Source organism: Grus americana, chromosome 9, assembly GCF_028858705.1.
Source record: "Grus americana isolate bGruAme1 chromosome 9, bGruAme1.mat, whole genome shotgun sequence".
NCBI lineage: Eukaryota > Metazoa > Chordata > Aves > Gruiformes > Gruidae > Grus > Grus americana.
The window spans coordinates 7,674,969-7,819,147 of NC_072860.1; the positions used below are offsets into that span (position 1 = coordinate 7,674,969).

General features: G+C 39.9%; 1 protein-coding gene across 5 annotated transcripts; it reads left to right on the top strand.

The window, feature by feature from the left end:
- Positions 1–5,786: 5,786 nt before the first annotated feature.
- PXYLP1 (2-phosphoxylose phosphatase 1) lies at positions 5,787–64,464 on the top strand. 5 transcript variants are annotated; one of them, XM_054835712.1, is made up of 7 exons: positions 5,816–5,916; positions 16,463–16,510; positions 22,958–23,089; positions 47,576–47,737; positions 48,709–48,835; positions 59,417–59,556; positions 62,123–64,464. In XM_054835712.1, the coding sequence occupies exons 3-7, from the start codon at positions 23,011–23,013 to the stop codon at positions 63,052–63,054; spliced, it is 1,440 nt and encodes a 479-aa protein (XP_054691687.1). In that variant the 5' UTR covers positions 5,816–5,916; positions 16,463–16,510; positions 22,958–23,010; the 3' UTR covers positions 63,055–64,464. The 5 variants fall into 5 exon arrangements, with proteins under 5 accessions (XP_054691688.1, XP_054691687.1, XP_054691690.1 ...); XM_054835714.1 differs by lacking the exon at positions 5,816–5,916 and adding an exon at positions 15,714–15,771; XM_054835713.1 differs by lacking the exon at positions 16,463–16,510 and having other exon boundaries at positions 5,787–5,916.
- The last annotated feature ends 79,715 nt before the right edge of the window (positions 64,465–144,179 follow it).

The following is a 144,179-nucleotide window of genomic DNA, read 5'->3' on the forward strand; positions in this document are numbered from 1 at the left end:
TTTTTCTAAGCACCTGCTGCCTTTTTGGGTATTTGTACTTTCATCTGAGTTGTTTGAAATGTAAATAAAAGCAGTGATACATATTCAGACAATCTGAGACCTGTGTTTTGGAGGACTATGCTAAACCCTTTGTGGAGTTTCTTTTCAGAAGCTAATCCTAGTGGAAAATCACCAAATGGAGCTTTAAATAGGTGAAATAATAAGCTAGCCAAATAGTGCACCTACTAGATTGGCAAAGGTGGGTGCTCTCTCCAAGTCTGTGTCCGTTTCGTAGCCCTACACCGCTGACTACTATTTGGAGAGGCAAAGCGGGGTGATTTAAGAGCCAAGTTCCTTAACACTTAATTTTGGTTTAAGGCTGATGTTCAAGAAGTTCTCTGTTGTGTCTCGTTATATGTGCTATTCAAACTTATATAGGTGTTCAGGGTAACACCTGGATAAAAATCTATGAATAGCATAACTGATTATCAATGTAACCAATACTCATTAAAAGAGATCTTAGATGGTAACAAAAGCTAGAGTTTGAGTCACTTTGTTTATGCTCTCAAATGAGCGTAGGATCTTATTTAAAACTGCTTTGAAGTGTGAATTATGAACTGGACCTCTTTGATCAGAACTGATGTATGATGTGTCATAAGGCGTTATGCAAAAAAACCCACATCACTTAAGCTTCCTTTCCAGTGCCACTGAGTGAAATGAGAGCTATGGTTCTCATACTGTGTCTTATGCTAGCATGTCCATATGAAAGAAATTTGGCTACGAAGACTACTGCCGTACCTCTGCAAAGTGGAAACAGGTGGTTGGTTTTCTGTTGGGGAGAAATCAGCAATGCATGATATGGCTATTTTCTTAGCATACTTATAAAGTCTATTTATATTGCACACATTCCTCCATGATTGTGGTCCCACACAGACTTCCTCTTTCAAAAACTTCAGCCCCAAATTTAGTTTGCGGTTTCTGCTGCTTGCAGTAATTTCTCCATACAGAAGTGACAACAAGCTCTTTTCTTCAAAATATGACACCCTGTTCACACATTTAGAAAAAGCACAATTGAATGTGATGTGCAATATTGTCGTTTGGTGATACGTGCCCAATGAATACTAAAACTACTTTGTAGGTAGCTGACTGCATTGTCCTTGAATGACTTGATTAACTGGTCTTTGTTATTCTGACGCGCACCGGCAATCCTCTTGTGACCATGTGGGGTCTTGCTGGGACAAAATGTGGACCTGCTGGGATGAGATGCCTGTATTTTAATCCCATAGTTGGTACGCATCCAGCTGCATGACAGTGGGGCTTGGACAAGAAGGAGGAGGAAATAATGGGCCAAACTAACTATTCAAGTTATATTTGTTCAGACGTCCTAATTTATTTTTGAAAATCCTGCAACTAAATCAGATGATTTTCCAAATGAAGGAGTATTATAGACCTCTTTATACTCCAGGACACAGTCATGTGCAAACAGTAGTCTTCTGCTCACCCTGAAAAATAAACAGGGCTTTTTATGATGCTGTCCAGGAGAAAGGGGGATATTGGCAAGTACAGCCAGATAAGGCATCTTCTACTGTGCTGTTTAATACCACCTAGAAACAATGTAGCATTCGTAATTATTATTTGGGTTTTAATGAACCAGTGAAAGAGTAGAGGAAAAAATAATGAAATATGTGGTAATATTGTAGTATGTACTTTAATTGCTGATTGCTTCATCACTGCTGAAACTGATGAGGCTGAGTGTGATGATATTGTCAGGAAGTTAAGCCTGAGAGCAAGAGATGAAAATATAGCATTTACCATGAACACGGTCACTGCAAAACAGCATGTTTGAGGATTGAATTGAGTGACTCCCTGCAGAGATAATTTAAATGCTGTGAAGCCATATGTGTAGAAACGCTGACCAATAAGATAATAGGCAGCCTCTGAAGAAAACAGAAGCTGCTGTAATGCAATAGAAGAGTTACAGAAATCTGGGTGAGTGGCAGTGGCACCGTATCCAGACCAATGGTTATGACATTATTAAAAGATTCCAGAAGATCCAATGAGACTCAGAGGAAGGTGATTTAATAGGTAACAATATTGGCATCCCAGGAGGTTTTTGGAATATAATGTTGAAATATACACAAGTCTTCAAGACACTCAAAGCTATAAAGCCAGGGCTTCGATAGATATGCCACATGACATTTGGAATGACACAGGAACATACACAAAGCAACTGAAAGAGGTGACATCAGGAATGTGGTGGCAAAAAGCAGGCATAAATAACAGTTTTCTAAGGGGTTTCCTTCCAGAACTGTCAGCAGTTTGTTGAAATACTTAAAAGCAGTAGGACTGAGACACAAAGCATCTCGGTTGGTAATTAGCAAACTGAAAACAGTGCTTGCTAAGAATAGGGTATTGTCAGAAATGACCTTTTGCTAGATAAAGAGTAAGGACTCTCTAAAGCATTCAGGCATGTAGCTGAGAAATCCAGCCAAAGTCAAACAATGGAACTGAAAGAATGATTCAGACCACTGAAACTCTTGTATTCTTAAAAGAAGAAGAAAAGAAAAAACCTACAAACGTATAGGGCCTGAAACTATTAAGAGTGAAGAAGTAACCTTACAACCAACATACCTTATTCAAATATTACCTCGTATAAAATACTCCCATAGTTCAAACGTACAATAGCTTAGAAGTGCCTGAAACCCTCCTTTATGAGCAAAACTGACTGCAAACTTGTTTGTAGCACAGTGACTCGCTTCTGTCTCTTCCCATGCGCTCATGCTTATGTACTACGCTCCATTGCTGTCATGGCTTTTAGGAGCAGTAAGTGGGATCTAGCTTGTATTTTGGATAAAGTCTTTGGGCTTACTCCCTGATTCTCACTTCTTGCAAAAATGTTAGCTGTTGGAATCAACAGAAAATTGAATTAATTTATACTGTAAAACATAAATGATTGTGTACTGTGTGCATTAGAATTTGTCTGCTGGAGAGCCCTGATCCAACTCTTACCTTCTCCTGTGAATCTCCAGTTCAAAAACTCTCGCAAACAGAAGGATGTGTAGTTGGTTTGACTCTGTGGCTAGAAATGAAGGAGAGGGAGGAACACTACCACCACTCCCCAGCTGGAAAATGTTTTTTTCCTTAAAAAAAAAAAAAGGGGGGGGGGGAGTGGAGGAGAAGGCAGGATTCGGATCAGGAGCTTGGAAACCTAAGTAAACTATAAAATTAGAACTGTCCTCCCTGGGTGGTGGGGCTGCGTTTCACCATGACCTGTCCTCTAATTCAGGTTGTCAGTTTACCTCTTGGGATTGAGGTCAGGCAGAGGAACGCTACAGGGTTTGGACCGTGTGTAATCATGGATTGTCTCATAGCAGCTGGTGGATGTTAGTGAGCAAGCTCACTGTTTTAGCATCCATACACGTTCATGGCTGCTGTTTGGCTAATGCAACAGAATCTTTGTTAGTTCATAGCTAATTCACTCTACTGTAAGAACATCCTTACAATACTTGCCGGAAGAGCAAATTCTGATGATATGAAGTAGTATTTGAACTATGAGAAATTAATTGGATGCACAATGGTATGTGTAGGAGAAAGCAGATCCAACTGACAAGACCATCAAGTGAGGTGATATGGTGGGACTGTGCGTAACTCCAAGTCTCCTCCAAAGACAGTAGCTGCAGTTGCTCTGCCCTGCAAGTATTCAGTTTGTCTCTTCTAATTTCATCTTTAAAACACAATAGTATGAGGTTTCTGCAGAGAATTTTTCAGGCTATTAACAACTTTTGAGTACATAGTCTTTTGTATTATAAATATCGTAATGACTTTATCTCTGACAAAGTTGATGTCTTTTGTGTGTATAAACAACTGTATTCTATTCTCCAAAGCAAAAACATTCTGTGAGGAAAATTAAATCCTTTTATTACATGGAGAACAGTTGGACAGTTCCCGAAGCCCAAATCCTTTGTGAATTGCATTTTTTTTCTGGATGGAGGTGGAAATGTAACTGCCTTGGCAAGCATTTGCTATCATGGTAAATCACTGTTTACCTATGGAGATGATTTTTCTGTACAGTATGTTTTCTGCTTTCTGGGTAGATAAAGGCCAGAATTCTTTGTGCTGACGTCAGACACTATGCAATCCTAACATGCCCTGAAGTGATCTAGTGAATGGCAGCAGTCAGAAACCTCACTGTTCCACATGTAGGGTCCCCTAATTTGTCTTCTGCTTTTCTGCAAACCATTCTTTTCTAGATGGTCGGCACTGGTTTGCTAAAAAATAACAAAATCATTATGATGAATTAGCTCTAATCTGATGTGATGCTGGTAGCAGTGTCTGTGTATTTGATGTGTAGCTGTCAGTTGGCAGGCCAACCACCGTGCTGCTGAGCAGCTCTGGGTAAGGTTTTTTTAAAGAGCTGCAGTTGGTAAAGGCTCCAGTCTTCTGATCTGCAGATGGGTGACCGCTTTCCGCACCACCATGCACCACTAGATAAATTCCTTCTTCCTGTCCCAAAAGGAAAGAAGATGGAGAACCTCAGCACATTTCCAGGTGAAATCATACCAGTCAGGCAAAAGTACTGGTCAGCTAGAAAAACATGCCCAATCTTTTTGCTAAGTATGTTGACTCTGTGGACGTGCAGAATCGAAGCATACTTGATTGGCTCCATCCTGCTGTTTATGGGGCAGTGGCCACTGCTTGCCGTGACCCAAGAGTAGGGGCCACGCAGATAAGTAGCTTGGCTGGCAGGGCAGCGTGACAAAGCTGGCAGAAGTATCCAGGGTTGCAAGTGGAACCGCAGGAGTATGTGAAGCACACACGCTCTTTGAAGCGACTGCAGACTGCAACGAAAAAACCCTGCAGCCATTTGCCATAAACACCGGTGCCAAATGTTTAGTGTCTGCGCGACTACTTTGATCATCCAGTATTTGCCTAGGTTCTGCATAGACATGTCAAAGTAGGTGCGTAAAGGGAATTTAGACATTCCCTAAATCTGCAGAATTAATTTTAGAATCTGTTTTAGCGATACATGAAAAATTGGTGTATTTGAAAGATGATCAGCTTGTAGTATTAAACAAGTGCTCCTGCTGGTAGAGCAGAATCGGCCCCTACGAGGGGAAAGGCTGATTAGCCGGGAGCTGCTTTGTTGGCAACAAATCCTGGCGAATACTTTGCAAGTTATGAAATGACTTCACTTGCATCAGCTGAACAAGGGGGTATGTTTGTTTTATCTTTTTATTGAAATTCGTGGAACTCTCCTTTGACGAGGACTTGAAATTGGCATTCCTTACAAAGGGCCATGACAGCTTCCAGCCGCGCTTCCCGGGAAGCATGGGAAGCGTTCGCGGGCGGAGTCACCAGCAGTAACCATTTTGGTTAGCCGTTTGTGCTGCATCTCCAGGGGACTGATGGCCATCTGCTCAAACGCTGGAAGCAGAGGAAGTTGAAAAACAGGGCTTTGATGTCGGGGAACTCGGACGAGACGCCCGGTCTCGGTCCCGGAGCCTCTCGCTGGTCTCTCCCAACTGCGGTCGTGAGAGCAGTCGGGCTCAGAGGGCCGAGACCGTCCGGCCGCGGGCAGCAGCGGGCGCCCCCTCCCTGCCCCACGCCCGGCTGTGGGAACCGCGGGCCGCCCGTCCCGCCGCCCTGGGCACACCCCCCACCCCCCCCCGCCCCCGCACGGGGAAGCCGCGGGCGGGGAGCGGAGGCGGAGCGGGCCGGGCCGGGCAGCGCAGCCCCGCCGGCAGCCGGGGCGGGGCGGGTCCCCCCGCTCGGGGGCGGGCGGCGGGCGGCAGGGGGCGCTGTCGGGCGGCGCGGCCGCTTGGGGGCGGCGCTCGCACGGGTCGGGCGCTCGGCGGGCTGCCGAGCCGGAGCCGTGGCGTGGCGGCGGGCAGCGGCTCCGGCCCCGGCGGAGGCGCTGAGCGCGGCAGGGCAGGGCAGGTAAGGGGGCGCTGCGGGCGGGGGTGTCCTTCCCCCCCCCCCCCCCGCCGCCGGGCAGGTGGGACGGCGCCTTTGGTGCGCTGCCGAGGAGCGCTCGGACTAGTGCCCCGGTACGACCCGGCTGTATCTGCGGTGCCGCGGTCCCCCCCGTTAAATACTCGGCGGCTCTGGCGGGCGGTTGCTGCCGACGCCCGGGAAGAGAGGGAGTGGCGACCCAAACGTTTACGGCGCGGCGGGAGCGGCCGCTCCGCGCCCGGCTCCGAGGGTCGGGAAGGGTCCGCTGCGGTCCCGCCTGCCCCGCGCACCGGGGAGCCCTCACGCCCCCGGGGCCGGGAGCAGAAGAAGGGCGGGCTCGGCCGGGCCGGGTGAACCGGCCCGGGGGGCTCGGCCGGCGGGGAGCTGCCCCCGGGAGCGCCCAGCCCGGCCGCCTCCGCGGGGCCTCGGCGGGATAAACTTTGCCGCTCGGCTGGTACTGCGGGCGGACACCCAGGTCTCGGTACTGAGGGGCGCAGTTGGATGCGGGTGAGCGGTCCGTGCGGTTCAGCGGCTTCGGACCGGGGGTGCGTACGCACGTCGTGCGAGGCGAGAGCCTGGGCTGGGCTGGGCTGGGCTCGTCCGTCCCTCCGAATCTCCGTGGTGACAGACGTGGTGTTTCCCAGCGTGGCTGGAAAATGGAACAGTGCTGTTGTTGCAGAGCTGCAGTGCTCCTCCGGTGGGCTGATACTTTCTCATCTATTGTTGGTTGATACACTGTGGCTGGAGTGATGGAACTTACTTGAATTTATCTTTTTTTTTTTTTTAATGCCTGTTGTCTTTAATGTATCTGACAGCAGCCCCTTTCGTTGTATATATTTTAACCTAAATATTTTTAGAGCCTTGAACAGACCTCTTGGTGCATTTCTGCGCTGCAGGTTCCTGAAAAATAATCCTGAACCTTTTGACAAGCATGGACTTTCCATCGGAAGTGGGTTCTGACATGGAGATTGTCTTGGCCTTCATGCAGAATGTTGCACTTGAAAATAAAAAAAAAATTAAAACCAAAAAAATCTGTGAAAGTATTTTTTAAAATGCTAGGAAGTAAGGGGTTAAATAATGTATTTGTAAATACTGTAACCTGAATTTCTGGACAGATCACTACATAAAGGCTGGGACAATAGAAACGGTGGTGGGAATAGTGTGTGTAACGACCTCATAAGCCTTTTATTTTGTTTGGCTTTAGAGTCTGAGATAAGCATCAGGTTCAGACCTTAAATTTTCTCTTACAAATTTTACCAATATGGTTCCATGTGGATGAAAAAACTACAGAGTAAGTGGCTCTATCCTTGACTAACTGCAAAAGCTGTCATGTATAATAAGTTATTGTGCCAGTATTACAATAGTAATGGGATATTAAACCAACACATTTTGGCAGTAAGTAGCTGTAATGCTTATGCCCCGTTTTGACGTCTGTAGAAGGAGGATTAGCTCAGACAGAATTTGTAGTGGGAGGGTGAGTGGGATGAAAAGCAAAAGCTGCTTAATTTTAATCTTCTCAAAAAGGTAACTAAAAGTAGCGCACATGGTTAAAACACATATGCTTCTCTCTCTAATGGCTTTTAATTGTAGTCTTTTAAATATTTTATGTAAACAGCAGTGCTGAAACATTAATTTTTATAAGATTCAATACATACTAAACAAGCTCCCTGTTGTGCAAAAGAGGAAGTATAGAGGAATAGCAGGGTCTCGTGTGAAGGCCTGACAAGAGCAGAGCTATAAAGCTGCGTTGGGGTAACTAAACCTCTGCGTACCTAAACAGAGGTGTACCTCTGGTGTTAAGACTTCAGGCGTTTAGTTATATTGTTCCAGTTTCATAATTGTGAACTTGCTTTTTTCTAACAGCCTTCATTTGTCTTTTTGTTTGTTTGGGTTTTTTTTAATTTTTAAAAAGAAGGCATCTTGGCATGAATGCACACAAAAAGCAATGCTTCTGGGTATGCAAAGCTGCTGTCCTTCATGAACTATGCTTTTACCAGTGGTTTTACAACGGGGTGTATATTTTTTACATGCTTATCTTCCCTCACAACCTCCTTAGATGAAAGAAACCTTAAGTGTCCTGTGAGGTTTCTTACCTAGGTCTTTGTTACCTTTCACAATCTCATAGGAGGCCTTTGAAACTAGACTTTGGTTGAATTTTTCTAGATGTTTTTTCTGCTGAAGTTGCAGATTTTTGAATTTTTTTAATTACAAAAGGCTTGTATTTTAAGTGTTTCTGCATATTATTGCCCCAAAAAGGAACGATGAATTCGTGTAGTCCTAAGAGCGGCTTTTATCTGGATTTATGGTCAGTTCTAATTGCATATTCTCTTCCTCTCCCCAAGTTTTTTATTAAAAGAAGGCAATCGATATGCAAAAAGCCACCGTGAGATGCATGTTTCTCACAAATGTACATCAAATGAGCGTAGGAATTAAATGTTAAGCCACCTACTAACATATGCTTTGTGATTTAGATATGATTAGGTTTGTGGTTTATGATGGGTGCTACAAAGGAGGTGGTGGTACCTTCATTGTTCAAGAGGGCGGGGTCTTAATCTGCTTCTACCAAACGATGAAGGCGCTCTCTCAAGGAGCGTTGGGAAGTGCACACAAAACCTGCAGCTGTTGCTTTAGGCGTTAAAGGAATCATTTGGTGAAGGATGTATGAGAGGATTAAAGAAGAGGGAGTTGGTTATAGGTAACACAGGAAGGTTTTGGGAGGTACTGGTAGATGCGCAGGTAGTTACTGTGGCAGCTCAACTGTGCTGGTGAGCACTTGGCTAGCACACACAAATGCTGCTAGACAGCAGCCTCAAGAGCGAGGAAGGATTTGCTTAAAAAACCCAAATGTTGGACAGACGGCGCGGTTTGGGTCAAAACTGTTCCAGCAGCATGTCGCGTTTGGGAAGGGTTTGAATGTAGCCTCTGATCTTGACTCAACTGGGAGAAGGGAGTAGGGTCAGTAAGTGAGCTATGCATTGATTTGTGTTCAGAAGGTTGTATTTAAAAATACTCTGGCTTGGATGGTAAATTTTATTTAAAAATGAAGACTTAAATTGTGTAGCAAAAAGGGAAGAAATGCCAAATGCCTGGGAGGAGACTTTAAATGTAGATTTCATGCAAGATTTCTGCTTGCATGAGTTTAACTGTCATGGTAATTTTACTGGAATTGTACTGAAATATTGCAGTACTGATAAAAAGATTGTGCTTTAAAATAGATCTTTTTATTCTTCTTTGAAATGTTTTCTGTAACGAATGTATAGTATAAATTACATAGAAGTAGAAATAGTAATGGAAACAGTTGATAATAAAGCTACATATAGGATGATGATGACTGAAGGTTTATGTAGCAGCTTTCCAGAAAGATACTGGAAATGTTGTACAAACCATGACACGCTTCATGTTCTGTTAAAATCAGGCTGCGCTTTGGTGAAACCCAAGTGGCGTCCCCTTAAGCAAGCGTTTTGTTTTGCAAACCATTTAGGGCAGAAAATTTTGGAAATTTTATTGTCTAAAAATTGTAGTGGAGGATACATGAGTCTTGACTTATGTCTACACAGGAGCACGTGAGCTTTGCCTGGGTTTAGGTTAGAATTCAAAATTAGTGTTCTTGTTTGTCTTGAAAGTATTAGGTGGTCTCTGATTACAGCTGGGTGAGACATTTTCTTGCTCAGTGAAGAAATAAAGAGTGGGAAGGTGTACTGTAAGAATCCTGTTTAGGATTCATTTTTATTAAAAAAAAAAAAATCAGATAATGTCATTTTACTGTGCTCTGATAATACCTGAATCATAAATGTAATGGTTCATCCTAAACAGCAAAAAAAGAGCATTTTTTCCATTGTGCGAGACGATAATGGGAACATTTGCCAGGAGGGCTACAAAGGTGGATGGTAAGTGTGTGATTCTGCACTGAGTGGTTCTGATGACAGGCACAGGATTCAGAGCAAGATTGACAGGCTATTTCATATTGATTAGAGAGGTAAACTGGGCATTGAAAAGCTAGATAGCTGGCATATTTCTTAAGAATAACTGATTTTTGGAAGCTGAAATAATTAGGGTTATTTGTTTGTGCCACATGATAAAGACATTTTTCAGAAATGCTGTTTGGAAATACTAGTTGGTGACTGTTATCCAGCTGTTTCATCCATAGTTTCTACAGCCACCTTAAATTTTTTTCATGTACCAAGAATGAAGTCAGTTTCCCCCCTGAAAGCTGTTGCATGATTCGTGGCTTCCCTTGTGAAAATAAAAAAATAAACACCATAACTTCATCTCAATGTCCACTGTGATAAATTCCACAATTCCCTATGTAGTGGAAGATACCGTACTATGTTTTCCTAACGCTGATAGTCTCTGGCGATAAAAAGGGAGGCCCTGTGAATACCTGGTACACTCTGTTGTTTGCGATGATTTTAAAAGGACAAAGCAACGCTGACACCGGATCTTTCGCTTTGCCATGTTTTTCATGCTTTGTTCCTCTTCCTCACCTCTGTGGTTAGGATGTTGGTTTCCTGATTGCCCCTGAAGTAGAAGTCTGAACACAGGCTTGCATTTCTGTCTGGGAAGACTTTCGGGTATCTTCATGAGGAGCTTCTGTTGGGCCAACACATTGTGAAAACAACTTTGTGGAACTAAGCAACAAGAGTGTGGGCAATGGGCCTTTCAGATGAAGTGCTGCGACATCGTGTTTAGTGCCAGCGCTGTTTACCTAAACCTATTTTTATTTTTTCTTTTGAAGAAAAAGCTCACCTGCTTGCACCTTTGTGTTTGGGTTGTCTCTAACTGTAAGATGGCATGTTTCTAGAGGTTAGCTTCTGCTGCTGCCATGAGGATCAAGGCAAAAACCAGGCATGCCCTTTTGCCAGCAGCACGGCAGTTTTTCCAGTCCGTTGCCTGTGTTATTCCCTACTCAGCTATCCAGCAGCCAGGCAAGTTGGCAGTTGTGCGAAGTGTTGTGGGGAAGAAAGGGCAGCAGAAAACGCTGACTGTCTGCTAATGCATCTGTGTAATCACCATTCTGGGGTTAGGTTGCAGGAAGATGACAAAATTGCTGAACAAAGTCTGTTTATTCTTTTTTTTCTTCTTTTTTTTTTTTCCCCTCTCCAGTATGAGCTGCCAGCTGTTGGTGCTGCAGTGGGTAATAGTATAACCTGCGGAGAGAAAAGTTTTCCATTTGGAAGGCAGGAAACAGAAGTGTGTATCTACCCTGTCATTTCAAATCCTCGGGACTGCATAGAGGTGATTGAATATGGGAGTGTTGGGTGACCTGATATATGATGATAGGTGGAACAGATCTCATAGCAGGGCCATAGTCAGGAGAAAAAATATTTTGGGATCAATATTTTGGGTCAAAATATAGCTTGAGCACAAAGATAGAATAGAAATGTAATCAGTAATGAAATAAATGTCAGCCCTTCCATCCTTCTTGCACAAACACTTCTAACATCAGTTTATTGCACTGCCATTTTTCACATGTGTAATTTAGCTGATTTAGTAAAATTGTGTTTTACTTCATGGAAAACTCTCAGTAATGGCCAAACCACCAGACGTGAATTGCTACATTTTAGGATAAGCTGAAGGCATGGCTAGCTAATGGGTACAGGTGGAGTTGTGGGTGAGGTGCCAGGGGAACTCAGCAGGTTCAGATTCTGGCAGTTTTCCAGAGGATGAGGGATAAAGGACCAGCCGAAGAGGGGATACAAAGTGAGATGGCGAGCAGGCTGAAGAGCTTGGAGTGATTAAGTCAGCAAGCTCTTGAGACTTAACTAGAATCTCCCCAAATCCATTCAATTTGAATACTGCCAGCAAATCAACCTAATTGTGTGAACTCCTGAGAACTGCGGTTGTGTGACCTTTCCGCATTAGAACATATACCTGTGCAGGAAGGTTATAAACAGACTCAGGGTAAGATCATCTGGAATTAAAAGAATAAGGACAGATTTGGGAGCTCAGGTCCTACTTGCAAATCCATCTAACCTGAGTAGAAGGGCAGATGTGCAGAGGGAAATATTGTCCTTCATACTAACATCATCTCAAACATTGCATAGGATAACTTTGACCTGGTGTGGGAAAATAAGCATTTTTTTCCTACGTTTATGAGCTTTCTGCACGGATGTGTTTATTCAACTTGACTTCACTGGTTAATTGCAACTAGCTTTGAGTGCATCCCTGCAATGTTTGCTTTCAAAGTTAGTGCCAGAAGAAGATATTTGCAGCAGAATACAACCCCTGACACTGGAGCAGAGGGAGGCAGGTTCCTGTTCAGAGACAGAGATTGGAAATGCATGCAGAGGGGACTGTTATAGTAGGAGAGGGAGTTGTTCAAACAATTGAAATTGTAAAAAGTAAAAAAAAAAAAAAAACAAAAAACCAACAGTATAACAAGTCAAGCACATTGACTACTTTGCCTTTGCATGCTTTTTGGAGCTACGATGTTATCTGATCAGCCAGTGGCTGTGATCTGTGTGTGATTAGGATCTGTGCTCATACAATTACGAGCATATGGTATACCGTTTTAAAATTGTAAGTTTAAAATAATTACATTCTGGTGCTGTTCTTTAAGAATTATTTAATTGTCTGTATGTTCTGGAATGGTTTTGCTGCCAATTAAGATTCAGTGCTGGCCCAGAGCCATCAAAATCATAAGGTTTCTTTCAAGTTTCATAATCATGTGAAAATAGAGTTGTTCAGCTTCCTTTAAGGAAGTAAAGGCGCTTCCTTTCGTTTTGTTTTCACTTTCCCTGCAGTTCAGAGAGGCGTATGACCTATCATTGCATAGGAAAAGGAGTAGGAATGTGGTGACATTCCTGAAGTGGATGATGAAGAGTTGGAATTAGATTTTCCTAGAAGTAAAATTTTGTTTCCACAGGGCCCCCAAAGTGGCGTGCCGGACTGGTGGGTTGTTGCTGACTTAGGCTTTCTTCAGGTTTCTACAGAGTAACCTACACGGCTGTAGGACACTGACCTTGTTTCCAAGCAAAGAGAGGTAGTCAAGGCCAGATCAAAACACTTACTGAAAAGTTTATCCGAATGGAAGGATCTCTCAAACTAAGGGTTTGAATAGACCAAAAGAAACTGAAGTTAAGGATACTTAACTCCTCAAAATATTTCATGTTCTCATACATTTGCTGTTCAAACAAGTAAACCAAATGAGACCTATAAAATCATTGTAGCTGGAAAACCAAAGCCCAAAGCATGGAAACTTTCAACAATTCCTAAAAGGAATATGAAAATGAGAGAAGAGGTATTAAACCTGCAAAGGAATTGCAGTAGTCTTTTCAGTACTTAGGATTTGGGTATGCCATGAAGGACTTCTTAAAAAAAGGGGAATGGTTTGTAATCCAAAGTTATTTGAAGACTGTTTAAAGCTTTGTAATTTGACAGATTTTATTATAGACTGGATTTTATTCGTAGACTTAACACAACAGTGAAGCTTCTCTGCGGTTTGAAAGGACATAGTCCATGCTGTAGCACGTTCTGTTCAAAATGCAGCATCAAATTCAAAACTGCATCTGTCTGCAGAGTACCTGCTGCACGCTGAGAGACCTCACGGCAGCGGCAGGTCTGCGGGTTTCTTCCTGTTGAATGAAGTGGTCTTTGTGTTCGTTTTGCTAATCTAAAATGTGTAGGTTCCTTAGAGCTGGGGACTTTTTTTTACCTCTTTGATTCATTTGAGCAGGTTTGTAGCAGGTGTAGTATGAAATGAATAGTCCTGGTAGGCTGAGATGAGGGAAAGGAGATTTGGGAAGGGAGCAGCAAGAGAAACTTTGGTTCTTTGAAATGGTACAAAAATGCACGCGGTAGCAGCATGTGCTTGTTTTTAATGCTACTGGTAGTAGAACTTTCATGGAGCTTTTTTCTTATCTTAGTGAGGTGCAAGGACACGTTCCGAAATCTTTTATCTGTAGCAGAGAATTAATCTGCTGCAAATATGTTTCTGTGTAAACTCTGTACTCAAAGCAGTGGTCAAAGGCAGACTAGTGTGTGACCTAGAAAATGTAAAGTTTTATTTACATGCAGTTTCTCTGTATTGTCAGACAGAAAACAAAAATATTTGTTCAAAATACTCCAATTTGTTTCCTTTTTTTGTTTTGTGCTACAAAAGGGGGGTGCTGTTAATCAGCTTTCAATGATGCTTTGTCCTGTTATTTGGTAGGCTTTATGTTCTTTCTTTTACCTAATAGGTGCATAACAAATCCTTATTATGCGTTCATAATTAGAAAACCTGAAAGGTACTGCCTATTGAGTGTAGATGTTTGTTTCTCTTAAAGTGCACAGGTGTGAAACCCCAGGGTGTACGAAGGCCCATGGTTTGCTCTCATGTTTGTAGAAATTGATTGCACATCCATTACAAATAAAAAAATAACAGCAGCGCTGTAAATTGACTGTAACAAGAGCTGGAGTGAGGGCGTATTTGGGCTTAGCACCTGATTTCTGTAAACTCCGAAGCAGGAAAACCCAATCAAATCTGCTGTAGTGCGTTTTCATTCCTACGTGGTGGTGGCTTGCTTGGTAGCATACTGGTTTAGAAACAAGCCCGGCGAGGTAACCCGGGTACATCACGCGGCACTGCAGCACTCGTCACCATTCCTTCCCTGGATGCGTCCTGCGAATGCCATCTATGGATCCTACACCGGATGCAACCAGCAATAGCCAAATTAAAACTTGGGTCATATTTAGTGCTTGCAAGCAGCAACATAAATGCAGACTTAAATAAAAACATTTTGCTGATCAAAAGAGATTGACGTGTTTCCAACTTGTGCACCTGCAGCTTTTTTGGCGAATAACTGAGGAAAGAGAACACACTGTGTGTGTTATGTATACCTTTGGTATAGAGATATGTTGTATATATGAAATACGTAGGGTTTTGTTGTTATTGTTGTGGTGTTTGTTTTGTTTGTTTGTCTTTTAAATGTACAGGTACTGACAGAATTAAGATCATCCAAAACCTACTAGGAAGCATGAGAAAGTAATCAGTTGGGTAGGTGGGACTTGAAAATATGTAGAGATACAGACTCTGTAAAAAGGACCAGATTAAAGAGCGAAGAGATGGTTTGCAGTGACGAGTGACAGAGTAAGTATCCTGTTTTCCTCTGGAAAACAGCAATGAAGGGGAGAATGTATGGCACCTACTGAAAGTAAAGGAATACTTCTGTACAGCTGATGGAAAGCAGGATCAGCATCACATCTGTAAGTTGGAACCCAGAACCCTTGCAGAAGGGCAAACATTCGTAACGGGAGGTGTCAGTACTCAGGCAGTTGTTGCCAACGTACATCTCTGTGGAAGGACCGGAGTTCACAGGGTCCTGTGGGTGCAGCGTGGAGCTCCGCCTGTGTGTCTCCCTTTATGTGGAGCAGAATTTGGAGAAGAGGTTCTTGTCTCAGCTCTGAGCCCCCCGGAGAGATGGGATATGACAGAGCATCGGTGACTCAACAAGTATGACTAAATATCCTAATCAACAGAGAGAGAATGCATGAGCTGGCAAGCATGAATTTTGATGCTGACCATCACTTTGTCCTCTGATCTAAACAGATGTCTACATCTGGCAGAAAGTAGAACATAAAGGAGACTACAGACAAGTTGCAATAAACATTCCACAGTTGTTTCTATGTGCAATCCTCCTTTTCCTCTTTGTTTACAGTCAGAGCTAATTTAGACTCTTGTAAGTTCCTCCAGGCAGGGGTATGGCATCTCTGAGTCCTGGCTGATGGGAACGCTTGATGTTCTTTATAAATAGACTGGTGAAGCTGGTAGGAAAAAAAAAAAATGCCTCTGTCGTCAGGATGCTGCCAGAGCCTGGGCATGAAGGCAGCAAACTGCCTCCAAGCTGAATCTCCAAAGGGGTAAGCTCTGGGAAGAGGGCAAAAGGAGACTAAGTTTAAAATGTTTTTATTTATTTATTTATTTTAAAGGGAAGGATGTGCAGGACACAGAAATTATATCTGAATTGCAGCTGTTCAGAATTTCTCACGTGTACTGATAATTTTAGGAGTAGCAGAGAGGCTGGAGAAAGAAAAGAGTGGTCTAGGGCAATGGCATCATCCAAAAGGAATTAGATATTTACAGTACCTTACATTTTGGCTCTATAGTTTCCTTCATCTCTAAGTTAGTTCATGCATTTACTTTTTTTTTATTCTCATTAATAGTCCTAGGAACTATTTATTATGTAGAAATAACTGCAGTACTGATACGCTTTAGTGATTCCATGTCAAAAATTATTGTGCTTCGTCTTAAAAAACCAAACCGAAACACTTGAACACCAAACCAGGTTGTTTAGGTGTGAATTTGGAATGTTACTGAATGAAAAAGATATTTACAGGTCACAAATAAGGTATTTCTTCCAAAAATTCTTGTTTGAATTGTCAGAAGCATTTGATTTTAGGAGTGGTTCCTTGCAAGGTGATTTGTGGTCAGAGTACAAGGGAAGTAAGGTGATACGCTTAAGTGGTATTGTGTGAAAAAGATAAAAGAATCAAACACTTAATGATCTTTTCATGCTTTTTAACAGTTTCCATGCTTTTCTTTTCTCCACAGTTACATTTGTTCAAGAAAACATTGGCGTAACTTCATCAGAAAACTGATGTAAGTCTAAGGAAATTCTAGAAACCAGGAGATTTCTGGCTGCAAAATAAGTCAACTTCCAATGCTGGGAAGCCCATAAAGGGTGGTTGTAATGTTACCACGTGGCATTACATTAACTACAACGTTAATGCACTGAACATGACTATAGATGTCTCTGCATCTCATGCGTTTATTGCCCTTTTTTAAGAGTTTCATAGACTTGTGGATTCTAATTTAAATAAATATATTCTAAAGGACTTGGGCTGACAAAAATCAAATGCAAACCTAAACTATGTACAAACTTGTTCTGCTTGTGTCTCTTAGCTGCTGGTCTTGGAAAGAAGGCAACTCGTAATAGTGATTTGAGTAGGACAGAATTGCAAAGCTGGAACCTGTCCTTTGAAGGATGTAAGCTGAAGACTGCTTTCCCACAATTTCCTGCATAAAACTGTGACAGTTCTGCTCAAACCCGAAAGCTGGTTAGGAGAAAGATGTTGAAAGTGTTCGCCGTGTTATCTGCTTGTGCACCTTGAGATTTAAAAGCTAAGATCTCGGAGTCAAGTGAACCTTTTATTTTGAGAACAGCAGATTACCTTCAAGGTGTGGTCAAATTTCAGTAGGGCTAATGGTCCCTTCATCGCTTCTGAATGCTAAGCAGCTCTTCACCTTTACTTATTAAATCCAGCGGTCAGTTTGCTGTGTGGTGAAAATAATGAGTGCTGTAGAGAGGGACAAAATTGTTTAAGAGCTCTGTTTGATGCCTTAGCTTTAATAAAGAGAGAGCTTGTGTTGGTTGCTTTGACAGACTGGGCAACACTGCTGTGCTCTTTTCAATTGCTGTTGCACATCTCAAGACCAGCTGTGCCGGTATGAAGATTTTGGAACAAAACTTGGAATAGGAGAAAAGAGAAATTTAGATGTAGGCATTTTAATATTCTAAACACTAAAATATGTTCAACTTTAGCAACTTAGCTGTCTTTTTTTAATCAGATGCGTGCTGCTAAAATGTTAATTAATCTGAAAATAAAATTATCTTATAAGTAGCTATTAGTTTTTATGTATCAACACGTAGCTATGCTTTATTAGCTAGGTGCTGCTTCCTGCTGTTTCCGTGCAGGATTCCCATGGAGTGGTACACGTTAGGTTTTTTTACCATGGTTTTCCTTATCTTCACTTTTTTTTTTATGAGGCTGCTGACCTGTTTGTACTTTCAGTCAAGTTCTGTGTTTCCTGTGGTTACTAACTTCCAGCTTAAGTCATGGAGTGGGCATGAGTAACATTACTGAGCAGTTTTTATTTAATTTTTTCAATGATGAGCTGGTTTTACTTTTTTAGAAATGCAGTTTTTTATGCCAAGTTATGTGACCTATTTCTCATAAATGCTTTTTAAAGAAAATGGAACGCTTGTTTCCTTCTGATGGGGAGAATGAAGAATTATGATTAACGATATCGCCGATGCTAACTTTGTTACTTCATGTTGCTATGTGAAACGCAACTTCAGTGCTGCAGGAATTACGTGTCCAATTTAAATTGCTGACGTTACGGTCAGCTGCAGGGGTTTTGTGAGGGTTTCCTCAACGTGACGATTACAAGCATGAGTAACTAAGCAGGTCGTACTGACCGGAGAATTGGTTCTCCTGAGTGTTCCTGTTTCCTCTTTGTTCTGGTGCCATAGATATTTGTAACGCTGGTCGATTTGGTCATAACCACGAGATCCCAGCCCCTATATCTCATTCCTGCAGGAAACAAAAGGAAATCCTTTGAAGCACCAAGGAAAAGGTTTGACTTGCGCCACTTGCTGACACAGCTATTTTCTGCACTTTCCAATTTAAGTGTACGAAGTTCTTCAGCTGGCTGAGAATGTGTCTGGATGCTGGAGGTGTGGGTTTTACTAGACGAAAAATGTACTGCCTGGTAGTCTGCTGCCAAATGGCTGGGGAACAACTGATGGAGCATCATGAGTTAAAGTGCAAGTAAAGGCAGAAGTCTTCATTATAATTGTATCAGGAACTGTCACCTTCATTTCAGATGTCTTCAAAACAGGTTTTGTCAGAAAATAAGCCTGCAGATGTAGATGAAAGATAAAAGATGCATCAAAAAGCAATTACAATTAAAAACTCTCTCCTGCAGTGTGGAGACATCAGACTAGTAAGTGGGTCCCTGTGTTCTTCCGTGGCTTTTTCTAAAGCTGTCTGACTCTTACTCCAAATCAGCCTCATGTTGTCTGTAAGCCTTTTGCTCTCCCTCCTAGGCTCTAGAAGCTTGCTACAAAATACATCTCTGTCTGTCTTTGGATTATAGTTAGGTAGACTCGGTGCTGCCTGCCTTTTTGGGCAAAGTCACCGTTTCTCTCTGCTGTTTCCTTGTGACCTCTTTTGCTCGTTTGTAGTTCAGTAGACAATGTCATTTTGATGTACCACATCAGATAAATACAGTAATTTTATTGAGGCAGACTTTGAAGAGTACTATTGATTATTTATGGAGACATGCTATTTTAATCAAGTAAATTCATTTAAGCTGTCATGGTGAGTCAGTGTAATAATGTGCTTACGCTTCGTGCTGGATGGGAGGTTGGTATTGTAGATGGATACGGGTGATTTAGAGGATGTAACAGTATCAGTCAATTGGCACAGAAGTTTGGCAGTGGTGATTTAGTGTCACGTCTAACCTCACAAGCGCTTTGAAAGCATTGATGTCACGTTATTTTCAGGGACCAACATAAAATAATCAAAAGAAATAGTTTAGCTAGTCATCCCTGCAAAAAATGCCTTCTTTCTGCTTTGCACAGGAGGAGGGGATGCCGAGGGGGAGGTTGCGTGTGGAGCACTCGCTAGCAGTGCTCGGCTAGTGCTGAACAAAAAGTAGGTTAGTCATGCCAGCTGGTCTGCTGGGAGCCGCCTGCTTAGTCTAGGCTCCTAGCAGACATGCTGCTCTCCCAGCCTCTCTAGGTAGTTAGTAACTTTTCCAGTGAAGTAGCCTTTGAATTGTCTGCATTTTGATATAGGATGCTTTATTAACAACTATCCTTCAGAATATCTAGACCACTTATGCGTGTCACGCTTATAATTAGTGCTGCCAAAATAAGTTTGGGGTTCTGTAGGTCATCTTCTTCAAGTCTTGCATTCATAGAATCATTTAGGTTGGAAAAGACCTGTAAGATCATCAAGTCCAACCATTAACCTAGCACAGCCAAGTCCACCACTAAACCATGTCCCTAAGCGCCACATCTACACATCTTTCAAATACCTCCAGGGATGGTGACTCAACCCCTTCCCTGGGCAGCCTGTTCCAATGATTGACAGCCCTTCACTGAAGAATTTTTTCCTAATATCCAATGTAAACCTCCCCTGATGCAACTTGAGGCCATTACGGTCTCGAGCAAAAGACCTGTTCTCAGGGCTGAGCATAAATCACTGCTTTGCTGGCACGCGTCAGAAGCAGCAGCCAGAACGCTGCTACTCCCCGTGCTGAGTTCCACCTCTTCTGCATCGGGGTGGTGCTTATTCACCTTTAAAACCAGTAACTACTTACTTATCTGCGAAGCAAAGAAGCCAGGCCCAAACCTGGAGGCTAGCAGGGCGGTGTTGTCGGTTGTTGATAGAATTGACCTTTGAGTACTGAGAGCCTACAGCGCGGAGATGGCGAGGCTGGGGCATGACCTGCTCTCTGGCCTGTGCGCAGAGTAAATAGATCAAGATCAATAGTCTCTAAATGTCACATTAGCAGCAGATGCTCTGCAGCGCTGCACCCTCTCGCTATGTGGTAGTACGTTCTAAAGACCCAAAATGTGTCTCGCTGTGCGGTTTGGTTTTTGATCCATCTGCGTATAAAAATATTTCTGTGGGGAGATAAGGTTGGTTAGCTTTTTATACCCCCTGCCCCGGCTCAGTTTTATCATTTTCAGCTTACAAATGCTCACTTCAGTGAGTGCTCACAATGCCGATTGTACCGTCTTCACTTAATGCCTGCTGGCCAAGCGTTGCTTTCCCCCGGGAGTACCTCCTGCGCCAGCGCGGAGGAGCAGAGGCTTCACTACTCGTACGTACGTACGTGCACCTGGCTCCCGGCAGCTCGAGACCAAGTAGGAGCTGATGACACCTTGTATTGACAGGCTCTTATTTAACAGCTACTCAACACGAGCTGTTCCTATTCCTCGTAAGCTGGAACACAGCGACTTCTGGTTTGTTAGCAGGCCAAAGTATATTTAAAAGACAAATCTTTCCGCCTTGTTTATAATTTCTCGAATGTTGCACTTAAAACTGAACGTTTTAAAACTTCTGATCTTGCAATTAAGTTTTGTTTTGTTTGTTTTTTTTCCAATTTAAGGTTAATTAAGCTTTTTCTCTAAAACATTTTTATAATCTGAGGTGTGTATGATATCCCTTTTTCCAGTCTTGTCATTTTTCCTTTTTTGTGGCAACTTTATTTTGTGCAGCAATGGTATTAATGAGTGTAGACTGTGTGCAAGACCTCTTGTTCCTGAGAGCTTTTTAATAGATTTTTACCTTCTCCTCCTTGCTAAGTCTAATTTTGCTTTTTCCTGTGGTTCCCCTTCTGTTCTTCCATCTGTTTGGTTTAACTGCTTTATTCTCTCCTGGTGTTTTGTATACACTAATCCTTATGCCTTCTACCCTCCGCAGCTTTGTTTAGTTTCAGTGGTTTAGTTCAGTTTTGTTTCAGCATACCTTTCACTAAGATATTCCAGGGTGAGCTATGGTTTTGTGAAACTGAGACTGTTAAAATCGTTCCTTCTGTCTCTTTTTTATTAAAAAACTTTATTTTTATTAGTGCTTGCACATGCCATGTGTGGTGCTGTTGGCATTTTGGAAAAATACTGTAATAGCTCCAGTTTCTTGCTTCTCAGAATCTCTAGTTCTTTCCATTTTTCCACAGTTTCCAAATGCTGTAAAGGTAGCTCTCCAAGTAAAATGAGATGGAAAGACCTCAGTCCTGCAAAATGTACGTGCAGAATATATTTCTCTTACTGCAAGCCCCGCTGCCTTTGTTTCTGGAAGATCACACTTAGGCTCTGGGTCCCATGGAAGCATGGAAGTCACCTCGGGCCAATTTGTAGATCCCACAACTCCTCTTGAGACAAACCACAACAGAGAAAATGGGAAATTCGGTGATTCGTGAGAGGTTTTAAAATACTAATGAGAAAATAAAAATCTGAATTTTGAAATTGTGGTTTTACTTGGTTTATCAGTGCTCAGAGATTAAAATCTTGCTAAGATGGTTAGTTTTGGAGCACAGAAGAGTTTTGATAAACAGGTATGTATTAATTACATGTAATCGTAAACCTCATTCTCAAAAGCAGGAAAGAAGCGAGAGAGATCTCGTTCTGTGAGCAAATAAGTGCTGGGGCAAAAAAAAAAAAGACATTGTTGGGGGAAAAAGTTATTTTCTGTCAACATGTTTGGATGTGCTGTCATAACAGAGCTCAGTTCAAAGGATCTGGGAATCTCAGAAGGTTTCTTTCAAGACCGACCAATTTCCTGCGCCACGCTGTCAGTGCTAGGAAAAGGCACCTCTTGCACATAAGAGCAGCTGGTTGTTTAAAAAAAAAAAAAGTATATGAGAACACCCCCACCCCTTCTATAGAGCCATTTTCCGATGGAAAATGGACATCTGTGACAACAGGGCACTTCAGCAAATTCTGTGCGCTTTCGGGATGTCATTTTGCAAGGAAAAGCGTGGTTTTTACTAACAGTGCATGCTTCTTGTTGCAGTATTTTCAGCAGAGGGCTGGGGTTTTTTTTATCTTTTTTTTTTTTTAAAAGCTTTTGCAATGAGTTGTTTGAGTTTTAAAGTTTTATTAAATACTATTGATTTGCAATATATTGTTCTAATCCTTGTCAAAACAGTTTAAAAATCTTGTTACACAGAATTATTCCAGGTGTTAATCTTAAGTCAATATACCTTTCTATTCTGTGTGTAATGGTATTGGTAATTTTTCTTACTCTTTATTCTCTTGAATAAGGATTGTGAACTTTGTATCAGTAAAAGGGCTACCAGTTAGAAACTATTTTTAAACCTGTGTTTAAAAGTGTGTGTACTTTTTTAACATATTATTTTATTTCTGGCGATGATTTACGAAATTGCTCTTGAGCCCTTAAGTAATAATATTCTTGTTGTGATTTGCTTTGCACAGGGGCAAGAGACTTTGTTAAATAACTTTTGACAATGTTATGATATGAGCATTAACCCTGTGTTAGCAGGAGAAAACTTAATTTTATGGGAAATGGCAATTTTTTTTGTTTACTTGTAAGTTCTGTCTTGTGGGGATATAGGTAGTCTCACAACTAGGGTGAAGACGATTCTTTGATACCGTTGTTGCCAAGTCGAATTGCCTCACGTGCTTGCCTTTAAGAAACAACCTGACACTGTCAAAAGGATATTGGAATTTTCTTTGCTATAGCTGATGCTTCCACATCTAAAATATAATTGTTGATGTTTTGTTGTTTGCAGGAACCATTGATATATGAAGATGAAACCATGAAGAGAAAGCAGAACGAATAATAATGCTTTTCCGAAACCGTTTTCTGTTCTTGCTGGCTTTGGCAGCCTTATTAGCCTTTTTGAGCCTCAGTCTACAATTCTGTAAGTGTCCTCCCCTTTTGTTTTATATATTTAGTGGTCTATAGGCGTGTTTAAAAATGACCCTGCTTAATGTTGTTTAAGCATTCTTTCTGTATTTAAATATTTGTTGGCTTTTGTTCCCGTGCTGCCCCCCTTGCCAATAGGAAAATAAATGTAAGAATAAAAATAGGTTTGGGTGCCATGTAGGAATCTCTACAATCTAGAGACTTTTCAAATGGGTTTATCTCAGCAAAAATTCTTAATTTTTTAGTGTGATTAAGTAATTGAATGTGATTGAATCCTTCCATGAAAGTAGACAAAACGCTGCTGCAATTCCTATTTTACATTGCATCAGACCAGACGGGATTGAGAAACCTGCTGTGAGAGGGTCGAGTGTAGGAACTTCTCCTTATTTGTGCCCTCGCATTAGGAAATTTTAAACAGTTGAATTGGCTCATCACAAGTGGCCGGCTTGTTTAAGAAAAGATAAATTCCGTTGTGCTTCAGATCAGCTAATCGTGGGTCATTCTGGAGGGCCGTCGTGTACTGACGAGAGAGCAGGGAGGTGGTGCTGGATGCGGGTTAGCGTGTGTCGGTAGCTGAGCGGTGTGCCATATCACTGCTTGTCGCCTGGGTCGTGACTGGTAGCGTTTGCTAGGTAAAGTGATGGTGGGTGTAAATGTAATACGTACCAATACACGCCCCTGTGATTAATTGCTGTTAGAAGGCAAGGTTGCCAGTGGGTCTGATTGCAGCTTCTTTTGCCTGTTAGGTTCTTCGTGGCTCTGCCCTTGATGTTGTATGGTTGGTTAAAAATTGCGTAGAGAGTGAGGGTCCTAGAGGAACTTTGGCGGAAATACGAAACTGAATTGTTAACAAAAATGTGCTTTATTTAGAGACGAGGAGGTAGGCATATAGGAGAGTGAATCACATTTCATCAGAAGAGGAAGTTATTTTCCACTTAATTAGAAGATAACATTTATGCAAGAGGAATTTGAGGAGGTAGAGTTGTTTGAGGGGTGCTTTGAAAAGCCCTTAAGCTACAGCAAGCAGCCACTGTGAAAACCAAAATACACGTAGAAACTTTTAAATAATGAGAACTGCAATACAGGCTAGCGGGAACCACGGTAGTTTATGACATACAGGTAGCCTGGTATTCTAACTTCTTCCAGCTTCAGCTTGGTAGTTAGTTCAAACTTGGAACAAGGACCATCTCCAAAAACTCGCTGCTTCTATCACCACGTAACACTGGTTTGGAAACCAGATAGAGTTTGGAGAGTTTAAAAAACCAAACCCAAGTCTTAAAGCCCAAACCAATTTTTCTTCTTCAATCCCAAAACAACCCACTACCTGCAAAATTATATTAGAGTCTACAAGTGCTTGGTGAGCTGCTTTCACATTAAACATAGCTGCAAATTTTTAGTCATCTCCAAATTATACTTCCTGACTAGCTTAACATTAAGCTAAGGAAACACTTGATTCCGAACTTGAGCTTTTAATGAAAGGGGCATGCACATAGTTCAGGAAATACTTGCAATGCGTTGTTAATGGAAGCATAGTTTCAGTACTGTCTTAGAGCAGAATCTTTGGTCAGTCTCCACGACTAATAGAAGTACATAAAATTTCTGTTTTGATAAAAGTGGCCCAAGTACTAGCACATGGTGACCTGCACACAGACTCACCAAGGCAGTACCCCCCACCTGAGAAATTCCAGAACATCCTTCAGCAAACATCTGTCAGCCCCTCCGATACTGCACGATATGGAGCACGTTACTGCGATAGAGCATTGAAGGGCAGAAAACTGAAGTGTCCAGCTCCACGGGACATAGAGGAGGGTCTGCCAGTATGTTAGTCTCCTTGTGAGTAGTTTAGAGTTTTTTGGTTTTTAGAAAAACAGCAAAATTGCAATTACTATATGTATTTTTAGGGATGAGCTTTCTTTAATTGTGGATTTAAATACAGGCTCTGTTGTAGCACTATGTACTTAGACCTGTATTTACTATTTGTTTCCTATGGCTGTGTCGAAGGTCCTTCCTTGCACTGAGTCTATTACTCCTAAGACATGACACGGTTCAGAGGCATGCATCTCTCATGGTTTGATTCTCGCTGTTGCACAAAGTGGTAGTGATATAGTTTTGTTTCATGTATAAAACTTTTTTTCTGAAAGCAGTGTGCTGCTTTTCTTTTTCATCAGACTGTAAAACTTGGTTGCCAAAATTCGATCCCTTCCAAGCTACCTGGAGAAAAATTTTGGTTATACTTCTTTATGATTTATGCTCAATCATGGAATGAAAAAGAGTTTATACATTTAGACTCAGGAAAATGCCCAAGCCATCGATTAATTTTTTTTTTAATGGAGTTATCTCCTGAAACATTTGAGCATTTGGAGTGGAAACGGACGTTTTACGCTGTTGTGAGATCGATTCCCTGTTAGCAAGCATGACGCAGCTTTGTGGAGGAGGGCTGGTCATCTTAAAACGTACTACTGCTTCTCTGAGCAGTGACTGTTGAAAAAGTCTCTTCCTTTCCAGGCTAAATTTGTTTGGAAGAGTGAAACAGTAGCATTAAATGTATAATTATAGAAATGGTACATATCTTCCTTTTTTTAAACTTGTGCTTTAGGGCAGAGCATCACGCCTGTAAGTGCTTGGTATTGTATCCCCTCTTGTCCACACCTGGAACTGCAGCGATTTGAAGCCAGGTTTGTGAGTCGTACCTGGCTCTGAAGCGAAGGCCGTGGTGAAGGCCCAGTTCAGCGGGGTTTCCGCAGGTTCTGACTCAGCATTACGTACGGCCCACAGTGGGATGGCTGACAAGATTACGGTCTGTCCTGTGCTTTTGGGCTGTGAGGGCTCAGGAATTGCTTGCAGCTGTTTGCAGCCCAGCCAGGCAGAAATCGATGCTGGTTTACGTTAACAGACTGTGCCGTGAGGGGCCCGGAACCGCTTTACGAGCGGGGATTTCTGCAGCCACGACGAAGCGGAGGTGATGGGTGTCGTGTCAGCAGTCCCAATGCAAGTCCGTCCTTCCCTGTAAGGCAAGGTCCCAAGGCAATTGTTTCCGAGCTAAGGGTGTCACATCTCGGGTTTAGCCCCACGGAGGGAAATGCTGGGGAGAACAGCTGGCGTCGGTCCTGAGTCGTCAGCGTTGGCAGGTGGGGATGGACCCAGGATCAATGGAAAACTTTGTGCCCTGTTTTGATGTTTCTTCCTGGCCCCTCTCTCTTCTACTGTGGTTTCTGAGTTCTGATCTAAACTAGTCTGCTTTCCTGGGTTGGTTTTTTTTCCCCCAAGACTGGTGCTCTACATAGACACTAATACCGCTTAACTTGCGGGGCACATCATTGAGAGAGTTTTCCCAAAAATCTCACTTGACAGCAACCAACAGCTCTGAGTGCCGAAAGTGTTCTGTCCCACCAACAGCTGCAGTTTTTGCTTCTGAACATATCTGGTGGTGAGTGACAGGAGAATGAGACTTGAGACGTGTTAGAATATGAAAACTTATTAGAATATTCCAGAATCTATTCGTAGTTTTGCCAGGGTTGTTTACCATTTCTAGTAGGCACATAGCAGACTTTTAAAAATAAGTTTATACTTGATGAAAAAGTACAAGTCCTAATGGTTCTAGGTATATTTTATATTATCGTGTGGCCTGGACTTTGAAGCAAAAGACTGGGAGCCAGATGTGTTCTCAAATTCGGTTTGGCTATTAATAAGTTGTACAGTGTGAAACCTGGACCAGATCAGCAACAGAGGGAAACTCTCTTCAGCGACAAATGCCTCCAAATTTTGTACGTGATTTAATTTTTAAATAGTATAGAAAAATGACAGTGTTTAAAAGTTAAAACTCAAAAAAAGTTCCAGTGCTGACTGAAAGCTTGCCATGATGTCTCTGGTGGATAATTATGGTGCTGAGAGTTTTTGTTTGGGAAACCCATTGCATGGGGTGACTGGTTGACGTCCAAACCAAAAATGACTGGCAGCTTAAAGTTTTATTGGGAATTGTCATTGTTTCCCTCTTGTTTTATGTTTGGGGTTGAATCTATGAAAAAGAGTTGAGAAGTATTTTCCTTACAGTATTTATCACTCCACACGTGTTTTTATTTTTCCCTTCTTTGTTTATGTAAATGGTCATGGTTCTAAAATGATTTAAAACTTCAGTACTGGAGACAAAAGGAGAACTGGTTTTGATAGACTTTTCAGTTAGACTGTTCTAAAGTGGAATTACATGGTTTTTCTCTTAAAAGACTTCAGTGCTTTGCTTTGTCGGAAAAACTGCAGAATGGAAAAATGACCTGTGCTAGATTGTGGGCTGTAGTTTTGTCTCTGTAAATATTATCTGTGATGCTATTGACTAAACTGGGCAGTTTACTTGGGTAGAGAGCGAGTGCAGGTTGGGATACTATATTCCTTTTTGCCAGAGGAGAAGGTTGCAGTTGTTGAGGTCTTCCTTCCTACTCTGTGCTGTGTAAAATGTAATTATTTGTAAATGCAGTGGTTGGGGGAGTTCCTGCAGTGCAGAGATGGAGGACTGCAGCGCAGCTGGATTCGTGTGTGTTGTAAGGGACGTGTCGGAATCTGGCTGTGGTCCTGCAGCGTCACGCTGAGGGGAAAAGGCATAATTTAGGACCCTGTCAATGTTAATTATGTTGGTTAGCCCTTAGGTCAGCTCAGGAACAGGAGGTTGCAAGTATGCTTGAAGAGCTGCTTTCTTTTTCCCCTTTAAGCTTGGTGTAGCACAGGAGAACTCGATCACTGGGCAAGCGCAGACCTTCCAGTATATTAGAACATCTGTGGCTGACTGCAGAAGCCTGAAGGTGGGTCTCCTCAGGGTGTCTCAACGATTTATCTTTGAAATTACCTTGAATAAACCAAACTGAAAGGCAGTTTAAAAGCTAGGTGTTAAGGTGCCATATGTAATCTCTGTAAAGTTTACTTGACAGTGTCTATGGATTTTTATTTTTCAATTGAATGCATGTAAATAAATTTTTTTTCCAACAAAGTAAATATCTTTGTTTACGTTGCTTTTTATTTTGGTTTCCATTTACTGAAAGCCGAAGGAAAGAAACAGTCAACAGGAAAAGGACTAAAACTATAGTGGGAAAGCATCTCTTTCTACGAGCTATTTAACCCTGAGGCACACATAAATTACAGACTCTGCTTTTGAGCCTGCCCGCTTCAGGCACTTGCAGAATCGCGAAAGCAGATCCTGCATGTGGAGCTTCTCTTCTGGTTTGAACTTTGTTTCCCTAAATACTTTCATATATTATTCAGTGCCTCAGGCCCGTCTTTTGATAAAAAGAATTTTGGTATCTGCCACTGCTTTTTAGGATATCGGCAGTTGCTCTGGCAGGGTGCTGGTTCCTGCGTAAAGTGTGGGGAGTGTTTTCTTCTAAGTACTTTGTCTGCCTTGATGGTCCAGGCTTGGATGCTGGTGTTTCATCTTGTCTGGAGATGACATTTTGCTTTTCCAGTAATAATTTCCCTCTACTTTCTGTCATCTTGTTTTGCTCTGGAGGTTTTGGTTTTACAGATGAGTCACAGGAAACAGAAATCAGGGTTCTCCACAAGGAAAAGTAGTAGAGTTTTATTTTCTTGGCTTGAGTGCTGTGGGCGGCTCTTCCTTTATGAGGACAGCGAGAGCACCATATGCAATCCTGCCAGGATGTTGCAAAGCAGGGTGTGCTCCCTCACTGCAGGTGCCCCTGTGCCCCTGTCCCCCCCCCGAAACAGAAGGGGGGTGTGAGCTGCCCCCGCAGCCCCTTGCCCAGAGACTGCCAGTGGGATGCCAAGAGGAGCTGGGATATGCGAAGTCTAGGGGGAAAAATGGGTGAGCTGGTTTTTTCCAGAACTAAATTTCTGTAGGAGAAAGCGGGGGGAAAAACCCCCAAGATATTCAGTGAAAAGATAATATAAGCTTCTGGCTGTTTCTGGACAGAATGTGTATCCTTACTATCTCTCTAAGGTGAATTCCTTACCATCTCTTACTTCTCCTTACCTACAAACGATAACTACTCATGTTTCGTATTTGAATGTGATTTCTTTAGTGGAAGAAAAAAAGAGAGTATTGCATTTTGCTGCTTTATACAGCTAACTGTATTAAAAAAGCTGCAACCTTAGAATTCTTGATGCAGAGAACTTGTTTTTGTCATGTGTTACCAGCATAGGAAATTAAAAGGAGACCAGATATCTCCCTTCCTGAGTTTTGCCTTCAAGCTCGTAAGCATGGCAGATTTTCCACTAATGAGAAGTCTCTCTGGGTTTTTTGAAAGTACTAATTTAATCTGAATTTAAGATGAAAGGGAAAAACAACCTACAAATAATATATCCAAGGCTGTGCACATTTTAGTAGTGAATGAAGAAAACTAACTGTAAATATACAGATTTTTGTTAAACGTGCTTTTTATATTGTAACTGGAGATTTGAATAACTTTTGTGCTTCTCAAAAGTGGTGGCATAATGTCCCAGTCAAGAAATTAACCGTTGAAGGAGGAGGAGACACGATGAATACTTGAGAACTATACTGCAAGACAGTCTTATTTTCTCCCACAAAAATAGAGCAATAATTTTTAAATATCTGCTTTAAATATAGGTCAGGTTAAGTTACAGGATTTGACCAGTAGATGTTACTTGGCAGACTACAGAACTCCATAAATCTTCTTTAAATATATATTTTGGCTTCATCCATGATGGTTAGTTGAACTGTATTTAAGCAGAGATTAATATGAGCTGTTAAAACATATGGTTGAAGGCTGCTGCAAATAAAGCCTAATACTTCACAAAAACTAACAGCAAGTTACTAGTTAGGCTTCTGCAAATCCTTACTTCAGCGTTGGGTTAAATTCTAGACGGAAGGAAACAAGACTGGAAAATAATAAGCATTTTAACATCAATTCTCTCAAAATCCAACTTAAATCTTAGTCATGCAAGAAAGTTTGAAAGTATTGACATTCGTGCTTCAGTCTTTTAATAATTGTAGTGATACGTATTGCAATTATCTTTAACATGTGAAAGGGTCAGCAACTTTTTGTGGGGACAGTTTCATAGCTATGTACCTGTCCTTGATTGTTTGAGTTTTGAATGGGTAGTAGACAGCAAAGGAGAATGAATATTCTCAGTTGGAGAAAAAATGTTATGCTTCTGTCAGTAATATTTCTGTCAGTCTTTAAATAGACTAATGCATTGATCTTGATTCCCTCTCTGTACATTTATACTGGGAGTGAACTCTGGTTTGCTGCTAGCAGTGAAGCTGTCTTTGTTGGAATACCTGTGCTGTAGTTAAATCTTTCCTGTTCCTGCTTCCTGCCAAACTGGGCTCTTGCACTAATTGCAAATAATGCCACAAATAGGTTCCACCAGAAGATGACTTGTATGTTTTATGCAGTTGTACGTTATTTAACCAAATTTGATCTACATTTCTTTCGAGGACGTGGGTACATACCATGGAGGCCTGCTGTCTCAAGATACTTGGGTTTATCACCAGAATGGGGCTGTAGTAGTAAATGAGGGTAAATATGAAATGAGGAAGGAGATAAATTTTGTTCATTGTGACTGTGAGACCTATAGGTTTGTTCTGTGAAGTGACTTGGGCCCCTGCTTCTCCTAAAGCCCTCTTCAGACAATGGCCCTCCTTTTGCATCTTGTTCTTCTGGAGGCCCAAAAGGTGGAATTATCTCTTCACCAAGAGGCTCCCCAAGGAGGGGGTGTATTCCTTAGTGACCTGGACTGCTCAGGTTTTTGCAAATCAGTGATGTGCCAGTGTAACTGCTGGAAGGTCTATTGCAGTTGAACTCTTATAACTACGTGCATAGCTTGTTTCCTGGCATGAAAGTCTGTGGAGGTGTAGTAGACTTTTGGGGAAGCTAATAGAAGGTGATTGCGCAGTGTTTTCTTCTGGTGACTCACAATTTTTTGTAGTTTTTTTCCTGCCTCTTCAGATATTGCAGTTATTTTACAGTCCTGTGAGCTTGTTTATGTTGTATCAGTCTATTATGAATTCAACAGTGGGATTTTTTGGAACCATTGCTTGGGACTGTCTGGCATTGCAGTTGCAAACAATTTAAGACACAGTACATAGAATAAGTAGCTCAGCTTTTCTGTAGAGCTTTAATAAATGCTTTTTTTTTCCTTAATATATTCCTATGCCGCTTTTTCTTCCTTCTTTTTTTTTTTCCTTCGATGAGCCAGTAGTTGCTTGCCTTTACATGTCAATAGAATCCCTTCTCAGAAAAGGGCAGTTTGTACTTTAATGTGTGTCAACTTGATGATGGCCAATTTCAGTTAAGACATGGGACAGTGAAGAAGTTTGGACTTTGTTTTCTTCTTTTAAGAGCTGCTTAGTTATAACCAAGCTTTAGTCTGACTACTGTCATTCTAAATTGGTAGGTGGTTGTAGCCAACGTGTAACTTTTTAAACTGTTTATAGTTGACTGGACAATCCCTTGATTTGAGTTTGTGCTGGGTGGAAGGAGATGACCCGCTGAGGTACCTTCCAACCTAAATAATTAGTTTATTCTGTAGCAGTAGATCAGGTGAATTATTAGCAAATTCTTTTTTGTTGTTTGACGTTTCAGGAGTGCTACCCTTACCAACTCCACAAAAGCTTACTGATCCAGGTCTCTGCCATTCCTTTTTTCATAGCTCTCTAACGCTGAGTCAGGCTGCTTTACAGGTAACTGCAGACGTGTTTGTATTGGCATGTTCGTCTTTTAAAGCCTAAAAAATTGTTCCTAGGGTTTTTCCATAGGTTAGTTGTATACTGACCTGAACTGTGTTTTAACACCTCTAACATTGTTTTTAAATTCTGAAATTCACCTTGTTTGTAGAAATAGTCAAAAGAGAGAGTTTTATTCGTAATGTACAGCTGTTACATTCTTTCTAAATGTTAAATTTGGTTTGGTGATTCAGGGTTAGTTCAAGCAGGTGAAGCTGACACAGTATAAGCCCTCAATTCTTAGAAGAACACGGCCCCTCTGCATGGGGTTTGCATACTGGCTCTGCTTGGGAGTTTCAGGATAACAGATTTCGGTGTTGTAGTGGCAGCTGTGCGGATCCCGTCCCCCCAGCCGCCGGCTGTCAGGGCTGCCTGGGAGATGTGCTTTGGGCAGCGCTGGGCAGCTTTGGGCTTTGCTCAGCGGTGGGCGAGCCGGTGGAGGCAGAGATTGCCCGTGTCTGATTCTGTCGTGCTCTGCTGCGCTCCTGCTGAGCTTTCCTCTCCTGGCTGACTGGGCAGTGGGAAGTCATTCTCATCCCTGAAAGGTTTTCTTTCTTTTCCATGTGCAATTTCTCAGCTGCTTGTCCCCTTGCTATAGGCTGCCTTCCTTTGGATCTTTTGGTTTTGTCATGTTTCACTACAGAGATGATAGCATCAAACCAAAACCTGTGTGTCTTAAGCCAAGAAGGTAAAGACAGCCTTGTCAGCCTGCTTTGTTTTAGTACGAGCCCTTTGTTAATCTTTTGCTGACCACTCTGACGTTAGACCAGTTTCCCGAGAATTCACAATCAATTCACACTGTACTAGCTTTATCCCTCTTACTTTACTTTTATCAGAGCTTCTAGGACAATGCTATCTGTTAATTGCAAATGGGTTGCTCATACATTAGTTGTTTGCTGTCCTTTGGTTGAGATTTGTGTTCTGCATCTTTATCAGAGAAAGGTTCTGACCCAAATCTCCCTTCCCTCCTTGTTCAGAGAGCAGACGTGGAGTCTCAACTGGCAAGCACCAGGAAAGCTATCTTAACATCAGTGGGTGTGATGCAGTTGTGCTCCCCCCCACCCCACCCCCCTGTAAAGAGGCCACGTACAGTCTTCAGGGAAGCGTGGACGACTACTTAAACTTTCGATTTGATGATAGGTTTGTTCTTCTGAGCTGTGTTGTGTGCCTGCCTTAATCCCCACGGTGCTGCTGCAAAATGAGTTGAAGACCCTTGGTTTTATGGATGTGCTAGTTCTCCTGTATGTATCTGTTTCAGATATACCTAATACTCTTCAGATAGCTGTTGTTCCTGTTTCTTCTTAGTCCTCTTAATTTTCCTCTGGCAATTTATCTTCCAGGCAGTTTTGTTCTTTTATCTGTGCTTTTACTGGGCTTTCATTGCTGAAATGATATAGTGATTTACTCAATCCAAAGTGTCTCGTCATTTGACTGTGAAGATTTTTGAAACATTTATTGTGCGTTCTTGGGCTTGTGTGATTATTAAGGTTTCTTAAGCTGTACTGATTTTGAAGATTTTAATGCCTGCAGGCAGTTTTTTATTGCTTGCCTTTTTTTTTCTTTTTTAAATAAGAGTAATCCCTCTTCCTGAAGTTACTTCCTTTGTAAATTTTCAAAACTCACTGAGAGATAGGCAGTGCTTGCACATGCTAAATGGCATTGTGGTTTATTTGTTAATGAGCCTAAGCAGTGTGTATTTAAAAGACTGAGGCTTTTGTGGACTTGCTGCAGTGAAATATGAAGTCTTGGAAAGTGGAAGTGATCTCCCTTTATGATTTTTTTTGTCTGATGGTTGGATTAAAAGAGCTGGAAACCCTAGGTACGTGGTGTAATTTTGGGTTTACCAACTGTGCACATTAATACTGGATGAAGACAAAAAATAAGATTCACCGTCTTCCTCTAAGCTGGTTTATGGCAAGTGTCCTAAAGATATCAATAATTCTTTGATCCAGAGAACGCTGTTCTGAATTTCTGAGATTAATGACTACGTCTGTCATTACAGGCTTCCCCAGCACAAAAATCTGTCAGGCTCCGCTGTATTAAATATGTTGTTTTGGGGTTTGCGGCAAGCAGATCCATGGCAGCTTTCTGTGCCCTGGTGACAAGGACAAACAAGCGAGCTGGCTTGGCTTGGGTAAGCAGTGGCATATGGTGTTGAGATCACTTCCCTGAGCAGGTCAGTTCATGGATGGGAAACAGTCGGGATTAGATGTGAAACAGAAAGGTGCTAATTTAATGCAGTAGTTAAAATATTGATTTGAATTTGTAAGGCGCTTTATCTTGGAAGGACACTGATGTAGAGAAGTGCCAGCTGTCTGTGGATTGTGTTTGACTGCCCACATTAACATACTAAACAGTTTGTGTCCATCCGGCGCCTTTGTAGAGGCTCTGGCTGATCTGTGGGCACGGTGGGTTTTCCTGCCTTTAGGGCTGTAGCCCTTTGAGAGAAAGGGAGATTACTGTGTGCGACGACACAGGTACTGCTGAGAAGCGCAGAGAGCTGCGCTGTTGAGGGGTGACAGAAAGGTGTTTTTACCACGGAGCACATGTACAGGAGTTGTTGCAGCCCAGACAGCTGCTGACTTGGTGTTCTGAAACCAGGGGAGCAACGCTTACAAAGGTGTAGTGGGCAGGGCAAAGGTGTGCTTTTAAGTTCCTTCTATTTCTTTGGTTTTATCTATGTATTTTGTGATTTCTATTTCAACAGTTGGATGTTCTAGTACATGCCCTAATAAAAGTTGAATTTCAGAAGCCATTCTGAGTATTTTGGGCTGCTGTCTGAGGAGAGCCCTAAGGGAAAGAGGCAAGGACATGCACTTGAAGCTCTAGATGACTATGTGCTCCTTTCATTTGGTCTTTTAAAGGGGGGGAAAAAACATTTTATCTAGGATGATCGAAAACAATTGTGCACACTTCCTCTTCATATCCATTTGAGGAGCCAGAGCTTAGTAGCAAGAGTTAGTGAATTCCTTAAAGAATAAGCGCAGGGGAGCATGCACGTTTCAGCAGCAGAGAGCCCTTCTCAAAGATGTGAAGTGTTACTGCCAGATTGCTAGGTAACAACACAGGGGCAACTGTTGAACTGCCTTGAACTGTACTGTACGGGGCATATTTCTGTATCATTCTCAGCTGCTGTAGATGAAAAGATCACTGAAGCCAGAGGATTTGCAGTCCGTGTTCCTAAGAAAATACTGTCTGAACTATGTTGAACACTTAGTGCAGTTGGCCTCTACGTTTGTGTTCAGTTCACATGTGAAATCTGCCAAGTGTCTTCTTTTTCAGTCATGATGTAATCACTGCTGCACAGCTTTCCACTCCAGTATTTGTGAGGTCCAAAAACTATGCAGGACAAAAAGAAAAAACAAAGGTCATCACCCACAGGCAAATTATGGCAGTAGCATTCAGTATATTTTGTCCTGCAACTACCTTTTTCATGCTGACCTTTATTTTGAGACAATACCATGGAAATGGGAAGAGTTGCCAACAGTTTCTGAACACAGCCGATAAAAGCTGTTTTGAAAATCTGTTCCAGGACAATTCAGCTGGATTAGTTCATTTACCAGTTGCTGAGTTCTGTAGATCGAAGCAGGACAGAGCTTTAAAATCTTACTGTAGTGCTCACGGGTCTTGTTAGATAAGTAACAATGGCTGGATCTACTGTATTTATAAAAGTCATGCTGTCAGGCCACAACCCCCCCCCACGTAGTCTTTGTATAGTTAAGCTTTGTTTGGTAGCCTTCAGGGCACTGACTGGGTATCGTCCAAGTCATCTCACAGCCTGATGAGACGTGGCAGCTATGCAGATATATTGGTAGGAATGACTTCATTTATAGCATCATGGTGCAGTTCGTGTAACACTCCTCATTGTGAATCCTAACGAGCCTGTGGTAGGCAAGGGACCAGCATAACTGTGTCATCTTAAGCAGTGATGGGGCTTTTTTTTTTAATCTTGTCACTAAATAACCGGGAGCACGAGCAATACCTAACTTGAGTAATGTGTTTATAGAGTGGGAAATGTGTCTGCTTGTCTAGATGTCTAGTAGAACCTCCCTTTCCCCCTTCAGGTCAACTGGAGAGCCAAGCAGTGAGGTAATTAGTGAGAAGCTGGTAAGGAAAAGCTTTATTAGGCATATGTATTTGTTTTAAAGAAAGGACTTGTCATGGTTTAACCCCAGCTGGCAACTAAGCCCCACACAGCTGCTCGCTCATCCACCTGGCAGGATGGAGGAGAGAATCAAAAGGGTAAAAGTGAGAAAACTCGTGTGTTGAGATAGTTTAACAGGTAAAGCAAAAGCTGTGTGCACAAGCAAAGCAAGGAATTCATCCACCACTTCCCATGGGCAGGCAGGTGTTCAGCCATCTCCTGGAAAGCAGGGCTCCATCACATGTAACCGTTACTTGGGAGGAAGACAAACACCATCACTCTGAATGTCCTCCCTTATTTCTTCTTCCCCCAGCTTTATGTGCTGAGCGTGACGTCATATGGTATGGGATATCCCTTTGGTGAGTTGGGGTCAGCTGTCCCGGCTGTGTCCCCTCCCAACTTCTTGTGCACCCCCAGCCTACTTGTGGTTGGGGTGGGGTGAGGAGCAGAAAAGTCCTTGGCTCTGTGTAAGCACTGCTCAGCAGTATTATCAACGCTGTTTCCAGCACAAATCCAAAACAAAGCCCCGTACTAGCTACTATGAAGAAAATTAACTCTATCTCAGCCAAAACCAGCACATTCTCCACCCCTTATTCCATAGCATTTATGTCACGCTCAGGTACCACACTATCCAATGCAAGTTCATTAAACCACCAACCCCCTTCCCTACCCTTTGATTTCATACACAGACATCATTCCCTCAGTCTGTGGACCACCCCTGTGAAGTGTCTGTGAAATGTTATGGTGGTCACTCGGGACAGGGTGGTGGCATGTTGTGTGGAGCTACTGGCCACCAAAGCCACCTCAGGTTTCCATTACAATCTCCATCCCTGGTCCCTTTGAACCAAACCACCAGGTCTCCTCCCCTGGCCCCTGCTCTGGCTTGGAGTTGTCTGCAGCCAAAACCAGCATAGGAATGCATTTAATTGATGGAAATCTAAATCTTTTCCATGTTAAACAATGTAGTGTAGAATAATATATAGAGAGTAATTTTTCACTTTGGGAGCAGAAGTGGAAAATGACTGTCTCCTCTAGAAGTTGAAAAGGCTCAGACTTGCAGTCAGCATTGCCGTGTTATTGCTGTCAGGCTGAAAGTCCTGGAAGCTATTTAAGCAGTGCCATATGCCCTTCTGAATTGTCAACTGAAAAACAATTGCGGGGGGGGGACCCCTAAAACTATAAAGCTCTCTTTAGAGCCACATCTGGACTCAATAAATGCAAGCACCCATTGTATAATTTAACGTGTCTGATTAAATTTGGTCTCAAAAACATAACACTACAAGGCCTGCCATGTTGTGCTTTGGTGCAAAAAAGATTTTCTTAACATATTTATTTTCCTTGGGTAAGTCAGCTTGGGACCCTGTAAAAAAATCAGCAAAGCGTGCAGCTAATGCAACTGGAAATAAGAAACTTGTTTTCAGAAATCCCTGTGTGAGTTGTTTAATGCTGGTACAGCTCTACCATGCATGGTGGTCATGTGTAGTTCTTCTGCTTATTTTTGAACATGAACACACAGACGAGGCAATCTGGCCTTTCCCCTGTGTCTGATAAGGAATAAGGCCCTGGGTCAATACCTGCTAGCCATGGCTCCGTGGGCAGAAGGCTGTGTTGGCAATTGTCCTGAGATGAGGAAAATCTTTAAAGAAGTTCGCAACTTGTGATCCAGAAAATAGGCTGTGACCCACACCAGGAAAGCAGTAGGGGATTTGGCTATTTCTGACCAAGTCTGTGAAAAACAGCTAAAAAAAGCAGCCAATTTACAGTAGTTCTCAATTGTCCATATGGAGATTTGCATCTCCAGTGGAGAACTTCAGGCATCTGAAAACCAAGAAGGCTGAAAACTCAGCTAGTGTTAGACTGAAGAATAAGCTTTTGGTTGCAGTTATGCAATAAAATGACACCTATATCGATTAGTAAAGATGCACTTACAATTTGCAGCTGCAATCACATTATGGCTGTTCTGGGGAGAAAGAAGGGATTCTGTTGTGAAAGCTCATACTGGGACATATCTATTAACCTCTGTTTTGTTCAACTGAAATTTGGCTTATCTTGTATTTGAGCTTGCACATGGCAGGAGACCACTGTGAAGTCTAGGGGTTTTTTTCTCTGTATAGAGTACTATAAACAAGGTTTTCTTAAAACCACTCACATTAAAAAACCAAAACAAAACACTTTAGAGCTCACACACGTTCTCCCTCAATCAGATCTGGCTTCTACCAGCTTAGCTGAGGTGCATCTGCAACCTCCTAGCCCTCCTGAGTTTCCATTTTCTGTCAGTAAACCTGTGACATACAGGGTGCTTCTGAAAACTTATTTTTCCTACACTTTAACCAGAGAAACAGCATTTTTCTTAGTTACATAATCAAAAGTGGCTCGGACTTCTAGGGGGGAAATTGCCCTGTAGTACAGAGAAGTCACTGCAAAAAAAAAAAAAAATTAATCAAAGCATAAGGAACTGGAAAAAATAATGGAAAAGAAAAAACTTTAGGTAGCATTTCTTTAAATTTCTTATTTCCAGTAGATATGTCCATCTCAGCCTTGGACAGGTGATTTTCCTCAGGTTACAAAGAGTATCAGAGAAAACGTAGCAACCAAACCGAAATGAGCATTTGTTTTATTTTCGCTGTGACCTGAATAATAGTGAGTTGCTATAGCTGCTGGTCTTGTTTTATTGTGTGCTGCAATTTTTCCTCTAATGATGTCATTTACAATCTCTGAAAGATAGCTGAAATGCCTTTAAGTATTATTGACAGCAAATGTGGCTTGGGGTGATGTTTTGTAGTGGTCAATTTGACGATGATAACTTAATGCTGAAATTGAGTAATGTTAGCACAGTAATAACGTGCTCGCTCTGGTGGGCAATGCAGAATCGTGCAAGCTGCCGTCTAGGTTTTGCTGTTCTGGGGCGCGTGCTGTGCTTGGTTAGCGAGGCTCTGCCCAAACGAGGACTGTCATTGACTGCTGCTTGAGGCTTGGGTAATTAAAACAAGAAGCCAGGCTTCAGGTGTGGTTTTGGCAAACAGTCATTACCTATGTACCTTAATTTGAATGACAGTGCTCCTCTCACAGTTAAAATGTTATACTCATATATGATGGTGGTAAAAATGGTTTCATGCAGCATGAGTGATAGTGGGCTGAGCTTCCATGCCAGGGGCTGCAGAAAGCTTTTTTGCTGAAGAACAGTTGAGGCAATGCTGTAGTTCTCTCTTTGGCCATGACAAAACAATATCTCTATATCCTAAATCTTAATTCCAATTTCCCATGAGTATTTTTCCAGCTGGAGGTGAGCGGTTCCCATGTTGCCCCATCCCCACCGTGTTTGGGGTTGAAGACTGACTGTGGCTCCAGGTGGAGGGAGGGCACGAGGGAACTGGTGTTTTGGACTCTGTAATGATTGGACCTGCAAGAACAAAAGAAAAGGGAAATCCACCTCTTTATTAAATCACAAGAAATAATTTGGGAAGGAAATGGGACTATAACTTCTGTGTTGTCACTTTGAAACAGAAGACGTAGTTTAAGGAACATGAGGAAATACAAACATAGCACTAAAGAACAGACTTCTAAAAGCACCGATTTTCTAATATTGACCTGAGTAATACAGAAATGTACCCTACAAGGATCAGAGCATCAAAATGGAAAAAAAGAACCTCAACTTTGTGAATTTAATCTGTTTCTCTTGGCAAGTTAATGTTTACATGTAAGAATTCAAAATATGATGTTCTGTTCTACAACTCTGCTGCAGCATTCCTCATTGTCTTCAAAAGTAATTGATACTTTCGCTGTAGGAAGGGAGATGTCTAGTTTTACTCAATTGGATCAATAGAACTATTCTAGTGGGATTTAACTTCTGGTGTCAAAATATACTGTAACGAAGGCTGTTACAGAAATCTGGGGTTCTGCAGTATGAAGTGCATGTATTCAAGGCTGCCATAGCAATCATTTTTCAGCGTTTTTGATTAGAAGCGCTTGAAAAGCTTGAAAAGAATCTTTGTTCAATGATATCTGCTGCTTGGTTGCTACACTTAAAAATACTTTTCCTGAATAGTTTTTAAAATCTGTTTCAAAACTTGAAACATAGAGTTCTGGCAAAAAGATTGTACTGTAAGTCAACAGACTCATTGAAAATTCTCTAAATTACTATGATCTCTCTTAGAGAAGGAAGAACAGCAGCAGCAATCCAGAAACTGAATGTATGTCAAATAGGTGTATGTGTCTGGGCACGTCTCAGTCCATATGTCACCACTAGTGCTGAACATTTGCAGATTCTTGGAAACTCTGAGGAAGGGATCTGTAGCCTCTGGTCACTGTTTGCTCCATTTGCCTGCTCAGTGGACACCACGAGGTTGGAAATTCCTGCCCGCTTCTGTAATGAGGTCGATGAATCTGTACTTTGGGTCATCCATTTTCAGCCCTTTGGTTTGATAGAGGTTTTGAGTGTACAAAGAGGGAAGTGTTTGCTTCTGCTCCAGCTACAGTTCCAATCTGAAAGCTGTACCCACGTGACCTAGAAACATACTCTCGCTGGGTTGAAGTGTTGTGGAGAAATTACACTCCAAGGAACCTTCTTTAGCTTCTCGGGGATTTGTCAAGGCAGAGCTTTCTGTTGTTGCTATCCTAGGTTAAATTTAGGTGTGTGTCCCCTCAGACCTTGTTGTTCTTTCTGTTACCCACCTCCCTCATAGCTCCCTTCACTCTTTGTGCTTTGGAGAGGTGTGCAGAGAAGTTAGCAGCACTGTGGGAAGAAAACCTTGGAGCCTGCTCTGCAGTAGAAAGGGCAGCAGTGGCATGGGGCGCTTTCTGTAGGGAACACATCCCTGCTTCAGGGGCTCTGCTCCTCTTGCTCCTGGACAGGCAGAAGACACAGCAGGAGTGGGGAAAACGGAAGGGCAGATGCCTGGGGAAGCAAGGACATGGTGAGAGAAGTAGGTTCAGATGTGGATTGTTAAGGGGTGGAGGCTGTGGAGATACTGAGGACTGTCCTTCATCAGTTCAGTGTGGACAGATTTTACATAAATATAAAATTTGTCATCAGGTTCTGTAGGGCAAGTGGTTTGATTTAAAATAAAAATTACTGGGGACTTTTTGTTTAATTAAACTGCACATTCTTAGTAAAGTAAAAGACTAAAAGTTTAAGACAAACTTATGTTAAAATTTATCTCCATTGATATTTTATATAAATATAAAATCTGAAGCTTAGAAGCTTATGTTCAGAGGCTTAGAAAGCCTTTTAAAAGATATGTATGGTTGTTTTTCTTAATAGCACTTGTTAGGTTGACCAGTGTGAGGCTAATAAGCCTTTTTTGTTTGTGTGATTACTCAGCATTCAAATACAGCACATTAGCGATTGTGGCAATTGTGCATTATGGATGAAGGCCCTCGCTTCACAGAGCTCTTACCTTTGAGACTTGCAAAGCCTTTATTTAGCTGTACAAAAGAATAAAATGAGAAAGGTGGATTGTGTGTCACACAGGCGTATTTGAACTTCATTGATGTCCAAATACGCATTTGTAATCCCAGATAGAGCTCCAAAAGTGACCTTAGGGATGTGCTGCTCCGACGGGAGCCCGGGGCGGCAGGGCTGGAGCCCGGGGCGGCAGGGCTGGAGCCCGGGGCGGCAGGATGTCAGAGCTCCTCAGCGCTGTGCCCAGGCTGCCTCTCTTCCAAAGGGACAGTGTCCACCTTCAGTGTTGCACTGTGTGCTCTTCAGCCCACATGCACCTTATCTACTTTTTCCAGACTGTTTTTCTTTCTGCACACATCTTCACCTTTTTTCCCCCATCTCATTTATTTTGAAGCATTCCTGCCTCTTTCTGGTTCTTCCCTATGCTTCTCCTTTTCCAGCTTCCATTTTTTTCGGTGAGAGCGCAAGTAGAAGTCTATGTTTGTCATCAGAATTTCAGAAGCCTGAGTGTTCTCCTCTGTGCTAGGCAGCCTTGTTAATGCCCTGCTAGGAGCAGAAAGGGAAGGGGGGGAAAAAAAAGGTGGAAGAGGAATAAATAACTTTTTGTGCTCTCTGACATGCGCATTTACTTTTCTTTACCCGCTAGCATAAGGTTACCTACAGCGGTTTGGGTTTTTTTTTTTTTTCCATTTCTGCTGTGTGGCTTCATTTCCATGTGACCATTTTAAATAGTATGTTTGCATGGGGCTGAAAGAACCTTCTGTTTTATAAAAGATGAAAACTGCAGGTCCCTGTTTAGTCAGAAAATTAGACTAACATGGCTACTTGTGCTGCTGCTGCTCGGACTGGTTGGAGCTACCAGGGAAGACAGAAATGGAAAATGGTTTTGTTGCCTGTCTTTCTGGTTTCAGGTAAACATTAGTGATTTTATTCATGGATAAATCTTTTTCTTCTTGGTAAACAATGGTGATACCTTTTGTTTTCCAAGCTGAAACTAGGACTGCAGGAGGGAGAGGAACTGGTAATGGAGTGATTTCACATTTAATTTGGTGTTTCTTCTATGTGAACAGCACTTTGCTTTGTGTTTGTTTTTCTGCTTAACTGAATTCTGTTACATTCATGTCAGTTTTGTAGCCGTAATTCATATCAGACTGGTTCTCTGCTTGGGCTTCTGAGTACAATAGTTGATTTGATAAACTTGACGTTCTTCCAGAGGGCATTAGTTGCTATGTAGTAATTGTTGCAATCATTATACTGAAAGCACTTCTGAATGATCGTCTTTCTCACTTAGAAACTACTTGTCTAATATTTGTCTTTTTGGTACATTTTGTGGCATTTGAAGTGTATGGAAGTCAGACAAATTAGTTTCTTGCTCTTTAAATAGGTCATATTTAATGTACACTGAGAATAAAACCATTAGTCATAATGTTTCAGACACCATTGGTTTTGTTCATAAAGACATTTCTTAGTCAAACTGTTAACTTCATTTTAAAATTTTGTCTTTGGGTTCCGTGGTTTGATTTTAAAATAAAAATTACTGGAGGTCTTTTATTTAACTAAACTTAGTATCAGAGTTTGGATTTTATTTCATGTGAATTTCGTCGACTTCATTGTATCTCACTTGGAGCTGCAAAAATTCCTGAAGGAGTCATCCCACAGCAGTATTTCACTATTCCACAGTGTGAGCAGTGCTGTCTGTCTCTCACAGGACTGTGTTTGCTGTTTGTCTTCCCTTTGTCTGATACCAGCCCATGTGTTTAGTCTTACTTTGTGTTTCAAACAATTTTAACTTGGTGGGACACTGAGCAGGGTTGCCTTGAGGTCTCTTTCCTTTTATTGTTTCTGTAAGATTTCTACTTTTTTCCCTAGATATAACTTTTTCAAAATGAATGGGACAAAGTAGTTTCTGTGTAGCTTCTTTAATTTTAAAAGTAAGTTTATGAATATTGGGAAATTATATTTTCTTTCCCTTTTTGTTGTCAAACTACCTCTATAATAATATGTATCTATTCTTGATAGTTTTAGTGTTGGCAAAGTTTCCAGTTAGATCCCCAAATATGTTTCAGATATATTTGATTAACTGTTTTGGCTGTGGGAAATGCACATCAAAATCATCTGTTTCATTTCTGGTTTACATTGCTGTATTCCTGTAATAGTAAAACAGGAGCTTTGAAAGGCACTGCAGTGTATAAGTCCTGTTCAGAAATGCCCTTAAACAAAGATTTAAGTATGACTGTATATGCGCTGGCAGACTTCTGCTTTGGGCAAGTGCATGTTACTGTGATCTAATAGAACAAGTCATATAAAATAGTGCTAAGCCTTAAAGAGTTGTGTGAAAACTACATAATAGAATTCTGATCTTGTAATGATTTACAGCTGAAAGAGCAGAACAGAGTTTGGAAAAAAAAAAAGAGAGGAATTTCAACTTCATATGAGGGATTTCTTTTACATTTTTCCTTTTTTTTTTTCTTTTTTTTTCCCCTTTATTCCTCTGAGCTGCTGGTTACATGTGGAGCAGAAACCCTACTTGGGAGACAGAAGCAGGATTGATGCTGCAGCAGAGGACTTTCAGTAGTGAAATAGTTGGATACAGAGAAACAGTCAGCTTTTCAAAGAGCTTTAGATAACTGCTCTGTGTGGTATAAGGGGTACCAACATGGGGGAACAAATTGAGCCTTCCATGCAGTAGGGAGCTGGAGAGGATAAGGCATGCAGAGAAGGACTCGGCAGCTAGGAAGCAGGATAAATGAAGGAGACAGCAAGGGACCATGAAGGCCAAGGACTTAAAATGAAAAGAGAGGGAGAAAGGAGAAAACGTCTTAAATACGTGAGGCACTAACGATGTCCAGGGAATGGCGGAAGATGAAAAAACAATGGAGAGACAACTGAGACTTCAGCTGTAGTGTGGAAAATACCTCTGTCGTTGTTTGGACTGTGCAGAGATACGATGAGGGGGCTGCATTACTCGGGGTCCTCATCCCAACACGTGGAAACTGCAGGATTGTCACAGCTTGTGAGGAGCTTTAGCCAGGGGAGCACCCTTGCTGGGTGGCTCTTCAGCATCACCGTGCTGATAAGGCTGAGCAAACAGAGGGCAGCTTTCCAACTGGAATTCGTCTCTCCTTGCTCTTGTTTCCCTCCTCTTCTGAAATACTTGCTATTTTTATGTGTATGTGTTGAGTGGAAATTTCCAGTAGATTGCCTAGACTGGTGCCCAGATCATACGATTTTTTTCCTTTTTCTATTTAACATAGTTAAATAGAAGACCCAGGTATTTGCATAGGTAGTTTGCTTGATTTTTTTTTTAATTATTTTTTCCTCCAATATGTGTTATTTCAGGTGTTCTAAAAGTAAGCGCTACTTGTTATGACAGTGCTTATTTAGGCAATAATTTTCTTGATTATTTTCTTGATAATTTTCTGTGTCAAACCTACAAACAATTTGAATCATATAAGTTGAATTACAGAATGGTTTCTGTTGGAAGGGACCTTTTAAAGATAATCTAGTCCAACTCCCCTGCCATGGGCAGAGACATTTTTCACTTGATTAGGTTGCTCAAACATGTTCAGAAATCCAGACAGCATGGCTTTGCCTCAGGTGGGTTCAAAGTTAGGAGCTCCTTTAGCCCAGTCCCCATCTGAGATACTGGGACATTGACAGGGTGGTAGGAGTTTACTGGGGAAATGCTGTCCCCCTTCTTCTTCCCTGCCATAAGCCAAGCTTATGCACTATACAGTAAGGGCAATATTTACCAGCTATTACTAAGTAATTAATAAATGTAATTAGCAGCAGCATTTAGAATAGGATAGTTTTTAAGAAACTTTTAATTTTTTAAAAAAATTAATGACATGAACTATTGTTATTCCCAGTCTCTGAGTCCATTTCCAGTTCACAGTATAGTCTTATGTTGCACCCATAACTGCTGTGTTAACTTAAGAGTCTCCTTTAAGGGTGTTCTGTCAGTGGCTTTTTAAACGTCAAACATATAATCTGATAATCCTGTAGGTCCTATTTTTAACATTCAATTTTATTTTTAATATTTTAAATAGAGTAGATTCTTCTCTTTAAGATTTAGTGCTTTTCCTTATTGTTAAATTTGTCTGGCAGTGTTAAAATATTTATTCAACTAGTTTGATTAGAAATGAGACTTGCTATCTGCAAACGAAATATTTAGCCCCATGAATTGTAGGTACTTGATGTTAATAAGATAATGTACACATCGACTGCTGTAGTTAATAGTCTCAGTGCAAAAATATGATCTGTTCAGTCTTTTGTAGTTAAAACTGCCTTGGATAAAAAATTAGGTTCCTTATTTTGCTTTTAAATCTCACAACCAAATTTTAGCACCGGAGTTTGTAGCTGTTGCTATTGGGGTATGGCTTCCCCTGTCTTCTGAAACGCTCCTGGGTCAAAGCCAAATTGAGTTACAAGACCTCTACAAGTACTTAAGCAAACTCTGTATGTTTTTATGATATTAAGTGAGCAGTAGTAATGTTGTGGGTTGCTCTAGAGAAAATTTGTTAACAGAAAGCTGAAAGTTGTTGCTCCTAACCTTTTCTGGCTAGGTAACTTGACCAATATAACAATTGCTGTAATTTCCCATTTATACTTTTTAGGCAACTACTGTCTGGCAATGCTGATTATTTGCAGAATCCAGCAACAGTTGTAACCCATTCTTAGGTTTGGGATTTATGGCCCAAATGCAAATTTGCTGCAAGCCCCCTTCAAGCCAGAGTTATCAACCTCTGAGAGATATGGCCAAGGCTCTGTGTTACTGCTAGTGTTTTCTGGTCAGTGGTTTGCAGTGTCTCACAGTAATCTGAGTCTGCACATGGAAGGAGGTAAAAAATGAATCTGATAAATAAATGCTGGAATGGCAGCTGAGCTCTGCAGTTTAAGTGGCCAAAGTCAAAATTACAGTTCAATATTCTCGCCAAGCACAGTCCTGTGGGCAGTCATATGCAAAATCTGAAACAGCTTCAGGAAGAGTTTAAAGTCACTGCACTTTGTGGGTGTTAGCCAGGGTATGGAACATGCTTGAATTCTGGTTTTGGCAGGCAAAGAGAAACCGCATAAAAATTTTTAGAGTAGTGCATTGTAGTGTAAGAATGAAGAGTCTGTGTTATATTAATGGCTACGTGCTCCTAAATCTTTGTGTGTTTCACTTCAGTTTGCTGTCTTCATTCGTTTTCTTTGTCCGCACAACTCTCTATTGCCAAATAAATTCACCCCTAAGATTAGGATTGGGAGTCAAGATGCAACTGAGGAACTGAACCAGAAGAATAAGTAAAATTCTGCTTTGAAATTTGTTCTCTCATCTTTTTTTCCTCTAACCACAGAAGACTAATAGGGGTAAAAATATGAACACTTTTCCTCCTCATTTTCACCTCTAAATCTACCCCTGTCAAATACCAGAAGTTACTAACAGAAAAAAAAGTGGGCATTTGTTATTACAGGTGTAGTCTTGTAAGGTTCATAAATTAACTAGTGCTTTCAAACCTCAAGACAAGGTAAAAAGACATTGTCAACGCAACTCAGATATGCTTCAGCATGCTTCTACATGTCGGAAGACTAGTGGTGTTATTTCTGTTAATTTCCCTGCTGTGTGAAAGCATAAACTACATTTCTTTGTATTTAACATTTTTTGTGGTATTCTCAGTTACATTTCAACAGATATATTTTGTGTGCATTGTCTTTAGGCAAGTCAGACTATTTAAGGCTGGCAAGGTAGCCATGTAAGGGCGGGGATTAGTTAGGAAAATGATGGACAATCCAAATCCAGCACCTTCAATCTTGACTACTTTGTTTTTCCAGTGATTTATAGTACCCTCATTGTAACTGTGCTGTATCTTTTGCTGATGTCCTGCAATGTCAGTTACTAAGTTAAAATGATGAGAAACAGCTGGGCCTGTTAATGGCCCTTTTCTTCTTGCTCATGCTCGTAGAGCTTCATGAGAGACTGAGAGAAAAAGCACCTTCAAGAAGAGTGCAAAAGGCAGAGTTGTTCTACATCCAGATGTATTTTTGCAGTCTTAGCCAAGGACTGACTTTGCTAAAGAGCTCTCTGGGCTTGCCTTCTTGACTATGTAAATCATAAAAATTTACAACACAGATCTGAACTGTCGAGTGGGATCCTTTCATGGAAACCACGGTCTTTGTGCGTAATTATTTTAAAAAAAAAAAAAAAAGTCAGTCCTATATGTCCTTAAACTTTCCTAAAGGTGTATGCTATATGTTTTGTATCTTTCAGTGCATTTAATCCCAGTAAACCCCATCAGGGAAGATGGTTTGAATCCTAAAAGCCGGAAGAGAATAATGCCTGATTTGCTGACTGAGCCTCCTGCAATAGATCCTGTTTATGAAGCTCACGTTTACTGCAATATTCCCACCATTGCTGAACGCAGCATGGAAGGTAAGCTTTGTGAATGGAAATGACAGTTTAGTTACTTGCTTCTATGTGCTGTCATTGGAAACGATAACTTTGTGCATTGTCAGTTCTTTGGTCCTTGGAGAAGGTACAGCAAATGCCTGCTGAATTATGTTAAATCATTCCAAATATTCTGTTCTTCTTTCCTTCTCTATGTATCCTCTCTGTCTTGATTTTTTTGGAAGTGGTTCTGCTTCTAGTCAATGGTCAACTAGAGGCCTAAAATTGGGGAGTGGGAGTGATATAGATATTTAATATTTGAATTATAATGGTTATTACAAGTGAGCTGCATTGCAAATTATATTATTAACATCTGAAGAACAGTTGAGATGGAATTCTGAAAAAAACAAAAAAACCCAGAATTAATTAATTTTGGAGCTCCAAACCATTAGACTTAGTGAGCTAGAAGGCACATTTGCATTCTTCACTCTGTAGTGGCTGCAGCAGCAAGTTAGTCTGAATGAATTGTCTCATTAGCATATCCCAGTAATGCATATAAAATAAATCACAAACTAGTATATCAAAAAGCTCCAACTAATGCATGCTGCAAAATCAGTCATTTTGATAGTGGTCTGGAAGAGAGGCATCTTAAGACTAGGGTAGCCATATCATGTTGGCAGAGCTCAGTGTTTGAATCATGTCTTGTATGGTTTTTGGACTCTAGGTGTACTGTGGAAAATGTGCTGAGAACCTGAATCTTGTATAAATTGTTTTTACAATTTAAAGTGAAATCTTTCTTGGGACAGTAAGTTATCATTTCTTATGGGGGCTTTCTTTCATTGTTTCATTGTAACACCAAAGCTATCAAGCCAATTATACTTGCTTTTTTTCTTAAAGAAAAAGCATGCAAGGGAATGATTTAGATAACATTCACTTAATTTTTACTTTTTTTCTCTCTTGTGTGTGTTTGTTTGTTTGGGGTTTTTTTTCCTTCTTTTTTCCCCCCTCTGCTATAGGTCATGCACCTCATTATTTTAAGCTAGTGTCAGTTCAAGTGTTGATTCGACATGGCGATAGGTATCCGCTATATGCCATTCCCAAGACAAAGAGACCTGACATTGACTGCATGTTGCTGCCTGGCAGGTAAAATTCTTGGCTTTTATCATGACTAAGCGTGTGTTTTGATAATTATTTTGTTCCTCTTCAGGAAACAATTTCTGCAGCTTGAAGTACGCTGTGACATCTGATGTTTGTGTATTGTCGTGGATTAAAAAAAAAAAAAGCCTTGTATCAGTGGTTTACAATATTTCCTTTGAACGAGGAGCTATTAGTTGCTACCAGTTCAAACCAGAAGAAATTCTTGGTATTTATGTAAAAAGTAAAACCTATTTAATTGAATATTTAAGTTACTGTTCCTCTTAGATAAGCTTCTACACGTTTTGAAAATATAAGTGCAGTGTTTGTGAATGTCTCTTCCATTTCAGCTAAGCATGCTTCCTTTTGTGTGAAAACAAAAAGGTCTCAGCTGGTCACTGCCACAGGAAAATTGATATTTGTGTTTTATATTATTATTTTTTTTCTTTTTCAGAAATATAGGTTATCAGAGTTTCCTTAATGATTTGTATCAAATTACTTTTAAGGAAAAAAAAAAGGAGGGGGGGAGGTTTACATTTAACTATTAAAATACAGGTTAAACAAAGTGCACTGTTTGCAGCTTGAAAACTACCTTTTTTTCCTGTAGTTACCACTCCCTGTTTAAAAGTGTCACACACACAAGTTATTTCTGTCTGACTGCCATTAAGACGTCATTTACATTTCTGTATAGTGTGCCTCTGTCTAACATCACATTTTGTAGCTTGCTGATGCCTGTCTTCATACCTGAACCAGTTTGAACTGTAGATAAGTCTGAATTGCTTCTCTTCCTTGTGGAAGAACCTGCCTTTCTTGTTTAGAATTTACTCGTCGATAAAGATGAAGTATAGTGTAGAAATAAACAGTGATGATGTTAATCACCAGCCTTTGTCCTAATTTGCTTAATTACAGGTGGTTTTTTGCCTTTTAAGTAGCATCTGTGATGTGATATATGATTTTTTTTTTTTTCCAACAGAGGACTTTCTAGTGAACCAACTGAATTCTTACAGGTAAAAGAAAAATATCAAGAAAAACTATCAGATGTGTTAGCAAAACCTCTAGGCAAATCTACACTTTTATGGTGCTGCCCACTTAGCAGTGTCAGATGTGGAGATCTCAGTGGCTGGGGCTGCATCTGCTTTGTGTAGCTGCATACATTACTTGGGAAAAGAGGCATGGTAGGGCTACTGATCTACTGGTACATAAAGCAGTGTAGATATACCATAAATACATTTTTCCAGAGTAGCATGGAATCTCCTCTGTCTTTAAAGAAATGATGTTCTTGCTTTTCTGGCATGGAATTATTCAGAAGTAGCTTTACTCTGTCGTGCTGAAAACGTTAACAGCACGCTGAAAGTGCGTTTCTGACTTAGATATACCAAATAATTGTTTCTTGTTTTGATAGATTCATGGGCCCTGTTCCTTAAAATTTTAGTAGCTTCCAGTCATCAGAAGCATTTATGATTTTATCTTTTATACCTGAAATAGCATGTCCTTTCAGCTTTTCCTCGGTGGGCTTTTAACAAAAGAATCTCTGAAGGAGAAGATGGATTATGGTACGCTTTTAGGTTTGTGATTAGCTAGTCTGCGGCAGTTCCATTTGAAAAAATGAACTGATTTTCATATCTGGTCCTGCATCAGTTTCAGGTTCAAGTATATTAAAAACCAAATGCAGTAGTAATATTGCACAGTAGGGCCACTGACCTTGGTGTCTGCAGAGTTGTTCCTCTTACGTATTCTCACTCCTCTCTCTGGCTGCTGCTGCCCCACAGTTGTCGTTGTTTTTTGGTTCTGTTTTGGTTTTTTTTTTTCTCCCTTTCTTAAATCCATTATCCCAGAGGTGCTACCACTGTCACTGATGGGCTTGGCCTTGGCCAGTGGCGGGGTCCGTCTTGGAGCCGGCTGGCATTGGCTCTGCTGGACACGGGGGGAAGCTTCTGGCAGCTTCTCACAGCAGCCACCCCTGTAGCTCCCCCGCTACCAAAGCCTTGCCACACAAACCCAATATATTTGTAAAGGTGATGGGAAGCTGGATTAGAGGCTTACCAACTAGATAGACACAGTAGTGGACACAAAGGCTGGCAGAAAATGATCAGCAAATTAGATCTTTCTCTGAGGAAACCTGAAATACATTGCTTTTCAGATATCTGGCTGTATAAAAGAAATCGCCCTTGTTATTAGTAGATGTCCTGAAATTTGCAAGGCTTGCAATGCTGTCTTCAGTTGTAGTCAGTGTTGTAATGTTATTTGGCCTGAGTAATTGAAAAGTAATTGCCATTGCTGAATCAAGCTACTGTTATGGTGGTTTGGGTAAAACCCTGTGACTGTTTGAAACCATCATCAGTTTTAGCCCATCTGTCTCTCTACCTGTTTGTAGGAAACAGGCTTAGGAGCTCTGAAGTTATATTCAGGCTGCCCTATCTATCTGCCTATGTTTTGTATGAAGATCTAAACAGGAAAATTTGTAACTTTTTCCTCTAAACAGAGGAAAAATACAATATTCAATATATATACACTTTTGTCTACAGTATATGCAAGTATAGATACAAAAATGTCTGCATACATTTTTAAGAGAAAAATCGGAAGAAAAATAGACACGAGGAATCTGCTTTTTATAGAAAACATGTCATTGGAATTCAGAAGATTCAAATAGCTTCCAGTTTCACTGGTTTTAGAGTGTATATAATGTACTTACATCTTTCTTAGCTGCTTGGTACAAGTATCAAAATCAGAAATCAAGCAAAACCATATCCTCCTTTTCTGGAAGGAGACTATTCCTTTGGCATGCCTGTCTATGAGTACAAACCAAAAGATCCGATTTTCTGACTCAACAAGTTTTATAAGTGATCATGGTTTGGGACCTTTTAAATAGTGCAATTCTTTTTTAAAAAAGTTTCCTATCATGTTGGCTGCTTCTTTTCTGTAATCATACTTCAACTTCCTCCAAAATGCTTGTTTTGTCAAGAAGTAGCAGTCAGTGATCTTATCTAACGTCCTTCAGGAGGAATTTGAATTCTCGGAGATGTGCCCAACCCCAACAGTGTCCTGTGCCCACTGCAAGCGGACTGGCTTTGTGAAATTAGACATGCAGCCTGAGATTGCAGACAGGAGACCAAACTCATTATCTCTACCATAGAATTGAGTGGGCAATTAATTTCTCTAACAAGATGAAAAATGAATCATTTGCTAATAGCTATGATAACATTTTTAATGACCTGCCTTTAAGGGGTGAGATTATTTTCAGCATGAAATACTAAGTAAAGAAATATGATCTGGATTCCTTTTGGAGTTCTTAAAGGCTCTGATCTTGCTCAGTATCTGTCATGTTAGAATGTATGTGAGAGAACTTTATTGCAGAGATGTTAACTGCAAGTGACGAAGTTTGATGAGTAGCTGTATTTCTCAAAATTACAGTGCCACGCAAGACCTCAGTTTTTTATTTGTCAGAGAAGCTTTTATAGCTATTTCCACTTCAGTTTCAGGCACAGAATACAACGTGAAGGCCCTGGAGTCAGGAAAACTATCCATAAAAGGCAAGCAAGTAGTGCAGCTTTTGACACTGCCAACAGAATGACCAAGTCAAGCAGTTAAGAGGGTGTAGTGTTGGGATGTGAGGAGGCCAGCAGTGTAGATACCCTTGGCTGTTACTGATTTACGAAGCATTAGAATATCAATATATAGGTGATAGATCGATCCGCTACCATTCACAGCCACTAAAAATGAGTGGAGAACCAAAAAGACCTTGTCTCCTTGAGAACAAAGTTTTGTGTAAAATAGAATCTCCTGGCCAACTTTGAAAGGGCAGCAGAAAGATTAAAGGAGTTGGCTCTGTACCGTTCTGTCCAGATGTGTTAAAGCTGACCTTTCTTGAATAAAGCTAGAATTGTTACTGCTTCCACCATTGTTTCGAATGGAACATTTATTACTTTAACATCAGGAAGCTATTTGCCATGTTTGGCTGTCAAGCTTATATTCTTTTGTGATGTAAATTTGGTGCTCAATTGTAAACGTATTTATATTGAGAGTATTACAAGGTATATAATTGCTACCTTTGAACTGAAGGTTTCTTGATGCTGTGTAATTAAGTTGAGATGTCTGATTGAAAGTCTGGCTTGTTTAAGCTTTCTGGACTTTGGTTTCAGATAAGTGTGCTGCTCATATTCAGTCTGTTCTTTATTTGACTTGGCATTCAGCTGATGGAATTCATTAATTAAGCAGATTATGCTACAGCCCCATGGACTTCTAATGGGTATGCAAAGTAGCCTTGAGGTCACGCTTCGGTTTTGTGAATTATGGATTGTGACATATAAGTGTGGAATGAATATAAGCAAATGGATTAAATGCTTTGGAGATTTCTTCCATCTAAAACTGCAATTATCATCATCATCATCATTGTTCTGGATGCAAATTTCCAAAGGGAACTGAATAATATATACTTTCGTCCTCAAGAAATGTAATTGAATGATGTTATGAAAATCGTTTCATTGTAGTGTTTGCTTATGGGAGGGGGGTGGATAAATTAATCTCTCACTTCTTTTTCCCTTTGTATCTTACATTTATAGTGCCAAAAGTAAACAAATATGCAATGTCTCTCATTGAGTTTGTATGCGAGAGAAAGAAGAAATGCTTTTTAGAAGATGCTACAATGATTTCAGAAGACTGCTATAATTTGATAGTATGCTGGGTTAATTGGCATATGCTTTAAGGTGTTTTGAGAGGTGTTGATGTTAATCATAAGAAGCTTACTAACAAATATTTGAATTTTAAGTTCAATATGCACGTATCTTGAAACTGCCAGAAAAATGAGAGAGAAAAGCATGGGAGAGGCAAGTATCATACTGTGAGCTAACAGAGGTGTGGATTTGACTTGGAGCGAGGTCAAAGCATGATCCAGACCAGAATTAGATGAAGAAAGGTCTCCTGAGGCCTCTTCGGACTTCTCTTAAAGACTCAGAAGAGCAGTGAAGTAGACTGGATCCCTGTAGAGTTTGGTATAAAAATGTAAAAGCTGTAAGACCTTTATGAATAAATAGACCCCAACAGTACTAATGCTGTTTTAAGGATCTCTTTTGTAGACTACAGTAATCTGTTGTTGTTCTTAGTGACTCTTTCCATTCATTTGCCTTCTGAAAAGGAAACAGTGTAGTCCTTTGATCTAGCACTTTTTTGTCTACTTGAAATTCACTGAAAACACATTATTTTTGCTTGGAGTTATAAAATTATTTTTTGCATTTTAAGAGAAAAAGGACATGCTTTTGGTACAGTTAGCAGACAGAATCTAGTATGATAAATTACAAAAAGGTAATATTCATTTATCAGAAGCTTGGCGTGCGCCTGGCGTGCTCACGTTTACTCACCAAGTGACGTGCTGGGGGCTCTGCAGCTTCTGCAGAGGTTTCTGCACAGAGATTTCTGCAGTTTTGGCTTTTGCAAATTCTGGATTTACTAAGGAAAGTGACATTTGCATAGATAAATGCTGTTTGGGAATACAAAAACAAATTAATCAATACCTCATTTGTATCACTGTCCGCCTCCACGAGTCCTTTCCTGAGGCATATAAATCTCCTGCAGAACTCGAGTATAGTGCTGTGAGAGGACAGCACTGTGCAGCATCAGAGGTAAGGTGAATAAAAAGTTCACCCCTCCTCAATTCTGTGAAGCATCTGTAATCTGCTGGTAGTTTTTTGCTTGATAAACTATTCAGTTTTAGCTTTTAAATAAATGACTCTTAGTAATTGATCTCAGTAATGAGTGTATTTCTTTTATTGCAGTTTCTCTTTTAATCGTAACCTTGACCAGAATATTTTTTTGTCTCTAGCATCTTATATGGTGATGAAGGTACATTATTTATGCCACTCTTCAGTTTTTATGAACATGTAAATTATTAAATAAACTGTAGTTGCATGTAGTCTTGTTCAAGATAATGTTTTTTCACTTCTGTTTCTTAAATATTGTACTTCACCTTAATGAGATGAACTTTGCAATTTTTATAGATATTTAGTCTCGAATTTGTAGGTGGCTCAAAAGAGTATTCACTTTACTGTGTCGGAGGATAGATCGTATGCTGTGGTTTGACTATCAGATTTGTTGAAGAAACAAGGCTTACACTGTACTTCATGTTACAGTATACGTAGTAGAAATAAGGCAATAGTTCAGTGGTCCAATAGCTTTGATAGGAAAGAATGTTAAAGGAATCTCAACCTGTTCCTACTGAGGAATTAATTTTGATCAAAATTAGCCCTAAAATTAATAAATGTAAGGATTGAAGAGTGGGGAATTTTTACCAAAATTGACTTTGGTCTGATTTGCAGCTTAGCTCTAAAGGAGAAACAAAACTCTGCTTTAGATTTGATTTCTATTTATGTCTTAATTCTTTAATAAAACCAGTTTCTGCTCACAAGGATCACTAGGGAAGAAAATATTCCACAAGTAGGCAATATAAATCAATAGCAATATTTTTCTGAGTCGTCCTGAGACAAGTAGTCCTGAGAAGCAAGGATGACTTTCTTCTTGCACTGTTAATTAACTATCAAGTCTAGCAATGGTCTTCATGCTGTGATTCTTTATCATTATTAATTATTATATTTTATTTTTTTTAAAACAAAGGCAGTTAGCTCAAAGAGCTAAACTCTTATCAAAAGAGGCTTCCTTGCACTCAGTTTGAGCATCGCTTTATGCAGGGGCAGAAAGCCCCACTGTCTCCAATAGCAGTTCCTAAGTACTGACCTTCCAAGTCTTGAATTCAGTTAGTCTCATGGGGGTGCGGTGCAAAAATGTCCTATAACAGTTTCTGTGCTGCTGTGCAAGAATTGAGGCTTTGCTGTATAATATGCTTGAACTTAACATTGAGCTATATGAGTTCTATTTCATGCCTCTGCACATATATAATAGATGCAATAAATGTATTTTCATGCATGTTTCTGACACCGTATTTTGTGCCGTTATAGCTAAGCCATCCAAAAATCTATCAGCAGGTTTTCTGACATGTCATGTGCATATGCTCGCTCTGGTAGTGGTTTCTCACACTGCCGCACTATTTCAGAACAACTAGCCAGTTAGTGTTTGCTTCTCCAAAAAAAAAAAAAAATCACCACACCTCTACATTTTTGTATCTAAACTCCTCAAGGAAAAGGGAAATTTATACTGAAGGATGTCAGCTCAGTTGCTGGCAAAAATACATGTGTAGTTCAGATAGTTGCGCAGTATGATTTATTTCCATGTACACTGGTTACAGTGTAGCAATAAAGAGATGACATTTCAGTATTAAAGTTTTTAAGACCCTTACAAATAAGATGTTTAGATGTTGAATAAGGATTTAAATGTTGGTCCATTTTAATGCTAGTGCATGAAAATTACACTATTAAATCTGGGATCTATTATCCCAGTGTTTAGTTTGTAAATAACAAAAAGACAAGCTGAATTCATTATTTGAGGGAAAAGAAGCATCCTCAGTTTTGTTAGATAAAATTTGTTTTACAAAAATAAAATCATTAAAAGGCAAATTAACAGACATTAAAAATGGGAAATAAATGTTCAAAATTAGGAAAAAGTGTGACTGTTACTAGTGGTGTTAGGTGAAAAGCCGTTCCATGTTCTGACAAAATTTGAAATATTTATTGTATTAATACATTTCCCAAAAGTGGTAGCATCCCATTGTAATGTCCAGCAAATTACAGGAGGATGTCTCTTTAGCCCATTTTTATTTTCTGATTACTATAATGGAAATAAAATTTTAAGGCTATTTCAGTCTTTTCAACTATACAACTGAGTAATTTTCTTTGCTTCCTGCTCACACAGTCCCAGCAGTCTTAGCTGTGTTGCCTAGATACTCCATCTCCTGCGGCATCTGTAAATCAGCCAATTCAACAGGAGGGTTCATATTCTAAATAAAAGAGAAATCTTGGGACAGACAAGGGGAATCATTTGTTAGCTAGTAGCCTAAGTGATGCTGTAAATTTTGCTGTTGAGAAAAATAAGGTTTCATTTCCTCAGTTATATGGGGTTAACCAGGAGAGTTGCCAGTATGTTCAGAATTTTGTTATCTACGTGAGGATTACATGCAGAATAGAAGTACATTGTAGCTTGAGATGGCTGTCCCCTTCAGGCAGAATGGCTCTTATTTCTATTGTTTGATTATTTTATTTTTTTTCTTCCCCTAGAATATATTTAACAAGTAGTAAGCTTTGAATTTATATTCAGAAATATGTCTTACAGTCACATTTGATAATTCACTTCTGCAAGCATGTGCTTAACTTGTGCTCACTTCAAAAGTAACGTAATCCAAAGTTAAGTAACTTGGATCTACACGTGTATATGAAAAGCTATATTAATAAACTGGAATATAATTTTATAAATTATCATACATTTTATTATTTTATCTTGGATGTTAGTTTATCTTGGCTGATAAATCTTTTTGCAAAGCATTGATAAATACTTTTCTTTCTTTTTTCCTTTCTTCCTTCCCACAAGTGACTGCTGACAGTTTTATCAGTACAGGTTTGATTCTATTAGAGTTCAGGTTTTTGTAAGCAAAGCAGCAAAGGAAGCAGGACAGATAATGCAGTTCTTTAAGTTTTCTTGCACATGTATTTGCAGAACTTGCTGGTTAAGTAAATAGGGTTTAAGGAGAATAATGATTGCCAGTTTATTCATATTTAGAGTTTTTTGAAGTGCGAAGTTTAGAAAATTGGTAGTTTAGCATGCTACATCTGTAATAAGCTTAAAAAGTTATTTGATAATGGATTTAATTTAATTTTCTCAAATAATAATTCCACTTTTGGATTGTACTGCTGGGCTGTGAAAATAGTGTACAAAAAGTTCTGTTTGAAATTCACATCTGGAGCTGGATTAAGCTTTCTAACGTATGCTTAGTACAACAGGAAGCCTCCACTGCTTTAGAAAGGAACAAAGGAACAAAGCCTATTTTATGTACTTCTGCTTCTCAAATATTGATCTTCAGTTGCATTGTTGAAATTGTAATATATAGAAGAAGCAGTAGATTTAGAATGTCATAAATTGGCTGGTTTTCCTTTCAATTTGAAGTAAAAATGAAAAAAAAGATTTTTTTCTCTCATTTTTCTTTTTGTCTCATTTTGCATGTTTTTTTACTGGCAGTTGTACCATAATTTATTGTAATATTTTCCTGATTTTTTTTTTTTTCTGAAGGTAAATTAAATACCAGAAAATTCAAATTTTATAAAATATGGCAATGATCTCCTTTTCTGTTGGCAGAGGCACTGATTCTTATGAGAACTCCTGTATACGTGTGCAGTGAGCATAGCTCTGCAAGAGGTGCTCTCTAATTGAAGAGTTTTGCAGTTGGCTCTTCTATGTCAGCATGAAGGGCTTTGTCCTAGTAAACTTTGATTCCAGACACTTATTCATACTTAGTAGTGTTATTGCTCCCTCTTGTGGTTCCTGCAGTTACGGAAGGTTTTTTTTAGACGTGAGGTTTTTGTATCAAAACAGTTTATCATTTTAGCAAAGTGTAAATATGAACAATAAATTTAGTCAGAGAAGTTTTACAGAAGTCTGAGGCTTGTGTTTATCATCTTTTTATATATATATATATATATTTGTGAGACAGAAAAAAATACCGTATTCAGACTGAAAGTCCTTTTAAAATGAGAACCATCTGGGGCAGAGTTGGGTTGCCAGTTTCTGATTTAAGTCTGCACAAAAGTAGAGAGGTTACTGTGTGACATTTGTTGAACTTTGACATTTAACAAAGAAATCCCTACTTATCTAATGTATTTCTGTTGTAGAAGTGTGATCATATTTTTTTAAAAGGTTTAAATCCCTTTCAATTACATTGTTTGTGAACTTTTTTGCACATGTAGTTTTCAGCACAGCAGTACAACAGTGAGCTGAGTGTGTTTGAAATTTGCAGTACAGTTTAGGAGATCTAAGCATTCTGTCACTGACTTGTACTCTGTTTCAGTGAGTTAACCTAGACTTTTTTGTATATATTCTGTTTAAGTGTCCAGTAGTGCTGGACTCTTTCTTCCCAGGTAATAGTACAATACCCAAAACAATGACTTCCACATTTGATGGGGCCACTGGATACTCCTTTCTGGGTACCACTTAACTGAGGCTGCATGTGCTATTTGATTTGAAGCCTGAAGCAATTAGAAATAAAGGCTGAGACTGTACATTACAAAACTTGAGAATTCCTTCAAGATCATCTACTTAAAATATTGGTTATTTGAACCCCTTTAGAGTGCTAGTGTCTTTAGCTGTGGTGTTAAAGTGCAATGGTACTTCAGAAACTGGAGAGAGTATTTCTTTTGGTACACAGTATTAGTGACTGCGTTCAAAAAGCAAAAAAGAAAAAAAAAAAACTTCCAAATTACTTACCGAAAGGTATCATAATTTTAACATGACAAGACATTGGTTTCCTTATAGCTCTTTGGTAATTAGTAAGTAGTTCGATTTCTTTTGTGTACTTGCAAAAGTCCTGAGTAAGAGCAGATGTTGTCTCAGTGGGAAATAACCTCACACTGTGAAATTTCTGAGCTAACAGAATACTTGACTCTCTTGAGCTGTTTTCCCATCTGCTTTTGGAAGTTTTCACATTTTGGTTTACTTCTCTAGGAAACCTTCTCATCCTCAGCTTGAACCTTTCATTAAACACATGTCCAAGGGGTCTGCAGCCCAAATGGATGGTTCCCTAAGCAGCCTGCCTCGTTACCCCAGCCATTCTTTGTGTGAAATGGGAGAGCTAACACAGACAGGTAAGTTTCCATAGCAGCTTTATCTTTTGTTCTGCTCTCTTAAATACAGTCTGCCTGAAAAGGGATCTTCTATTTTTCTTTATACTGAAATAAATGCTTTTTTTATAGGAAGCTTATAATGTTGGTCATAGCCTAGGTTATGCTGCAGTATGAATAAAGTATTAGATTCTCTACCGTAAAAGTGGCAACAGTTCTAGAAACCATGCTTGCCAATTCTGTTACAGATTGATCGTGCTTGGCATCTTTTTTAACTTGGTTTGTATCAAGTCAGAGCACGTTTTCCTTGATGTTGCTCCACACCACAAAATTGCTTTGTTACCCTTGTAAAAAGTGGCATTGCTGAACCCCTCCTGAGGAAAATCTGGTAGTCTATTACTGATTGGTTTGTAATTCAGAATGGCCCTGGAACTCCAGGACACCTAGTTGCAAGTTTTCACTTGTGATGTAACTACTGATCTAACAGGCACATTTGATATTATGGATATTTGATATTATGGACATAGAAAAACTGTACACATCTAGTGCCTGTTCCTTTCCCCCTCCACCCCCAAGCTTTGTAGTGAAGTTCCAAGAGCGCGCTTTCTGGCATATTTATGTGTATTTTCACCGCAGGAAAATGAAGCTTATTTTCTTATTCCATCTATCAGTTCAGCTGAGCTAGTTATTGAGAGAAAAGGTGGAAATATCAGCAATTAAATCCCAAACAACTTTTTTAAATAGCAAAGTTTTGAGACTTCATCAATACTATCACTGAGAGAAAGGCTGTTGAATTCTGCTAGTGAACATGTTTAGTTTACCAGTACCAAAAGAGCAGGGGAGATGGGGGTAACTGGAGTGCTACGGGCTATGTAGAAGAAAGTATGTGGAGAGCTGGGAGTATTGTGGTGCTGGGGGCATTGGGAATGGTAGGAAAAGACCAAGGGTTTGGGACTGGAGCGGAAAACTGGATGTAGCGCTGGATCAGAGCAGAGATAAAAGGGCCATTTGGAAAAGATATGAGACTGCTGTCACTAGACGATAGGAAATGTAAGGGGAACAAAAGGTAAGAAGTATAGAAACAAGTTGCCAACTTGTAAGAAATGGATTTTCACAGGTTCCACAGCTCTTGGAATTGTGTTCTCTACCCAGAATAGCCAGCTGGACTGGTATAACTGAAGTGTATGTGTTTGTTTGCACTTACTTTTCTGCGTGTATTCATATCAGTGCCAAAAATTAAAACCGAAAATACAGAAGTCCTTTACCACAAACATGTGGAAACGTACTGTTGCACAACTGGGTAGAAATGTGATTGTGAAAAGGGTTAGTCACATGTGGATTTTTTTTCTTCAACATTTGCTAATTTAATTTGAAAATTCACAGTAATAATACTTTGTTGTTCTCCTGTGTCTTTTCAAATTTTAACATTGATCCATTTCATTTTATTCCCACACCTTGCTTTTAACTGTGGTGCCATTTTTGTCTTAAATACCAATGAGTGAATGAGCATATCAGTGGATCTTGGTAGTCGAAGGATTTGGAGACTGACCAGAGAGAATGAAAAGAGCGTTGAAGTTTTGGGGAGTTAGAACACTTTCCTCTTGCCAACTGTCTTCCAAAGAATCTGTATTTTTTAGTCCAAAACTTGCCTGTGAAATCCTCATATGTTTTGGGATCCCATCAGAAGAAATATTTGTGTTATGCCAGCGTCAAGTCTTGCAAAGTGACATCAGGAGAAATCTAGTCAGGTTACCAAGGAACTCTTCCTAATGCAGCATGGTTTGTGTGAAACTTAATTTGTTACTGCGTGCAGCTTGTAACTGAGCTAGCATTTGGGACTCCTATTGCCTGTAGCAAGTTATACAGATGTTCTAGTGCATAAAGGGTTCATGCCTCTCGCTTTGCTGCTGCGAGAGGATAACACAAGCAAGGTGGATTCCGGAGTAAAGGTTTTGGTTTGTGAGAAGGATACGCACCCTCTTCCTTTACAGCTGGATAAAGGCAGAGCATTAGCATAAGAATTATCAAGCAGTTTGAGTACTTCCTGAAGGAGGATGGAGGAGAAAGGTTGATGCGATTGCCGCACCTCATCACTCTGTTTTGTGAGTCTACACACTGGTTTACATTCTGTGTATTCGTTTCCTGACTGCTGGTACTTTTACTGGCTGCCATAAATTTGCAGGGAGCACAGCATTCACTGCCTATCTGAAAACCTGACTAAGGTGCAGTCTGGATCCATCTTCATAACCATCTTTTATAGTCGTGTTAGACTCATTCAGTCTGTGTCTCTAGTTCAAAGAACAAATATTAAAGCACTAAGGTTTTAAACAAATGTCATGGAACTAGCTTTTCCTATTTATATCTCAGTTCAACTCCTAGAATCTGAGAGATTCTGAAGAATAGCAGTTATCTTGTATTTCACACGATTTTCCTAATAGTCAAGCATAGGTGAAGTTCAGTTTTGAAGTTCATAACCTTTTAACTAATTGTTCTTTTATCAGTAAGACTGCAAGCTGCATTTTTGTTTCTTTCTCCAAAACTAAGAAGATTCTAATCATGTGTTGTAATTTCCTAAAAAATTATTTTTCAGGGGTTGTACAACACTTGCGAAATGGACAACTATTACGAGAAATTTATATAAATAAACATAAACTGCTTCTGAGGGACTGGACAGCAAAACAGCTCTACTTGGAGACAACAGGAAAAAGTCGAACCCTGCAGAGTGCATTGGCGCTGCTCTACACGTTTTTGCCAGATTTTGACTGGAAGAAAATTAACATGAGGCATCAGTGGAGCACCATTTTTTGCTCTGGAAGCTGTGACTGTCCCATGCGAAACCACTATCTGGAAGAGGAACAGCGCAGACAGTACAGTTTACGGGTGAAAAACAATGATTTGGAGAAAATATATGTGGATATGGCAAAGATTGTAGGCATTCCCACCAGGCAGTTGAGAGCTTCTAACCCAATAGATTCTCTCTTGTGCTATTTTTGCCACAATGTCAGTTTTCCATGTACCAAAACTGGCTGCATTGGTATGGAACACTTCAAAGTCATTAAAAGACATCAGTTGGAGGATGAGAGAGAAAGACAGGAAAAGAAACTTTATTTCTTGTATGCACTATTGGCTACTCATCCTCTCCTCAATCAGACTGTTAATCGGCTGCAGCGTATTGCAGAAGGCAAGAAAGAAGAAGTATTTGTTCTTTACTCAGCACATGATGTCACATTGTCACCTGTTCTTAGTGCCTTGGGCATTACAGAGGCCAGATTTCCTAGATTTGCTGCCAGATTAGTTTTTGAGCTGTGGCAAGACGGGAAGAGACCCAAAGAACACTTTATCCGCATCCTGTATAACGGCGCTGATGTCACATTCCAGACCTCGTTTTGCAAGGATTATTATAAACGTTCCAGCAAACCAATGTGCCCACTAGAAAAATTTGTCAACTTTGTCAAGAGGGATATGTTCTTAGTTTTTAACAGCACTAGTTATTATGATGCATGTCGTAGAAGACCACTGTAGGGAAGGAAAGTGAAAAGGAAGCAACGTTAACTTGTGTATCAGCGAAAGTCTGTATTCCGGTTGAGGTGCAGTTCAGTTTTGTTATTTCTTGTATGTGTAAGTACAAAAAGATATTGGTTGAAACATTCTTTGAATAGTTTTAATTCAGACTGCAGACGTTCTCCAGTAGAAGAACAAATACTGAGAGTGTGTTATGTATATGTGTATGCTCACGTATGCTGTGTTAACTGTAATGAAATGATAGATCAAATGGGCTACTGTAACCTGGATATTGCTTGATAAAGAGAGAGCATAGACTTTGTTTCTCTGTATTCCAGAGCAATACTTGGATACCATAAATTTAAAACCAAAACCATTCTTTTTTTTCACCACCATCTTAGAGTAATTTTAAGCAATTTGTATCAAGGTCTTTATGAATTCCAGGCATCTGCATTAAACCCTGTCGAAGGAATTCTTGAAGCTTCCTACTCAGAAGGAAGCATTCTAATGTTTAGGGGCAGGTCTTTAAAGTAAAGTGTATGTGTGTATCTGTGCATACTTACCTGAGCACGTACGAATGAGCATGTGCCTTTTTGACCTCACAGACCTATAAATACTTGGCTATTGTTGCCAGTGCCAGAGAAGAGTGTACTGGAAAATGGATTCAAAACTCTAATCTTTGATCGCACTTTCAGCACTTTGAATAGTTCAAACACAGTCTAGAAATATGTAAAGGTCTTGTGACATTAAAATAAATAGCAAACACTAACATTACTGCTAAACCTGAGTGGAAAATTAGGATTAGAAATGAGTCTTATGGTGAAGTGTTGGGCTCTTTCTTATTGTGAACATGTTCAAGCTGCTGTGCTATGGAACAAATCAGTGTTTTAGGAATTTGATGTAGTGACTGCCTGAGACAGCTTGACTAAACACTAAGAAAATTTTGTAGTTGAGTTAGTATTTTTATGGACTAGGAAGCTATTATTTTGTAAGACTTGTACATATTGTACTGTGTATATTTATAACACAGTAGATCTTTCTTACTTGTTTAGTTTGTAAAGACTTGTGGAGCTGACTTTTAGACCTTTTTTCCCCTTGATCAGGATGTTTAGACTTAAGAATAAACTGTCTTTTATGGGTAACTTGAACAATGAGTAGATATGAAATCTTGTACTTCCAACTGCTTTCATCTCTTTAGGAGTAGTAAATTGAGAACCAATTTTTAAGAGAACTCATAGAAATTTTATAATGGTGGAGGTTTTTTACACCTCTAGAAATAATTTAGTCTGTAACTTGTGATTCAATGGTGCTAGTTTATCAAAGAAAACATAACTCAGCATAAGTTCTCTGACTATTGGCATTCCACTCTCTCTGTTTTCAATGCTGCGTTTGAACATGTTTCTTTAAATAAAATTTTTGGGACTCTTTGTATACTTGTGTGTTATATTTATTCTGACTTCCTGAGCTGTTTGCAGTAACAAGGTAAGTGTGTATTGTTAAGCTGCTTGTTGCATTAGTAACTTCTGCACTTAATATGTTTTGGTTCCCAGTCTGAGAAAGGGGCAGGTAAACATTTCATGAATACTGAAATAGAATAAGCATTCTACTTGAGGTCTGAAGCAGACCTTGGGTTAATTCCCCTAGTTAAATCAGTTAAGTTGGGTGCCAGGAAATGTGTTCATCTGCACAGTCATACATCAAGAAGAAAGTGAGACAGATGCAGAAAGATCAGATTGTATTAACTGCAGTTCCTCAGATTGCCCCAGATGTCAAATGTTTGTCCTTTCTGGATGTCTAATCTCAGTCAATGCTGCTGTGTTGAAGGGCATCCCTAATAATGGTGATAAGGCTGAATATGAAGTATTGTTAACCTCTAGCCAGAGTTCTCTTTATGCTTAGAGGTATGGGAACTGGGATTTCATTCCTCATTTCCCTTCTCTCTTCCTCAGCCTTTGCTTCACTGTTACCTGTAAACTTCTGTTGTGTTTAAGGAGGGTGGAAAAGTGGGTGTAGGAATACTTCATGCTCTTTCCAGTATTGTTCATCCCAAGCAGCCCTCCCTGCTGTTACTCCTTACTGTACGGTCTCTGAATAATACAATGGTCCTTAATATAATGTTTTTAAGAAAGTCAGTGTGGTGCTGCGTGACTTATATAGTATATACTTGTTTGTTCTTTATAAATGGAGGAGCACAGGCTGACTGTAACCCTTTTGCATAGAGAAATGTGTAAGAAAAGAGGTGTGTGGCCATAATGGAATGTAGCAAGGTGAAAGAAGCAGTGCACTTAGTTGTTGATGTCTTGTCTTTGTCGGTTTTTCTTCTGGCATCTAGTCTATAACAGTTTGTATGATCAGGGCCATGTGCATGCAGTACAGTGAAAAGGCACTTAACGTTACTTTGACTTTTTCCAGTTGTTGCTTTTCCTGCATGCCTTTTTCCTTCCTTTGAAGAAGAAACAAGGTGAGTAACTTTTCCTGTTTCTAGGGAAAATGCAGGTCATTGCATTGTATTCTTACGGTTTGCTTACTTTAAATGTATGTATACTTTGCTGTTAGTGAAACTTCTCCAGAACTCCAACAAGAATTATTTTGTTTATAATATTGCAGTATCTCTGTTGTTCAGAGAGCTTTTGAGTATCTCTAAGGGTAGAGGCCCTAGAAACTCCCTGGGCAACCTGTGCCAGTACTCAGTTACCCTCATGGGAAAAGAAAAAAAAAGAAAAAGAAAAAGAAAAAAAGGAAAAAGAAAAAAGGAAAAAAAGAAAAAAGTAAAACAAAGGGAAAAAGAGTTCCCTTATGTTCACGTGGAACCTCCTGTGTTTCAGTTTGTGTCTACTACCTCTTGTCCTGTTGCTGGGCACCACTGAGAAGATCCCTCTTCTTTACACCCTCCCTTCAGATATTCAAATGCATTTATGAGATTTCCCCTGAGCCTTCTGCTCTCCAGACTAAACAGTCCCAGTTCTCTCAGCCTTCCCTCCTATGAGAGACACTCCAGTCCCTTAATCATCATGGCCCTTCAGTGGGGACTCTCCTGTAGTTCCGTCTCTCTTGTTCTGGGCATGATAAAGAGCATGATAGCAGTTTCAGGCAAAATGGCCTTCCACTATAGTCAGGGCGGTGGTAGAGACCTGCACTGAGGAATTTAAGCAAAATCTGGAGCAAAATTTTCAAAGGTACAGAAGGGTCCGATTCTTCATAACGTTTAGATGGCTGAAGATGCAGATCAGTTACAGCAAAAAGTATCTTTACCTGTCTTTTCATATTTTTGTGATAATGTCATGAATAATTTTCCTTTTTTCCTGTAGAAGTCAGTGTGAACAAGAACTAACTTACCGTGTTGCTAGCACGTGCTTACCTGTATGTCTGAGGGTCAGTGGATGGGAATTACCAAATCTCTAAGGTAAAAAAAAAAAAAGCTAATTATTATTCTGCACCTGCATAGTTCATTAAGATACGCTCATCTCTTTGAAGCCACATACTCAGGATCTGCAGCAACGAAAGATTTGATAAATCTCCAGTGCCGCTGGAAGAGCTAAAAGAAAGAGCTGCAGGGCTGAGATCCTTCTCTCAAACCTCTGACTTGGCTATGGAGACAAAATGATAAGCAAACTGCATTATCAAACTTGATTAATTATTAGGTTTTAAAGTTTGACTTAATTTATGATTCAATTTGCAATTGCGAGTAGATTTATATTTGGACCAAGGCCATAAATTTAACTGCCTGAACAATGGGAAGAGGAATTAGTGGGAATTTATTTATCCTGGAATTGATTGAATACTTTTTCTTTAGGGATTCATTGATGAATTAGACCTACCAACTGGGAAACATTGACATGTGCAGTTGCACAGTTTAATCAAATGATAGAGCAGAAAGCTCTATCCTTAAAGCTTCTGCTTTAAGGAATGCTGCTTGAGATCTTGTTGCCTTGATGTAGGAGTGGTATGTTTTGTTTGTGTGCTAAATACACTACAAGTACTCAACATGTTTAAACATCAGTTTCTAAATACTGTAAGTGAAACGTGTGTAGTGTTTCCTCACAAAATTCAGTGCAGTGCTGATGTGCAGTCTCCTCCCCCCCCCCCCCCGAGTTGTGTCACTTCTGATAGGTATAAATAATTGCTTTAGTTTCAAATGCTCCTTGAACATTATGAATGCCAAATGGCTTAGTCTGAGCTACCATATTCTATTTTTATATTTGGGAGTGGCTGAGAATGCATCTAAATGCAAAATATAGGGGTGCAAAATAGTACAGAAAGAAGGTTCTCTTTGAAAATGCTGTCCGAGTAAGAGATTTGAAGAAAGAAGGAAATAGGATGCCCTCTCGTGGCGGTTTTCTGATGTGCAAAAATGGGTTTCTGTGAATTAAACTGGAAAAAAATTGCCTTTGCTCAGAAATTGTAACACTGCGGAAAAGTACAGTTAAAACCAGGTAAGTTGTAGATGGATTTCATCCTACAGTCTGAACAAGAGGCCTCCTTCTCCATGGTTTAAGTGAATGGTTATTTATTTATAGAAGATGCTCAAAACCTTGTGGGGTGAAGTAGAAGTAACGATGACAACTGTAATGGTTATTTTGAAGCAAGTCGTTCGTATGGCTGAACACAGGTTTATTCTCCAGGTCACTACACCTTTGTTATCTTATGTACCAAATTCAGTCCTACTCTTTTCAGCAGAGCAAGTTTTGAAGTTAGTAAAGCCTATAGTATATGGAATTATTGTTTATTTCCCTGTCAGTTTGGTGGTTTGGTCTCGGGTAGTTTGCTTGCCTTGTCGTTTGGTTTATTCCCCTTTTCCACATGAAGGGAGCTTTGCCACATGTCTACGATATTGTTATTCAAGTAGTTGAGATATGACAGGCCCTGAACTTTGCAAAGTTCCATCAAACTGAAAACAAATACCATTAAGCCTTTTGTTTCAAAAAGTCCTGGACAGCCATTTTCAAAAGTGATTTAGAACTACTCTTAAGCTATTCCTTTAGGATCCGTTGACAAAAATCATCACTGAAAAGTTTTTTTTCTGTTGAAAGTAAAAAAGAAGGGTGAAAAAAGTGTGATGGCATTTGAAACGTAAAGCAGTCTGCATCTCATTCTAAGAATAGTCTTTATGATAGAGGAAAAAAAAATATGTTTTTCAGTCTTTAAGATGCCATTGAAAAATGGTCATTGGAGAATGTGGGAAGGAAAATTTTGAGCTGAAGTTGTTGATGTTGAAGGCCCTTGCAAAACAGGATACACAAGATAAAAGAAGAAAAATAGATAACAGAAATAGAAAATGTCACCTCTGTTGCAAATTCTTGCATGCATCTTCCCTGGAGCAGGTACAAACAGGCAGCTGTTTCAAATGTACCAGCCAGCAGACTGAGGATCCAGACCAGCTGTGGAATAGAATGAATGTCTAAGGCCAGTTACGGGGGTATCCATAGTGCGTACGTGTGAGTGCTGGCATGTACGCATGGGGCTGTGAGGTAACTGGAAGATGAAAGCATCCAGGGCTGGCTCCTGGATAGATTGAGTGCTGTCTTGCTACTGGCTGGACCTGGGTACACAGCGCTGCAGCAGTCTTGCTTCTGTAGGGTTACTGGATTTAGCAACTGTGAACAGTTTTGTTATCAGAATGATCTAAAAAAGGATTCTGCAGATTTGGATGATGGGAGGGACGACTGTAATACACATAAAACTGTTTCTTCGTTAAAACAGTCTGTCTGCCCCAAAAGCAGTGAGCAACAGAGAGGGAATCAAGCCTAATTTCTGATGAACTGATATTGGCCCACTGGTCGCTAATTTCATTCTTCTTTTTGAACCAGTCACATGCTTAATGTTCTCCTTTGACAATGCTAGTTAGAAAGGGTTTTGACCAATTCAGTGCCTCTTTCATTTAAAAAAATCCTGACACCTTTGTAAGTAACAGGCTATAGAGCTTTTCTGCTACCATCACACATGCACAGTTGAGGCATCAGGAGGAAAATTAATGGCTGCTGACATTACTGGCTGTCAAGTGGGCAACAATAATGTCATGAGTGTGTTCTTATTCGTATCGCAAGTGCCAGAGGTTATCTTTTTGCTTAAACCTCTTCCATAGGGCTTTAAATTATGTCCATTACTATGTAATAGAGCTGGTGTAAGATGACATTTGTCAGCAATTACTGTGCTCTCACCTGTGTTCCCAACCCTTTAGATGTGAACTTGCAGTTAGGTAGGTTTGTGGAAAGTTTTACCTGTTAATAATTAACTTCTCCTTCATTCTGTGATGAAGTAATTGGGTTTTTGGAAAGAACACTGAAATGCATCACCTTGCAGAAGAGTGCTAAAAATATTTTTGCTTTTAACAGGGGACTGGAACCAGCCAGTCATGCTCTGAAGTGGTGGTTATAAGAAGGAAGGGAGCCAGTTTAAACACACAGACAGGGTCTCATTAACTGTAAGGGCCTGATGTGCATCTGTGCTACTTCTGACAGTGCTTATTCTGACTGGCACAGAATGGGAGTTAATTGTCACGGCAGTGTCCATGTGTCCTGATGTCTGAGCGAAACTGCAGGATTTGATTGCATCTTGCCTTCTCACGAAGGACTAGCTGCTTGCCATCCTTAATTTTTGTAAAGCATCCCATCAGGATGCAGACCTTAATTTCTGTCTGTTGGGCCAGCAGCCTGTTAGGGGGAAAAATTGCTGCAAATCCTGGAAGCACGTGGCAGGAAGGAAAGCAGCATTTCTCTGTCTTTGACAACTCCTTAGCAGGGTGGTTTTCCATGCTGCAGGTCTGACCCTCTGCTGTAGCAGTTATGGTAATTTGCAGCAGCTGCTGGGGATCTAGCCCTGCATCTTCACCAGCTGCATCACTGTGTTCCTGTTGCCACCCTCCTGATGGTGACACAGTTAAAATCCAGCTTATTTGCTCCTGCGTATTTTTGTAGCTGTTCTCCATTTCTGTCGTTCTCTGATGTTTGTGTGGGCGCTTGAAAAATGCTACCTACGGACTTTGTAATTGCAGCATACTCTGACTTCTTCTGTCCTTTAAAACTGCGGGTTTCCTTTCAAGCAAAGGCAGCCCCAGAGCTGTTTGGTTGCCAGGCTTTGCCCTGTGCCCCTTCCACTGGCAAGGGAGACGGATTTTTGCCTCACGGGACAGCTTACCGACAGTGCTGTGGGGAAGGATGGTGGGCGCCTCTGGGGCAGCGCAGGGAAGCTAGGCCGTTTGGATGCGGGGCCCTGGCAGCGCTGCCCGGCCCGGCCGCTGGCTCTCACCGCCTCTCCGGGCCGGTACCTGCGGCTGCCGGCCGGAACGCCCTGAGGGGATAGGGGCAGGCGGCGACCCCTCCTCAGCCGCGCGGGGCAGGGCACGCGCCGCTCCCGCTCACCAACGGCCGCCGGCGCGTGCCCTGCCCCGCGCTGAGGGAGCGGCGCAGCCCGCGGGGCGACGGCGGTGAATCCATGTGGAGAATGGAGCGGTGTGCGCCAAACGGGGCCTTCCTCCGACTGCGGCTTTGGTAAGGGCACGTCGTAATAGCGTCACGGCCACCCAACAGGCGAAGCGCTTGCCAAAATGTGAGAACGCGAAGTGGGAGCCGGGCCCCCAGTGCTGCTGCCAGCCGCCGCGGGCGAGCGCGGGCTGAGAGAGCCCCGTCTGCTCACACCTCTGCGCCCCGGCTCGGAGCTTCACGCCCAGACTGGCACAGGGCTTTGAGTCCCGCTGCAGGGACTGGCAGAGCTTTGTCAAAAAACATAATCAGCAACAAAGCTAAAGTCAACCAGAGTTTAGTTCTTAGGTATGAAAATGGTAGTAAAATGGTGTTGTAAGCACATTAGAGAGTTGGTAGCATTTAAGTTGTGACAGTAAGGAAATCATGGAATGTGAATTCTGTGAGTGAATGACGCACTAAGATGCATGTTCTTTTCAGTCTATTTGCAGTCCTGTGTATTTGTGTTTGCTCGCTTCCTGTGTGAGCAAAATCTCAGAAGCAATAATTTCTGATGAAATGCACAAACCAGGGATTTTTCTGGAGAGAGACAATCTCTTCTCCCTGACAGTGAATCCCCAGGATGTATTTCTTCAAGTAACTTGAATACCACCCCAATCAACCTTTTGCTTCATCAAAAAATCTGGATGCAGGTTGAGTTCATGTCCTGTGTTGATGTTGTACCCCAACTTCAAATGATTTTTTTTTTTTTTTTTTAACTACTGGAGAGTATTTATGCTCTATCTGTTGAGGGAGTAAAGCAGCACTGGCACACTTTGACAGAAAGTCATCAGCTTTTGTATGAATGTGTATTTCCCTGTAAATGTGAGTATAGATTTTATCCAGCTTTGGCCATCATGAAGGTATTTTGGTAGTTGTATGAAGGCCTTGGAAACTGTATGATCAGGGAACAGAAATATGAACGGCATGCGCATGAGATGAAGCAGCTACCAAATGTCAAATATTGACAACTGGAAGCAGCAGGTATGGGGAACAGTTTGTATGAAAGCTCAAAACTGAAACCTGTCATGGAATCCCTTTGAATACTTCTGGATGTTGCACCTCAAATTAAAATGTGAAATTGCTTTGTGGTTAATTTGGGGATGGAAAGATGATGAATTAATAAATGGTTCATTGTGAATACTTCCAGTTCTAAATATACTACGAGCAATTTACTTACTGCTGTGGAATGGGAGCTGCGGTGTTGCTTTATTTTCTTTTTAAAACTACATTCTGTTTCATCAGTACAGAATCCAGGTCATGTTTTCTCAGCCCTATGTGCTTTTAAGTAATGAATATAGATAGGATGAAATATGGCTGTAGTTTTATCCTTGTTTTCCTAAACTTTCAATTTATCATGGAAACAGTCACAATTTCTCTTCCTCTTCAAGCTCTTGAGCATATTTAAGTGTAATATTTTATCAGCATGAAATGGTGTTAAAAGAGGAAATCAAAGTAATTGTGCAATCTTTGAAGATTTCTGCCATCTATGTTTATTAAAAATAATTCTAAGGATAACTTAAAGATTAGGCAGATGATACCAAGTAAGACAAAATATAAATAAATAAAATATAAATAGCAATAAAATTGACAAGGAAGGGGAGTTTGGGAATACAGAGGGTCTTCAGCAGAGCAGGGATGGCGCTGTGCTCTTGGGGACCCTGAGAGATGTGTGAGAGAAAGAGAACCAGAACCAAATGACGTTATTGTTTGTTGACTGCATGAGAGAGAGTCAGAGGGAGAAAAGGATGGTATTCTAAAGAAGTAGTATGGCCTACAAAATGTATGGAGTAATCCTTTCACTTTTCTTAGCACTGGTAAAAGACTTACCTCAAGTGACACGTTCACTTTTGGAACAGAACCTCAAGAACAATGAGAGAAAGCTCAAAAATACAGTTGAGTAACCTGGAGTGAGATAGACTCCAGAAGAGAAAATTGAAAGGGGAGAAGGATTTAATCAAATGCAAATATGACTACTGTGAAAAAGGAGGAAATAATCTCCTCTTCCTTATGGTTAGGACAAGAAGTAATTGTAGTAAAGATGACTGAAACTGGGCATTTAAGAAAAAATTTGCAGGAGTAAGCCCAGTAGAATGGTGGAATGAACTGGTGGGAGGGGAACTGAAGTCACAGGCCTTCAGTGTATTTAGGAACAGGAGATACAAACATCTCCCTGGGTACATTGGTTGATTATTTTTTTTTTAATAGGCAAGTAAATTCCAAGTCTCTTTCATCCTTTATTTTTCTTTGATTCTATGGAAATATGTTCCCAATGTCCATCACATAGAATACTGCTGGTACATATTCATGGTAGTCTGGCAAACTACTCGCAAATTTGGAAGTTGTACACTTCTTCAAAGTCTTCAAGTCATGTACAGCTAGCTATATGATGACTTCTCATCCATCAAAATGAAGCCACAGAATTTGGCAGGGCTGGGGTTTCTCTTGGTTCCCACTGGAGTGTGAAAATGTAGATTTCATTCCTGGGTTCCTGCCAAAAACCTCCTCAGGGAAAAAGTACTGTCTTAACCTGTTACCTTTCATTGCTTACTTTTTCCTCCCATTTTTCTCTCTTTCCAAAGAAGCAGATGTATTTTTCTCTTAAATCAGTGACAGCTCAGGTGACTTCAAAATATTGGCATGTGTACGGGGGCTTCTTTTCCAGACCCAGAGTTTAGAAGGGCTTATTACATCTGATCGACTATTTTTAGAATTTTTTAAACTTCTTACTTTAAACTTCTTATTTAAATTTGCTGCAAAGTTTGGCTTTTCCAGAATCCAGATGGTGCCTGTAAGTTCACGTACGCTTGTTTGTGTATCTGCATATGAATATAAATTTTTATAGGGCATTCTCATAAATAAATATTCATGGGGAAAAAAGCTTTATCTCCAGCTCTCAAATCTGTCAAGTCAGAATGGGGCACTTTGTGTGTACTCTTCTCTTTCCTCAGGCTTACCTAAATGTGAATTTTCAAAATTTCTGTATGCGATTTTCCAGCAATGTTCCCCATAGGGAAAGTAGATTTTGTAATGAAAACACATGCCATCCACCTGATGGATGCTAACAGTGTAGGCAAATAAGCATGGCCCCTTCGCAGCTGTGAACCAAACTTTGAAAAGGCTCACCTGCACCCCAATTGAAAATCCTGAACTCGCTCCAATATGCAGTGTCTGTTGGGAAGCTCTAACTGAGAATAAGATTCCTCTGTGATTTTACTGACCGCTGAAGTTGCTGGTTGAGTGAAGACATATCAATTCAAAATAAGAGTGGCTAGAGGGAAACCTTTTTATTAATTCAAGTTCTACAGACTTTTACAAGAAGTAATGAAAGGAATTTTAACCCTAGCATTCTGATGAAATTCCAGACTCTGTAATTATATTGTCTCTGAACTCCACCTGTAGTTTTAATATAAAAAAGTGCTCTGCTTCAAGCTGTAGCCTGCTGTGCAGATATGCTGCTCAGTGTCAAACAGGTGCTAGAGTTCATCTGAGAGGTAAATGGCAATATAATGTATATAACTTACACAGTGCTTTGTTGCATTTTTCAAAGCCCCCTCTGGATTCCTCGGAATAAAATACACAGCAGAAATTAGATGCTATTTGAAGAGAGACATTTTATCAACCTGGTTGAGTTAACCTTTTGAGGATGCTAATTTTTATACTTAATTATGTGTTTTGCTAAAACTTAAAACATAAATACGCTATACATATGATCGGTATATAGACATATCAATCCAGTGTCCTGGAACTTAGGTCAACTCTCCTTGTAAAAGCAGATCAGCAAAAAGGCATTATTGATTGAATAGAGAATCCCTGCTACTCATTTAGGAGTGACTGCTGAGTTCTCTTTGGCCAGGTGTGTATGAGCTCTGAAAGAACGCACTCCCACTGCACAATTATCTTGAATAGAAAGGCTTTAATCCTCTATTTTGAGAAAATGCAGTGAAAAAAGATGTAATCTGCAGTTGGATGATGTCAAGCATGTGCCATCTCTCAGTATTTGTTAAATGCAGACACTACCCAGTATCTATCATTCTGTAGGTCATGGTGTAAGAGGGCTGGTCTTCAGGGTGGATTGCTGACAGGCTGTTTGGTTTTACCAGAATTTTACAGGTTTTTGGAGGATTTTTCTTCAAGGAGGCAGTTTGTAATTTATGGTGCAACAGAGTTGAGATTTGCACTACTTTCTTTTAAAGTAAGTGTTCACTGTTCTGTGGATAGGGATTTACAAATTCAACACTAACACAACAATGCACAGGACTTCCAACATCTATAGCCTGAGTTTTGGCTTTATAAGGGATGTGAAACATTACAGACTGCATTAAATTCTGCTGTGTAACTCAAAAAAATTTCCTATTGCCCTAGACTGACAGTGATTTACTCTGTTGGTTCTTCTCCATTAATCCGACTTGCATGATGATAAGAATGATAATTTGAGTTCCCTACTTATGATTGCCTTTTATAATAAGTATTTGTGTTTTTAGTCATGAGACTGCCAGGTGAGATTAGATCCCGCTGCCATAATGCCAGTGTGCATACTCAGAGAGATGAATGACCCTTTCACCAAAATGAACTGGACAAAGTGCTTTGACTAGACATTGAAAGAAAAAAGTCTTGTCCTCTGATCCTCACCAGAACCTCAGCTATTTCCCCTAATGCCAGTTTGATGCTATAAAGACTACGGTACAGGAGCATCTTTGAAGTGGTGGTATTTAATTTGCATCTTGCCTCTCTGATTCTTGCACTAGCAATTATCAGGTCATTAAGGTCCATTCTTACTGTTTATAGACCAAACCACTCATTCTTAGGCTAGCACTTACACAAGGAAATGCTGAGAACTTTTTTTGTTTAAATAACCCTCAAACTGTAATTGAATGTAGAACTGTTTGAAGTGATTGGAAGGCAACTGCTGAATTTAATCAGGACTTTAATGTATGTTATATATTAATGTAAATCTCACTCCTTCCTCAAAGTAATTCAGTATTCTGCTAATGTTTGTGTAAGAAACCACTCTGTGTGTTGAGGTGAGGAGGGGGAGAGTAAATGATTTGAGTAGAATTCCTGACACTGTAAGATGGTACTCAGCGTAAAATGACAATTCCAGCCTGCAGGTGACGATTTAGTGTTCAAGTAACTTGAGGGAGGGAATATTTTCCAGTTTGCATTGGGCACTGACAACCTTTGTGCTTAATGCATCTTAAAATTTTTCTCTGCAGACTTTCTAAGGGCTGCAAGGACTTCCTAGGGGCTGCAGTGCCTTCCCTTTGCTATTCATTCCTGCCATGAAGTAAACAGTGACTGAATGTACCTTAAGCCATGAGGAATAATTCCCCTTTGATCAGGTATAGCCTGAGCTGTTCCTCTGCTGACTGTTTCTAAATTGGGCTGTACCTGGAGCTTGATCATTTGTATTTCATTAAAAACTTGTCATAGCACAGGATGCTGTGTTTAGAAGCTCTCTAAATGAGAGAAATATGTTACCAATGTCAAATGAAATTCAAAATTCACACCAGTGACCACACTGAGCTGTGACTTCTTGTCTTCCTCCTCCCATTCTTTTTTTGCATCTAATGAATATATAAATCAGCAGTGTCCAGGTCAGAAACTTCACTAAGAGAGCTGTTCTGCTTTTTGCATACAGCATGGCAGCTGTATTTTACACCTCAGGGTGTAAAAAGGAAAACCCCAGGTGTTGGTTCCACAGTATCATATAAGATATTGTTGCCAATGGAAATATGCCATGTTGGAGGCCAGGCTGCTCATCTGGGAGCCCTGTACTTGTAGAGTTTTTTCATTTTCAAAGGCTACAGTCAGTCAGGAACTTGTGTTCTGTCACACTTAGTTCTGGTTACTGGCACCACAAATCCCTGCCCTATTTGCCTTCTATTAAAAGGCAATCTATCTCCAGGCAGTAGCATATTGATTATTATTTTCAGGTCTCCTCTTGCAGGCATCCCTTTAAGAAGTTCCACAGCCATAACTTTTATAAATTTTGCAGATGACATTCTAAGCAAATATGAATGGATCAGTGAGAATTACCATAAACCATAAGGATATGAAACCGTGTCATATTAAAGAAGTGGCAAGAAAAAATGTCTAGGACTCGGACTTCTAGCCAAACAAAATGACCCTGTGTTTCAGTCTAAGCTATTTTAATTTTTAGCATTAGGAGCTCCACCTGAAGGCTGATGTACTGTCGGGTTCAAAGTGGCATAGTTTGAAATGTAGGGAATTGGTCAACCAGTGGGATCCCTCTTGTGGAAGATCTGAATCTGAGTTAATTCATTTCATGAGTGATTTCATCTAGAGATTCTTTTCTTCTAGTGTGATTCTAATATAGCCTAACATTGTTAATTGTTTAAACGTGAGTGATTTTTCTGGAGACCACTGTATCTAACAGTCTCTTTGCCAGTGCTGGCAAGAATCTTGTGTATATCAAGGGGAAACATTCCTAGTTATTGTCCTTGTATCAAGTTTTGTTGTGGCTGTTTGGCTCCAGATCCTAGGAATCTCTCTAGTTTCCTATCCTTAAATTGAAGGAGCAGGGAAAGTGTTTCTGTTTCTCCAGGAGAGGGTGTCCCATCACTGCCAGCCAGAAAGATCGTACGTGCTCAGGGCTTACACATACTTTGGTCTACTTTTTCCCACGCCATCTCTCAGTCAAAAACAGCTTGGAGAAGTAAAAAAACAGTAAATCTTAGCAAAAGAATAATGTGTCTGCAAAGGTCAATGGAAAGACTGTATACATGGTTCTTAATTTTTAGGAATGTCCATACTGATGTGACCTGTTAATGAGCATAGAATGTAGCTTGAATGCACTGGGGCAATCGTACTTATCACAATTCTTTTTCCTTTTCTGTTTATGTAACAATCTGTCCTATATGGTGTATTTCATTAATTCCTTACTGAAATCTAACACCTGATTGGTGGGCCATGTTTCTGTCCTTGTCTGATTTTGTTTTCAGAAACGAGGTGTGTTCTGTGTAGCACCTACTATATTAAATGCGCCTGTGCTGTGAAGTACCTTTATTTGATTTTAGCTTTCTCTTCACCATGAAAGCAAGATGCCTTTTTTACTCTTTTTTCTTTAAATAGTGACTCATTTTCAAATGGATGGCAGCTTTAATGAAAATTTGCATGAGGTTCTAGAAGTCAGTCTGGCTGATGGTTATGGAATGAATGTGTGCAAAATTATTTGGGACTTCAAACTCTTTGTTACAGTTTTGGTTGTTATTGCTCTTCCAAAATCCTGGCAGCTGAAGAATGAGAAAAAGAATAAGCAGAGAGAGGATCGATAACAGGAAAATTAACTTCTAATATAAAATGACAGCTTGACAGTGAACATATTTGGCATGAATTGCAAATGCAGCAAAGACTAGGAACCGTAATCTGATTTTTTTTTTCCCTGATTGTATATCATTCTTTTATAAGAATGTCTTATATGTACTAACACCGTTTGTGTCACAGGGGCCTTAATATAATCGATATTATGTTGCAAAAGCATTCACAGCATAGTCTCATGCCTCCTCACTGGCATTTGCAATTAATTTTTGCAGTAGTAAATGTTAATTTGGGGGGAATCTGCATAAGTTCTAAATCAAGGAAGTCTTCTGTACTTGATTGAGTCACCTCATAAGAATAGATAATCTCAAAACTTCTGTTCTTTGGTGCTCAGAATTCATGGAAGTAACTTAAGTTGGTATAATTAGAACTGAATCAAAGCACTAGCCCTGACTTAGCTTATGAATTGTGGCTGCAATCAAATCCAGACTCAGATCTTCAACTCTTTTGATTTAAAGGGAGAGCTGATGGCAGTGTATGTGTCGTGTTCAATTTCTACATTGTGTACTTGGCAGTTATGTTTCAGTTGTTTTCTCCAAATGTTCTATGTAGTGTTTGGGGTTTTTCCCAGCTAATTCGAGCTCGTTGTGCTAGACCTGGTCCTTGTCCTCCCTGTGTCTTGAAATAGCCAACACGCCTTGAATCACGTGTGAGCGTGAACGTAGCTCCTCATGGATTTTTGTGTTTGCTTGGTTGGGTTTTTTGTGGGGTTCCCCCCTCCCCCCTGCCAGCCTTTGCTCTGTGACAGTCTCAAAGGACCACATGCGGAATGTTTCTTCTGAGGTTTCCTACAAAAGAGCCACTAATTCTTTCAGATGTTTCCCATAACTGCATTCATTTGAACCAAATTAACTTGATTGATAACTAGGGAGATGTTTAGTTTAGAAACAATAAAAGGGTAATTGTCTAACCTAAAATAAGGATTAGAACTAGATGTAGTTTTTGGGCATGAGCCTGTTTTACATCTGAAGCTTAACATGTAATAGAATGCATGGGTGAAAAACTCACCTTGCTGTGGTATCAAACATATTCCTATGCTTACATGTGTCCAGTGGAAAACATGACATTTGAGGAGAACCAATGCTTGGCTGTGTTCACTGAAATTTCCTAATGGGGCTTAGTACCAGTTTTCTGAGAATGACTTGCAAATCCTATATATTACAGTGATTCAGATCTTCATTCACAGCTTAAGAGACCCATCAATTATAATGCTACATCTTAAGAAAACTGGTCATTCCCTCTGCCCCTGCTTGACTCTTTGGATATGGATCACAGCTCCTGTACTTGGACTCATTGTAATTGATTTGACTGGTGGAACTGAAGGAACATCAGCCCACTCATTGTGAGAACTGTGATGATGTCTCTTCCAGAGGTTCATTAGCACTCACTCAGCAAGGTTCCCCAGCATGCCTGTACTCTTTGGAAGTAGCAACCAGATTGCATGTAGGTGTGTAGTATGTTTCTGTCATCAGCATGAATCAGTCTTTAACAATTGTGATTCTTCTTTGTGAAAAATGAGTGTAAGATTCCTTTACTGCTTTATGTCACACACACTTTATAGCACTAACACCACTTGCTGCACATAAGGAGTGTGGATGGGCTCTTCTACTTGCTTAAATGGCCTGAAGTGAGATGGTGTTACTGTACTTGCTCATGTCCAAAATTATGCTGGTTATCGTGCCAAGTTAGAGACATGAATGTCAAGCCATTCCACAAGCCTAGAAAGGATAATAAAAGTATTTATGAATGTTACATTTTCAACTGTTACTTTTTTTTAAGACCTCCACAGCCTGGACTGATTTATGGCTGTTCAGCTCTTTAAAAAAAAAGAAAAAGAAAAAAAAGAAAAAATCAAAACATATTATATAAAAAAAATAATTAAGGAAGCCAGAAGCTATGCATTCAAAGAACTATCTAAAAAAAAGTACAGCTATAAACTTTAATATCCCACTGAGCAAAGGAGAAGGTTTTTCTTGTCTGGCTACAGGAGTGTGTGCAGTTCTGCTGAAATGTAGTTCTCATTTTGCCTCATAGAATCTCTATGGTGGTGACTGCTATTTTTACTTTAGACATAGGCTTTTTAATTTCCTTATTTATGTTTTCAATATCATCATAAGGGGTGCATTGTAACTGTTCTCTGCATTCTGCATGTTTAAATCTAAACTCTGACATGCAGCAGCCCTGGGTTAAGCTGTGGCAGCTCTAAATTCAGTACAACTGACATGCAGTCCCCAAGTCCGTAAAAGAAATTGAGTGACAGAAATGCCAATTTCACAACAGAACAAATCCGGGGCGGGGGGGGGGGGGATGGACACGTTCATAAAGACCAGCTGGTATTGTATTATACCCACATCGTGACTGTTCTGTAATTGTCTGCATGCTTGGTATTTTTGTATAATTTTGGCTCTGTATTCTCAGCTGGTGTGGCAAGGATTCAATATTATAGCACAGGTGTCCAGATGTGAAAGATTCGTGTGTAATCATGGCAGAACAGGGTGAACATACACTGTTCTCATTCAAAAGTGAAAGAAGCATGTGACAGAGGTGAAAGGCACCTTTTGGTAACCTAGAAGAGCGATCACCAAGAGATAGATTCTGGAAATCAATTAGAAGAGTAGAGCAATAGAGTGAGAAACTACTTGTTCCCCTCAGCCCATTTTTTTTGGCTATTATCCTGAAGGAGTTTCCATCTTGGAGGGAAAATTCTAGCTATTCCATTAAGTCTCTATCAGCAGTGTGAGGAAAAACTGATGACAGTTTTGCTTTTTTTCAGAAGCGTGCGGGGTCCGTTAAATTACTCTTTGTTTTATTTGTCATGCTGATAGTCATGTAAGCAGTGGCCTGTGTGAGGAGAAATGTGAAATTTAGTATTAATGCCCTTGGATGTAGACTGTAGAAAGCGACATAGGATTTTGGCTGGCCAAGACGTTCTGGCACTTCTGAGAGGTCTGACTTTCAGAGAGAACAAAAAATGAGTTTGTTAACAACCACTGAAAATGAGACATCAGAAGTACAGTGAACAGTATGTATACCACTTCAGGTTTAAAATTAGGATCCCATTCCAGCAGTTTTAGCCCAATAAGTGAATTAAATAAGATAAATATTTATTTTAAAATGCTGTATTGACAACTTGTAAGAGACCAAGTTCTTTTGATCATCCACAGAAGATGCAGCTCTCAGAAAATACCTGTGCTTGTTTTTTTTTTTTTAAACGTGCCTTCTTCCCAAGGTGATGTGAGTAGCTTTGAACAAGTTGTTTGAAAAACAGAGCCCGAGATCTGGGTAGATTTTATGTTGCTGATATGCCTGCTTAGCCATGTAGAGAGATAGCAGTGTGATAGTTTATTAATTGTCTCCTGGAACCAATTTCAAGCTTTTTTTGTCAATGCTTGATTTCAGCCTTTGGTCAGGAAAGATGATAGGAAAAAGGAGTGTTAAAACATCAGCCTCTAATTAAATCTGTTGGAGTTTTATTTCTAGCATTGCTTTGTACTTGCTGTGTGTCCCAGAGCGAGTACCTGGGTCTCTTTGAGAGAGACATTGTGAGCAATGCCAACTCCCTGATGCTGTTGCAGCGGGAACCAATGGAACAGTTGTGGACTTCTTTACAGAAACACTGGCCAAACTCTGTTTCTAGAACACTTCCATGTCCACGGTGTGCATGGACAAATAAAGTGAGGCGTGCCCCAGGAAAATGCTGTGGAAATGATGTATTTGAAATGCTTAGGTAATGCAGTGGTAAACCCTATATAAAAACTGTATGTGTAACTAGGAAAGAACACAGGGTTATATATAGACTTGCTGCTTTAAGGTATTTCCAAAGGCTAACTACATTTTATATTCTCCTCGTTAGTCAAAATTTCCATGGCCTCCTTTCATCTCCATTATCCTATCTGTCATGGGCAGCTATAGAAATCTGAGACTGGTTTTCAAACATAATTCTAGGAAAACGTCCCCCCCTCTAGCCTCTGCCATGAAATACAGCACAAAAGAACACTTTAAGTGAGACATCAATTATAGAATATGTGCAAAAAAATGAAATGTCATAGACCTTATGGCGTGGGCTTGCAGACATCTGTTACTATTGTAAATGGAAGTGACAAGACCTCAAGTTGGCAAAAGCTTTGAGAGAAACATGCCAGAGCTTTCTCTCCTAATCTCCTCTTCCCAAAGAAAAACAAAGGCTTTAAGCTAACAACAAACAAACAAGTTCTATTACAACATAAGCTAGGATACTTAACTTTTTAAATAAACAAAATTCATAATGTCCAAGTCAGCCAGGATGTAAATAAAGAAGTTTAAATAAACAGTCATGTTCCCTACTCCCCTATCCTTCCCACTTTTGCCATGGTAGTGGAAGGTAGATCCTTGCTTCTATGCTTTGTTTAACTCATTTCAGTGTTTTGTGGTCTGCAAAAAACCTCTACGAGTCCCTCTTGGTCTCTCAGAAGGTTTATTAATTATTTCTCCCTTTCTTTCAGCATGCATTTGTTTGCTTCCAGTTTGAGTTTAAACTTTGCAGCTCTATTCTGTGACTCTCTCACTCAGAAGTCCACAAGGACGTGGCTAAGTGGCTGTTGTGCTGCGTGGTGTTTTTGTGTTTTTTTTTTTTTTCTCCTTCCTGAGTGGTGTGCTGGTTTTGGCTGGGATAGAGTTAGCCTTTTTTCATAGTAACTAGTATGGAGTTATGTTTTGGATTTGTGCTGGAAAGTGTTCATAATATAGAAGTGTTTTTGTTACTGCTGAGCAGTGCTTACACAGAGTCAAGGACTTTTCTGCTTCTCACCCCACCAAGGGGTAGGCTGAGGGATGCACAAGAAGCTGGGAGGAGGCACAGCTGAGACATCTGACCCCAGCCGACCAAAGCGATATTCCATACCATATGATGTCATGCTCAGCTGATAAAGCTGGGGGAAGAAGAAGAAGGAAGAGGGGGGACATTCAGAGTGATGGCATTTGTCTTCCCAAGTAACGGTTACATGTGATGGAGCCCTGCTTTCCAATGGGAAGTGGTGAATGAATTCCTTGTTTTGCTTGCTTGCGTGCACGGCTCTTGCTTTAGTTATTAAACTGTCTTTATCTCAATGCATGAATTTTCTCACTTTCACTCTTCTGATTCTCTCCCCCATCCCACCCGGGGTGGGAATGAGTGAGCGCTGTGTGGTGTTTAGCTGCTGGCTGGGGTTAAACCACGACAAGTTGTTACAGTTACTTTAAAACCCAGAGAGTTCTGTTGTTCACATGTTGAACTGCATTTGACAAGTGCAGGCTTCTGAAATATTCAGTCCAGAACACTACCCCCTTGAAATGTAAATGACACTCTTAAACCCCTTCTCCCACATCCCTGCAAACTATTGGTAGTCTTCCCTGGAGAAGGCAACAAGATCAAAACCATATGAATGCTCTGGAGAGGGGAAGGGCACTCAGCCACTCAGAACTGAGTCTAAAGCATCAGTATGGGCTCATTCGAACTGCACATTATTAGTGAAAGCTGAGCCTTGTACCAACTTGCTAAAGGTACTTTTAAGCCATTAACACATCATCATCATCATTCTGTAGTAGTCTGAAAGGGAGAAAATAAACCACAAAAATAGTTTTCCTTGACTGTAACTTGATCTGGTGAATGACAATATGTTCTGAATGCTGTTTGTGTAGCTCTCATTATGATTATGGCCTTAGATAATTAGTTAATTGACAAGGCTACAGCAAAGCCTGTGTTACTGCTTTCATCATATGCTGCAAGTATTTCAGAGGTCAAGAATGAATGGCAGAGTCAATGAGGTCTCTTTGAACTCATTTGCCCCTTATTACTTCTTCCATGATCTTTAAACGTGCATTCCATTACCTCCAAAACATTTGTTCAACATGACTGTATCTCAGTTAAGATGCATATTCTTGAATTCAAATAACCTCCACTGCCCTCTCTTCATCTCTGTGGTGTCCATTGGGTTCCACCTGAATGCATTTCAAGCTTCCCAAGATGTGGTAGCTGTGTGTGGAAGCAAAATCACGCTATTTTTTCTTTTGTGGCAATGGTTGGCTTTTTGAGTGTTTTCTGACAGGTCTTTTAGTCTGTCTGTGATCTTGATTTTCCTCATTCAGTTTTCCTGGTATTGATGGGTTTCTTTTTTCTATTCTTTACATGAAAGCACAACGTTAATCTCATTCTTCTGTCTCACCAAATTCTGTTCAATTCAGGGAAACTATTGACATGAGTAAAACAGAAGAGGAAAGACAGAACTTCTACATGATGTTATGGTCAGTGTTTGGAGTTTGATCTGCAATGCCCATTCATCATACTCTTTTCTTAACCTGATGATATGTGATTATGTAGTTTTGATGTACCTGTAGATCTATCTCCTTTTTTCCGTGATGATGTGATATTTTCCATGGTTTTTTTAATGAGAAATGTTTGTTTCCTGGTAGTTTGAGGGGTTTTGTTTTGTTCTATGTTTGGGAATTGGAAGCAAATGGGCTCTCAGTCTCTTTCTGTCACATTGTTCCTTAGTCATTCTTAGAGTAAGACTGTGTTGTGTTTTTTCATCTCAGTCTTCCTCCTGTGTGTTGTTACTCTCTGGGTGTGGATATTGCATTCTATTCCTCCTTAAATTTTGATTTGCATCGGTCCCATTTTGTGCCATATTGTCTGATGAATGTCTATTTCTTGCTCTCCAGCTACACCTTTAGCTGCCCCTTCAAAAGATCTTTCTTCCTTCTTTCTGTCTGAGGGTGATACACAGAACCCTATCTCGTCTTTGCACCTTTTCAGTGGATAATCTTGTCCCTGGTTAATTTTTTTGGTACAAATGGCATTCACTGACTATATGCTGAAGACTATTAGATCGGCCCATTTCAGATCTGACTCCTTGGGTCCAAATTAAATCATATGGTCTCTTAGATCTTGTGGATGCCTAGTTCATCAACTCAGTTTCAAGAGCTGTGGTATGTGGGGAGAATCTGCCTCACCATTTCATGTCTTGCCTGACTGATAACAGAGCAAGGCCTGTGCAGACAACTGAAGTTGCTTCTGTTTCTTCGTTGTTTCCATGGATTCTCATGTTTGTTATGAGCACTGTTTCTGCCTGTTAATTTCATTAGTTAGGGTGCTCGTGTGTAAACCTTGAGAGGAATCTCTGTGGAGTCAATTGTATTTGTACTGGATTTTGTACAAATTTTTAATGTGTTTTTCTCATGTCTTTTGTACTCAGCAAGACATATTCCATTGTATTACAGTCTCTGGGACTAAATAACATGAGCTCAGGGGGTGTTTCTTTATGACACTTCTGCTAAAAAAAAAATGACAATCCGCCAATTTTCCACGGTCTTTCATTCTCTTCAAAAAAATCAGTTGCTGGATTTTGGCTTATGCAACTTCCTTTTTAGCCCTTTAATACTGATGTTATTAGTAGAAAATACGAGTCTTTTTCATCTTGCTTAAACTAATTTTACACCTGTATATTCCCACTAGCATTGCTTTAATTTACTGTGAAGTGAATGAAATCAGAATCAGGACCACTGAATGTATAAAACATACTTAGATTTGCAGGTATGATTAGCTGTGAAATGTTTCATGGTAATTTTGAGTGCAAGATTGTATACAATGACACACTGTTTGATACTCTGGGAGAGTTGCAGAGCCCACAGGAGACAGGCAGTAGAGCTCTGTAAAAATGAGGGAGGTGACAGAACAGCGAGTGAGAAGAAGAGAGAGAGAGAACGTGAGGACGGATAGAAGAATGTGTAAATGGACTGATGAATGACGAGAGAATGTGCAGCTGAATTAAAGAATGTGTGAGCTGATAGAAGGGAGATTGGGCAAACAAACAGCAGAACCAAGTGCATTTAGGGTATTAATAAATGTTCCAAAATGCTATAAAGAAGGAAAGAGAGTGAGGGGATATAAAGATTAAAGGGCTCAAAAGACAAAGGCGTTCACAGCTAGGCTGGTAAACATTACAGTGAGATGACCCTTTCCAGGAGAATGTTACAGAGCAATTAAGGGAAAGGAGACAGACAGCAATGGTTTATACAAAAAAGCTTGAAGGAACCTTCTAAGTGACGCCATTGTGGAAGGGCAAATCTCCTAATAGAGCTTTGAATCATCCTCTAGAGAAGCTAGCTTTTCTTCTGGGATTGTCCAGGGTGGTTTTTTCAGGCCACATATCGTCTCTGTTCTGTGCATGTTAACTTGGGTGCATGTACGTGCATATTTCTTTTAACTCTCTCTTTGGGGCCTGAGTTGGGAGCCTGCCTATTCTATATAGGTGCAGAATCTCCAGAGCTTGTTGTATACTCATGTATTCATGTTCACTGAAATAACTTTAGAGGCTTAATGAACAGCTTGGGGGGGGGTTTAAGCTCTTAATTCTGGCACTGAAATCAGTTACCTTAGATTAGACAGTGTAAACTCCCCAGGTCATGAGATGCAGCATCCTCAGAGCATGGAGCTGGAAGTGATCTCTTCTGTACAGCTTCAGGGAGATTGCTTAGATTCAGTACAGGGGACTGGGACCACTGTAATAAACGGTGAGAATCAGCATAGTTTTTTCTCTATTCCTTGTCTACTTCTTTCCCTTAAAAAGCCTTAGCTCATGAAAAATGCTTGTAAGAACTGTCTATATTGTCTTTTATATGTTTTGGCTAGGAGAAGACTAAGGCTGTCATTTCATATGTACTCTGCAATTTACTAGTGGAAACTAGTCTGGGTTAAAATTAAATGCTATTTTTGACTGGTCAGTTTTTATTCTGCATCTGTTACCCAGTCTGTTTTGCCATGGTGCTGTACAAATGCTCTTGCTGGGATGAGAAATGGGGTGGTGAAGGACAGGAAGAAGCAGCTGTCAAGTAAGACTGCTTTTTGTGAAGGCAGTGCTACTTTTAAAGTGTGTGTGAATCTAAAGATTCTCCTTACTTATAGTGATTTTGTAATTATTTTTTTTAACTGATGTTGTAACAGAGTTCACCGCTGAAGGAAGGAGGAGGGTAGACTCTTCTTGGACTGATGTCATGCAGCATGTCCTATGTGACAGTATAAAACAGCAAGGACAAGGTATATATACTGGTGAGTGACTACTGGCTGGCTTCTTTATCTTTTACTGCACGGTAGGTACAGGATGTAACTCATTCTTACTATTTGATCCCCAAAGGGAGAATGTTACTGTATTAACTCAACATGGACCAAATTAATTGTAACACTATGCATCCACAATACATTAAGAATTGCAATCAATGCACGTTTATTTCTCTTTATAATTCATGACTGTTGTTTTGCCAGAGTAAATAATCTTTTTTGAGTTTTGAAGCCATCCTATCTGATTGCTGAAACTAATCAATATCACTAAAAATATGAAGATATGACAGTGATCATTCATAAAGGCCTATTTCCTGCAGGTATTGTTCTGGTAGGCAGCAGAGCTGTAGAGGTTGTTGCATTTTTTAAAGCAAACTTTAGAGAGTGAATATTAAAGCAGTAATAAATTCAAACCCTACTACAAGAGTTACCTTCTAAGAAAATGTTTTTTGAAATGTACTCCTAAAAATTCTGTTCATCCCTATTATACGTACTTATTATCTACATGGTCTGCTAAGAGCTTTGTGAAAAAGAACTACTTCCTCTTCACTTGTGCGTGAGTACACACATCCACATGTGCACTACTAGGAGACAGACTAAGCTGTTGAATGGCTCTATTGAGGACTCTGTGAAGCTTTCTGAGCTTGATTTTCTATGAGGTGAGATGATATTTTAGTCTATTTTAATTTTCCTGGCTTAATAGTCTTCCAAAGAATCCATGTAAAAAAGAGGCACAAATGAAGATCCATGCTATTTTATTAAACTTTGCTCGCTGTCAGGATGTTGAATAGACTTTGATCATTTCACCTGGGACCTGAAGTTGGCCATCAACATGTGTATGATCTTGATTCAGAGTAAGCATGGTGAACAAACTGTGCTCCAGGGAGATGCATGACTTGAATTATGGAAGTCGTGTAGAGGTCACATGTGAGATATGTTAGTACAAGTGATTTGTTTTGATACAGTTCTTAATACTAAGTTCACTTCTAAGTAGGAAGTATAGAAATTTTATTTTAATAAACTCTAATGCTTCTTACCAACTTATAAAAGGACTGGTATTGTCATACTTTCTGTGACTTCTGAAAAGTGTCTGTAAAATATCTGAAATAGATTACATAAAATCAATGCTGAGTAGTTGTCCTTGCTGATCTGATGGGGGGGGGAACAACACATTAGAGGCACTCCGATTAATAATCTGTACATCTTCACTAGTCATGCGAACCTCTATGGTCATGAAAGATTAAAGGTCCTGGCAAGGTTAATAATAGTCCCAGGTCCTCACTCAGTTTTTATCCAATCTGTTGACCGAGAAGGATTTGTAAGTGGTACATTGACACAATTGCAAGTCAATACAGTGCTGAACTTTAGAGTTAAGTGATGAGGGAAAAGCAGCATGAACTCAGACACTCCAAACCCTTATTACCTATTTCTTTCCTCAAAGAGAGGAAGCTAGCACTATCTGTCGAACCTAGTTTAGGATTTTATACAAAATAAAATGGCAGAGATAGATGGATATCTTCTTGTTTATTCCTGTTAATTCTTTTCTGAATATTTCTCTGTCATGCTTTTACTGGGGCTGGCCTTTTATGTTTAGTAGTGTTGCTTACTGAGAACTTTAGAATGACCTGGTGAGACTTTCACCCCTATTCTGATCACTTAAAACTGAGTAAGCTGCCCCTTAATCCATAGATACAAGTTTTAATGGTTAGTGGAGTATTTAGTGAAGTGTTCCAGAGAAGACCACAATGTAATTGTTGTTGAGAAGCTCTTTCCAGGTTCTGAGCACAAGAAATGCACTGATGCTACTATTTCAGGGCAAAGCTCTGCAGAAATCCTAAGAAACTTTGCAGGTCATAGAATAACCTAAGGAAACCAGTGACTCAAGGCTGATTGTATCAGGTATTACAGTTTTCATGGTATGTCTGTACTGTGTGCTACAAGACAAAGTAGGAAACAAATGTTAGAAACCACAGTGTCAGAATAGTCACTGAGAAGCAAATGGCCTCCAGGTAAATTAGGACATCACTTAGAGTATGGTACTGCTGGGAACAGCAAACTCAGCAGACATCCCTCCTTTCAGAAGCTGCATTAGGCTCATCAATAAACTTTACCTCTATGTCTTCCACCTCCAGTGGTATCTAGCCTTGCTCACCAGGACTCCACATGCAGGACTGTACTGTAGTACGGTTCTGTACCTGTTTAGTACCTCTGTCCTTTCTTCCCTCCTGCCTTCTGCAGCCATCAGAACAGACCAGCCTTGTACTCTGGGGGCAGATATAATTTTCCTCTATGTTATGAGAATCCTTGAGTCAGCTCTGGAGGCAGGTTAATTAGTCAGACACAGACAGACTGCTGCTGGGAGCAAAATTGAAATCTGTGCATTGCACTACAGGCACATGAGCTCTCAGAGAGCTAGAGCATGTATCTGTGGAGTAGCATTATGCCGTGCCATTATACCCTATCGGGCACCGTGCTTAACCTTCGGATCAGCACAATTCCAGCCAGGGCAACAGTCAAATTCAGTTATCATGCAAACAGCCTGATTGCCTGTTAGGAACTATGTATTTATCTAACGGACTCTGTGCAATACTATGTTAATCTTGCTTATGTTAGCTTTTGCCAATAAGACTTCCTTTAAGCTAACACTAAAGACCAGCTATACTGCTCCCCACCAAGACAGATGTAAAACTAGCTCATTTGATAGGCCTGTGTTTCTTCTACACACCTGCAAAGCAGGGCAGTAGTCAGTAGCTAAAAAAATTATGATGGATAGCGGCAATTATAAACCAATAATATACGGGAAACAGAAAAGATTGCAAAGAATTTCCTGCCATATGCATTTAGGAGGCATCTGGACTACATCTGGGAAAGCACATGCTCAGGGAACTGCAGCTCACTGGAGGTGCATGTCTGTGCTATCAAGAGTAACGATAAAATGATGGTATTCGTGTTTACGTCTTTGTGTGTCGGGGGGAGGTAAAGAATACTCAATACGAAGCATTTCTCCAAACAGATGGACTACAATACACCATTAATTGACAGAGAAGTAGGGGAGATCACCTTGTGAGCTGTTTGCTCCCTTTATTGCTTAATCATATTCAAGATGATTGATAACATTCCTTAAAGAGTACGGTACTGGAATTGCTATTAGCATAGGTGGTGACATGTAAATATGACCGACCTTAACATTTACATTTTGGCTTATTGGCTATAGGGACAAGCTGTTGCGTAGGAATGCATTTTGCTAATGAGTCATTAAAAAAGAGGAGGAATGGAACCGATCTGAAAGGTGTGCCTGCTGATACACCAGAGCAAAGTAATTTCTAAAAAAGATTTGGATGTCTGCTGGGAAGATTGCGGAAGGAAAGAAAAAATTATTTCTTAGAGTATTTTCTAATGTGTGGAAAGTTTATAGGTGGTTTGTTGGTTTGTGTGTGTTTTTTGGTTGGGTGGTTTGTTTTTTTTTTTTTTTGTCTCCCCTCTCCCCCTGATGAAATGAAAACTGCTGCTTAAGATTACTGAGCTGATTTTCTTAAGGACTAGTGAAAGGGTTCGGTCAACTACTCTTTAGTTTATATGCACATCCCATAAAGATTGAAACAACTGATAGTTGTCTGTGTGGATATTTAAAAAGAAAGAAAAAAAAAAAAAACCAAAACCCCAGCGTTCCTAATCCTACTGAAATTAATTCATTCAAGCTGTTTTTTCTCTAGTGGACAATGATGTCTTATCCTGACCCTTGTACTGTCTGTCAAAAGGGGAAGCTTGAAAATCACTTGACGTTAGACTGCCAGTAAGATTTTTCAAAAGCTTTAGTGCATCTGATTTCTGGTTACCTTGAGGGTCATGGTAAGGTACTTCTTTTACAGCCTTTAAAGTTCTAACCTTCAGCTAATAAATTCGACTTCATGAGTATAGTGGGGGGACAGTCATGACTTGGCTTGTATCTTTTACACAGGCCCTAGGCTGATTCTTTGTTCCATAAAAAGCTTATCTGTTCTGGAGGTTACTGTAAAATACCTTACTGTTTGATCTTCCAAGGCTTGCTATTACTCTCATATTTTCTTTTGTGTGTATAACTGCACAAAGACTGATGCGTGCAAAAAAGAAAGTGCTTGTTTGAAAGCAATTTTTTTTATTGGAGATGAGCAATAATATATATCTGATGGATGTATTACATGATGGATTATTCCAGAACTTCAGACATACCTTGTGGGGATCTAAAATGCATGTATGAGATTGGGGGCAAAATGCTGTGTGCTCCAGTCAATCCATACCTGTCAAGAAATAATAGTGACTACACAGCACAGGTCAACTACTGGATCCTTTAATAACTGACGTGTTACATCAGCCCTAATTATATCCAATCCTTTCTACTCTGTAAATGTGCATCCCTAGAAGGGATTTAGAATAATTATGGACCCAAGAACCATTTTGAAGCTGAAATATAAAGATTTTCTACTATAAGAGCAATTTTTTTTACTAGGTGTCCCTCAGGAAAAAATGTCTTTTACATCTGAAATCTTTCTTTCATGGTTTAGAAGACTAAGTTACCATTTTTTTCCTTGCTAAATTAGACCTTAAACACAACTGGTTATTAGTCAAGCTGCCAGACTTGATACTGCTCTTCAGTTGTAGCCTGCCTGTGGGGTAGCATGGTTGAAGTGGACTGCTAGATCTGCCTTATTACAAACCTCTATGGTTCTTGGGAAAAGGTAGTATGTATAAAGCTTTTTTTTTTCCCCCTTGCTTCTCTGTGTGTTGCTCCCATTTGGTAGAGTGTTTGCAGGATTCTGTAGCCAGTTCCTACTGAGTGCTCAACTACACCTGAATATAAGCCAGGAAAGTTGGGCTGTATTCACTTCTCTTGCCTCTGCAAATGGATAGCTGGACAGAAATATTTTACTTCTTTCCTGCCCTTCTCTTGGGGGAAAGAACTTGAAAAGCTGGGTGTAGTACCACAGGCGTTAGAGGTGTCTGGAGATTTACGTGAGGAGCATGGGCTAGTCATTCTAGCTCTGCTCCCTACTGACTTGACACTGTTTCTGGAGACTAAACTGGAAGTTGGTGACTGCAGATGTTGCAAGTCTGGCTGATGCATCCCAGTTGCCAGTGGACTTTCTGCAGAGGCACCTGCAGATTCTAAGGGAAAACAGGATTCTACCACAGATGTAATCAACTTCCCTTGGCCATAAAAAAGAGGGTGGCTGGTCATATCTAAACACAGGTACATCATGCCTGGTAACACTTTCAATAGGGCCCAGAGAATTACAGAAAAGATGATGAATAATTGCTAAAAATTAATGCAAATATTATTAAAAACCAAAACTTTCTGATTAAAATTATCAGCACAACAGGATATGCATAGTCACCTAGAGAGCAGATGACTTGTCATCATAAGTGGAAGCACTGCCTCAATGCCTCAGTATACAATAGAATTAATTTTTTCCCTTTCTTATCTTTAGGCCTACTGATTCTTGTGGATTGGGGAGATGGACTTCATACAGACTTGCTTTCAAATGAAAAAAAAAACCAAACCAAAGAAATTAAGGATGTTGATGTTTCATTATTTCCTTTCAAGGCTTTTCTAACTTTTTTGATTGTGGTTTTTTTCTTTTTTTTTTTCTTTATGACCAAATTCTGGTGTCTTTCAGCTGTTGGTCAGATAGAAGAACACATGTAATTGATTATTGAAGTCTTCTCCCAGTGTTTCAGTTTGTTCTGTGTAAAGCCCATACATTACTGTAGACAGGACCTGACACAAACATAGTAGGTTCAGTGCCATTAAGTGGGCTGAAAAACAAAATTATTCATGGCCGGCTTGGCTCATCTAGTCATTTATTCACTGTATTTTACAGCAGCCTAACCAGTCACACTGAACTTGGCAAACGAAAGAATAGCTTATTAATTTCTAATGATTTTCAATTGAAGACTTATAGTGAAACAATATTATCTATGAGACAAAGCAAGAACCTGTAGCTTTTCCTCTCACACATACTAGTGCACTGATGACAGTGTTTCCCATGCAGAATTCCGTCAAGGGGGAACAAATCTTCTCATTAACTACTAATATTTAAAATGAGGGAATCAATAAGTAGAGAAAAGTTTTATTTGCCTTTTTTTGTTAAAAGAGATAATGTTAGAAGCTAATTGTTCTCACAGGCATGGCATTTAAAAACAGAAATTAAAAGGCAGTCTTTGATTACCACCTACCTTTCGTCAAAACACAGAAATAGACTGACTTGCTCTCTAGTTTCTCTTCCATTTAAAATTGCAGCCACCAACACAAAGCACATCCACCTCTTGTCTGTGTTGAATGATTTTGTTCCCATCACAGCTGTCCGTTATATTCCCTGATTACACTTGTTGAAAAATCACAAATTGCTGTGATGGGGGTACACAGAAGTAATTAATACTATTTTCTCAGATATTCAAAATAAGTATTACAATCTGTATTGGAGACTTGCTTGCAATAGTAACCTCTGTAGAATCAAAGTGTATTTTAAGTGCCCTGCACTCTACATCACTGTAATGGCTTCAGTTTGGCTTTCATGCTAGAATGCTCTTCGCCATCTCCTAAGGGCAGAGGAGTGCATAAGTCAAATACTCATCCTCTGGCACTCTATCCTTACAGGCCAAAGGCGGCAGTGACTACGGTCTTCGTATTTTTGTTACCTTTTAACAGTCTAAATAACAGTAAGTTTGAGCAATGTTAGGTGTTGCAGTATACAATAGAACGATTTTTTGTGTAAATCTGGGTCCTCAAACTTCCTTGGTTCTAATAGTTTTTTTTGGATGACGTTCCAAAACTGGCAAATTCACTTGCAAGTTCTTTTGTTGTATAATTGTTATCCTTATTCCAACTTAGTGTCTCAAATATTCTTTTGTTAACAGTGTTATCTCATTGTTTCTCATTCCTGCACTAATAGGCTTTTATATCTTGATCCTAAACATACTGTAATAGTTTGCAAGATCAAATGTACTCTATGTCTGAGCTATACAGTAAGGGGTGATGTCTTGGTCTTGCTGAGATAAAATAATAATGACCAAACAACAAAACAAAGTAATATTTTGTGTGACTATTTACATGCCTATCAAAAGTTTTCTTTCAGCTATGTCTCATCATGGGAAATGCTATAAATAACTGCCTTTAAGGAAGGATTCACAAACAGGTAAGAGTATGTATGGGTTTCAGTAGTGTTGGGAGGCTGAATTGTAAGAGTTAAAATTGGACCTTTTGGAAGAATCCCATCTCTGATTAATGCAGTTGATTAATTACTGTTTTGGGGAGTTTCTGACACATCTGTAGACAATATTTAATGGAGTTCTTTTGTGAGACTTGTGTGAAACAGACATTTGGCAAAAGTATCCAGAAAATGAATGTTCCTGAAGAATGTGAAGGTTAATTTCTGTTTGCCTGTTGGATCTCACATATAAAAGTAACTTCATCATATACTAATATGCATATCTTGTTGGAAAGAAAGGAGCTGAAAAATGTAGTTTGATTCTAGAGTGAGACTTGAGGGTGATGCATGTAATTATTGTGCTTTAAATAAGCTCTAAAAAAGAAGTGAGAGTCTTCCATAAGTGTGTTTCTTTTCTTTCCATCTTTTTCAAGCTTGGGGAAAAAGCTTCTAAAGGGCAAGAATCACAGGCCCTAGATATAAAGCCACTGGATGAGAGGAGTGCAAAAGCAAGTCAATGTCCTCTGTTGGCCTACAGGGATGAGTCTTAAAATGATACAGCAAGCACTAAATTAATTCTGGATATTTTAAACAAACAAAGGAAATGTGTCAGAACAAGGGCAGAATTTTTTTTAGCCGAGATCAGATTCAGAAATTGATGTGCAAATGAAATTGTAGTATAGGAAGTAGAAGGAGGACCTAACTGTAGTTATTGATACCATTTCTGGTAACAAAGACCAAAAAAAGAAATTTCAAAGCCAAAAACTGATTACTTTTCATAAATGAAATTACCAGATCTGCAGATGACAATATTACTTCAGAACACACAATGACTAAGAATACCTTTCTCTGTGTTTTCACCTTTTATTCTATTTTGAAGAAAAAGCTGGTTGGTTGGTTGGTTGTTTTTTATAATGAGCTATGTGTGGCCTGTAAGTATCTTTTGACATTGTGCAGAGGATTTCTGATAGCTCCACTGCTTGAGCATGTTGTAATCTTCTGGTGATTCTTCCTTTGCATGTTTGAGTTCCTAGTCACTTTTCTCTATCTCCCAGAAATGGCTCAGCTTTTGAATTCTGAGCTGTCAGCCACAAAAAAGTCAAAAGGAGAAAACAGAAATCAGCTCCAAGTGCATAGGGAAAACAAACGGCCAAATGGAGGAACCATCCAATCCTGGGTAGCTATCACCTTGTAACCAGTTTGATGAAACCACACAAGGGGCAAGCTGACTGCAATAACCAGTTGTGCTTACTGCATAAAGAAGGGTGTCAAGTGAAGAGAAGCAAAGTGTGCAGATGGGCATGTCCTCCAGAAATGCTTGAGGGGCTCTTTCTTCTTTTTGTGTCGTCTATTTGCTTTCTTTTATTTTTTGATGTTTTTTTTCTCATATTCTAGTTCATAGCTATTGTAAAAGTTAACATCCACCTTTGCAAAAGTTTAATTAGAATTACAGCTTTGCACACACAAAGTTGATGAGATTCCAAATTCAAATGATCCCCTGAAATGAGGGAAGCAAACAGCATAAAACTGAAAAGGAACATTTGAAAATTGGCAAGACTCCCCCACCCAATTCATTCTCAGAACATAAAGAAAGGCAGTAAGAAGTAAATCTTCCATGCTCTTCAGTCTTTAATTTAATGTGGCCTCTCACAGAAAGCTGTTAGAATTTAAACAACCGAAGCGCCATTAAAAATTGTGAAATGTTTTAGTATGTTGTTTCAAAGAGTGGAGAGGTGGTGTAACAGTATCTGGGAATATTTAACATGTTGCCTTTTTGTGTGTGTGTGTGTGTGTGTGTGTGTGTCTCTATGAAGGCTCAAAGGTGAAAAAACAGCAGTTACCTTTTTCATTGTTATTAAAAGTTAATTCCATGTACTGTCAGCCATCTTCCCACAAGCATGTCCATGAAACAGAGAATAGGGAATGGGAATAGAAAGGCAACATTATTTTCCTTTTGCTTAGTTCTACAACTTCAAGCAAATCCCATTTCCTTGTCTCTGCTCCAGGCTTTAATTTTTCTTTTCTCCCCCACCATAAGTTGTGCAGGGACTCTTTCACCTGGTGTTTGTATTTGTTAGTACGTTGACCCGACAGAATGGGTTCCCTTTTACTTTGGGGATCTCTAGATGCACTTTCATTCCAGTAATAACATCCCAGTTGCATCGATTGCCCCACCCCCTCAAGTCAATATTAGGAGCTTTTTAAGGCCTGATCTTCCGTAAAAGATTACTGTCAGCGTAGGAATGGTTGAATTTTGTTCTCTTTCAGATTTCACCCTTACAATAAGACATGCAGGCTATACCCCTGTTTTTTTGGCAAATCAAATAGCCAAGTTTCAATGTTTAAATGGGCATTTTGTTACAATTGAATTTCACAAAAGTTTAAAGCATCAAAACATGTCACAACAATGATTTATTTAATCTTTTGGTTAGCTCTGTCTTTAATAACTGTGGTGGTGCTAGAAATGCAAACCTGTGTGATAATAACTGAGCTGCAATGTGTATCTATGAATTTTCAAATAAACTTTTCATAGTAAGTAGAAGATTGCTTAGTGTTACAATAGAAGTAGCTTGTTTCTTGTTGGTTTCCTAGTTACTGGTACAGTGTTCTGTTACAGGCTGTCTGAGAGTCCTTTCTGGTAGAGGCAAACCTTCAGGTGCTTTTTAACCCATGCATGCCTTTCATCTAGTTTTGTCTCGCTGCAGCGCTCTCTTCCAGCAGCTAATTTCTAATCATGTTTTCCCCAGTTCTTCCTTCTGAAATATTGAGGATGTGATTCATCCTCCTTGCTCTGGTTCCTGTTGGACAAGTGGCTAGATTAAAACAACCCACTGCTAGAACTGGCCTAGTAGAAAGTGTCGATGGCTGCGTAGGATGGGGGACATTGGAAACCCACCATCCTTTGAAAAATGCCCACCCATCAGCACAGCATGGAGCAAACTTGGTCCATTCAGGTTACTCATAGCAGAGTTACTATACCAGCATACCTGATGAGCATTCTCAGATACGACTCATTTCTCATTCCTGTTGGTCTTGTGAATGACATTTACTGTTTCCCCTCCGTGCTGCAGGGATATTTTTCTGTTACGGTGTTTCTGTGGCATTTTGTTGTTTTCTTTTCATTAAGGGTGAAGGGGCTGTTTCTGCTGCCATTAGCCATTCTGAGTTGTGTGACATGCTCTGAGGAGACCAGTCCTAACCTAAAGACTACAGTCACTCCAATAAGCAAACCTAGCAATATGTTTTCAGGCCAGGAAGGACATGATATATTGTTATACTATGTTTTCTAAATCTACTGCTTTTTTAAATCTTCCATGGTATTGATTTCCTATATTATATCTTTTTATATTGATGAACTACAGTAATGCTGTCCATGAAAGCATGGCTTTTTTTGAAGTCAGTGCAAAACCCTGTACTGATATCAGTGGATCCAGGCTATCACCTTGATTTTTATTTGGAATTATATAATATTAGAATAAGTGTTCACAAAACACGTATTTTGTACTCCTGCATTGTACTGCTGATGTTCCAGTCCTGACAGTCCTCTCTGCTAGTATGAGAAAGAGCACTTCAGAGATCTCTGTTGGGTTTCATGGCCTCTGCAGGATAGCAGCCACACCTTCAGCAGCACAGCCAGCAGAGCAGGCTGGAGCTGTTATGCATTTTTAAAAGAATGCGTAAACAGAACCAGTGGGTAGCTATACAGTGTTTTTTGTGGTCTGTCATGAAATCATGAAGAGCTCTACTGCCTTGCCCTGACCCTACAAAAGTCTCAGAGCCTGGGCCAAGAAGCTGTCTAAAGCTATAGTTAATGTGGTTACATAAGGGTTTAAAACAAAACAAAGTTAAAGATACAATCAGTGGAGAATGTACAGTGTGGATGGTGGCTTGCAACTGCTGAGATCAGAAGGGCCTGATGTCCCTGTCTTTTAAAAAACTTTTTAGCAAATAACATATCCTTCAAGCAGGTGTTGCTATGCAACAAACATGAGAAATGTCATAGATTTTATAACTTTAAGATTACTCCTTCTCTCTTTCTTCAAAAGCACTAAAATTATTTCTGTTGGCTTCTGAAATAATACATTAAAGTAGAACTTGCACCATTCTGTTTTCTTTTGAGGATCTGGTTTTGATTGTTTTCCCTGAAGCCAAAATGTTTATTGGAGAAGTTTTCCAGCTGTTTGGTTTAGCCTAAACCCCATCAATTTCCCTGCATGGAGAGGCATGGATGTGCAGGGTTCTCCCTCTATGGTTCTTTCAAGTTGCTGATCAAACTGCTACCTGAATTTTGAACACGTGACTGTCGCTTCAGGAGGCATTGTCCTGAAGTAGTAGTTGCAAGCTCACAACATTTTAAAAAAGCATTTGAATGTGGACATGGTTCAGGAAGTCACCTATCTAATTGCTTTATGGGCCAGTGGAGACTTTGTAGATTGCATTTTAGGGGAAACGTCTGCTACTTGTTTCAACAGCAGCATATACCAGTCTGCTTCCCACATTTTGAGTTCTGCTGTGCTTTTCTACGTTTTATTGTGAAGTCAAAGGGGTTTTGCTCTGTTAAGCTTTACTTTTGACCACAAGAAAAGGGAAAAGAAAAAGAAGTATGGGCATCTGCATGCCTTATATGATTTTTTTTTTCCTCACAGGTAAGACCACTCTGAAAGAGGTGGGGTTTTTTGTTTAAGAAACAAATGACTTCGCCACAGTCATCTGTTTTATGCCATCTTCTTAGTAAGTAGATATTTTATGAAGACTCATGCTGTTTGCTTCTGCCCACTCTTAGACCCGCTCTATCTCAACCAAAGGAACATTTTTCGTGTCTCCTTGCTAGCATTCCATTAATTATTTTTTTTTATTTGTGGTTTAGACATGCGAGAATAATCAAGCACACGTGGAGCACTAAAAGCCTCTTAAATCATAGAATCATGGAATAGAATCATGGAATGGTTTGGGTTGGAAGGGACCTTTACAAGTCATCTAGTCCAATGCCCCTGCAATGAGCAGGGACATCTTCAACTAGACCAGGTTGCTCAGAGCCCCATCCAAGCTGACCTTGAATGTCTACAGGGATGGGGCATCTACAGCCTCTCTGTGCAATCTGTCCCAGTGTTTCACCACCCTCATCTTAAAAATGTCTTCCTTATATCTAGTCTGAATCTACCGTCTTTTAGTTTTAAAGCATTACCTCTTGTCCTATTGCAACAAGCCCTACTATAGAAGCCTGTCCCCATCTTTCTTATAAGCCCCCTTTAAGTACTGAAAGGCCACAATAAAGTCTCCCTGGAGCCCCCTCTTCCCCAGGCTAAATAGCCCCAACTCTCTCAGCCTGCCCTTGTAGGAGAGGGACTCGCTCCAACAGCTCTATGTCTGCTTTTGTACTGGGGACCCCAGAGCTGGACACAGTACTCCAGGTGGGGTCTCAGGAGAGGGGAGTAGAGGGAAAGAATCACCTCCCTCTTCCTGCTGGTCACTCTTGTATGCAGTGAATCTATTACAAGAGGCCTTGGGAAGCAATGCTGCTGGGATAGCTCATGATTTAGACTGTATTTTCAGGAATGAACAGTAAGGGCACCCAGAAGCTATAATGCATTGGTGGGGTAGAAGGGATGAGTGCTCAATGTTCAGCTTTCCTGAAATGTGCAGCTAGTTGGGTTTTGTTGCTCTGAGGTGAAATGTGCCACTTAATGGAAGCCCTTGATTTGAAGTATGGATATTTTGATCTGCAAAAAATTATTTTGCAATTCATGCCATTCCTTTCCCACCTAATTCTCTTCTCCTTTTGCATTGCTTGATAGTACAGTGAAACACCTGCAAATGCACTGAACTAATGCAATCCTAGTGGAACTACAGACTCAGTTCCATCATGCTTTTTTACTAGATTTACAGTAGAGTTGCTCCTTATTTAAATACCTAGTTAAAGTTCACACTGTATGGTAGAATTGGCTGCCTGGGAGGAAGTGTAGCCACTAGACACGCTGAGAACACAGTATTGGGAAGTGCTTCACAGCACTGGGTGAGGACAAGAAAGCAACTGTTGAGTGTAATCTCCTATGTTGGTCTGATATGCAGGTGACTTCATTCACCTTTCTTAGACCATCCTGATTCCCACTACAAGCAATAAGAATGAAACTGGAGCCCTCTCTGCTTCTCAGTGGGAGTCTGCACCAGGGTATCCTCAGGTGGCAATGACTTCATGTGATGTGTCAGCAGCTCTTGCTGCTTCAATGCATTCCAGACTCTGCGTCTTGTACATTTATCAGGTGATGCAGAATATTTCAGTCACTTATTGGATTTAAATGTAGAGGGGGGGTTGTATGTTGTGTGCGGTTTTTTTGTTGTTGGTTTTGTGGGGTGGTTTTAACCTTTTGGCACTAAAAAGTTTCAAAAAAATTGCCAGAGGCAAGGTATACAGTACTCCATATCTAAAGTGTAGAACTGGAACTGCCTAGACAGTAAAGGCTTGATTCTGAAATCCCTGAAGTGGGTTGTCTGTAGAGATGTGGTATCACGAGTCAGCTAATCAGCAGTGCTTTGGTCTCTACAAGGCAGAGGCGCCTGGTCCCAGCAAGTCAGAATAATTACAACAGTGTTTCCAGAAACCTATAATACCTACAGCAGCTCCAGCACTGCACAAAAGAGTACTTTTATCTGAACAGTCTGGTAGCAAAACATCCAAATATCTTTTAGAAATGTCCCCTCATCTTTGGGGCATGTTGTGAAACCACAATGGAATCCCCAGGATAAAATTTTATTCAATGTAAGTCTAGCTTTTATCTGAAGGCTACAACCACATTCAGTGATTGGGATACACAGCCTTTGGCTGAGTCAGTGTGGGGTTTCTAGCACCTCTTTTAGAAGTATACCAGGGCTGCAGTTATGCCCTCTTGCTACAGGGGATGTGAGGAATAAGATTCCTTCTTTGCTCACTGGTATCAGCTCTGACGAGTCTTGCGTTCTGTGTGTATGGGAAGAAATAAATCCTAGCGTTTGTGCTCAATTAAAATTTAGATGGTTTTCTTCTCCCTGTTTCCCCTATCATAAATATAGTACGATTAGCACTGATTTACCTTTCACCAGGTATGCCAGACATATTAATTTCTGATATCTCTGTACATGCCTTGATTTGTGTCATGTTGTCCTGAAATCAACCTGGGATGCTTCTTGTAGGACATTATCTGCCAAGAATACCTGACTAAGTTTTACATGCTCTGTGCTACTTGTCAGTAGACAGGTGTGAGGAAATGAGTGTGGACCAGAGATTTTCAGAAGTTATTTTGTTGTTGCTGATAATGATGATGGTGGTAGAAAACAAACTCAGAAGTTGCAGTTGAATTTGTAAGCCTATGTAATCACAGTATTCTGGTCCCAACTACAAAATTACTGAATATTTTCTAACTTATTTGAAAGAATTACAATATAAGGAAGTAAAAAGCGATAAAAATATAACGTGTGCAACAGAACTTATGTGACAGGGCCCTTAAGCCTCCCTGTATTTTGACTTTATGAATAGTGAAACAGAGAAAATGTATTGTGATTTTTAGGAAGTGGTTGATATGTCGCACTATTTATGCCAAATTTCAGCTTGGCATGGTGCTGATATTACATGATATTAAACTTTGAACACAGAAGACAAATGTTTCTCTCTTGCCCACTATCCATGTTTCCTTCTGTCCCTCTTTTTTTCTTCTTCTTTTTCCAGTTCCAGATTGAGAGTTTGGTAGATTGGATTCTAGCCAGAATTTGGGAATGAATTGTAATACTTAAGCTTAAATTCCAGTTTCTGCTCTAGTATTATCAGACAGTTTATATTCTTAAAAGGTGAGAACATGGTTTTTGGCAGTACCGCATCTGCTGAAAGTGAAGGGAGAGTGGTAAAATGAGTATGTCTTTATTTCTACTTGATGAAAGAATTCTAGAAGAGGATAGACTTATCCACATTTATTGATTTCCTGTATATAAAATGTGTTTGAAAATTTCCATATATGCAAAATCTTTTTCAGCTATATTTATTTGTCCCATCAAGATGCTTTTCTTCTTTGTTTATTTGATTGTTTGAAGTATGAGGGAGTTTTCTCAGTGAATTCTGTAAACCCAGGATTTCCCTTGAGTTCTATAAACTAGAAGAAATAAAGAGCTAAATTCTAGAAATTAAACACCTTCAAAATATACATATCTCTGACCAGATCTGAGACTCTTCAGGAAATTGTATGGAAACAAAGCAAATCCCCAGTGCATTAATAAATACCTGAATAATAAAACTATTTATTAAAGTTATACAATTCCACATTTAAAATAACCATTGATAGACAATGCATTATGCAGCCTGTTTTGTCAGACTGGCTGTTAACTTTGCGGTATGCGTGAGACAAGGCACGTGGTTTCTGTCGCTTCCTCCCTGCAGAATCACGATGTCTCTTTTGCTCCTGTCCACACTGCCTCTGCAAACCAGAGGACAGCAGAAGATGTCTGCATCTGTGTTTGAGGTGATCTCTTTGATACTGATGTCCAACCTCTCTAACAGTTAATAAAACTTTGAGGAAAAACCCTTGTGATCTGGAAGTTCAGGAGAGTCTTACTTTAGTTTTGTTGCAAAGTTCTGTGTTTAACATTTTGTCTTTGAAGCAAGCTGGCATTCATTTCTGGAAAGAGCCTGTGTGCATCTGATACCACTATGCTCCATTTACCAGGCTCCTAGAGTCAACTGGAGTGTCTTAAGTCACAGCTGTGGGTTACTGGCTATCTGTGCTCAGAGATTTTCTCTTGAGAATTACTAAAAGTAACCAGTACTGAAGTAGTACTTACTGCTTAATTCAGATGCTTGGCTGGTATTTGCATGCAGCATTCTGGTTCACATGTCCGAGCCTGCAGGCACGCTTCAGAGTGCTGTTGTGCCTGCCTGCACCTGGCTTAGACAGCTGGATCCCAAGTGTTGCTATGGAATAAACTGGCATGCCCAAAGCGTGAAAGAGTTGTTAACACAAGCAAGAGTGCAGGCAAAACAGCTACTGTGAACTGCAGAGCTGATGAAACTTGATTTTCTCAAGATTTATGTCCTGCACGGAATCACTGGGGTAGAGTACCTGATATCTAATAGTGGGCTACAGTCCTTTTTGTAGTCTTTTTCTCCCCAGAACACTAGATCTATCTCTCCTCATGCCTGCTGGTTTTTTGATATAATTAACATTACTTGGATTCTTACCTTTTTGTGAAATTGTAAACTGGCCAATAAATTCAGTACTTATTAATGGAGAGACAGGTAGACAAGTATATCTAGAATATGGTCATAGAAACCTTATTTTTTTAGGAAATTGGGCTAAGAATCATTTGTGCTTTGAATCAACCAGAACTGTTTGATGAAAATTTGCAATGGGATCTGCCTTGGATATCATTATGAATGAATGTGTCAGGAGGAGGTAGAAGTACATAAACTTTAAATGGAGAAGAGTCCCATATATTGCCAGCTACAGCCATCAGTTCCACAAAGTCGGTAATTTTTACTCATGGTTGTATATTACATTATTACAAAGACCACAATTACATGGAAGGTGATTTGAGACTAAACTTGCTTTTCTGAATTGCCTGCAAGTAAGGCATAATGCAGGGCACTTTTCTGCAGGATACATGGATGCTTGCTTCTGGGTTTGGTTTATGTTTTTGGAGGGTACCGAACTGTGGCAATCAGTTTAAGGGTATTAAATTTCTGGAAGTAACTTAGAAGTACATTTTCAAGTGTACTTTTTTACCCCTGTGTTTGTGCTGTCTCTTTAGACTTGGGGAAATATATATTTATGTATATACATGTAGATAAAACCCTTTTTTATGCCATTCACAGCAAATGAAAATCTAATTTTGCTTATAAAACGTATTTCATGGCAGAAAACACCTTCACGTGAACTAATTTTATCTGAACAAAAGCTCATGGCAGATCCCAAAGGAATTATGCTAACATGGCAATGCAGCTCTAAAATGACCACGTCTTTTGATTTGAGCATATTATTTATTTTCCCCCCCTTGTCCAAACAAATAGTAATAATGAAAGACTGAAGTGATCAGTTTCCTTTTTTTTTTTTTTTTTTTTTTTTGGTGTGTGTGCACATTCAAACATTGCCTGGTATGTTACTGAAATTCCCACACTAGCAGCAAAATGAAATTGCTAATATTGGCCAGGATGTTGTACCTTCTACTCAAGTTAATACAGTTCTAGGAGGGAGAAACGTGACGTCCTTTTGGTATGGTTTTCTTTTTTCTGTGGTGATGTCTTAGATCCTTTGTGTTGTTTTCAAGGATTGTTTAAAGAAGGTTTCTGCAATAGTAACAGAAACCGTATTTCACTGTGTTAGTATTTGCTTTAAGGTGCATGCTGACCATGCTTTCAGTGAGTGATAATCTTATAGGGTTTTAATTCCAACCTAATCCTAACATACGGAGAGTAGAACTTTGGGTAAAATCTGATCCCCCTTCTTCCACCTGATTTTTTTTTTTTACTTGCATCTTTTAATTTTCACTTAAGAATTCTTTAGAGAATAAGGACCTGGACTAAAGCCAGTTGAAAGCCATTGAAAGTCTTTTCATTGACTGCAGTGGGCTTTGGATCAGACTGTAAGTGTATTAAGAAATATTTATTAGTAAGTTGTATGTATAGCACAGTCATCTAACATAATAAAAGCAGTGGACACCTAGTCCAAATGAGACCGAAATCTGCATTACTAACCAAAGGGAAGCTTAGTTGGTTGCAGGAAATGTTTTTGCTTTTGTGGTATACCCTCAAACAGAGAAAGCTTTTCTTGTTAACATCAACGTAGCCTGGTAAATATCGAAACATCATATTGGCAGTTTAATTACCCTGGCACAACAGAACCTTTATCCACAAGTACTCATCACAGGAATATACCTATTGAAAGGAGACACTTGTGCCTGCGTCAAACCATTTGCTATGATACATTGATGGGTAACGTTTAAATTACTACCTGTCACAAGATGAAACCTGTTAAACCTCTTGTAAATCAAATGGTAAATTACAATAATAGGTTTAGCTGTTTAGGGAAAAGATACATTAATCTACAACATTATGGAACCTTTTATTTGTAGGTTTTATGAAAGAACAAATGTATAGGAGATAAAGATTTTAAAGAGATCACACTGGTTACTAGCTCTGCAGATGTCTTTAGCTGTTTGGTAAGAAGCATGTAATTCTGTGCATGATTCACTAGATGGCAGAACAAGATAACCTTGCTCAGCTAGGCAGTAAGGGAATAGGGTAATTTATAGGGATTTAAACAAAAATGGAGTGAAATTGAACAGTTTGGGATAAAACGAATAAGAGACTGAAAAAGAGACAAAGTTTGTTTCCCCTTGGTAAAAAAAAAAAAAAATTAACAAATTTAGATTCTTAAACTGCCATTCCAACAAGTACAATACAGTAATGGCTAAATTGCAGATGCCAGAGTGTGGAAAAGTGGAGTCTTTATTTCTGAGAGACAATGGAGCACATTATAAAGCAAATAGCTTGACAGTAATTTCTCCTTGTCTGTTTTTAGTGAAGACCCATATGTTTGAATAAGAACTTTCTTCATTGTCTCTAGCAGCTTCTCTTTCAGATAACTCACTGTATTCATAACCTTAAAGCTCTGTTGCAAGAAAAAGGATCATAAGAGAGAGAGAGATGGAAACGGCCCTTGGGGTTATATTTTTATCTCAGCAACACTAGTGTTAATCCAAAGTAAGTGTGAGCAGAATCTACTCCATTATGTAATACAGTTCATTCCCTTGTCAATAGAGGATCATTTCCCGTGGTGAATTTTCTAGCCATTTGTCCAGCATAGCTTTAAATGTCACTAAACAACTTGCTTTCTGGCACTTCCTCTGGAAGACTAGTCCACAGACAAAGAAAATGCCTGTGACATCTGTGACTTCACTCCAGGATAAAGCCCCAGTAAAATGTGCTTTCTACAAAACGTATTTTTTCCTCTCAGTCCATGAACATACCGTTGCATCTGTATACTGCTCTTCACCTTGTTATCAGAACTGCTGAGAGGAATGCAACTGTCTAAACAGCAAATAGCTTAACTGTATCAGTATTGTAAAACATGCCAGAGCACACAACCCCAGGCTCAGACGATTATATGAGACTTGGAGTGTATTTGGCTTTTTGAAATTGAAAAATTAAATTTCCACAGAAATCTTGAATAAGTTTTATTCTGCACTCTGTTATCTGCTGCAGTCCAGTCTGATTCCAGATAAGAAAAATGGGTAGAAAATTAGAGAGGATTTTCTTTTGTAAAAAGTCTTAAAAGTAGTATGACTGAGATAGAAAAGACACCAGTTTAAAAAACAGCAAGATATGAAGCTATACCTATGTATAGCTTTTATGTACTGTGAAGCTCTTGGGCCAGTAACCTACATTCAGTAGCTTTTGTGTTCCTGGAACATCTGTGTATAAGGTAGAATTTGTGAAGCTGCATAGGAGATTTGAATTCTTGATTCCTGCAAAAATGAAAAGGAAGTCAGGTATCACTATTCTTTTACAAGTTGCTTATAATGTTGAGTTTCACCCTATTCGAGCTGGAAGTGTGGTATTTATAGTTTGGATTTATTTATTTTTTTACAAGTAAACAATATGGGAAGAAAGGGGGAAAAAAAAAATCACAATTTCCAAGTAGGCTTTATCTACATATAGCTATAGAATACCGTTCTTTTTGTGAAAAATCTCCTTTGTCTTCATACACTAATGCTGCCACATAATTTACATAGAAAAAGCAGGAGATTTGCATATAAATTGCTATTTTTTCATAATACACTCAATTCTTCTGGGCCATATGTAGATTTAGACCATAGGTAGGCAAGCAAGCAGCTCAAAGAAAAAGATTCTATATTCTGAAAGAACAAAGTGATTTTAAAATAACAATTGAAGTAAATATTGTCAGAGACATTTTCCTCCAAACTGGCTTGTAACTGTTCTTATAGTTCAACCTGTCTGGTTGGAATTCCTGAAGGACCAAGCTACCAGCAGGATTGTACTGAGGGCTGACAAATGTAGCTTCTTTCTTCCACTGGCTAAAATAGCCTTTTCCATTTTACTAATTCACGGATGTCCTCCTTGAAAACCTGCTAGTCTACTAGAGGAAGTCTAGCCATTGGTGCAGATCTATTTTATAGGTTGTAACCTCTGAAAAGATACTCCTGTTTGTTAAACTTAAAAGTTGGAAACTCAGGTTTTTTATCACTTTAGAAAAAAGTGAATGAGTGGAGCTGAGTGACACCCTGGAGTAAAGACAAAGCACCTGTGACACACCACACGCCCACCCAAGGGTGGTCACGATAACTGTCGTGGCAGGAAAGTCCTCAACACTTATGGCTAGCCATAGCTACAATTTTTATTTGGATATCAAATGCATGTTAAAAACACTGTAAAAGTCATAAATGCCCCAGAATAATCTGGCTCTGTGAGTGGAAAAAAATGTTTTGTTAGTCATTTGAGAGATTTTGATGAGGCAATGGCAATCCAGCCCCGAGTTTAGACAGGTAGCTTGCTGTTGAGGTGGGAAGAGATTTGTAATCTTCCTAGTAGTCTGTTGCGTTGGGTGTACAAATGGGGTGGTGGGATTTTAGCAAGTCTGCTCTCCTGCAAAGCAAATGTGTGTAAAATTTGTCGCCAATGCAAGGAATAGACATGTAGAGGACTTGAAGCAGAAAAAGAAAACTAGAACACTTCTGAAGTGAAAACTGCATGTCCCATTTGTATTTTAAATACCAAGATTTTACTTAAGCCACAGGCTTAATGGCCTAACAAAAGTGTGTCACAGATTGAAATGAGAAATTCTCATTTCAACATGGGCTTCATATTTATTTGTAGTCAAATGGTTAAGTGGAAGTCAGAATTTGAGTTCAGAATATTGACCCTGTATGAGTAGTTATTATTTCTATGCAAAATCACCAGTTGCTTCTATTTCCTTTGTGTATGTGGATCTGAAAAGTGTTCCAATACCTTCATCTTTGACAGGAGACTGTTCTGTACCATTTATAACAGAAAATAATGCTTAACACACCCTTGCTGTAATTTGTGAATAATTATATAACTGTACTGTCATCCTCTTTTTGCAGTATCTTCATGGATTTTTGTAATATTACTCTTTATTGATAAATATGTCAGAACGACATATTTGATGTTTAGGACTAGGCATGTTTCAGCAAGTTACTCCATTTATTTAGATATGTAGCTTCAACGGGAATGAGCAATTTTTAACAGAGTTATTAGAAAACAGTCAGAAATACTAAAAATAGCTCCAGTGCTGTGGTGGGAACAATTTTGCTGTACAGTAATTGACAGGAGCTATAGGAGAAACTATATAGAGTATTTATTACAAAATGTGCCATTATGTGAGACTGTGTATTAGGTTAAATGGCCATTTAGAAGTAGTTTATTTTTGTCCATAGGCCTATGAATGTTTCTGCTCCCTCAGCTTCAACAGGGGTTACTTTTTAACACACAGGGGAGTTCAGATATTGTTCCATAAATTTAGCAATGGACATTTTTTGTTGAATCTGGTTTATGGAAATGACAATAGAGATCTGACATATTAATATCTGTAATTTTTAAAAGAAGATATAATTTGGGAAACTCTTGGTCAAATTAAGACCAGATTTGTATAACATACTGAAGGCCTAATCCCTGATAGGGCGTAGCAGTTCTGAAGGTAAATGGAAAAAAATTTGTGAAATGTTGGTAGTAAGTTGTCTTGTAGCTAAGCTACAAGCTTTAGAACTTTAGAACTTTATTTCTTTATAAATTTCTAATCTGATCAGTTAATTATTTTAATTTGATGAATTAGTTGTTTTATGATAATAATCAACCCAAAATCCAACTAATAGCCATTATTTTTACTGCTATGCACCTACATGGATTTCAGCATGCTATGAAGTATCAGTTCCAAATTGAGAATCTGCTGCACTTTTAGATAGGCTGTCACTATTCTAATTGCCCAGTACACTGAAATACAAATTCACACATACAGTGAACAACTGGAAATTGAAGATTAATGAACACTAAGAGATAGATTTTTTTTTTTTTAATATTGTTGTCATCTTTCTTCTGTAAGTTCTGTCTGCTGCCGTATCAGGGTCTTTATTTGAGTGACAGGACTAATCTGTTTCCAACTCTGCCCTATCTGAGACCAGTCTTAAGATCTATGGCAATGTAATTACCTTTGAAACTTCCACACCTTTTCTGTATTTCATTTAAATTAGCTAGCAGATTCAAAGACTATTAGCAGGAATAGACAGCACAATCAAAAGTCCTATTTTATTAAGAAGTCAGGCTCAAAAATCTAGCAAATTAACTTAGACCAGTTTAAGGATGTAACCAAAAAAAGAGTTTATAGGCTTTAAAGTTAGAGGAGTTAAAATCTTAATTCTTTTCACTTGCTCTATTTATCCAGCTTTTTTCCTAACAGAACTTCCTTGTAGTTAGCCCTAGAGATTAACAAAAAGTTATCTCTGCTAGGATGTATTTGACAACATGATCTAGCAGGAACACAGAATATCTGGCTCCAGTTCCCCTCTGCTATGAAGAAGTCACTTTACCTCATTTTCTGCATTTGTAAAATGGTGATAATTGTTGGGATGTCCTTTGTAAATATTTTGTTTATGAAAAGTCCTTTATAAGCATCAAATAGTATTGTGTCACTCATAGAGAAGTCTATGGAGCTCCCATCCAGCAGTATCTATAGTTTTTGAGAGGTTAAGAAACATGTTGTATGAATGTGGGCACCAAGAAAATCCTGAAGCTCCTTCTAAACTTTCTGTGTGTGATTTTGTAATTTGATGGGAAAAAAAAAAGCCTAAGTGAGAGCAAATCTGGTAAATGCAGACAACTGGCCACCTGGTGTTTACAGGCTCCGAATCTCTTGTTTTGGCTGGGTCAGGAATCCACTGCCTTACTTTCTCTATCTTAAAGTTCCAAAAGGCCACAATCCATCACTGATGTCCAAGACTTCTTCTGCTTGAAGTCATATAAAAGAAAGAATACAAGCTGCTGAAATGGCTTTCTTCATCGTCTTATACATTGCAGTTGTTCACAGCTTTGGTGATAGATTTGCTGTTTCCCCACCAGGGAAACTTCACAGTCTAAGACTCACTTAGACACACTGGCCTCCAGGTGGGGAAAGAAGTGGGACACTGACTATTTCCATCTTTGCAACCCTTCAGTAGTTTCCGATTCCCTTTCTGTTCACTCTCCAGGAGGTCACACAGTTGGAAAGAGAGAAAGGAAGTTTGCCTCACAGCTCTATTTAGACCTAAGCCTGGTTAATAGAAATAGCGTTCCTCACAGTTGCAGGATAATGTAACATCATAAATAGAGCTATCAAGATTGTCAGGCAGCCTTTGTGGTTGTCAGAGCAGTGATGTTAAAAGAAAAGGTTGTTTTTTTTTTTGTTGTGGGTTGTGGTTTTTTTTCCCTAAATAGCTTTCCTCAAACTGTCAGGAGAGCACCTGGTGAAATGAAGCCTTGCTTTAGCTGTGTAGCTTTTGTTCTCAGAGATGGTTTAAGTAATAAATATGATGAAATAATTACATAGAAAAATAACAACTTCATTTCCATCAGAACACTAAGGGGTGGTTGTGATTCTTCAAAATGTCTTCAATACTTGAGGAAATAATTACAGCTGGGCTACAGCTGAAATACTCCATGCAGTATCCCAGTGTCTGTGGATAGTAGAGACTGTGTAGTACCTGAAAAAGCAGGGGGAGTGAAGGTTAGGTGCTCACGCTAATTACTCTGGAAATGGTTGATTGGGAATGAATCACCTCTCATCTCATTAGCATTCAGCAGCACAACTGCTGGATAAAAAGGAAACAAACACTTGGAATTGCAAGGAGAGGCAAAAAGGGCTGGTTTTTCTATTGATGTAAATCAGGGTGGTTTACGAGGAATTCACTGGAGCTTGGAATGATTTATGCCTGCTGAGGACCTGGCCTTAAGGAAGCAGCTGGAACAAAAGTTAGTTCTTAAGGAGGCTGTGAGGTGTCCCTGGAATCTCTGCAAAGCCAAGCAGTGGGTTTCTGGCTGCCAGGGGCCTGCCCACATCTGTGTCTGATTTTTATCAGTAAATAGATCATTTGGTTATTGTTTTCTACAAATGTGAGGGAAGAGGACTCTTACATCATTCGCCTTACTGGCCTTACGGTTAAATCCCCAACCTTCTCCCCAGAGCTATTTGTTCTTAATTCTCCCCACAGGAGGTGGTTGCGGCTAAAGAAACAGCAATGGTAGAAACATGGTGCTTAATATAATCGCTAACTACAGCTATTTTGTGCTTTATTATTTCTACTGTGGGTTTTACATCTCATGAGGCTGATTCTTGCCCTCTCCACACTTCTATGCTGCCTCCTTCCTGCTGCCCGCAGGATGTCCTGGGAATGCAAAGCCACCACAGTGAGTGGGAAGTTCAAGACCAATGTTAGAGCTGCTCTAATGTCTCTGGAATAGATGTACAGAAAATATTATGATGAGTTTGTTTCTCTGTGATGCAGTTGCCTGCTGGTAGAGCAGGTTCCCAATACTGAGTACCTCCTTGCCCTCTCCCAGAGGCCAGGAAAAAGGGTCTTGCTTTGTGGCTGCAGCTTGTGCCTGCTACTGTGAGTAGCAATGAATGAACCTCTCACTGTGACCTGCTGCTCTTAAGCACAGTTTGGTGTGACAAAAGAATTTGTAGTATGCCAGAAGCAAGAGAAATCTCAACTGTTTCTTTTTTATATTATTCAGTGGTATTTCTCCATTTTCTTAAAGTGACTCAGCAGTGAAGCCTTCTTGAAGTGTGTTTTGGGTGACTTGCAGTATTTTTCTAGTTCCATAACAGCTATTCTCAATAGGCTAAAGACTAAGCCAGAATGTTTGTGGATATTGTAGACCACAGAGTGTTGCTGTTGGCATAAGATACAGCAGTGGCATAAATCTGGTTTACAGCATAAACAATTGTAGTGAAGGACACAGAGGTATGGCAGGCCTCATTACTGTCACAGAAGTCTATCTCTGTGAAATTTGTGGTAGCTAAGGTTTTGTTAGCAAATTGTGGAATGCTTACTATCCTAGGGTAAGACAATTAGTTCTTACAAATGTTTTCTTGCTGAGGAGAGAGGTATGATATATGTGTATACTTCTGGAGGAACTGTCTTCTCATTTCATGAATTCTGGATAGTTTGTGTTTGACTAACGGAAGAGAGTGAGTTCTGCTCTCCTATGTCAGCTATGGAAAGGTCAAGAACAGCTCACACTCTCAGGGCTCAAATATGCCTTGTAGACCAGCCACTGGCCTCTAAAGAGGGCAGTAGCCCACAAACCAATAAGTTACAAGACAGGTGAAGACAGTTCATTGCCTTGCACATTGGACAGCAAGTGTGGAGCCTGCATGCTTTTTATTGGCTTTCTTATTTTCTCTGCAGTTAAAAATAGACTTTTGTTTGCTGTCCTGATTCCACAAAGTCAATCCTTCCTTTCTTTAAAAGTTGCACATAGTACAGTTAAGCATTAGAGATTTGTAGGGTTAGTAGCATTGTTGGACACTGACACAAAAATGTCAGGAACTTAATAGCAGACCTGTATGTGATATGATGCCTAAGACAAAAACTGTGACCATTGGAATGCACAGCATCATCCTAAACAGAAATTATTTAATTGGTAGAAAGATAAGTTAATTCAGGTGTCAACTGATACTCCTGGTTTCTGCTGTTAAGTTTTTATGAATAGTAACTAGCTGTAATTAAGTATAATGTACCGGAGTGACAGTAATAAAATATGAAAGCTTCTTTCCATCCTTTCAACATCCTTCATGCTAAGGTCAGTAAAGCTAGTCGGTTTGTAATTATGGCAGAGAGGCATAGGAGTGAAAATATTGCAGTCATGTTGATGTTTTGTTACTGATTAGATGAATCAAAGAGCTCTTCCTTAAAGGGCAGGAAATCATTTCATGAGGATATACATTCTTAATACAGGAAAGGCATTAGGGCATCTTCCTCATTCTGCCCCTTCTTTTCCTCGTCTCCTCTTGTCACTTCCCCTGCCGAGTTCTTTCAAGCCTTCATTTTGTCTGGAAGTGACTTCCTCTGAATTCAAAATACTTCTTTTCCGAATGAATCCTTGATGCCAGTATAACCTTGATTTCCACCATTTGGGTTAGTTAACTTTTTAGAAGGGAATGGGAATTCAAAGGTGAGGGAAGGATTTTAATTGGGCAGAGAAAGAAGAATCCATTTTAAGGGATTTCAGAAGTAGTTTGAGCTGATTTGCAGTTCAACACACCTCCCACTTGATGCCTCAATGGCATGAAAAAGACCTGTTTCAGAGGAATACTACCTACTTGACTACTGTGCAGGTTTTGGTTGCTGCTTGCAGAAATTACAGATCTGAGTTTGGGTGCTGCCCAGACAGTCTTTCAGTTACTGTCATTGCAGCTGTAGAGCATTTGTGATGTTCATCTGTGGCCCCAGAACAATGGTTTCTTCTGCAATAGGTAGGTAAGAGGAAGACAATTACCTTATCAGGCGTGCCCACCTGTTTGATGCACAAGTGTGTGCTTTCTTCAGAGACGTATTTGCAAATATGTATTTGCATGAGGATCATTTCTTTCCTTGGATGATAATTTTGTCCCATTTTATTTCTTGTCTGTGGGAACAGATGTGCATAATGTTTGTTGAGAGGTGAAGTAACTAGCATAAAGGAAGGAGAATATGTCTTGCCTATTCATGTTGGAAATGTTCATACAGATGTCATGAAAACCTGGAGAATAACTTATCTAACCAACTGCATGTGACATGTACAAATAAGCAATATATGTGGCAATACAGCAACCCGTGCATGAGAGTTCAAAAAACTAAAATGCTGTTTTAAAATGAAGTGGGTCAATCTGTCTCTAAGAAGAGAGACTGCTTGCACAGAAGTGGCTACAAATGTCAGCTAAATTGTTCACTGAGAATGTTTGCCCTACTGTAGCCTTCTTTCACTGAGCATGTAACTCCCATTAGTGAATTTTTATGCAAACTTAATACACATTTATAAATGAACAACCTGGGGGCTGTAGCCTTCAGCAGGATGCGGTTTAAGGCATGTCATTTCTGGCCAGTTAGCTCTGCTTACTTCTCATTACAAGATAAAATTATTTTCATTCCTTTATTTAATAATCTGCACATTACATTCTACTACAATACTGCCACCCATTCAACAATGGGAAACAAAGTAAAAAAAAGTTAACTGCAAATCGTGTTATTTTATTGACAGGGAAGCAGCAACTTGGATTCCAAACCCCTGCTATCTCTTTTTAATTTTTTTTCTTCCTTTTTTTTTTTCTTTTTCTTTTCCCTTGTAGCTGTATGCAACATCTACTGCTCCTTTAAGCTCCACAGGGGAAATGATGAATGGTGGATATGGAATTCACACTGGATACATGCTGGGTCACAAAATAATAGAATGGTGGTGGTATGATGAATAGGACATCAGAGTGAAAATAGGAAGATCGGAAGGGATTGGTGGTCTGTTGATCTTGCACAGAAGGCGTGTGCTGTATTCAGTAAGGTTTAGTACCTCAGTTTTTTAGGCACTATTGCCTTACAGAGCAGACAGCTAATGTTTTAGCTGTGGTATGCAAAGTAGAGGTCTCAGTGCTGAAGCCAGGAATTAGTAAACTGGTGCCTGATCAGCAGCGTGGGTCTGATCTAGTCAGTAGACTCTACCTTAGTAAATATACACATGTTCTTTACCTCTTATGGTTAAATAGTAAGTAGCAGAGGGAATCTCAGTCCCTGTCACCTAGGTGCAACTGCATTACAAGTTGTGAAGCACATAATTTATTTTTTGTTTGGTTGTTTTTTTGGCAGAACAGCTTAGTGTGGTAATTAAAACTGCACAGATAGAAAGCAAAATATTGTATTTTTTGCAAATATGTGGAAAAATAGAAAAACTATAACATTTCACAATTTAAGTTACTTTAAACCGACTCAGTATTTGTTGCTTGTGAATTTTGCTGAGCTTGTCAAACAGAAAGAAATGACATTTAAAACCTTAATGGTGGTGCAGCTGGGAATTGCTAGGCAACATAGTAGTTTCATACATAGTGTTACATCTCTTTAATAGTTGGGTTTTTTTTTTTTTTTTTTAAATCAGAGATATCTTTTGAGAGTTCACCAAACCAATTTTGGAGTTCCAAATACAAACTTAAATCTGGCAAGGTCATCTTTTATTGTCGTGATTACAAAGAATGTTTCTTTCTATGTTTTCAATTAGTAGTACATATAATTAGTGAATATGTTATGGGGGAGATGGTATACTTTTCTCCACTAAAAAGGGGAAATAAGTGACTCTCCTTTTGGTAATTTTTTTTAAGTTTTGTTTTGTTGGGGGGAGGATGCTAATAAAACATCAGACTTGATAAATCTGGTATGAGAATAAAAACTAGGCACTGAATGCAGCAAATTTTATGCTACACTTGAAGAAACATTTAATGGCTCTTGAGAAGGATGTGAAATGAAGCACGGTTGGGTGGTTAGCTCAAAGGACTGAGTCAGGACTCTTTAGCCTCTATTTCAGAGTGACAGACAGTGACTTTCTCTCTGACCTTGGGCCACTTGCTTGGGTGCATGAAATTAGGCACTTGGAGACTACTCCTTCAAGTTCATACATATTGACTGACTCCTGCAGTCACACAGGGCCCCACAGACGTCAGTCCTCATGTTATAAATGTGCAGAAAGTAGTGTTTCTTACTGTGTGACAAACTGCTATGAGTCAGTGCTACCCATGTCTATATTACACTTTTTAGCAGTGGGCAATCAAATAAGCAAACAGCATCACAGGGAAGGGGGAGAAAGCATTAATACTGAGTGTGTTGGGTTTGCGTGGCAGGGTTTTGGTAGCGGGGGGGCTACAGGGGTGGCTTCTGTGAGAAGCTGCTAGAAGCTCCCCCTGTGTCTGACAGAGCCAATGCCAGCCGGCTCCAAGACGGGCCCGCCGCTGGCCAAGGCCAAGCCAATCAGCGCCTCTGTGATAACATATTTAAGAAGTAGAAAAACACTTAGAGAGGGAGAGCTTTTGCAGCCGGAGAGAGGAGTGAGAAGATGTAAGAAACTCTGCAGACACCAAGGTCAGTGCAGATGGAGGGGGAGGAGGAGCTCCAGGCGCCGGAGCAGAGATCCCCCTGCAGCCCGTGGTGAAGGCCATGGTGAAGCAGGCTGTCCCCCTGCAGCCCATGGAGGAAGGATGAGGGGGTGTAGCGATTCCACCTGCAGCCCGTGGAGGACCCCACGCCTGAGCAGGTGGAGACACCTGAAGGAGGCTGCGGCCCGTGGGAAGCCCACGCTGGAGCAAGTTCCAGGCCGGACCGGTGGACCCGTGAAGAGGGGAGCCCACGCCAGGGCAGGTTTGCTGGCAGGACTTGTGGCCCCGTGGGGGACCCCACGCTGGAGCAGTTTGCTCCTGAAGGTCTGCACCCTGTGAGAGGGACTCCATGCTGGAGCAGGGGAACGATGAGAGGAGTCCTCCCCCTGAGGATGAAGAAGCGGCAGAAACACCGTGAGATGAACTGACCGTAACCCCCATTCCCCGTCCCCCTGTGCCGCTGACGGGGGGGAAGGTTGAAGCCGGGAGTGAAGTTGAGCCCGGGAAGATGGGAGGGGTGGGGGGAAGTGTTTTAAGAGTTGATTTTATTTTCTCATTCCTCTACTCTGTTTTGCCTAGTAATAAATTAGATGAATTCCCTCTCTAAGTTTGGTCTGTTTTGCTCGTGCCAATAATTAGTGAGTGATCTCTCCGTGTCCTTATCTCAACCTGCAAGCATTTCGTTATGCCTTTTCTCCCCTGTTTAGTGAATGAGGGGAGTGAGAGAGTGGCTCTGGTGGGCACCTGGCCCCCAGCCAGGCTCAACCCACCACACTGAGTTATAGGTTCAATGTCCTAAAATTTGCATAATTAAAAATCTATTATATATACACATACATACATACATGCATTGTGTATGTTTTATAGTTTCTGGGTTGAACTCAAAAACATTGGACTCAATTTGGAAGAAAAAAATGCAACAAAATTCCTTTTATCAGCTTTGGAAGGCTTCAGAGAGACTGCTTCACAGAGAAGATACCTTTTATATCTGTGTGTCTGATCTGGGATTTTTGAAAACAGTTCAGTCTTCCTGTTACTTTGTGAGGAGGGCTGAAGCCCCATATGCAAGCTGGGACAGCTCCTGGTGCAGATGAAACAATATCAAGCTCCTGGATCCTGGTCTTGCTGTTTCACCTTTAACTTAAATCTTGTAGACCTGTCTGTGTGGGAGGAAATGGTACAACACTAAACTGACATCTCTGACTTGATGAGCTGCACATTTTACAGCAGAGGATCCCAAGCTAAAAGTTACACCAGTTATTTCAGAGAAGGGAGGTATGAGAAATCGGCCAGAGATAGGTGCTCAGAGGACAAATTCTGATGCGGAATGACTGCAGGCTACCCTCTGAAAAGTTAGCAAATTGTAGGGCTGAGAGCACCACACCACCTGATTCCCGATGCGTGTGCTGGGGAGGTAAAATGAAGAAGGTGAGAGAAGAGAGACTGCTGAGAATTGCTGTTTTAGAGGAGATACTGCCTTTTCATCCTTTTGGTAGGGCATTCAGAAATTATGTCAAAGCCCAGCAAAGATTGACAGGTATTGACAGTAACTTGCAACAGCACCACCACCAAGCTTTCAGTTCTGACTCAAATGTTTTTATAACTGCAGCTCTTCCCCAGTTATAAGAAACGTGTAAAATCTATGCATGGAAGGCTAGCATTTGAAAACACATACAGAGAGCACCATAATTATCTGAAGATAAACTGCCAGATATTGTGATGGAGTGTTTTAAGTAGACTGAATGCCTGAACTGACAAGCCTAGGTTGCTGATCCCATTTACATGAGTATAAAATCTGAATGACTGTCTCCTGTCCAAATTTACACATCCAGAATTTTATTATTTCAGAAATGTGCTGTAAGGTCCCCTGGGAAGGAATATGATTAAACTTTGTCCTGGATAAAACACAAAGCATTATCATCTCCTCTTTGAAAGGTTTCACTACTTGCAAGACTTTAGCATAGATCTCAGTTTAGAAAGTCTGGATGCCAGTACAGGCAGTTCACGTTTCCTATAGACAGAGACAACCAGTGTATTCTCAATCACTCAGGTCAGAGTTCAGCTTTCATCCTCACCTCTGGTCAGAGGCTGGATGACATCCTGAACAACTGTCTCCTTGTGGTTTATGATGCCAACTGACAGTAGAGTAGTTTATTATATGATCTACAGCCTTTAATTGTCTGGAGAGACATGGAGCTGACGTTTGATAAGCCATTGATGATAAAAGAATAGCTGCTCCAGAGAAATGGCGCTGAAGAGGTGGCAACACAGGACACAAATAGATGTGTTTATTCTGAGTGCTCTGTTTTTTAGGTCTGACCTGGAGGTACATGGTGAAAAGAATGAGAAAAATAGAAATGTCACTGCTGCTGTATAGGGGTCTATCAAAAGGAAACCCAGCTTTTCTGGACTTTTAGGGAAAAGCAATATGCTGAAATTGAATACTTAGAGTATTATCTTATGAATTAACTTTCCTAGGGTGAGCTGGCATATATGTGTATACATAAATCAATAATCAGCATTTGCGTAGTATATTACAAACATGAACTTAATCTAATAGCTTCACAAAGGGAATACTAAAGTAAACATGTTAAATGTCTGCTCCTCATTTACACTAAGGCCATGTTCCTGCCCCAGTAGTATTGATGTCAAAAATAGTGCCAAACAACTTGTTTTCAGCCTCCTTTATAGTGTCCTTGACTTTCTTGTTACTCAGTTTGTGCCCTTTATAGCAAGAGGCTATGCTGACTGCTCAGGAGACAACTAAACATCCACAAAGCACAGGGCTTGTGGTAATTGTAACTACAGCCACAGCAGTCCCTGAGACCCTTTTGCTGTACTTGACACAAACTGGACTTCATCTGTATGAAACCTGAGACTTTCATCAGTTGCTTGACAAGTTCAGAGGGCAGGTGTTTAACCAGAAGGACTTTTACTGTCAAAGAAGTACTATGAGAAGATTTCAGACTTTATGGTGCTCTAGGCCAATCTTCAGTTTTGTAGGGGGATCCCTAAAAATATTACTTAAAGATCAAATATTACCTGTAAAATTAAAATATCCCTGAAAGCTGACAAATTGATGTGAGGATAGAAAGCCAGATCTGTGTCCTTCTGTTGTTTAAGAGAAGAGTTAGATTTTCACTGATAAAGATATTTGTTCTTAATTGTAAACCCTCCACAGGTGGTTCAGAGATGCCTTTCCCCACTACTAGGCAGTACCAAATGGCTCTGACCCCTCATTGGGAAATCTGTCTGTAAAGCAGAGACATGGAATGAGATCTGTCTGGTCGTGCTTTCTGATTTACAGTGTGTCCATATTAACAATGCTTTGGGCAGGCAGGGTCATAAGAGAAGAGAAAGAAGGCTGCCATTCAGCGTAAGTATTGCTGAAGAATATCTCTTGAGAGAAAAGGTAGATTTTTAGCAATTATTTATGTGTCAGATTAGCAAGATTTAAAGCAATGTCATTACCAAAAGTGACCCTGAATGTGGTTTCTTTGAAATGAGGTTTTATCATTGCCTTGAGTTGGATGAAAATTATTATACAGAAGAGCTGTTAAGGAGAAAGGAGCATTTGCAACTGAAGCTGTTTATTTCTGCCCTGTTAGCCTCTCCTTTAGCAAGTCATGGATTTAATTGCATTGTTTGTGCAATATCAGTAGGGTGAAATCCTGCTTTCTTCCACAAATACTAAGACATTCAGAATTAACTATATCTTTTTATCTAGAGTAGAACCACCATTGAAGTCTGAGGACTAAAAATACAGAATACATAGATCAAAATAAGTGGTGATAAATGCATTCTTAAATTCTACACTGGAATATTTACGGAATGTTACTCTAGATCTGAAGGTATACATGTTTGAACACAGATCACAAGTCAAAGATTTTTGTAAGTAGTAAATTGTGTGAAACAAGGAGAACCATCACCCAAATTTTGGCTCTTTTTGTCATAGCTGGTGGGAAAGAAGGGCTCTGTAAACCTCAGACCTGCTTAAGCACTCCTGGAGACACTGCATAAGATAGCATAGCTGTGTTCTAAGAGCTGCCTTGCCTTGCTCAGTGTGCATGTGTGGGGAGAGGAAGACTGTGCTTCAGAAGATGTGGCTTTCACAGTAGTAAGTAATGCTGAGATTCTGGGAAATCCTCCTTTCCTGGACATCCAAAAGTGGCTGCTGTAACTCAGGGTTGCCAGAGTCTCTCCAGCTTCTGGATCAACCAACAGCCAATGCTAAAGTATATGTCTGCGCAATCTTCTCCAGACATGCAAGCTTACTCTGCCAAGAAGCCATTTAACTGCATCAACCTGGGCCTGATATTAAGCTAATAAGAGAGACTGCTGAGAGGTAGCTTTATTAGTGAGAGATTTAGTGCAATAGCACTGTGTGACTTCTGGCATGCTTAGAAATGGGTGAAACAACTTCACCTTTGTCTTCTAAAGCTACCTTTTCCCACTTATCTTCTGGGCAGTAAATTGACCTGTATCTCTTACCTTATATATCTGAAAACTGTATCAGCTGGTGTACGTGTCCTGAGCTCCTCTGGGCATTCCTGTTGACCTTTCCTCTCTGTTTAAGTAGTAAGTAGTTTTCCTTCTTTGTGGTTTGGTTTTGTTTTTTTTCTTTTTCATTCCAATTGTTTGCAATCTGAGAACTTTGTTTAAGATTGTAGCCAAGATCTTCAGATTCTGAATTGTTGCTATGCACAAACCTCAGGGACAAAGGATACTCTGTGCTTGGAAGGGCTGTTTTTTACATGTTTGTATTTTTTGAAAAGTAAGAGAAAAAGCAGAACAAAACCAACGCGATTCAGGGCAAAACCAAAACCAAAGACGCTACCTATGAGAATATGAACAATACACTTAAAGCAGTTGTGATGTGCAGGTCAAGATCATGGCAAACTTTTAGCCACTTAACAAACATTTTTAGCCAATGTTTGAGCCTAGCACTTATAATGTCAGTTTCAGTCCTTCCCTCAGTGAATTTAAAAATATTTTACAAAGGCAGGGAAGTGTTATTCCTATTTTGTACCTGAGTAAGCTGATACAGACAGGTGAAGGCTGAGGCTTTTCAAACTTGGGTGTCCAATGGGAAATCTCAGATTTGCTCAGATGATGTTCAAGCCAAAAACTGCTAACTTGCTTGAGCATTAGAGCAGGTCTTTACTTGGGTACTTTATAAATACGCAGTGGAATAATTTGATTGAAGTTTTGCCATTCCAGTTCAACCACCTTCTCAAGTGAGCTTCATTCCTTTCCTAGCAATGGCAAAGTATTGTCATTATTGAACTGCGGAAGGCTCTATATGCCATCAGACTTAAAAAGTCAGTAAAATGGAAGATGCTTACATTACTGAAAATCACCTGGTAGCAATTAAAACAATACTTTCTAAGCAGAATAGCTGAACATGCCATTGATTTAATGATCCTTGGCAGTGACTGTTTAGCTGGATTTACAGGAAGCTTCACATGACATTTCATTAGTATCACAGTGAATTAACTTTATAGTGGTGTAGTGCTTAATCCAATTTAGGCTTGGTATTATTAATGATACTACTAGGGAAATAGTTTTTAAGGCAATTAAACAGCAGTATGTAATGTTGCCAAGCATCACTACTGATATCCGATGGCATCACAAAATAACACATTTTAAAAGGGAATTGAAAACGGAAAGATAGCACTTCCTGGTGATTTAATCCTTTGCACTTGGAAGGCTACCAAGCCACATAAAAACCCATTCTAGAAGATCAACTTTTGAGGGAGTGTAAGTAAATACATTCATCCTTCTGCTTGCTAGCAGCTTGAGCCACATGCAGTGCATGTGTTAACTCCAGCAAATGTTGCTTTGTTTAAAAAAGCTGAGTAGGGAAGTACTCTTGACTCCAGAGTCAAATATAATGGCAGATTAGGACAAATCAAAGCTGTACAAACTGAACATTTTTAAATGTTAGAACACCTAGTCTCAAGCTTATGCTGGTATAAACTGTTACAATCTCACAATGTTTGTGCGGTGACTGCATACCTGTAGGTATCTGAAGTCCAAAAATGATTAAATGCAGGGAGGATTAAAGCCTCATCGGTGGACAGTATGGAGTGTGTAAGGCTCTGATGCATGATTTCTAGAGGGTCAGCTTGCAGGAATATGAGGTTACTGTTCATGGCTGTATATCCTTCCCCTTTCATGAACTTTGCTCTCCCTACAAGAAAGGCGGTAGTAAGGATATGGTCTTTGTTCAGCAAGTACAGTTCACTGCCTGTATTAAGATGAGCTGAACTGATGCTGATTTCAGTTGATATGCTAAACAGTGAATTTCAGTAAATGAGGACGCTGACACATTTTGCTGTCTGTCACTTTTTCAGCAATGGTGGTAATTGAAAGCAGATGGGTTGGGCAATAGTTAGGGTCAAGAGCTTCTTTAAGCACGCCCCATCTGAATTGAGAACTGAAGGCCACAGTTGGATCTCCTCCCCTTCCCCCCCCGCCCCCGACTTGTTTTGCGATTCTCTCATTCCTTTTTTTCCAACTGATTCAATAATTTGACCATCTTGAACCAAAACGCTGGACAGTCAAAGCACTGAAGTGTCACCAGCTTCCCACATAAAATGGGTCCATAATCTTTATTTTCGATGTGTGTCGTCCGCCCCATTTTGTCCATGTAGATAACACTGTAAATCTCTTTCAAACTTGAAGTAATGATCTCAGATTTCAGGAGAACACCTCTGGAATAAAATTAGCTTCTTTACTTGTATCCATTGGCATTGCTCAATAGAAGGTGCACGTGTAAGGGCTCAGCCCAAAACCCACTGAAACGGATTGAAAACCTTGCTGCTGATGTGAATTCCTTGGGATCAGGAATGGGAGCAAATGGGGTTTTTTGTTTGTTTTTTTTTTTTTTTCCTTTTAAATAATTCTAGCATCAATTTATATGAAGTAAAACAGGACATGAAACTACAGGCTCCCTTTAACCAAAATACCTGCTCACATCAATTGTAATTTTGCCTAATTTAGGACAGCACCAATAATTACCCATAACAGCAAGGAACAATGAATTGGACCAAGTGAAGTGACAAGTGCATTTTAAGAGATCGTAAAGTTCTCATTTCCAGCCATCGCTGTGTTAATATCCCATGACCAATAACCCATATCATCATATACAAAAGTATTATTAAACTGTAATTTATGAGGTGGGCTGCATTGTACGGTGGGCTAGCTAAGAGATCCTGCATTTGTATGTTGTTTTGGTTATGGTCTTTAATTTTGCTCACTGTCTCAGACTTTTATTTAAGTTCCAGGAAAAACTCCCTAAAATATGATGGGTAAATGTGTAAGATACTTTAATGTCACATTTTTAAGCAACAAGCTGTGGGTTCTCTTGAGACAGTTTCTTTTATCATCTTGCTCAGTTTAGGTTTGATTCAAATTCTGTTCGCTGTTACTGTTTGACATGCAGCATGCTACAGATGTGTTTAAGTGATACATTGGTTCCAAAGATAATTCTTATGCTAATCCTATTGCTTGTTTCTCTCCTTGGTATTTATAGTAATGACAAAATACCTTTCATTTTATTTTATGGCATTAAAATGTAGTAGGCAAAGGAAATAACATGTCTGCACCCTTTACACTGTAGTGTTTTACTGCCCACACCGATGTGCCAAGGACACGTACTGAATGTGTCATGTCATTTAATTTTATTTCCATACAGTGATTTTTCCATATCACAAGTGGGTGTGCCCTTCTGTTTGATTTTGTGTAGGAACACTAATTTGAGTGTGTGGTGTTTTGGTGGGTTGTTTGTTTGTTTGGTTTTTTGTTTGTTTTTAAATTAAGGATCAGAAGTTGCATTTATTACTTAACATTAATATGCCCAAATAGATCACTTCCTGTGCTGTGACTTGAATCTAGTAGCTGATACTGACAGGAACTTACATAACTGAAGTGATAAGTTCAAAACAAACAGTGTGAGTTATTCCCATAATATGATGTTAAACTGTGGCACTCCCTACTGAAAGATTTAGTGGCTATGAAAAACTTACATGGTTTAAAAGGGGGACTGACTACATTCATGGAAGAAAAATCTCTTAAGAACAGCCAAATGCAAAGGAAGTGCCTCAGACTGGAGAGTCCTTGCTGCACAAATCATGTGAGTGATAGAGGATGTTTCAAAGCATGTTTTCCCTTTTTCTGTACTGTCTTGCAGGCATCTATCGTGTTTTGGACTGATCCGCTCTGTCAGCTTGTATGGTCTTACAGTTTTTATAATGTAGCTAGACTGAAGAGGGAGAATGTGTGAAATGTATTTAAGCCAAGATGAACCAAACTTACTGTTGGAGACTAGTGAAACTGATAGTTCTTCCCCTTCCCAGTTCAAAGGCCCTCTAAAACCTGGTACAGGCTTTGCTTACATGTACACGACTGTGTAGGCAAGTATAAAGATTGTTGTGGTCTGTGCTCACTTGCACTAATGTAATTGATAACATAAGCTGTAGACCTTAATAATGAAGCCCTGAGGAGATTAAGCAAAGTACCTGGGGGTGGAGTTTCTGCTTGTGAAGTAATATTAAGGGAATATTATGTACAAACTCCCAAGCAAGGGATTCTGGGAAGGTTTGCTTCAACTCTGGACCCTATAGATGCTCTCTACTGCCCCCAACATACAGTGTGTGCTAATGTGGAGTTTGTTGTGGAGGGGTTATTTTGGAGAGAGCATAGGGCAAATAAGGAACCTAACAAAACCCTGTAACCAACAGCAGCTTAAGAGCCCGTAAGCTATGTTAAACTACCTCCTCTTATGCATTAGGGCTGTGGGTAGCCTTCTGCATAAAGGGGCAGAACTTGGCTTTCTAATGCCCCTTTCCTCAGATGTGCAAAAGTCTACACAGCAAAGAGTTATCCCTGAGGGTGATCGCAGTTCCATAATGGATCCTGTTAAATGTCTTGCTTTCCTTTGCACCTCTGAAAACACAGCTTTTATCAGCATAAAAGTTGTCATAATACAAGTTGAATCCTTGAGTGAGGTTAAATAAGTATTTAATTAATAATGAACAGTTAATGTATCAGTGGAGCACAATAACTGTATCTGATTTTACATCAAAGAAACACCACTTCCCTTCTTGGTAAAATGCTTCCTTCTTTGAAAGTTGGAACTTTCATGTTGAAGCATTGACCGACATAACCCAAACTGTGCTGTTAGACCCCACGTACATGTGTTCACGTCACTGGAGGTATATGGGATGTATCTGAGGACTTGGACTCAGCAAATTGTCCTCTTGTAATTTTAGTTCTCAGGTACACTAATTCCCCTGTACTTTTCCCAGGGAGGTCTGTGGTCTGTAGTTGATTTAAGGGTGGGAAATTGTTGCAGCCTGTTGCCAATTTGGCCAAGGAATTTATGAATCTGGAATCCCTGAACAGTTACAGAATCCTAGAAATTACAGATGGAAAGGGACTATGAAGTATCATTCGAATATACATGCCAAAGCAGGATTGTTTTGTGTAGTTAATTCTCCAGTGTTTTGTCCAGACATATTTTGAAAAGCTGTTATATGATGTTCACAGTCAGTGCTAGGGAGTATTGTATTCCTTGACACTTAAGTGTATGCTTCTTGAAACTTGTGAAAAAGCATATATTCACATAACACATATATTTATCATATAGATGAGCCATTTTTCATGGCTCTTCAGAAAAAATAAGTACTTTTTGATACTAATGAGCTTCTCCCAGGCACCAGTTGTAGGCTGTGGAAGTTAAATGATATTTGAAACTGAGAGCCTTGGAATCTATTAATACTCAAATGATCATTTTCATAGAGTAGTTTAAAGTCTGTATTTCAGAATCTGAGATCGTGAGCAGCTAACCTTTTCTCTTTCACAATTTGCTGCAAACTTAAGAACCAGGAGCTCATAGAAAATTCGTGGGGGGGGGGGGGGGAGGTGGGGGGGGAGACAGAGATCTGGGCTACCTCTTCTTCCATAGCCTTTGCCTGGGCGGTAGATGTGGATGTAGTGTTGTAGAAGTGGATGTTTTATGAAGGATACTGTTTGGAAGTAGGAATAAAATTTCAGGGGAATATTCTTGCAACTGTAGTTCTGTTTGAACTCCATCTATCTCTGCAAGTTTTGTATGCCTAAAAGTAACTTGGATTTAATATTCTTTGTCATTGATGGTTCTGAAGTTGATAGTGTCAAATTCGCTAGTCTTGCTTTTGGTACAAAGACTAAGAACTTCCTTCACCTAGAGAATATAGTTCCTCTACCATCAAAAGAGGAGCTGCAACTTTTTTTCCTGGAATATATGTATTCCTTTTCTTGTCTGTTGAGTTATTCACAAAAGTGTTAAAATTCTGATTTTAAACTTTGTGAGTGAGTTTCAGACTTCAACTTGTCTTGTTATAATAGAACTCAGCAGGTAAAACATTTTGCAAAGTAGTAGAAAAAACTTTTTAATTCTCTCCTTTTCTAAAATCAAATGTCAGTGCTCAAATCTTTTTCATATGCCAGATTGTTATGAGCTTCTGCTTCACATGGGTTGTCTTGCCTCTCTAGCTGTTCAGTTATTATAGAAAATGCTAGAAGATGCAGGTGCTGTACATGGAATTATTAAATAAATATGAAATTCAGTCTTAACTCCTTAAATTCCATTGTCTTCCACTAGATTTTAGTCGGCTAATGGCTAGACGAATACACATAGCCGAATACAAATATTTAATCAGGTAGTATTAGTAAGGTCACAGTCCCACAAAATAAGCATCATATTTCTGCATTGGTCTGTGGAATACGTGAATTACTGACTTCTGTGGTTTCAACTAGACTTGCAATATATAAGCCAGACATATTTTTATTGAATCAGTAGGTATTTCAATGGAAGTCTGGCATTTCTAAGGAAGCTTCAGTTTGTGAATATCTCAGTGGATTAATTTGGTAGAAAAAGTGTCATGTATTAAATATCTGGAATAATACATGTACAATCTCATGCTATATAGGACTGCATAAAAATAAATCAAAAACAATGAGACTTGGCAGGCTATTTCAGGTATTTCTTGCAGTGACAGCATGATTTGCTTATGCTGCTTTTGACTCTTGCTATTGACTGCCACACATTCAAAAGCAGACCCAAAAATAACTATGCGGAGCCTGTTCCTTTAAGATTCACAAGATTGGTTATATTGTTCCATGTCTGAGAGACACAAATTGTCTCAAATATTTCAAAAATTATTTAGAAGAGGAAAGGATGGCTCTAGGGAACAGTTAGTGACTAGGTAAGAAAAGTCATTTTTTGAGGACTTTGAGACAGGAAATGTTGCTAAATAGTTACTGTACTCTTTTGATTCACTCAGTCTCTTTTCTGATTTAGGCTGATTTAAGAGGGATTAATGTAGTGATTAGGTTCTTGCATGTTGTTCCTAGGAAGAGGTTAGTACCTAGTCCTTTGGGAAAATTCAAGGAGGACAAGCAAACTTGAACTCCCAAGGCAAGTGAACACTTGAGAACAGTGAGCCTGGAGAGGAGAATTGGTAGGAGTTTTTATAGTTTAGGGAAGTCCTGAACTGAAGAGGCCAGGAGCAGAAAGAAAACATGAAAGCCTCAATAAGCACACTATGTTCCTGACCTAAAAGGAGAACACCTACTTCAGCAGTTCCACTGACCTCTAGAAATCCCAAGACATAGAAGAGAGAAAAGATGTCATGAAAAGGGCTTGCAATAATTTTTAGGAGAGGTGGAATTTGCTTTGCAGTCTCTCGGGTGTCTGTCATGGCCTGGGAGCCAAGGCACAAGCAGATTGTGGGCATGTAGGATTATCGCTGGGCATGATATGTCCTGAGGCAGCATTTATTCCTGCGAAGGCATCCAAATATACTCTTCTTGAGTAGGGAAGGAATAAGCTCATATTGAGCTGCATCATGGACAAGAAATTTGTTGTCTCAACCCTTAATTATGTGCCAGCTTGTTCGCACTATGGGATGTTCAGAAAGTAAATCACTGAGGCAAAATTCCCGCCAGTCTCTCCATACTATAGGATCATTTTACCCAAGAGTCAAATCCTTTGCATGGAGTTAGAAGTAAAACATGAGTTGTATTTTGTAGACCTGATAGTTTCCTTGGATTCAGTAAGCTCCAGTTTGGAGAGGAGAAGCTCTCAAAAGTGATAGCAGCATCCTCTTAGATCTCATGTATCTACTCTCCTTTCAAGAAGCAGGAATTAAACTGAGCCTGACTGTGAACGTATACAGTCCATATGGGTTCTGAGATCACCCCAAATTGTAAATTTTATGACTTAAGCATCAGGCCTGATGAACAATGTGGAGAGAGAGAGGAGTTTTCAGCATCATACTGTTTTATTTCTGTGCCTTTTTTAAAATGCTGTATTTTTGCTCATTGGACGCACTGAGCTCTGTGAAAATGCCATTGAATAAGCTAATTGCTTGTAAAGGTAAGGGCTTGTGTATTCCTCTTTTCTCTGGGGAGAGATCACTTGTTACCAAAATACTACAATTTGAAAGCATGAATAGATGTTCACTGTCACTGAGCACTAGGCAAATGAAATCAGAGGATCAGTTTTTATGCCGTTTTTGGGGCGACTGCATTGAAGGATGACTTCTGATAAAGATGTTTTTGGATGATGACACAGTGAGATACCAGAACTCAACAACAGTCACTGTAGGCATTTTTTTCACTACCTAAATAAATACCCTTTTATCTGAAAGAAAGCAGAGCTTAGTTCCCCCTCAGACCTGTGAGACAAGGAATCTCTCAGGTATCACACTCTGACAGATATTTGCTGTGAGATGTGACACAACTATCCCGATGCTTTGGATACTTGGACAGAGCAAGGATTATCTGTTATGAGTTACCTTTGTGGTAGATTGTAGCAACATAAACTTTGTGCCTGGTTAGCTGTGCTGAACAAGCCATGTTTATAACAATCCATTTCAATTTCATGCTTTTCAGTTTTCTGGGTTCTACCAGTAAAATAGGCTTTTAGTTAAGATAACTTGAAGTGGAGGTTGGTTAAACTAAGGCTGTGTATGTTGAGCCCCCCTGCAAAGGTTGTAGGGCACAGAAGACATCACAGGAAGAGAACAAGTTTACTTCATGGTTTGGGATGCCTTGAGGTTAAAACTTTTTCTCAGCTTGCTGGAGGGCACTGGGGAATGTTTCATGGTATGTGAGGGATTGTGGAAAAGAGATTCCACAGGCTGCACTGGGCTAAAAGTGTCCAGTGTGGCTGCATGTGCTTAGTGGTCTCAGAGCCTCTGGTGCTCTCTTTAAAAGCTTTGCCCTGTGAAAGACAGAGGGTAGCTGGTCATAGGTGGAAAGGGATTGCCTTTATTTTTCAGGAAGTTTTGAAAAAACACTGTTTCCAAGTTGGTGTGGCTCTTGGAAGAACCCAGTGGTTTGGGTAGTGCTAGTTTAAGGCATATCTTCCTTTTCAGTGGAAGTTCATAAGAGTTAGGGCTGTATCAGTTGGTTATCTATTAAAGGTCTTCACACAGCTTAAAGAGAAGGAAACAAAGCAGAAACGTTTCTAGTTTCTATACTCCTGGGAAGACACAATGATTTACAGAGAGAAGTACAGTTAATTACTGTTTGCAAGCTAACCTGCACGTACCCCACAAAAGCTTCCAAGAGACTGGAAAGGAAGTGCTGGCCTTGCTGAAGTAAATGGCAGTGCTCCCACTGAGTTCAGTGGGGCCAATGTTTTACCCAAAGAAAGCATAAAATAAGCAAGAGTATTGCCCAGCACTGAAAGAGAGGCACGGGAAAATTGGAGTTTGAACACTTCCTATTCTGTTTCCCAAACTCTAATTCTTAATTCATCAAAACCAAACAAAGGAACAATAGAAAATGATGTTTCTATTTATTCAAAGAACCTTTCTACTCAGAGGATTTGCTAGTTTCACAATATTTTCTCCCAAATGTAGTTCTCCTAGGCTTACAAAGACAAATGTCTGACCAAAAAAAAAAAAAGTAATGGCAATAGAGATCTGGTCTTGCCAAAGACTGGAGAATACCCCCTATGCAGACATGCAAATGTGAGAATCACTCAATATACTTCTGTAATGTTGATGAGAAAGGAAATGTTCAGAGTTCTTGAAGAGATGTTAATTAACTACTTCCTAGGACCCTGGTTTGTTCTTAAAAAATTCAATGTCAAAACTCCCACTGACTTGAACAATACAGTTCTAAGTCCTTTGAAATTACTGTTATTTAAGAGAGAACTGAAAATTTCTTACCTTGCAAGACCTGAGTTCAGGGCCTCACACTCCTCTGATTTCACTAGAATAGCTGGTGACATAAATAACACCTGACACAGCCCTGAGCTGCATTCCTCTGAGTGCTTTAGGTTTTAGGGAAGTCATCAAGTACAATAGGCAACACAGAGTCCTTATAGTTCAGCTCTGGCAGGTAAGTAAAGGAGGCAAAGGATTATTCAGACTAAGTATGTCAGTTTTTTCCCCCATCCTGCCCCCCAACTCTCTTTTGCTTTGAACAATACACATTTTCTGTTAAAGATGTGAGATCTTGACAGCCTATTTAGCATTAATTATTCCTTATTTCATTGCAGACAACCTAGAAGTGGGCATGGTGGTATAAAGGCAAAAAACCCTTAAGGAACCCCACTAGAAGGGTTTTAATTCTTGAAGTAGGGCTTAGGTGTCTAATCTAATTTTTTGAATTCAATCCATTTCATTTTAAGACCAAATTTGTGACAGAAAGAGGTGCAAAGTGTACGTACTTGGGAGTGTTTTGGTAGAACTGCTCCTGGGAGCAAATTGAGGGTGTGGGAGTGGAAAGGGTGAAAGAGTGGCAAGGGCTAGCGTTACCAGGATGAGCATGGTAACCCTTTCTTCTTGCGGGAATGCTGTTGCATCCCTTCTACCTCAGATCTGCTGGCTGGTCAAGTGCTGCAGATGCTGTAGACTTTTACTCACCTGTGGTTTTGGTGAGTGTGCTGTCAGTGGCTGCACTGTGCTCATTTTGGCTTTTGAGGATTTATGTTGCTATTATAACAGTATCCAGTTATGGCTGGTTTGCTCTAAGGATGCGAGCTCACTCTTTCTTCTCATGCCTTTTCGTGCTAGCAAAAGGACAAACGGGGTAAAAAAGGAGGGTAGGAAAAAATGAAGAGAAAAAGAGGAGTGAAAAAAAGACAGATATAGACAGGACCATGGAACCTGCAGGTTCCTAGAAAACAAAATGATGCTTTTATTTATTTTTCAAGAAAATTAATTTTGGTTCACAGCTAATCTTTCTACTTGATATGGACAAAGACAGTGAACATGTATAACACATACTTTGGTTTCTTCATGTGAAAAGCTTAAATCAGTAAGACATTGGAAAGATAGGACAGGCCATTAGCTGTCACCTCCCTCTGCAAATAAAATATAAATATATAGAAGCTAAATCCTTCTTCCAGCATGTAAATTCTAGGAAAAGCTTGTGCATTCCACTGGTCTGGTCACGAAGACTGGGGAGACCACATCCAGTCACTGACTTACACTCCATTGGCAGAGCCTCCAGTTTCATTGCAGATGGGAATAGGAAATGGAAAACAGTTTATCTCTAGCAGAGGCATTTTTTAATATGCAACTGGTGGCAAAACTAAGCTGTAGTAATAGTAAGTTGCTTTTGGAAGACAGATCTATGATGGATTCTGGTAGAAAAAAAGTGTGATTTTATGGTATTTTGCTAAGTTTTTAGAAGTAGTCCTGCAGGAAGGTCAAGCACCTGGATTATCTAATCTGTTTCTATGACTGGTTGAAGATTTTTAATTATCAAGAAATGGCTGATTTTGCAAAATACCTTCTGGCCAAGAAGTGTAATCACAAAAACAGCTGCATCGTGTTTCATTTGGATTGCTCTACTGCAAAGCCCTAATTTTTTCCTGCACTGTTTTCAGACTAATATGGAATAGTCTTGGAGGGAAATAAAAGACACCTCTTGTCTTCTTTTCCTAAAAGACTAATATCTCACCCTGGTAATTTCTCTGGCTGCCATCCAATGTGAATTCTGCTGTGTCTTCATTGCTCTAGATAGTATTTCTGTTCTGATCTGTGCTCTCTGTACTTGGCATTTCCAAGAATTTGGTGCATCCCAGGCCCTTTGCTTTGGCTTGCGCAGTTAAAGCATGATCGCTGTCAGGACTTAAATGATAGCCAGACTGACAGAAACTGATTCTTTGTGGCCAGCTGATCTTTCTGGGTGCTTTTTAGGCAGAATCCTGTCTGAGACCTGGCAGTCAGGAGAGGATCCTGGCTGCAGACCTTACTTCCAAATATGACTAATTCCTTGTCTTCCAGCGTTAAAACCCAGAACATTGCCTCACGAGTACCCTGAAAGAACAGACCTGTAAGCAATGGAGAGTAAAAGAGGAGAGGAAAAAATTGTCAGTATTCAAACCTGTTCTGCCTGACCAACGTGACCAAAAGGATTGAGAGCAGTGTGATTAGTCTAAAGTGGGCTATAGATGGATGGCCAGCAATCTTAATTATTGGGAGCCTTTTTTGAAGCATGTGATTCCCTTTCAGCCAACAGCTGTTTCACCATCAAAGTTAAAATACTGCGTTCATAATTTTTTGTACCTTTAGCCTTACCAATAAGCTCAGTTTCATTTTATGTTTCTATTCTTCCATTGTGCACTGCCAAAGTGGTGAGGGAATATGTCTGTCTATTGTGTCTGAGGTGAAAAGGGTATGTTGACACCTTGTTTCTTTCACCTTTTGTAGACTGTGACTTCTGATATAAGTTCTTCCTCCCTGGATCCTGTTATCTTTTATGAATTAAACTCCGAGGCTGAGCTACGATTCTGTACTAAAGTGTAAAAAAAATACATATAATACTTGCATGTTAGCAACTCTTCTCAAATTACTGCCTATAATAAGTAAGCAATAATTGGTGATAATTAGTGATAACATTTTGTGTTTTATCTCTGTTACTGATTTCAAAGCACGTCTGCAAAAGATAGGCAAATATTACACCAGATGAGACTTAGCAAAAACTGCAGTAGAGATAAATATGGCTATTATTCAAGCCTTTGCTAATTTCAGTGAGTACTTTTCAATATCGCAGCATCTGCAGCCCATGTGTTAAAGTACTTGAAAGTGGTGCAGGGATTGCTGCTGGCCAGTCAGTTATTTTCCTTTCTTCAGGAGTCTTATAATAAGGACTAGAGGACAGGTGCTATTTACTCCTTACACATGTAAGTTGTAAGAATAGGCTGTCAGTATACTGAACAAAGCAAAGGAAGAGCTTCCAGAATGCACTTCAGAGCTAAGATGATAATTTAGATGTTCTGACTTGGCCTCCAGAAAAACCTGCCTTTTCCCCTTGAGTGCACAGTGAAGCAGGCTACCTAACTTGGATTCCTAAATCATATGCCTGAAACCACCTAGGCGAGTACCACTATCCCACATAGTGATAGGGTTGCGATAAAGATCAGCCTACATCCCATCTCCCAACTTTTAGCAATAAAAAGATTTTTTTGAAGTGAGAGTTCAATCTTTTTCATTGATTAAAAAAAAAAAAAACCACAACACACCAAAAAACCAACCAATATCTCCTTCATGTTCATCCCCACAAAATGCCAGCTCTTCTGCTTTTTACTACCTTCTTATTGATAGTCCTGACAGTTATCTATGAACAGCATAACTGTCTGTGGTGATGTACTGCTTGGTGAAATTTTTCTAGATGTCATAGAGGGTAAAGTTAAATGGCTTTACGTTAGTTCATACCAGCTAAGGATGTGACTCTTGCATGTTCTTATTTTTTTGTAAGTCATCTTTTCCACATCTGGATTGTTCCATGATTTCCTCCACAATATGGGGAAAGCAGGATGATCTGATCACAGTTGCTGAGCATAAACCCTGTGAGACTGGAGACCTGTCTGGAAAGTCTGAGCCATGGTCTGTTTCTGAGCAGAAGTGTTCAGAGCAAGCCAAAAAGGAGTCAGAGGTTTAGAGAGACCAGGTCATCATTGCATGTTCTGCAAGTCTGAACAAGTGATTCCAACCCTGCCACTTGAAAGCCATGGGATATTTTGTGGAGAGAAACAGTAAAGTCTGAGCACAGATTTCAATAAGTAATCATACAGTAAAGAGGGCTGCCTTGAGGTCTGCTTCACTGCTATTCAAGGATACCAAAGTTTCAGCAAATATATTTTCTGATTCATTGGCCATCCCCTTTGCTATGATATCTGTGGGTGGAACAGGCCTGGATGAGTAGATTTGTGACTACCTAAAATTTGTTTTGCTTGCTGCAAAGCCTATAAATTTTTTTTGTGTGTGAATTTCTTATGCAGCATAACTGATCACTAACCACAAACAAGCACACACACACAGAGGAAGTTGCTATGTATGACTCTCTTGTCAGGAGTGTTTTTTTAAAAGTAAGGCAGAAAACACATCTATAGTTTTCACCAAGTTAGTTCTTTTCAAAATAACAGCTGTTTTGGAACACCTGCAGCCATACCATGTCAGCTGATTGAGTCACTGAAGAGCAGAATAGCTTTGGCTTGACTGGCAGCAGCAGGCTTCCAGATAACATTGATAACATCTGGAGCAGAGTACAATCAATGTTTCCACTGTGATGAGGTTTGGCGAGTTTTTGCTAATAGCAATCTGATGCTTGTTAAACCTAAATATGGTGCTTGGAGAGCCTTCATGTTTGTAGCATTGCCAGTTGATAAATTGCACTAATTTAGTCAACCTAAGCACTTTCATTAGAAGAATTCTCATAATTCTGACGAGAAACATGGATACTTTATTCCTAAATAACCTGTTGATTTTCTTTCCTAATGGTTGTATGCATGTATGCCACTTACTGTTGCAAACCCTTTGAACAATTCAGTAGCTGGAGAGCCTTCAGATAGGCTTTTGTCCAACTTTGCCAACAGGAAGAGTTTGTGTCTTCAGACAGCAAGGCTGTACAAAAAGAATGGTCTTATGAGTCTTGCACTTGGATTGTCTAAACACAGTATATTTACTATAATCCAACTGGAGAAATTAGAGGAATTAAAAAAATGGAAATTCAAAGAAGAGGAAAATAAAATACCTTCAGGCCTCCCTAAACAAAAAAAACCCAAACTTGATTTCTTATTGAGATGGGAAATGGGGAAGTGTCAGATTTCCCTGGTTCATGTGGCATAAGTGAAGGAGTTTACATGGGTTAGAGCTATTGGTTTTGGCTGGGTGCACATGCAGGCAAGCTTTGTTGTGCTGTTTTACCTTAACTTCCAAGCAGCAGATGGGAGAATTGCATTTTCCCTGAAACCTACTCCTCACACTTTAGCTGTGTAATTTTGTCTGCCTGTTTTAGAATGTCTTCTGGCAAATGGACTGAAATCACTAATTAAAGGAAGGTTTTTTGTTCAACACTAAGTATTTACATGAAGTGAAAATAAGCTTCTTGAGCAAAAAAGAAAGTAATGATACTTTGCTTATATTTATTTCTCAGGTGACTCTGAATTTATTAACATAGTGTTTGTATGGTGCTGTCCTCTGGACTCAGTGAATTTGGCTTCGGGACTTGCCCTGTGCTCCTCAAATAAGCATTTCTGCCAGAAGCCAAATTTAAGGGGGGGTGAAGATATTATTAGAAATGTGACTTCACAGGGCTTTGTTGCCATGTTGCATTTAGCCTCTCCTTTGCTTCTCATAGATGCTGTGAGGTTTTATTTTTTAAAAATCTAAGCTGTTACAGGCCTAGATGATACCTTTTGCATATGGACAGAGGATCCTTGATAGCTAATCCATTATTCCAGATTGGGAACCTTGCCCTCAACAAACATATTTAATACACATAACAATGTCTCTTGGCTGTGTGTACTCCTGGCCCATCTGCTTGAACGGCATGGTGCCTGCTCCTCAGGGCACAGGTTCTAAGTGATGATGGGTTTAATTTGGCATGGTCTGTGACAGCGTAAATACCATCACCTCTTCAAGAGGTACTTCCTGTGAGCTATACCATATCATCAGGTCATTGAAGCCACCTTAGAAGTTATTATACCTGTTGATTCCTCAACTCAGAATTTCTTGTAAGATGATTGGGAAAAGGAAACACAGAATTCAAAGCCATTTATTTAGGTTGATGGTAATATAGTTTATTTTTGTAGGTATCAGTTAAATAAAGTCCTCACAGAATATGAAAACGCCGGGTACTCAATGTAGCAAGAATGTCCATATGTGATAATGACCTCAGGGGACAGAATTACCCTGGAGAAATCCAGCAGTCTTCTCCATCACAAAATATGTTAGCTACTTGTCTGTTACAGCCATTACTTAGTGACTGAATGTCCCGGTTTCAGCTGAGAGGGTTAATTTTCTTCACAGCAGCTAGCATGGGGCTATGTTTTGGATTTGTGCTGGAAACAGCGTTGATAATATGGAGGAGTTTTTGTTCTATGGACCTGTTGTTGTTGAGCAGTGCTTACGCAGAGCCAAGGCCTTCTCTGCTTCTCACGCTGCCCTGCCAGTGGGATGCCTGGGGGTGTACAAGGAGCTGGGAGGGGACACAGCCGGGACAGCTGACCCCAGCTGACCAAAGGGATATTGCATACCATACGACATCATGCTCAGTTTATAAGGAGCTTTGTTGGGGGGGGGCGGGCGGTGGCGTTCGGAGTGATGGCGTTTGTCTTCCCAAGTCACCATTACATGTGATGGAGCCCTGCTTTCCTGGGGATGGCTGAACACCTGCCTGCCCATGGGAAGTGGTGAATGAATTCCTTGCTTTGCTTTGCTTGTGTGTGCGGCTCTTGCTTTACCTGTTAAACTGTCTTTATCTCAACCCACGAGTTTTCTCACTTTAACTTTTCCAATTCTCTCCCCCATCCTGATGGGGGGGAGTGAGCAAGCCGGCTGCATGGTGCTCAGGTGCTGGCTGGGGTAAAACCACGACAATGAATTTATTTCTTTTGAGTTGTCAGCACCAGGGCATACATTATGCCTGTCTATATTTTTGAAAGTATATATAATATACTTGATTTGACAAAGTATCATCTCTGAAGGCTGGATTGAGGAACAACAGTCAACTGCATGTAAATAACTCGAAATTCTAATCAGCACTTTGCTGATGAAGCTGCCACTATTTCAGTAGGTATGTCCTTTCTTGATAATTTCAGGATGTTGGAGAAAGCATAAGTAATGTCCCACACAGCTGGTGACAGTATTTAGGAGATGTTAGAAACAAATTCAGAACTGGGCTGGAACTCCTGGTGCAAGTATCAGCGCTGATTCTGTTTCAAGATGTTTCTTGTATGACTTCAAATGTCACTGGTGAGCTTTAGGCACATGAAACATGTAGAGTCTCTGATTTAGCTCTTTTGCATTGCGTTGTCCTCTATAATAAAGGGACAATACCACTTTCTTCCCTTATGGCAGTAAGATGTACTGTCCTGTGCGTGTGACCACTAAGTATCTCGGAGTGTGCCCGATGTTCTAAGTAAAATAGGCAGGGTTACACAGTTCCCTATACCCAAGAAACAAGCAGACCTGCTATGAAATAGGTGTCCAAATTCCCATGACAACTTTGCATATTCCATCTGTGACATATATTGATAAAAGTGACAAGGGATACATGTGTTTTGGTTGCTTGCAGCTTATTTTCTGTGGATAGCGTATGTCTGTTCCTCTGCCTGTCTGGTGATGCGCTTTGGGTTTTTGTGGACCTGTTTGGGGAGAGAGGAGGAAAGACTGTGTTGTCCTTGTAGGCAAAGGAACCTGCTGGAGCACAAACTGGGGAGCAGGGGCCCATTGATGGGCGTGGAACAGGCAGGGTCAAGAGAAGAGCAGGGGACAGATGCAGAGAGCCATAGGTGAGGGAGACAGAGGGAGGGGATAGCGTAGAGTTTGTGTGCCTTGGGAATTGCCAGCCTGCTATCAGAAGTAACAGTGGAATTTATTTGCAAACCTTTTATCTGACAGCAGAACAGTATTTTCTATTTTGAAAATGTCTTTACCTTAATTTGCATCTGAGTAAAACAGAAATTTTGATACTGGAAAAACTGTAAGGGTATTTCTGATGTAGCTGCTTTAATGGAAAAGTGCAAGCAAATCTGCAAACTCCTCTTATACTTCTGGTAACTTCACAGAGTCAGAGGCACACTCTATCTTTTGTCCCCTTTAATCATCCTGGTACATTAGTTTCGGTATTAGTTGCTTTTCTCCCACACACAAATGTTTTGTGGTGCTAACAGTTTTAGTGGTTTTCTCAGTATTAAGTATGTGAAATAGTTAAAAAACTATGGAATACTTTAAAGAAGTGATAAAATTTAAATTGCAAGAACTTGAATTTATTTGGCCCATGCATTCTTATGTTACATTGAAAATTGTGAACCCACTGTTTCTTTGGGTGGGGTTTTTTTTGGGGGGGGGGTGTTGTTGGGTTTGTTTGGGGTTTTTTGAGTTAAGCCTTTTGAAAAAGTTAACAAAAATCTTCAGAGAGAAAAACAGCTCTGTAGGTAAAGAAATCATGAGTGAGATATAAAACCTTAGACAATAAATTGGTTGTCAGTGATTTAGCAACAGGTTAGTTTCTACTTTCTCTGTGCTCCTTAATTAGTCTTTGAAAATTGATAACATTTTAATGTAATTTTGATTGCCTTATTCTGGAGGTCAGTCTAATATTGTATTGCATGATGCCGAATTACTCTTCTCACAGTTAGGGGATATAATTAAAAGCACAAGCACGCTGTTTTTGATTAAGGGAGCTGAAAAGAGTTTATTTTCTTACTAACTAAGAAAAATTGAGTTTCATGGAAGTAATTTTGGGTTTTTAGTTATGCTGTTTCTTAACCTCTTCTTTGCCATTTAACTACTTGTGCGTGCCTGGTTGGAACAAAAAAAATATCAGCAGATCAGACACACATGCTGTTTCATCTTGGGGTCTTTTTAACATCTTTCCCAGGAAATATATTGTGATCCAAGGTAGAGTGAATTTTATAGGACTCAACTGGTAACACCAATCATCTGAGGACTCTACAAAATCTCTGCTTCCATCTCTGGCAGAGTTAGGTGATACGTTCATCATTTCCATCCATAGTGATGCAGTAATTTTACACAAAACTTGTGCTGAAATACACTGACAGGCAGAGGAACAAGAAGCTTGATTATTTCTGTAAGGATATACTCCCTCAGCACTCATGTCTTGGTCCGTTCATTTTGTTTTTTCAAACAGCGGAGATGAGCACCAGGTCAAAGCCTAAGCAGAGCTCGCCTCTCCCAGGCCTCCACTTTCTGGACACTGGCAATTAGCATCTGTGCCGTGGTCCCAGCCCTTAGAGTGTGTGACTGCAGGAGAATCTCAACTTTCAGTGAAAAAGTATAATAAAGGAAAAATCTTTTTAGCTGATACTGCCATAGGGGAAACATAGCTTGAAATGTGATCCAAGAGGCTTAAGGACACATAGGGAAATAACAGGAAATCCATACTATTTTAATTTTGTAAAATTCATGGTTCTTAAGCCATGTTTAGAATTCCTAGGGATCTGGCTCATGATTTGTGAATGTGTCAAGCTGGCAGTACTATGCTGTTTTAAGTAACCCAGATCTCACTTATTCACACAACGTAGTTGCATGCCGCAGAGGGCTGTTTTCCTGTTCTGTTTTCTCTTCTTTTGAGTTCTGATCTGGAGCTGGATTAACCTCGTATTTTCCAGTGAAATAAGCACTCCGCATCTTGGGGTGAAAAACTTAATAGTAAGGCACATTTTAAATGTAAAAAATGAGCTAAGTTTTCTATCTGTATATATTCATATGAGTACTGTAGTAAAATTATTACAATGGTATGACATATAATATCCTATAAGTCACAAGTAGGTGTATAGTGAATTTTCTAGTTAGAATGAAATTCATAGTTACAGGAGATATTTGCACTGTTTTACGTTGACTCCTTCGTAGCAGCAGCAAAGATCTCATTTGATTGAGGAGCCGTTGGATGGGGCTATCAGGCTCAATATTTTTTTTTTCCCTCTCACTGATAGTCATTTTCCCATGCAACTGAGATATTTCTTCCTCTGCCCGTACAAGGGGGTGCTGCTTCTGCTAGCAGGGAAGGTGGATGTATGTATGCCATAGACACAGCAGCTCTGAGTGTTTGTTGGTTGCAGCACATGGGGCATTTCAAACTTGCCAAGCTGTAGGAAATGAATTAGGTCAGCCAACATCTCTGAACTGTGGTTTGAAGGTTAAAAAAGACTTTAAAATGCCTTCCTGGGTGCAGAAATATTATAGTCTGTTTTGCTGCTGAAGTATGTTTGGAGGGGAGCCAAAAAAAATCCCTGTGGCTATAGACTGTATATGAATTGAGTTCAAAAGAGAGATCACTTGTTCTTGTGGACTGACAGGTATTTCCAATTTTTTGCAGCATGATTTCATTACTCATAGTTACCCAGATTTATTTTGTCCTGCTGGAGGCACTTATTGGGCACAGGGGTAGATTTAATTTTAATAGAGGTTTGGACCTGGCTGTAGTTATAGTGCTATTAGTCTGGGGTGGAGAAGGGAAATCAAACTCGGATTGTTGATTTGCCTCTTGGCTGAGACCTTATCAAGAGGGAAATAAATTTGCAGTAATAAAAGCTGTTCTTGACATTCCCTTATGCAGAGGAGGCAAAGGTGATGATTAAATGGAGGTTACACATTATAACTTCATAGCCAGAGGAGAGGAGGAAGGACAGAGCAGGATGCCTATCTGTCCCGCTGGATGCTGCAAGCTTCTGGTATTTGGCTTTATTATGGACTCCAAAGCGTCTGAAGATCATCTTTTTACTTCTAATGGGTAGGATATGTGGTACCAATTTAAATTATTTGTTTTCTGTTGATTAGTTCAGTTGTGAGATTATGAAAACATCCATGGTTAGCCTTTACGCTCTGATTTGGATTCCTTTTCATTCAGGTTAAACAAGACAGTAAGGTCAAATAAAGGTGTGGGCTGGAACTGACTGGATTTTCCACTCCTCCTTGTGCTGAAGAGAAGAAAGTCTTCTTAGAAACCTTTGAATTTGCTCTTTTTTCTTTCTTTTTTCTCTTTTTTCCCCCCCTTCCTTCTCAAATGAAGTTTTTTAGGATAATGAATGTAAACCTAGATTGTTTTAAAAGGGAAATAGAGACTATGGTTATGCACATGTAACTAATAGTTTTGTTCTCATTTTAAAGACAAATGAGCCTTACTATCACTGTCCTGTGCAGTGTCATGTATTGAATATCAGCAGAATAACACTAAAGGTCCTTCGACTGCATTGTATCTACTGCCTGAATCAGGCCATGATAAGCTGGTGTAGATGCTGGTGATAAATGTGTGATACACATGTATAGACCTGGCCTGAAAAAGAAGTGACTGGAACTGCTGTGTTAGTAATGGCTCAGAAGGGCAGAACAAGGTTACAATCTTTCACATTGAAGAGTGTGTTTGTGTACACAAAAATGCAGCCCCTGAACTTTTTGCTTGCAGAAAGAGAGGTTCTGTATCTTTTGTTTTACATAGCTGCATTTCCAAGTTCTTTGTGCTATGTAATCCATTAAATGTAAGTCGATTAGGGCTACTTTTTGCTGCATCTGACAAAGTTGTATGAATTTTACAGGAATATTGATGAAAAGATGGGACCTTAGGAAATAACACAGTCCAAGGAGGTGTCCATTGAACTGTGTACTGCTTCAGTTGTTTGTCTAACTTATCTTTAAAGATTACCCGTGATGGAGACTTTGTAAACTTTTGAAACAATGTGCTGTTCTATCCCTGTGTTTAGAAATCTTTGCCTTATGTCTAATCCTTTTACTTAACTGTTTTATACACAAAACACATTGAAAGTAGCGTATTCCCTTCTGGTCAAGAGCCCTTTTGCATACTCCCAGGTTATCGTCACAAAGCTGCTTCACTCTGTCCTCTAGGATAAACAACTCTGGTCTTTCAATCATCCCTTGGAGGTCATGTTTTCTAGAAGTTAAAAGATAATATACTATCTTGATGGGCCACATGGGAGGAGGAAGCTGCTGAGTGAAATTCTGTGAGAAATTATTCATACTCCAAGATGTTCTGATGAAATATTTTGTAACTTCATTAATAGGAACACCAGCATGGTATCTTTTTGATTCATGAAAGTTTGCACTCCTTCAGTGTGGTTGCAAATGAAGTTAAGTTTGTTTTACTGAGAATGAGTGTTGTAGCATAAATTAAAAGAAATAGACTGAAAGTGTATTTTCTAGATGTAGCCATAACTGTGCCAGTAACCAGCAGTGCATCTGGCTATGGCTCAGTGTTCAGCTCACCAGGGCACCTGGGTCTGAAAGCTGTAGAATATCCAGGTTCTACTGATTATTAGAAATGCCAGTTTCTCCTTTTATCATCCAAAGCCTGTCTTTCTCATTACAACCCTGTTGATGCCATTGGTGATGCTAGGTTTTAAGTGTTAACTGTCCCTTTAGAAGGCAAATGAAATGCTCTGTTGGAGGCAACTAGTTGCTTCTATTATTTCTTTGCATTAGCAGCTTCACTCAGACATATTGGTCTCCAGTCCTCTCCTTCCTCACAAGCTTTTTTCCCCAGTGTTATCAGTTGTGTTAATGATGCAACACACGTATAAGACCTATTTTGTTCTTACCTTGGGACAGTAAGATTGAGACTTTCCAGCGGAGCATGGAAATAAGTAGTATTTCTTGGTTCCTATTTGTTCCTTTGTCTCCTCAGCACTTCCTTGCCCTCATCTTCCTTTTCCTCTTTCTTTTTCCTATTTCTTTTCTTAACCACTTGTAATTGGTACTGTACAACCTTCTGAGGTCTACCAGAGATGTATCAAGGCCTCTTTTTCACCCCTTGAGACAGACAGAAGGACCAACAGGAGTAAAATTTGATCTCTTTAGAGAAATGGAAGTGGATGAACTGTTGCCGTATGAAACTTTTTTCTCTTTATTTCTTTTTCTTTCCCCTACAAGTCATACGTAGCTGGTAGGTAGAGCAGGACCTCCGTATTTTCTCAGCCAAGAAGCAGCTGGCTCTGTAATTCATTTCATAACTCCTTTGATGCTTCCACAGAAGGAGTGGAGAGTCTGTGAGAGGCATGGAGACATTCCATTTTGATAAAAGAAGAAGGAAGTGCTCACTGTTGTGCTCTTCAAGGGCTGGGCCAAGGGGCTGGTCTGTTAGCAGATGCTTATCAGATACACTCTGCTTTCTTAATTTCTCTGAGCACTTTGTATTAACATGTTATTTCCCTGTGGCTGGTAAGTCTGGTAGAAGCTTGCAAAGCTGGCTTCAGAGGCAGGAGTAGTCTAATGGCTGAGGTGTCTCTTACGCCTCTTTATCATATGGTCTGCATCTATTCTGCTTAAGAAAAATGCCTTTATTGCTTTTGCTGACAGGGTTGAACAGTCTGTTTTCCTTTTGGAAAGGATTTTGCTATCCTTTGTGAAGTCTCTTGGTCAAATAGTGACTGTCAAATGTAGGGCTGGCCACAATGCTCTGGTGCTGCACTTGATGCAGGTTTCTCCCACATAGCAACGATGTACATGGCCTGTCCAACTGTCCCATACAGAGATGTCTGAAACTGTGTTTCGAGCTTATTACTGACTGTTGCTTGCAGAAAGTGGTGGGGTTGGCTTCTCCCTCTGTGGCAGGGGGTTGGAACTAGATGATCTTTAAGGTCCCTTCCAACCCAAACCATTCTGTGATTCCATGATCTCTCACAGAGAACTTAGAATAATAAAAATGGTCTAAACTATTTGAATCTTGTTCCCAGCGGGATATATTTTTATATGTTAATTCCTATTAAACTATCCACAGGCAATAGACAAAAGAATTAGGAACACATAAGGAGATTGATGTAGAGCTATGTAGCTATTCCTGTTATAATTGATTTAGAATAATTGAATCATTTTCCTGTAGAAATCTCTTCTTCCGCAGAACACTATTATATTCTGCAATACCTTTTGTTCCTTTAGTTAATAGAGCTATATAACAAATGCATATCTGC

What these genes read in the sequence shown, in the direction of transcription:
- PXYLP1 (XM_054835713.1), top strand. Translation starts at nt 23,011, where the DNA reads ATGCTTTTCCGAAACCGTTTTCTGTTCTTGCTGGCTTTGGCAGCCTTA. An exon ending in TGCTGAACGCAGCATGGAAG is followed by an intron (nt 47,738 to 48,708) that starts GTAAGCTTTGTG and finishes CCTCTGCTATAG; the next exon opens with GTCATGCACCTCATTATTTT. An exon ending in GGGAGAGCTAACACAGACAG is followed by an intron (nt 59,557 to 62,122) that starts GTAAGTTTCCAT and finishes ATTATTTTTCAG; the next exon opens with GGGTTGTACAACACTTGCGA.